Consider the following 144,179-nt stretch of genomic DNA (forward strand, 5'->3'; position numbering starts at 1 on the left):
CCCTCGACATTTCTCCTCTTGCCCATATGGGGGCCTAAAAGGCTTTTCCTTTTTGGGTCTGGAACACGTTCCCAACCCGACAAAAGGTGGTAATAGACTTAAAACATTAAATCAGAAAGAAATGTCATGGATTTTTTGCATGGACAGCCTCCATCCACAAGGTCTGAATGTGGATTGGGAGCTGTCCCATTTTCTGTAAACTGTATATCATATACCCTTTAGTTAGATGTTTGCTAATTGGATGAAAGCACTGATCCTGCTGTGTCTATTCTGTTTACTGTTTATTATTATCCTTGTACAAAAGCCACAATTATTTGGGTCATATTTTGGCATTATTAGGTGGAAAACTGTATGGTATTAAATTATCTTCAATACTTAAAATATTTACATAATGTAATATTCTAAACCATTGTGGTCAGCATCATCCCTATATTTAATATAATATTATTCTTACGGGTACCTTAGAATTGCAGTACCTATACTGTATCTGCTGCCAAAATCATGTTATATGATTCTATTTCAATGTCCCTAAATAAGCTTTTCCTGTTTTAATTGACATTTGATTTGTAACATGCTTTTCACATGTTTTTTAAATTATTTGCACTAGGTGATATGAATATATTTAATTAATTTTTTTAAAATAGATGTTTAGAGGTCTATATAGTTTAATATGATTAGGTAGTTATTTATGTTTGTTTGGTGTTATGACTCTATGTATCACTTATGTAATCGATGTTTATTATATATTTGTTTAATTTCTGTAAAGTCTGTTGGTTTGTATTGTAATGTATTGTCTTCCATATACCAGTTTGCTTTGACAGCCAGAAGATGGTCCCTGGTACTAATACCCATTTACCTGACATATATTGAGATATTATATCACTTGCTGCATTCGGCAATAGAGGGGTTAAACCCTTCTGTATTAGGTCCTGTGAGCCGCCCCCTCCAAATTTGCATAATCACTAAGTGGTTTAGATCACATTACAGTGGGCGTGTAATTTCAAACACTCGCGCGCGGGAGCATATGGGTATTTAAGGTACATCTGTGGCTGTAGTACTGTATAGCACTCTTTGAAAAAGTCGCTTAGACGAAACGCGTCAGAGAATTGTTCTGTCTTTTTAATCAGGGCTTTTATGCCGCATTAAAGTTATTTTGTTGCACGCTGCCGCCAGCCTGGTATTTTTTACTGCAGTGCTCCAACATCTCCCCCCTCCTCTTCACTTACCCGGTCTTCCATTGCTGGGACGGATGCACGCCAAAGAGAACAGTGGTGAGGTTTCTTTCTCCCCCGAACGAACAGCTCAACAGGCACAGGCTGAGACAGCCCCGTGAGTCTCTGCACTCCCTGCTCAAGGACCCGCTGGAAACACGTGACCCGCCAGAGAAGGAACCGCCGGATGGGACAAGCACTCCGGTCAGGTTAGAGGTCTCTCTTTCCCCGCAGCGGTTTACTCTATGTGCCTGAGCTTTACATTATATATATATCTGTCTATACGAACTGATGCATTTAATGGGGGAACCTTCACACTGCTCATGAATCATCAATAACCACTGATCCCTTGAAGACTGTGATAATGGTCTTCAGCCAACATCAATTTGAAGCACCCTTTTAGGGTTTATTCCCTTACCAACAGAAGGACTGAATGATTGTATTGACATCAGCACTGTTGTTTGAATCCTGGGATTATTTGATTTTCCCTCTTTCTTCTTCCCTTTGCCTAGTGGTCTTTGTTCCCCATGTGGGATGGGCACGGAGGTCTGGGTTGAACATGCTAGACATGTTCCCTTCGTGTCATTCCATATGGGGATGTGATTTTTTATTAACACTAGACACAATATATTATGTAGTCTTTATTTATGTCACTTCACATATACTGTTCACATAGTACAAAGTATAGGTCACTTTTCTGATACCTACACAGGGTGGTAATGACAAATTATTACAAATTAGTATACATCACGTATTTTATTATAATTACTATACATTCAGATTTAGGTTATTTATATCACTATTTCAATTTACATTATGAGAAGTGAGGTGTCAGTGACTGTATTGCACGGTCTGGTCAGGTCAGAGATTCTTGTTGATCTTGGATACATGTGTTATCTGCTCATCTATCTTTCTTTGGGGTATTTTATGAGACAATCAGTCTCTTTATATACACATATATTGTTTTTTTCCTCGATGGTTCTCTGAGTGTATTCTTACACTCACATGGAGTACATACATGCACATTTAAGGTTTCCCCCTCTCTCTGTGTTCATTTCATATTTGATTGAATATATTATTTTTCATGAACTAATAGAGATATCTAATACATGTTGTGTTTATTCTATATTGTATTAACATTTCTATGATTCATATTGGTACTGTATACCTATATATTTTCTTCTTTTTAACTTTTTATTTTATTTGGATTAATTGTTGATTTTGTTTATTTTAGGTTACATTTATATTCATTTTTCCTTTAATTTTATATATATATATTTTTTTTTATAATTTTATTTTTATTTTTATATAGATTATAGATCTAGTATTATTATCAAGTCCATTCTCCTCAAGCTAATTATTGATAACATTACAATGGTTTTTTTCACCGTTCACTCAGTTGATTTCAGATATTTATTATATATAGATATTTTATGGTCGGTTTACCTCAGAAATATTTTGACAATTGCAAGCGTAGTAATTTTATGTATTATACATTATTTACAAGCTTATTCTGTGTAAGATTAAGATTGTTATGGTTTAAATCTATAGCTGCATATGTTTTTCTTATGTGGGGGTATCAGATTCATTCTCATTATGCTAATTGTTTACACCTGATTTTTTAATCTATCTTTGCATAGCTAATTGGATGTGTGGGTGTATATATATGTGTGTAGCACACCCATAGTCCATCCCCTGATGAAAACAGTATAGCTGTTGAAACGCGTAGGGCCAGGTGTGCTGTGGATTCCTTCAGCGTTGATTTATGAGTTCTGCCTGACATTCTCCTGCTTGCCATCTCCGTGCACGGCGTGACGTCATCTGTTCGTTCCGCCGCAAACATTGTCCCCGGTGGGAACCTAAACTATCTGGAGGTGTGTTCCCGGGGAAAGAATACTGTGAGGAGCCTGATGACGTGCGTTCCTGCTGGCAGAGATACACGAGGGCTGTACTGGATGCAGTGGTGTTACGGAGCAGAGTAGCAGAGCAGCAGCGCTTACAGATCATTTGGAGCATGAGTATTACTCATACAATGCTTTTTTATCTTTTATGTTTGTAAGTTCATTTTATGAGCCTTTTATTGGGAATTAAACCATTTTTTGCACAGTAATGCACTAGGATTGGGCGCTTTTTTCTTCTAATTTATATTTGCATATTTGCTTTCCTGTGGAGGGTTTTTGTCACTTTTTTTACTCACCATAACTTAACTCAGTATTATGGTTTAGCCTATCCCATAGCCTCTCTTGCATTCCCAGTAAAATCAACCCCACACTGATGAGACCCATCAAGGTCGAAACAGCTGTCTGTGGGTGGTTTTCTGGGTATGCACCTTAACCCTGGCTGTGCTCAAAGCTGTGACCATGCAGCAAGCTTAAGCCTATAGGGAACCATGTTAAAAATGGTTATTGAGGCAAAAAGTGACACTGTGTGCTCATTTGCATGTCATTTCCCAGAATCCCTTGCTGCAGTGGTCCCCCACTCTATGAGCTCTATGATTAAGGACTACGCTAGTCCGAAACGCGTCAGAGTGTGTCCCCCATACCATGTTTTTTCAATAAAAACTCATTTTTAATCAACACCTTGCTGGTCTCCCATTCCTATGAGCTGTGCACCGCTGGAATCTTCGGATCTCTTCTACTACTATAAGTCAAATGTATTTGCGTTTTGTCAATGAAATTGTATTTTGATTTTTAATTAAAACATCATGAAATACATATACAATTTCTGTGACAAAAGTCAAGAAGTTTCACTTACTATGTGCGTGCACAGCACACACAGCTTTTTTTCCCCTCGATTTTGGTCTGATACCAGAATGACTGGTATATAGTCATTTAATTAATTACATACATTTTTTTGGAGTGTAGTTGTGTAGTTTTGGCTCCGCTGACTTTCTCTTCTTGTTTTATGTATATCTCTGTTAATTTGACAGGGTTCAATGCATCATGTTTTCCTGTAATTCACTTGCACACGCTGTACTATTAGGGTGACTTTTTTCATGCATATTGTATTCCCGTCAGGCTTTTTTAAGCATGTATATTAGAACAGATCACCACATCACCTTTGTCCTTTTGGATTTCATCTCTATCAGAGGTTAAGTTTCTCCAGAGAGTTGCTCTTACAATTACCAGTGCCAATTTTTATTTTTACATCTTTCTTTTTATTTGTTTTTTATGATGTGTATGTTGATGATTGAGATTGCATTTTATAAACTAGCAATGCTATGATTATATGATCCATATCAGTGGTGTACTGCTTAATATATGTATTCTGGCTGTGCATTCACCAGTGCTATGGTTACCACCAGACTCTTGACAAGCACTGTGACGGGGAGGAAGGGGTGATTTGCTATGCATTACTGTGGTTGCCCTGTCGCAGCTATTTTTATTCCCCACTAGCTGAGAGACCCGGCGTTGCCCGGGATGTAAATGCGTAATAGGTAGTATTATTTATAAATTGTGGAACAATAGGTGAGTATTTGTTGTAAAGGTTGGATAATAATATTGAAAAGAAAGATGGAAGAAAATGTAATACGATGTTGTATAAAAATGGTTTATTGTAACCACACCACAGTACAATGTATATTTTGGTGCCATAAGTGATGTAAAAATGTGAGGCGTGTGTCCTGCTAGGGTGTGAGGCGGCGGGTGGCGCGTGGGTTGTGAGTGCTGTCTGCGAGTGGGGGTCCTGCTAGGGTGTGAGGCGGCGGGTGGTGCGTGGGTTGTGAGTGCTGTCTGTGAGTGTGGGTCCTGCTAGGGTGTGAGGCGGCGGGTGGCGCGTGGGTTGTGAGTGCTGTCTGTGAGTGGGGGTCCTGCTAGGGTGTGAGGCGGTGGGTCAGTGATGTCGGTGCGTAGGGGCGGGAGGCAGCAGGTGTGTGTGGCGGCAGGTATGTGTCGAGTGTGGCGGGTGTCTGTTGAGTGCGTGCAGCGGCTGTGAGGCGGTGGGTGAAAGGCAGAGGCGGCCGGAGTAAGGGCGGGTGAAAGGCAGAGGCGGGGGTGGGGAGGCGGTAAGGCGGGCAGGAAGGCGAAGGGCAGCGGGAAGGGGAGGAGGGGGGGGTGGAGGGGGGCAAGGGGTGGAGGAGGGGGGCAAGGGTTAGAGGAGGGGGGAAGGGTTAGAGGAGGGGGGAAGGGTTAGAGGAGCGGGGGGGGGAAGGGTTAGAGGAGGGGGTGGAAGTGTGGGAGGGGGTGGGAGGGGAAAGGGGTGGAGGGGAGGGGGGTGCAGGGGTGGAGGGGAGGGGGGTGCAGGGGTGGGGGGGGTGGAGGGGAGCGGAGGGGGGAAAGGGGAGCGGAGGGGGGGAAAGGGGAGCGGAGGGGGGGAAAGGGGAGCGGAGGGGGGGGAAAGGGGAGCGGAGGGGGGGAAAGGGGAGCGGAGGGGGGGGGAAGGAGAGCGGAGGGGGGGGAAAGGGGAGCGGAGGGGGGGGTGGAAAGGGGAGCGGAGGGGGGGGGGTGGAAAGGGGAGCGGAGGGGGGGGGAAGGGGAGCGGAGGGGAAGGGGAGCGGGGGGGGAAGGGGAGCGGGGGGGGGGAAGGGGAGCGGGGTGGGGGAGCGGGGCGGGGGGAGGGGAAGGGGAGCGGGGCGGGGGGGGGCGGGGGGAGGGGAAGGGGAGCGGGGGGGGAAGGGGGGTGGGGGGGGAAGGGGGGCGGGGGGGGAAGGGGAGCGGGGGGGAAGGGGAGGGGGGGAAGGGGAGCAGGGGGGGGAAGGGGAGGGGGGGAAGGGGAGCAGGGGGGGGAAGGGGAGCGGGGGGGGGGACAAAGGGGAGAAGTGGTGGGAAGGGTGAGGAGGGGGGAGGTGGTGTGAAGGGGGCAAAGGGGGGAGGTGGTGGGAAGGGGGAGAAGGGGGGAGGTGGTGGGAAGGGGGAGAAGGGGGGATGTGGTGGGAAGGGGGAGAAGGGGGGATGTGGTGGGAAGGGGGAGGAGGGGGGATGTGGTGGGAAGGGGGAGGAGGGGGGATGTGGTGGGAAGGGGGAGGTGGTGGGATGTGGTGGGAAGGGGGAGGTGGTGGGAAGGGGGAGAAGGGGGGAGGTGGTGGGAAGGGGGAGAAGGGGGGAGGTGGTGGGAAGGGGGGAGGTGGTGGGAAGGGGGAGGAGGGGGGAGGTGGTGGGAATGGGGAGGAGGGGGAAGGTGGTGGGAAGGGGGAGGAGGGGGGATGTGGTGGGGAGGAGGGGTGAGGTGGTGGGAAGGGGGAGGAGGGGTGAGGTGGTGGGAAGGGGGGGGGAGTTGGTGGGAAGGGGGGATGTGGTGGGAAGGGGGAGAAGGGGGGATGTGGTGGGAAGGGGGAGGAGGGGGGATGTGGTGGGAAGGGGGAGGAGGGGGGATGTGGTGGGAAGGGGGAGGTGGTGGGATGTGGTGGGAAGGGGGAGGTGATGGGAAGGGGGAGAAGGGGGGAGGTGGTGGGAAGGGGGAGAAGGGGGGAGGTGGTGGGAAGGGGGGAGGTGGTGGGAAGGGGGAGGAGGGGGGAGGTGGTGGGAATGGGGAGGAGGGGGAAGGTGGTGGGAAGGGGGAGGAGGGGGGATGTGGTGGGGAGGAGGGGTGAGGTGGTGGGAAGGGGGAGGAGGGGTGAGGTGGTGGGAAGGGGGAGGAGGGGTGAGGTGGTGGGAAGGGGGGGGGAGTTGGTGGGAAGGGGGAGGAGGTGGGAAGGGGGGGGAAGGGGGAGGTGGTGGGAAGGGGGGGGAAGGGGGAGGTGGTGGGAAGGGGGGGAGGTGGTGGGAAGGGGGGGGAGGTGGTGGGAAGGGGGGGGAGGTGGTGGGAAGGGGGAGGAGGTGGGAAGGGGGAGGAGGTGGGAAGGGGGAGGAAGGGGGAGGCGGTGGGAAGGGGAGGCGGTGGGAAGGGGGAGGGGAGGCGGTGGGAAGGGGGAGGGGAGGCGGTGGGAAGGGGGGTGGAGGCGGTGGGAAGGGGGAGGAGGCGGTGGGAAGGGGGGGGGAGGCGGTGGGAAGGGGGGGGGAGGCGGTGGGAAGGGGGAGGGGAGGCGGTGGGAAGGGGGGGGAGGCGATGGGAAGGGGGGGGGAGGCGGTGGGAAGGGGGAGGAGGTGGGAAGGGGGAGGAGGTGGGAAGGGGGAGGAAGGGGGAGGCGGTGGGAAGGGGAGGCGGTGGGAAGGGGGAGGGGAGGCGGTGGGAAGGGGGAGGGGAGGCGGTGGGAAGGGGAGGGGAGGCGGTGGGAAGAGGGGGGGAGGCGGTGGGAAGGGGGAGGGGAGGCGGTGGGAAGGGGGGGAGGCGGTGGGAGGGGGGGGAGGCGGTGGGAGGGGGGGGGAGGCGGTGGACAGGAGGGGGGGCAGTCGACAGGAGGGGGGGGCAGTGGACAGGAGGGGGGGGGCAGTGGACAGGAGAGGGGGGCAGTGGACAGGAGGGGGGGGCAGTGGACAGGAGGGGGGGCCAGTGGACAGGAGGGGGGGCCAGTGGACAGGAGGGGGGGCCAGTGGACAGGAGGGGGGGGGCAATGGACAGGAGGGGGGGGGCAGTGGACAGGAGGGGGGGCAGTGGACAGGAGGGGGGGGCAGTGGACAGGAGGGGGGGGCAGTGGACAGGAGGGGGGGGGCAGTGGACAGGAGGGGGGGGGCAGTGGACAGGAGGGGGGGGGCAGTGGACAGGAGGGGGGGGGCAGTGGACAGGAGGGGGGGGCAGTGGACAGGAGGGGGGGCAGTGGACAGGAGGGGGGGGCAGTGGACAGGAGGGGGGGGCAGTGGACAGGAGGGGGGGCAGTGGACAGGAGGGGGGGCAGTGGACAGGAGGGGGGGGCAGTGGACAGGAGGGGGGGCAGTGGACAGGAGGGGGGGCAGTGGACAGGAGGGGGGGGGCAGTGGACAGGAGGGGGGGGCAGTGGACAGGAGGGGGGGGGCAGTGGACAGGAGGGGGGGCAGTGGACAGGAGGGGGGGGCAGTGGACAGGAGGGGGGGCAGTGGACAGGAGGGTGGGCGGGGGGCAGTGGACAGGAGGGGGGGCAGGGGGCAGTGGACAGGAGGGGGGGGGGCAGTGGACAGTAGGGGGGCAGTGGACAGTAGGGGGGGCAGTGGACAGTAGGGGGGGCAGTGGACAGGAGGGGGGGCAGTGGACAGGAGGGGGGGGCAGTGGACAGGAGGGGGGACAGTGGACAGGAGGGGGTGGACAGTGGACAGGAGGGGGTGGACAGTGGACAGGAGGGGGTGGACAGTGGACAGGAGGGGGGGGCAGTGGACAGGAGGGGGGGCAGTGGACAGGAGGGGGGGCAGTGGACAGGAGGGGGGGGGCAGTGGACAGGAGGGGGGGCAGTGGACAGGAGGGGGGGGCAGTGGACAGGAGGGGGGGCAGTGGACAGGAGGGGGGGCGGGGGGCAGTGGACAGGAGGGGGGGGGGCAGTGGACAGGTGGGGGGGCGGGGGGCAGTGGACAGGAGGGGGGGGGGCAGTGGACAGGAGGGGGGGGGGCAGTGGACAGGAGGGGGGGCAGTGGACAGGAGGGGGTGGACAGTGGACAGGAGGGGGTGGACAGTGGACAGGAGGGGGGGGGGCAGTGGACAGGAGGGGGGGGCAGTGGACAGGAGGGGGGGGCAGTGGACATGAGGGGGGGGCAGTGGACAGGAGAGGGGGGGCAGTGGACAGGAGAGGGGGGGCAGTGGACAGGAGAGGGGGGGCAGTGGACAGGAGAGGGGGGCAGTGGACAGGAGGGGGGGCTGTGGACAGGAGAGGGGGGCAGTGGACAGGAGAGGGGGGGCAGTGGACAGGAGAGGGGGGGCAGTGGACAGGAGAGGGTGGCAGTGGACAGGAGGGGGGGGGCTGTGGACAGGAGGGGGGGGGCTGTGGACAGGAGGGGGGGGGGCTGTGGACAGGAGGGGTGGGGCTGTGGACAGGAGGGGGGGGCTGTGGACAGGAGGGGGGGGGCAGTGGACAGGAGGGGGGGGGGCAGTGGACAGGAGGGGGGGGGGCAGTGGACAGGAGGGGGGGCAGGGTCACACACACACACACACGCACGCACACACACACACACACGCGTCTCAGTCCCGTGATGCGCCCTTTCTCAGTTCTGTGCGGCGGCGGCGGCGGCGGGGGGGCAGTGGACAGGAGAGGGGGGGTAGTGGACAGGAGAGGGGGGGCAGTGGACAGGAGAGGGGGGGCAGTGGACAGGAGAGGGGGGGCAGTGGACAGGAGAGGGGGGGCAGTGGACAGGAGGGGGGGGCTGTGGACAGGAGAGGGGGCAGTGGACAGGAGAGGGGGGGCAGTGGACAGGAGAGGGGGGGCAGTGGACAGGAGAGGGGGGGCAGTGGACAGGAGGGGGCGGCTGTGGACAGGAGGGGGGGCAGTGGACAGGAGAGGGGGGGCAGTAGACAGGAGAGGGGGGGCAGTGGACAGGAGGGGTGGGGCTGTGGACAGGAGGGGGGGGGCAGTGGACAGGAGGGGGGGCAGTGGACAGGAGGGGGGGGGGCAGTGGACAGGAGGGGGGGCAGTGGACAGGAGGGGGGGCGGGGGGCAGTGGACAGGAGGGGGGGGGCTGTGGACAGGAGGGGGGGGGCAGTGGACAGGAGGGGGGGGGCAGTGGACAGGAGGGGGGGGCAGTGGACAGGAGGGGGGGCGGGCAGTGGACAGGAGGGGGGCAGTGTCACACACACACACACACACACACACACACACACACACACACACACACACACACACACACACACACACACACACACACACACACACACACACACACACACACACACGCGTCTCAGTCCCTTGATGCGCCCTTTCTCAGTTCTGTGCGGCGGCGGTGGCGGCGGCGCCGCAGGTGGGGGGGAGGTGGGGGAGCAACACACGCGACACCTACCTGTACTTCCGGCCGCCGCCATCTTCTCACTCGGCGCCGCGAGGGAGGAAGGGGGTCCGCCATCTTACGCGCCGCGTGGCAGCCTGTTCCCACGCCGGGGAGGGAGCGGGAGGGAGGTGAGTGGAGCGGGAGGGAATGGAGCGGGAGGGAATGGAGCGGGAGGGAATGGAGCGGGAGGGAGGTGAGTGGAGCGGGAGGGAATGGAGCGGGAGGGAGGTGAGTGGAGCGGGAGGGAATGGAGCGGGAGGGAATGGAGCGGGAGGGAATGGAGCGGGAGGGAGGTGAGTGGAGCGGGAGGGAATGGAGCGCGAGGGAGGAAGGGGGTCCGCCATCTTACGCGCCGCGTGGCAGCCTGTTCCCCCGCCGGGGAGGGAGGTGAGTGTAGCGGGAGGGAGTGGTGTGTAGCGGGAGGGAGTGGTGTGTAGCGGGAGGGAGTGGTGAGTGGAGCGCGAGGGAATGGAGCGGGAGGGTGGTGAGTGGAGCGGGAGGGAGTGGAGCGGGAGGGAATTGAGCGCGAGGGAGGAAGGGGGTCCGCCATCTTAGGCGCCGCGTGGCAGCCTGCCTGTTCCCCCGCCGGGGAGGGAATGGAGCGGGAGGGAGTGGTGTGTAGCGGGAGCTACACTGTGTGAGCTAGCGGGATAGGGGGAGGGACATTGGTGGCATGGTGTAGCGGGGTAGGGGGCCTCGCGGTCTGGTTGCGGTAGGGAGCTGTGTGAGGTGCAGGAGATGAGGCGTGCTGTGCGGTTCGCGGGAGCTACACTGTGTGAGGTAGCGGGATAGGGGGAGGGACATCGTTGCCATGGTGTGTGAGTGGAGGCCGCGGCCTCGCGGTCCGGTTGCGGGAGGGAGATGTGTGGCGTGGAGGGGAGGGGGGGTTTGAAGAGGCAGTCTGCAGTGTTTGGTGTTGTGTGAATGTGTGTGTGTGTGCTGTGTTTGTGCGTTGTGTGTAGATTCTGTACCTGATTCGGCAGTCTGTGGTAGCAGACGTGAAGGTTTTGATAGCTGTGAAGCGTGGCCAAAGAGCAGGTTGAGGATTAGAGGATTAGGTGTTGCAAAAGCAAAGCGTTCCCAAAACTCAGTGAGGGGTGGGACAGTGTGGAAGTATTAGGGCATTGGTGTTGGACGCAGGCCAATGAGAGGTGTGCGGGGGCGGGCATTGGACGCAGGCCAATGAGAGTCAGTGAGGGGTGGGACGCAGGCCAATGAGAGGTGTGCGGGGGCGGGCATTGGACGCAGGCCAATGAGAGTCAGTGAGGGGTGGGACGCAGGCCAATGAGAGGTGTGCGGGGGCGGGCATTGGACGCAGGCCAATGAGAGTCAGTGAGGGGTGGGACAGTGTGGCATTGGTGTTGGACGTAGGCCAATGAGAGGTGTGCGGGGGCGGGCATGGCCTGAGCCGGAGTGACAGGCCCAAGGTCCAATGCGATTGACCCTTGGGACGCAGACATACAGTGATTTCACAAATATATAGTAGATTTGCAGGCCATTCCCTGCCTGCAAGGGTAAAGACAAGATGAATTGCTTGCCATACCCTCTAACCGACACATGATGGCAGTATAGAAACAGGCATTTCAATGAGCTAATAGAAAAAACAAATAAGTGCGCACTAAAATATATACATAATACAAAGTGTTAATTGTGATGTCAATTTAAATCAAAAAAACACACCCCACCATGTGGAAAAGGTAAATAAATATATACCAATGTAGATGAGCGTCTGCTGCTGTGTAAAGGGTAGCCCAAGACCCTAGAATCTAGTAACAAAAAAACAAACAAAGCGCACAACACTCATCGTGAAAAATGTAATAAACTATGTTTATATATAAGGTGTTTCAAGGTTATGCGTACATCAAGGTAGATTAATCAAGCATAGAGCCACAGAGTGGCAGTTACCAGCGTCTGCAACCAGGAACCACCAGAGCTTCACTCTCCTTTCCACCTACAGGTAGGTGAAATGCCAGATAATTGATGACTCTGCCACAGTCTCAATGTCCTGTAAATAGCGTCAATGCGCTTAGTGGATCCTGGGGAGTGGTTGTCCTTTGCTCGCAAGTAGTACACAGGTCCCTCTGCAGACCTCACTGTGTTTCCTGATCAGTCAGGCAGTGTGACGGCGTGGTCCCGCGGGCCCTTCTGTGACGTCAAAGCGCCCGCTCTGCTTTGAGTAACAGCGTCTGCCAGTAATGATTCAGACCTCACTTGGCAACCACAGAGGCAGGCAACAGCGCGGCACATGCGCAGAAGAGGAAATCAACTCGGTGTTCAGCAAACCGTTTCACAACAATAAAATACACCTTAGAACATGAATAATAAAAATATATAGGTTGAATGGTATCTCTCAGAGTTTATACCATTCAAAACCATATGATTGGTTAACAATTTAGTAGTATCAACGAATCACTATGCACCATGCTAATGCAGTACAGCTGCAAAATCGGAGCTGCCTAAAAAAAAAAAAAAACATTTTATTTTTAATACTTAAAAAGCTGCATAAAACACAATACTAAAATTAACCATAAAAATAACAAATGGCAAAGATTTATATCTGAAAGAAAGAAACAAGAATTAGTTCCGAAGCAGACATGAATTATTTAAATGACAGAATCAATACAGGGACCATATATCCACATCCTCATTTAACACTTTAGGGGTGTGGGATTCTAAATCCAGAATGTTTCTTGGATAGAGAGATTCTTAAATCTATCACCACCTCTCCTCCCTAAGGGGACAGTGTGTATACCCTTAAATCTAAGGGAAGATGGGTCTTTTTTATGGTGTACAGAGAAATGCCGAGACAAACTGTGCTTATCATAACCATTTTTAATATTCCTAATGTGTTCCTGGATGCGCACTTTCAAACACCTTTTAGTGCGACCAACATATTGGATATTGCAGGAACATTCAATCAAGTAAACCACATGGGTGGTATTGCAGTTTATAAATTCTTCAATTTTAAACTCCTCATGATTAACTAATGATTTAAAAGTTTTCCTCACTTTATGTAGATAGTGGCAAACAGAGCACTTACCACATGCATAATTACCTACAGATTTATTTAGCCATAACTTATCCCTATTATGGATTGGTGGAAAAATATCATTAGGAGCCAAGGTATTTTTAAAATTCTTAGCTCTCCTGTAGATTAATTTTGGTGCTGGTGGGATGTGGCCCCCTAAAAACAAATCCCTATTTAATATTGCCCAATGTTTTTTTAAAAATTTCCTCAATTTTAACACTCACAGAATTAAAGGTATTCATGTTCCAAGGTGTATTTTATTGTTGTCAAATGGTTTGCTGAACACCGCGTTGATTTCCTCTTCTGCGCATGTGCCGCGCTGTTGCCTGCCTCTGTGGTTGCCAAGTGAGGTCTGAATCATTACTGGCAGACGCTGTTACTCAAAGCAGAGTGGGCGCTCTGACGTCACAGAAGGGCCCGCGGGACCACGCCGTCACGCTGCCTGACTGATCAGGAAACACAGTGAGGTCTGCAGAGGAACCTGTGTACTACTTGCGAGCAAAGGACAACCACTCCCCAGGATCCACTAAGCGCATTGACGCTATTTACAGGACATTGAGACTGTGGCAGAGTCATCAATTATCTGGCATTTCACCTACCTGTAGGTGGAAAGGATAGTGAAGCTCTGGTGGTTCCTGGTTGCAGATGCTGGTAACTGCCACTCTGTGGCTCTATGCTTGATTAATCTACCTTGATGTACGCATAACCTTGAAACACCTTATATATAAACATAGTTTATTACATTTTTCACGATGAGTGTTGTGCGCTTGTTTGTATTTTTATTTCAATGAGCTGTAGGTATTTTTATGACGGAGCTTCAATGGGGTCTCAATGGGCTGTAGGTATTTTTATGACGGAGCCTCAAAAGGCTCTCACAGATTTAGAGTCCCCCTGTCTAAAAGAGTGTCAGTTATGAAAAGACCCAGAGACCCATAATGTATACAATACTGGCATACTGATGCACAGCAGATGTCAAGCTAGTGACACCTCTGAGTCAGAAACCAGACACAGTGGCCCCAAGTTATGGCTGTAGCCCAGGTATGCTAAGTGGCATGGGCGTCAACCTGACCCATGCGCCCTGCCCACCGGACAGCCCTTTTGACCGGTCTTATGAACTGTGGGTAACTTGGCTATTCGTGGGGTTTTTTGTTCCCACGAGGGGATTGGATCCACATGTTAAAGATCGCTTTGGGCAGTCTATAACTGTGGCTCCCCAGGTATCCCCAGTGTGATTCCTGAATTTTGATCCATGATGTAAAGATGCAAGACTTTGTTCCAGCACAGCAGCAACCAGTCCAGGAGTGAAGGGGTTAACAACAACATAACCACAGGACTTTTAAACCCAAGGTTGCATTTCTGGCGCTTGCAAGCAAAGGACAATTTATTTCGTTCCAAGGCCTATAATTTTGTTCCCTTATCCCAGTGAGTGTTGTTTTCAGTGTATTCTGCAGATGTCGTGTGTTTGTCTATTAAGGAAATAAATCACAATTTATTTTGCAACTTGTTCTGTTCAATCAAGTACCCAGAAATATAAATGTGTTGATAAAAGTTGGTGTCATCGTGTCAGGCTTTTAAAAAAAACTGGTGGCAGCTGGTGGGATACTGATTGAACCTATATTGCAGTTTCCTGCGGGCTCTGTAATATAGTGAGGACCTTGTAGCTTGCGAGGTCCTCAGACAAGTAGCAACTGACACACACTTCTAAAGAGCACGAGGGACTTCACTGTTCCTTTCACCCATACCCCGAAGGCACCATGAGCGATCGCTCAGGAAGGTTCAGGTCGTGGACCAGAGAGAAAGACGTTGAGAAATGTGCGGGGTATGGTTTACGGACAGATGGGCGGTCGAAGGCACAACTGCAGGAGGATTTGGAGTATCATGAGGACCGCAGGGTCCTACCAGAGGGGCAAGTCCCCGAAGCTGCTGTGTTGGCAGACACTATTCAGCCCGGAGTGCAGGAGGTCCCTCCAGCTCCGGGGCTGCAAGGATATGAGGAGAGGGCTAGTGACCCCCCGGTCGTGGGTGGCTTGGCGCCAGGGGTTGCGGACAAGGTAGCAGCTGCGGCTGCTGAGCGTGCCATCCCTGGGCTCACTGCACTTCTGGTTACATGGGGAATGAGTGTTAGCACTGCGGAGCGGGTACAGCTCCTGACAGCAGTGCTCGGAAGAACCCACAACTCCTACCTTGAAAACGGGGAACAAGGTCTTTCCCGGGCGGATCATCACAGCTTCAGCAAGTTCGTGGATGGCACAGATGACCTCGATGCGTTCCTGAATGACTTCGAGACGCAGTGTTTCCGGTTCCGAATTCCAAGGAGGGACTGGGTGGTTAGACTGCAACCACTGTTATCTGGCAAAGCCAAACGGACTGTGACGGGTATTCCACGTGTGGATGCCGATGACTACGGTCATGTGAAAAGCAAGCTGCTAACCCAGTGTGCCCTGACCGCAGAATCTTACAGGGGCAAGTTCCGGACGGGGGTAGTACTCCCCGGAGAGTCATACAGCACCTACAGTATGCCAGTAGGATGGCTTTGCACGGGACTCAGTGGGTGGAGGGGAATGGGGTTACAAAATTCCATACCCTGCTGGACTTATTCTTTCAAGAGCAGCTGCTGCAGCAGCTTCCCACAGATGTGAGGGGATGGGTCTATGACCATAAACCTCAGACCTATGAGGATGCAGCGAAAATGGCAGATGAGTATGTGGCCAGCCGAGTTGCAATGAAGAACCCTGTAGCACCCAAAGGAGCGGGCTGTGCGGCCCAGGGCGCTAAGACTACCCCTCCGTGGACACACGAGCCTGCGGCAGCAAACAGCACAGCCAAGGCTGCAGAGTTCAAGCATGAGAGGCGGGGTTATTCCTGCAATAAAGTTGGACATCTCAGGCCAGATTGTCCGGACTGGGACCGGTCCAAGGGACCCCATCAGGGGCAACGCTCACCAGCTGCGAGGCCGGTCGCCCGTGTGCGACTGGCACACACAGAGGAGCCAAGTACAGCCGTGGAACCAGCCCACAGAGGGATGCCCAGCGGAGAGACTGCACTTGCCACCTCGGGACCAGCAGCAGAGAGCGGGGGACATCAGGTTGCTCCAGTCGGGATGCAGCCCAACGATGTCCGGCAGAAGCATCTGCGGAAGGTGACCATTGGAGACCGGCAGGCGGACAGCTTGCTAGACTCCGGTGCCACCGTGACTCTGGTTCGCCCTGATATGGTGCGGCCAGATTTGCTCCCGGGCACCGGGATGCAAGTGACCATGCCAGACGGAGGACCGCTGTCACTCCAGGTTGCCCGTATCTTTTTGGACTGGGGTACATGGCATGAGGGAGTTGGGGGTTTTGCCTGGGTTAGATGCCGAGGTCTTGCTGGGTAATGACCTAGGACTCGTTACCTGTGTTTTTACCACTGAGCTGGTGCCTGTTGCAGCGATCACCAGGAGCCAGTCAGCAAGGATCGCAGCAGAACCAGCCCCTGTCCCCCTGTTTGGGATCTACAGTTCAAGTAGTCTCTACAGAGACCAGACATGTAAGCCAGACTCAGTCGCTTTCTGACACTGACTTACTGTTCCCTGTACCTGTTCCATGTCCCATTGACTCAGATGTGACCGGGGGGTGGCCAGAGTTAGGTGCCCAGTTTAGGGATGCGGTGCGATCTGATCCCAGCTTGGAGGGCATGAGACTGCGGGCGTCCGAGTCTAAGCCAAGCAAGGGGTCTGATTATTTCTTGTGGCACCGCGGGCTCCTATATAGAGAGCAAAGGACCACCTGGTTAGATGAGGTATGGACGGGGAAGAGACAGCTAGTGGTACCCCGGGAGTGTAGGCAGCAGTTGTTGCGGGTAGCCCACTCCATTCCACTAGCGGGGCATCAGGGGGTCGCTAGGACGCGAGTCCAGCTGTTGCAGCGTTACTACTGGCCGGGGGCATCCAGTGAGGCGGCAGAGTTCTGCCGATCCTGTGACGCATGCCAGCGAGTAGGTAAGGCGGGTGACCGTGTGAAGGCACCCCTGAACCCGTTACCGGTAATAGGGGAACCCTTTCAGCGGGTAGCTATGGACCTCGTGGGACCCCTCATGGTTCCCAGCTGGTCAGGAAAGCACTACATTCTCACGGTGGTGGATTTTGCCACCCGGTACCCTGAGGCGGTAGCGCTTGCCAGAATTGATGCTAGGGCAGTAGCTAAAGCTCTGTTAGCCATTTTTTCTAGGGTAGGTTTCCCTAGTGAGATCCTAACCGATCAGAGGTCGCAGTTCATGAGTTAATTGCTCCAGTGTCTCTGGGATGCGTGCGGGGCGAAGCACCAGCGCACGACCCCTTACCACCCCCAAACCAACGGATTATGTGAGAGGTTTAACGGTACCCCGAAGCAGATGCTGCGAACATTTATAGAGGCAGAGGGAAAAGACTGGGAGATTCACTTGCAGCACTTGCTGTTTGCATACCGAGAGGTACCGCAAGAATCCACAGGCTTCTCTCCCTTTGAGCTACTATATGGTTGCAGGGTACGGGGACCTCTGGACCTATTCCGGGAGGGATGGGAAGGGGAAGCTACCACTACTGATGCGTCTGTGCTTCAGTATGTGACAGATCTCAGAGACCGGTTAGAGATGCTCATGGGTTGGCACAGGACAACCCTAGGGCTGCTCAGACCAAGCAGAAGACTTGATATGATCAGAATGCCCGTGGCAGAGAGTTCATCCCAGGACAGCAGGTACTTGTTCTTAAGCCCATTCGGGAGAACAAATTAATGGCTGCCTGGTCGGGACCGTATCCGGTACTGTGAAAGATGAACGAGTGCAACTATGTTGTACAGGTACAGAGGGAAATCGCCGTCACTGAGAAGGAGGGTGAGACAGCGGGCACAGCCGCACAGCAAAAATAGCGAGGCTGGACTGTGCTATTAAATGACTTTATTGAAGCATAGGAAAGTTAAAACAAGAGGAGGGGTGGCATCCCCCCACGCCTCTAACGCGTTTCACCCGTTGTGGGCTTTTTCAAAGAGTGATTTTACTCGTGCACAGCCTCCTGAAATACCGGAAGCAAACCGGATGTGACGTCACTCCACCAATTCTGTTACTTCGTACATAATTTTCCAAGGGGGTGCCATTGTCATCCAGAATAGTACTAAGTACAAAAAAGAGGCCCTTCGACAACTACACGATAGGAGTTCTTATATAACCCTTAAGTTTGATCCTACAGATGTGTTTCTTGCACAAATTAAAAATATCCTTGATTTTGGTGTGATTTTGAAGGTACTCAATGAAAAGGAGAGAAGCTTCCTGTGCGTCAGCAACCCGGTTATCCCCATCTTTCATCATCTCCCAAAGATCCATAAAACTCTGGTTGACCCTCCGGGGCGACCAATAATATCGAGTATTGGATCTTTGGGAGATGGATTATCCAGATACATTGATATTTTTCTACAGCCATTAGTCCACAAACTCCCATCATACCTACAAGATTCCACGGATTTACTTAATTCACTTTCTAAATTCACTTGGTCCCCCAAGTTTCTTTGGGTTACTTTAGATGTCACATCCCTTTACACAATTATTGATCACACACAAGGTATCACAGCAACACAACACTTTCTTAACCATTCATCTTTATCACTAGCACAAATCACATTTATTATTGAATCAATTCTTTACTTATTAACTCAGAATTATTTCTTATTTGACTCACTTTATTATTTACAGACACGAGGCACAGCAATGGGCACTTCGTTCGCACCATCATACGCTAATTTATTTATGGGTTATTGGGAGTTCATGCACATTTTTAGTCACACGAATCCTTTCCGTAATAATATTATTTTTTACCGGAGATTTATAGATGATTTGTTTTTGATTTGGGAAGGTGACACGAGGTCCCTGAAGGAGTTTGGAGTATTTAAACGATAATGAATATAACTTACATTTTACTTTTTCATACCATTCTCAAAAAATTTAGTATTTAGATCTATCATGGTATATCGATTCAAATCAATGTATTCAATCCGATATTTTTAGGAAATTGAATTCGAGAAATACATTTTTGAAAGCGGATAGTGGTCATCCTAGGCCTTTGCTTAGAGGCATTCCAAAAGCACAATTTTTAAGGCTTAGACGTATTTGTTCAGATACAGAACATTTCATAAATCAATCTGAACAACTGGCCTCTAGATTCCGCCTTAGGGGATACAGTGAAGTTGACATGCAGAAAGCATTTGAGTACGCCTATTTCACTCCACGTATTGACTTATTAAAAAAACGAAAGAAATCAAAAAATGGAAAAGAAATGACATCATTATATTTTATAACCCAACATAGCAGACAAGCCAATTCTATTCGCTCTATTGTCACCAGACACTGGAATATTTTGACTTTGGATGCCAAACTTAAACCATATATTGAAGAATTACCAAAATTTGTATTTAAAAAGGCAAAGACTTTGTCAAACTATGTCTCGCCTGTTATGTACAAGAATCCCTCAATAAGCACTAGGGGTTTTGTTCCACCAAAAGGTTTCTTCAAATGTACTGCTGCGGCAGCTTTTATTCTTACTAATCACCGGCTTGTACCTGGCATGTTCCTGGAATGCCACACTGTTCACCAGGAGCATGCCGGGCTCCTTTTGCCTTCCCAGCCAGGCGCATGCCCGGCTGACGCGCGGTTGATGTGTTAATTGATAATGGTTCAGGATTTACTAGGCTGCAATGCTTCGCGTGTCCGCCAGATGGCATAAATTCATGAATTGTAATGCAGTATATATATGTATATGTATATATATATATATATATACTGTATAACAACAACCCCTATAACCCCAAACATACACATACAGTACTGTATATGCACATCAATGATACTATAGGCCGGCGGGGGCGAGATGTGTTTGCAGCAGAGAGAGAACCGCTGCTCTCTCTGCGCAAACATCGGCACATTAAAAATTATTTAAAATACATTTTTATTCATAGTGTAGATGTGCAGGGGGTCTCCGGAGCTGAACCGCGTTGGTTTCAGGTCTGGGGACCCCCTGCTCCCCGAGATACGGCCCCCTTTATGAGGTGCCGGTATCCCTCTGCATTTAAAGGTCCCGATCACGTGACCGCGACATGTAAAAAAAGCAGAGGGATACCGGCACCCCCTAAAGGGGCCTGTATCTCGGGGAGCAGGGGGTCCCCGGACTTAAAACAAAAACGTTTCTGCTCCGGAGACCCTCTGCACATGTACAGTATAAATAAAACACATATATAAATAAACACTCGTTCCTTACCTTAGCGGCTATGTGCTATGGTAACGAAGCAGCATTTCTGTATTTTAATAATATTGTACAGTGAGCAGGGGGTTCCCTGAGCCAGAAATTAATGCTCAGGGGACCCCCTGCTCCTGCACAATATTATTAAAAATACAGAAATGCTGCTTCATTACCATAGCTGATAGCCGCTAAGGCAATGAAGGGGTTAACCCACCGTGCCCGCTTTATTGTGGGTAGCGGGGGTGGGTGAAGGGGGTATTTGGCCCTTGGTGTGAGTTTAGTACTTGCGGGGGGGTTGCGGGTGCACTTAACCCCTTCACGGCCGTAGCAGTTAATACCGCTACGGTAATGAAGGGGTTAACCCCTCCCGCTACCACCCCGCAAGCCCTAAACAACCACCATTGGGGCTAATACCCCCTTCACCCACTCCCGCTACCCACAATAAAAAAAAACTCACACACAGCAGCCGCCCAAAAAAAAAAAAAATAAATCTAAATAAATAAATGAATATAAATAAATACATTTAAAATAAATTTTTATTCATAGTGTAGATGTGCAGGGGGTCTCCGGAGCTGAACCGCGTTGGTTTCAGGTCCGGGGACCCCCTGCTCCCCGAGATACAGGCCCCTTTATGAGGTGCCGGTATCCCTCTGCATTTAAAGGTCCCGATCACGTGACCGCGGCATGTAACCCAAGCAGAGGGATACCGGCACCCCCTAAAGGGGCCTGTATCTCGGGGAGCAGGGGGTCCCCAGACCTTAAACCACAGCGGTTCAGCTCCGGAGACCCCCTGCACATCTACACTATGAATAAAAATGTATTTTAAATGTATTTATTTATATTCATTTATTTATATTTATTTATTAATTGTGCTGCTGTGTGTGAATTTTTTTATTGTGGGTAGTGGGGGTGGGTGAAGGGGGTATTAGCCCCATCTGTGGTTGTTTAGGGCTTGCGGGGGGTAGCGGGTGCACTTAACCCCTTCACCACCGTAGCGGTATTAACTGCTACGGTCGTGAAGGGGTTAAGTGCACCCGCAACCCCCCCGCAAGTCCTAAACTCACACCAAGGGCCAAACACCCCCTTCACCCACCCCCACTACCCACAATAAAAAAAATTCACGCACAGCAGCCCCACAATTAATAAATAAATCTAAATAAATAAATACATGAAGATAAATAAATATATATGTGTATATATATACAGTGACAAGCACAGAGGGAGCACGATTAAGAATTCTAATTAATCAATTACTATCAGCAGAGCCCAATCCTTTAAGAGGATGGTGGATCCATCAGCTTTTTAGCCTCTGAAGAAGTTGTTAGGATACAACGAAACGCGTAAATCCCAGCAAAACGGTGCTTTTCATCATGGGACGTGTGAAGCTCAGTAAAGGATAACCCGGCTTACTAACCGTGGATCAGAGAGAGGAATCTGAAAAAAACACGAGGTCAGTTACAACGTAGCCGGGGGACTGAGCTTGGTGTACACCGATACTACTGCGGGTGATGCAGAAGACGCACAACACGGATTATACGTGTGGAAGCGGTGTGAAGTATATACAGCCAAGCTGTGGACTGACTATTAGGCTGTGTCCCCGCCAGCGCTGAGCGGGCGGCGCTTGCCGCGTTAACTTATATATAAATATGTAAGTTCCCACGAGCGCTCGTGCGCGGGCACACACAATGACCCGCGCTCGGCACGTACCAAAAAAAAAAAACTATACTTCCCCGCGCGCTCAGCTGGCCCGCAATGCCGCCCCCCCTTACACCCGGCGCTCATGCTTGGAGCGCTCTCCAAGCATGAGCGTGCTCAGCGCCAGCGTATAATAAGTTAAGCTTCTTTGTCTTTTGTCACAGAAATTGAATTTGTAATGATGTTTTTAATTAAAAATCAAGACAATTTCAGTGCCAAAACGCAATGAAGTTTGACTTAGAACGCATGTTTTAGCTATTTGCACTTCTTTATTTATAGTAACTGTGAATTCCGTGTGTGTCTGTCAGTCAGTGTGTGTGTGTCTCTCTCTGTGTGTGCAGCCCTCACTCTCCCCCCCCTCCCAGCAGAGACACAGGGGGTCTAAGTCCCCCAGCCCGCAGCAACCCCCCCCCCCCGACAGAGACACGGTGGGTCTAAGTTCTCGTGGGCCAGAGCAGCCTCCACTCTAAGCTTCTCTATGGCCACTACGTAACACATGTCCGCCATCACAACCACCCCCAGATAATGTTCAAGCGCCCCCTCTCCTGAACTTTTAACACCTTTACCACCAGGATCACGATCATCAGACAGGACACAATAGCTGAATAAAGGAAAGTTTATTCTGGCAAGCCAGCAAACATACAAATCACAGAGTACACCCAAAGACTGGGGCCTGGGGAAGAAACCAGTCTCAACTAGGTGCAGGGGCCTGCTTCAGTAGGCTTGCCCTGAACGCTTCTTCTCCGTCTCTTCTCAGTGCTATTCTACCAATTGCACTTTTGAATCATCCGCCAGTCGTAACGTCACACTCTCCGTTCCAACTCTAAAACGCACCTGGTACTCTGATCGGCTGCTCCCCTTACATAGCTCTCGGTTGCCTATCTTTTGCTGGAGCAGATGCCGCCGACCAATCAGAGCATGGATCGTGATGATGCACCAGAGGACAAGGGCTCATCCGGCTGCACCAATCAGAAAAGGAGGACGGCCTAAGGACTCTGGACAGCCCACCAGGCATGAACTACGGGCGAGTGGGAAATTCGAGCTGGCCCATGGGAATAGTGTCTACAGGGCTGAGACCCAGCAACGGCTCCTCTGTCCAGCCCCATGTCCCCTGCTGGGTAGGCGCCTCAGTGTCTAGGGAGAACAAAGACTCTGCACTGCCGAGAACCAGTTCCCAGATCCGAAACACAGCCCTTCACCCACTCACCATTGTCCAGGTGTTTAAGCCGCGTCCAAGCTCTGTCACGAACCAGTATTTCTGTCTGTAGCCCAGCTAAGTGAATTACTGGCTCCACACACCGAGAAATACTAAAAACACAAAATACAGTGCTGACTTGCTAACTGTGCGGGGAACACACTAACACACATAATAAAGTGCTTTTACAAACCAAGTCCCCAAGACACACAGTTTCCCCCTTCCAGCTATCACACAGTGATAAAGCTCTTTGCTGGAAGCGGTTACACCAAACACTTAACATTCAGGCCAGAATGAGCCTCACAGAGGTGGTCATTTACACACGGTTTAGGGACAACCAGCCGGACTTCACCTTTATTATGTGAGGCTGGCTGCCCTTACCGTCACAATATCAAAGGAAAATACGTTAGATTTTAAATACTGGTAGCAAGATGATTTTTTTTTCTTTTTTCTCTTAACTCATTACAGAATAAATGAAATCCAAAAAAAGACAAATAAAAGGCCGGTAAGAACCCAAAAGATTAATAACCATCACTTCAAGGATTTTTCGTGACTATCAGATGCCCTGGAGCTCCCCTCTTCATAGACAGGCTCCCCAGTCTCCCCCAGGAGTGTGAGGATGGGTTTTTGTCGTGTTACGTGGTGTTTTTCCGTTAGATGTGAAGGCACGTGGATTTCTTCCTTCAGGGCCTGGATTGCAGGGCTGCCCGCGCGGCCATCTCAAACACTTCCCTCACTCCGTCCTTCATCTTCGCAGAGCACTCCATGTATCCGAAGGCTCCGATCCGGTTGGCCATGTCCCGGCCTTCTTCCGGCTTCACCGGGTCCTGCAGGACAGAAAGAACAGCGGAACGATTAACATGGTGAGCGGCTCTCCGGAGAACGGTGTGATACTACATTACGAGACAATACATCACAGACCGACAGGTACAATGAATTGCAATGCAAGGGTTAGTGCCTTTGAAGTAGGTGAGGCCAGTTTGAATCCCAGTATGAGCCTCTTTTCTCAGGAACTGAAGTTTGGGTGCAGGGGAGGTCATCCCGGCAGCGCTGTATGTCCAATTTTATTTCCAACTACCAGCACTTAGATACTGTAGGAAACACATTACAGGTCTAAAACAGTCCCCTTCCCTACCAGAGGCACCGGTCACTGTGCCGAGCAATGTGTTGCAGACCACTCTGGCAGCCAAATGGTTAAACAAACCTGAAGCCACATGTAATAAACACGCTGAAAACATGTAACCAAAGCAACTAAAGACAAACCCTTCTAAATCTAACTTCTGTGGTTACATACGGGCTCAGCCTTAACGAGGGGATCTTAATGTAACAACGTCATGTTTGCAGGGGCCCCCATTAATTCAGAGCCCACACTAAAAAGAAACTCCCCCCGGGGAACCTGTGTCCTGAGATATGTAGCTTTTTGTGCCATGTCTGCGGAGTCACAACAAAAAAGCTGCAACATAACCCTCGATGACATTGCAACTTTCTATTGGCTGCCAGAGACTCCGACACTATGGCCATTTTGTGTCACCAGTCACTTAAGAGCTGGTAGGCCATGGATCGTCTCCCTAAAGTGTCAGGTTTGTGTAGATTTTGCTGTTGGCCCAGTTAAGAATCTGGTGGTCTCCAGAAAGACGTTCATTTTAGCTCAGGTAAGCCCTTGCTTCCTGAGATCCTTACCTGTGAAGCGACTGCCGGTAATCACTCTGGCTGGGCACTAGATATGGCCGTTTAAAGGTCTCACAGGCCAATAGGAAGCTGCGATGTCATGCCCTGCGGGATTGAGATAGCGGCAGCAGCACCTTTAGAAGTACGTACCCTGGGAAGCAGGGAGAAGAGAAACGCAGGAGTGGTACAGACCTGCTCATCGTTACGCAGGTCTTTCTTGTTCCCCACCAGGATGATCGGTACATTGGGGTGGAAACGTTTCACCTCCGGGATCCACTTCTCAAGGATGTTTCCTGTCGCAAAAATAAATCAATCCTCAGCGTCTGTGCACAGGAGAGAAGGACAGAGGAGATCTCACACACTAACATCAGTGTCTGTGCACAGGAGAGAGGGACGGAGGAGATCTCTCACACACTAACAGCAGTGTCTGTGCACAGGAGAGAGGGACGGAGGAGATCTCACACACTAACATCGGTGTCTGTGCACAGGAGAGAGGGACGGAGGAGATCTCACACACTAACATCAGTGTCTGTGCACAGGAGAGAGGGACGGAGGAGATCTCACACACTAACATCAGTGTCTGTGCACAGGAGAGAGGGACGGAGGAGATCACACACACACACACGACAGTGAGACAGAGGGGATCTCACACACAGTAACGTCAGCGACAACACAGGGTCGGAGAATAAATGCAGATACAGAGTGTTTAAGGAAAGACGGCAAATCTAGGAGAGAAATGTGCTCGGGGACAAGGGGAACAGGTTAACCCTTTCACTGCAACACATGCTGAAGTATTTCATATTCAAGCTTGGAGAAAAGGTGCCCTCACAGGACTCCCGTACAAATGCCTCGGGTGCACGTCCATCACCGGTAAGGGCGCTATCAATATTAGGGTAAAATCTCCTACAGCTGAAGAATAAACAGCGGATCTCCAGAGATTTATCTCAAAAAGTATCTTCTGGAGAGCCGCTGTTTGTTCTTCAACTGAAGGAGATTGTACTCTAGTATTTTATATGCCTATATTAACATAACCAAGTATGAATCGGATGGAGAGCGTTCAAGTGCAGTGATGTGTCAGCGATTCAATCGATCTTTCCTACCTAAACTGTCCGGGTTATCGATGGAAAAGCACATTAATATAACGTTGGTGTCCGGATAGGATAGGGTCCGCAGCCGATCGTAATCTCCCTGCCCGGGTGGGTCCCACAAGATCAGCTCCACCTAGTGGCAGAGGAAGGAACATAAGCGTCCATAAATAAGGCTGCGGCCAGGCAGGGAGCGGGCGCGCTGGCGCTCATGTGCGGTGACGTCATGCTCCATGCTCGGCTGGGAGATTTGTAGCCGGCTAGGTGCGTGCGGGGCTCGGCCATGACGTCACGGATTTGGTTCTCCGTCACGTGACGCGCCAGCGAGAGGCAAATTCAATTTTGCTTGCTTCGGCAAGCAGCTAAGCACCGAGCATGCACAGGCATTTGCTCAGCGTCACCCTGGCCACAGCCTAATAATGCACAAGGCTCTGACAGAGTGCACCCTCCAGATGGACCTCCACGTCCCCAGCCGCCCGGTATCTGTCCCCGGGTTCCTACCCGTTTGCCATCAACTTCAATGTCCGCTACGTAGTACTCAAATAAGGTTGGGATGTAAGATTCCGGGAACTCGTCCTTGCTGAAAACGATTAGGAGGCAGGTCTTTCCGCACGCTCCATCTCCCACAATCACAAGCCTCTTCCGGGTGGATGCTGTGTCTGCAAAAGAACAGGAGATGTCACACACAGGACAGCCTCTCACCCCATCTCCCTGCCAGAGGGGCCTGCACAGGATAGCCCCTCACCCATCTCTCTGCCAGAGGGGCCTGCACAGGACAGCCCCTCACCCAATCTCCCTGCCAGAGGGGCCTGGACAGGACAGCCCCTCACCCCATCTCCCTGCCAGAGAGGCCTGCACAGGACAGCCCCTCACCCCATCTCCCTGCCAGAGGGGCCTGCACAGGACAGCCCCTCACCCATCTCTCTGCCAGAGGGGCCTGCACAGGACAGCCCCTCACCCCATCTCCCTGCCAGAGGGGCCTGGACAGGACAGCCCCTCACCCCATCTCTCTGCCAGAGGGGTTTGCACAGGACAGCCCCTCACCCCATCTCCCTGCCAGAGGGGCCTGGACAGGACAGCCCCTCACCCCATCTCCCTGCCAGAGGGGCCTGCACAGGACAGCCCCTCACCCCATCTCCCTGCCAGAGGGGCCTGCACAGGACAGCCCCTCACCCCATCTTCCTGCCAGAGGAGCCTGCACAGAACCCCAGCACTGCTTTGCTTGCACTTGCGAACAGACTCCTACAAAACTCTCAGTAATTACATAAACCGGCTCCAGTCTCATAATTATAATCTTTGTTGCCGCTGTCACATAGTAGCAGTTAGTATCAGCGCATGCGCAAACTGCGCTTCTAATGGCCGCGCATGCCCTGAAAAGAACGCCAGTGTGCGCATGCGTAGAACAGACCTCACGTACCCGGAGTTGCACGGCATTGCACGCATGCGCACAACACATCGCGAATGCGGGAACATACGCCCATCAGGACATAATATTCAGCGCGCATGCGCCGCCTCCGGACAAGCAACACATAAAGCCAGTATACGCATGCGCTGAACAGATAACCAACCCGTCACAAACGCTCATCAGGACGTTATATTCGGCGCGCATGCGCAGACCAGGCACAACGATTACATTTTATCAGCCAACACATGCGCAAAGGCTGCCAGTACAAAAAGCGCATCCGCAATAACAAACACTCACCCCATGAGTTCCGTCACCTACATGCACAGCACAACCGCACCTCTGCGCACCATAACCCTTCCCATGTCACTGGGACTCCCCCACAGCCCAGTACACAGGATCAACACGCAGAGCAAGATGGTGGCACTATTCTCAAGTTCAATTCCAACACACACCTTCCTGTAACACTCTCTCCAACACACACCTTCCTGTAACACTCTCTCCAACACACACCTTCCTGTAACACTCCAACACATACCTTCCTGTAACACTCTCTCCAACACACACCTTCCTGTAACACTCTCTCCAACACACACCTTCCTGTAACACTCTCTCCAACACACACCTTCCTGTAACACTCTCTCCAACACATACCTTCCTGTAACACTCTCCAACACACACCTTCCTGTAACACTCTCTCCAACACACACCGTTCTGTAACACTCTCTCCAACACACACCGTCCTGTAACACTCTCCAACACATACCTTCATGTAACACTCTCTCCAACACACACCTTCCTGTAACACTCCAACACACGCCTTCCTGTAACACTCTCTCCAACACACACCCCTTCCCATGTCACTGGGACTCCCCCACAGCCCAGTACACAGGCTCAACACGCAGAGCAAGATGGTGGCACTATTCTCAAGTTCAATTCCAACACACACCTTCCTGTAACACTCTCTCCAACACATACCTTCCTGTAACACTCTCCAACACACCTTCCTGTAACACTCTCTCCAATACACACCTTCCTGTAACACTCTCTCCAACACACACCTTCCTGTAACACTCTCTCCAACACATACCTTCCTGTAACACTCTCCAACACATACCTTCCTGTAACACTCTCTCCAACACACACCGTCCTGTAACACTCTCTCCAACACACACCGTCCTGTAACACTCTCTCCAACATACACCGTCCTGTAACACTCTCTCCAACACACCGTCCTGTAACACTCTCCAGCACATACCGTCCTGTAACACTCTCCAACACATACCATCCTGTAACACTCTCCAACACACACCTTCCTGTAACACTCTCTCCAACACATACCTTCCTGTAACACTCTCCCCAGCACATACCTTCCTGTAACATTCTCTCCAACACATACCTTCCTGTAACACTCTCCCCAGCACATACCTTCCTGTAACATTCTCTCCAGCACACACCGTCCTGTAACACTCTCTCCAGCACACACGGTCCTGTAACACTCTCCAGCACATACCGTCCTGTAACACTCTCCAGCACACACCGTCCTGTAACACTCTCTCCAACACACACCTTCCTGTAACACTCTCTCCAACACACACCGTCCTGTAACACTCTCTCCAACACACACCGTCCTGTAACACTCTCCAACATACACCGTCCTGTAACACTCTCTCCAACACACCGTCCTGTAACACTCTCCAGCACATACCGTCCTGTAACACTCTCCAACACATACCATCCTGTAACACTCTCCAACACACACCTTCCTGTAACACTCTCTCCAACACATACCTTCCTGTAACACTCTCCCCAGCACATACCTTCCTGTAACATTCTCTCCAACACATACCGTCCTGTAACACTCTCTCCAACACACACCGTCCTGTAACACTCTCTCCAGCACACACCGTCCTGTAACACTCTCCAGCACATACCGTCCTGTAACACTCTCCAGCACACACCTTCCTGTAAAACTCTCCAACACGTAAAGTAAAAAAACCTTTTTTTGGCTTCATTCATTGTAACATCGCCGGAAGAAGAGAGCAGTGTATTTTGAATACTCACACAAATAAAAGCATTTTGTTAGCCACAGAACGGTATAGTCTATTCGTTTTTGATGATATATATATATATATCATCAACGACACAGACACAGCTATATATATATCATACATATGAGATTCCCAAGTTCATTATTAAGTATAATCCCTGTGCTTATTTGATCAAAGAACTCTGAACAAACATTGGGGAATCCTTAGGAGCGACCCGTATATTGGTTCAAAGTTGCCTGGGCGGATTCCAGTGGTCTTTAAGAAGGCTAGGAACATTAAAACATATTGGCGCCCAGTCAATTCAAGTCAGTAAAACCTGTTAATCTAGTGGAGAGGTTATTTGCAAGTGGTAACCATAAATGTGGAAGAGGTCTCTGCAATACATGCAAGCACCTTAAACCAACCCAGGAGATTGTTTCACACAGCAATCATTCAAAACATCCAGTAATAGACCATATCACCTGTCTATCTACATATGTTGTGTATGCAATCTCTTGTTGTTGTGGCCCACAATACATCGGTAGGACGATGTGTACATTGGCCACACGGTTTCTTGAACACCGTCGCAATGTTATAAGGGGCTTCCAGATGCATAGTCTGTCCAGGCATTTTCTGGAAAAACATCAAAAAGATCCAAAGACGATGTCCATTATGGGTCTGGAAGTTGTCCCACCCTCAATTTCAAGAAGCTGTGTGCCAAGGAAACATTCTGGATCTACACTCTGGGCACCCTGTCACCAGAAGGGTTCAATGAGTGCATAGATGCGAGTACGATCATCCAGTCCTTTCCCAGGTCCCTCTGTCCCAGTCTAAGGAGTCTCATTCGGTCGTTCTCAAATAGTCAGCAGGTTTTTGTTTTTTTCTCTCGATTTTGGTCTGATACCAGAATGACTGGTATATAGTCATTTAATTAATTACATTTTTTTGGAGTGTAGTTGTGTAGTTTTGGCTCCGCTGACTTCCTCTTCTTGTTTTATGTATATCTCTGTTAATGTGACAGGGTTCAATGCATCATGTTTTCCTGTAATTCACTGCATGCGCTGTACCATTAGTGTGACCCTTTTCATGCATATTGCATCCCTGTCAGGTTTTTTTCATCATTTATATAGTATACTAGCTGATATACCCGGCGTTGCCCGGGATGTAATTTTGGGGGGGCGGGCGACAGGGTTGGGCTTCCCCCACTTCCCCCCTTGACAGCTAGGTGGGTGACTGAGTTGACCGAGTGTGTGGGTGACTGAGTGGGTGGGTGAGTGGGTGGGTGACACTTGACTGAGTGGGTGGGTGACACTTGACTGAGTGTGTGGGTGACACTTGACTGAGTGGGTGGGTGACACTTGAGTGGGTGGGTGACACTTGACTGAGTGGGTGGGTGACACTTGACTGAGTGGGTGGGTCGGTGACTGGGTGACTTTTTGGGTCGTGGGTGGGTCAGTGACTGGGTGACTTTCTTTGGGTCGGTCTGTGACTGAGTTAATTTTTGGGTCGGTGACTGGGTCGGTGACTGGGTGACTTTTTCTGGGTCGGTGACAGGGTCGGTGACTGGGTCGGTGAGTTTCGGTGAGTGGGAGGGTTGGTGGGTGAGTGGGTTTTGGTCGGTCGGTGAGTGGGTCGGTCGGTGAGTAGGTGGGTGGGGTGAGTGGGTGGGTGGGGTCGGTAACTGACTGGGTGGGTGAGTGGGTGATGGAATGGGTGGGTGAGTGGGTGGCTGACTGGGTGTGTGGGTGACTGGGTGGATGGGTGACTAACTGTGGGTGAGTAGGTTGACTGAGTGGGTGGGTTGACTGAGTGAGTGGGTGACTGAGTGGGTGAGTGAGTGACTGGGTGGGTGAGTGACTGGGTGGGTGAGTGACTGGGTGGGTGAGTGACTGGGTGAGTGATTGACTGGGTAGGTGAGTGACTGGGTGAGTGAGTGACTGGGTGGGTGAGTGACTGGGTGAGTGAGTGACTGGGTGGGTGAGTGACTGGGTGGCTGTGTTGGTGGTTGCTTTGACTGGGTGACAGTGGGTTGGTGGGAGATGGTGGGTGGGAGACGGTGGGTGACTTACCTTGACCGGGTGGTGGTTCCTGGCGGCAGATGGTCCCCCTCCTGGCACTGATATCCCCGTGGCATCTGGCTATTGCAGGAGGTGGGTTCGGGAAGTTGGTGGGGGGGCAAGAGTGGCAGGAGGGCCGCGCCGCGCTTCCCCTCCGTTCCTCGTTGGGAGCGAGGGGGGAGGAGCCTGGAGTTTGCGGCTGGGGCAGGAGGGCCGCGCCGCGCTTCCCCTCCGTCCGGGAGCCGGTGCAGGGCGACGCACGTGAGGGTGAGTGCAGGAGGGCTGCGCCGCGCTTCCCCACCGTCCGGGAGCCGGTGCAGGGCGGCGCACGTGAGTGTGATGGTGCGGCTGGGGATGTTGCAGAGCGTCCGGGTTTGGGTGAGACGGGGGGGGGAGGAGTGGTATTTGCACCAGGAGGGGGGAACGTGAGCTGCGGTCCGGCTGAGGGGGGAGAGTGAGGCCACCAGGAGGGGGGGGGGGGTGTGTTTGTGTGTAGATGGTGAGCTGCGGTCCGGCTGACGGGGGAGAGTGACGGGCACCGGGAGAGGGGGTGTGTGTGTTGGTCAGAGGCGCACGTGGTCACATGTGAGGAGAGTGTGTGTGTGTGTCTCTTCTCCCTGCCTGGCCCACATGCCAATGAGCTTTCCAGCCGACATACACACACAAACATTATTTGAGACATATATATAGATTAGAACAGATCACCACATCACCTTTGTTCTTTTGGATTTCATCTCAATCAGAGGTTAAGTTTCTCCAAAGTGTTGCTCTTACAATTCGCTCGTGAAGGGAAAAGGCCGCGTTTGCGCAAGTGAAGGGAAACAAAAGCGTTTGCCCTTGTGCAGGGAAAAATCCGTGCATGTGCAGAGAAACGGACGCGTATGCGAATGTGCAGGGAAACGGCCGCGTCTGCGCATTGTGACATAGTACTAGAATATTAGGCAGAAAGTGGGGAAAAAGGGAAAAAATGTTCCATTCCTCAGTTTCACATTTGCTGAGACTGTGGGATGGAAACTCCAGGCCAGAATTACAGTGGTTCTGGTTTTCACCAGTTAGTTTGGCTGCTTTAGTCTCTCTCTTAGAGCCTGGAAGGATGCTGCTGCTCCCCAGGGTCCAGTTTGGGTCAGGCGGCCCCCGACGTGTTGCAGCATCTGAGAATCTATTTGGATGCTGTCCCCATCTGACAGTAAAGGATTCAATGTCCTATCCGTGTGTTATTTAAAGTTGGTAACTGGCTTAGCCAGCCAACATTGCAGATAGGGATATGCTGTGAAAAAAACTAACAATAGCGCTCTAACACACCCTAAATGTGACAATATACAATTCAACCACATATGTGTAAATAATAAAGCAATGTGATAATAATAACAATCAAGTGATCTAAAGAAAAAATTAAGAAACTTAGAAACAAACTGCAACCCTTGATAAAGACGGTTCCACTCGTCTTGCATCATCCTGATGAAGCCGTAACAACGGCGAAACATGTAGAGTGTTTCAGCCCATACCAAAGAGGAAGATCAACTGAGGTCCACCCCTGTCATCAGATCCGGAAGTTTGCTTAACAACCGGAAGTGACGCAAAGGGAGTGCCTGGCGTGGACGCGAGAGTATTGCGGTGGAGCAGAGGATAGTGAGGAACTCAAAAGGATCGCGACCAGATGAGCATCCACTACCTATAATATCATACTGCCTACCTCGATCATATGAAGTGTAAGCCTGCATTTTTTTAATCCCTTTTAATACTAAATACCATCTGCACTATATGGTCTCTTTTCTTCTTTTTTTCTCCTTGGAGGTTGGGGGCTGGTGGCTGCTGTATACACAGGGAACATCCACCCCTTAAGTTGGATGACTGCCTGAATTTGACTGCTTTATTGTGAGTAGTCATTTTTGAGCTTTGTTTGCACAAATTTATTCACAACAGTATTACACTATGTAGGGATATGCTGTGAGTTAGACTCCTGACAGGAGTAGATGTTTGTTTTTATGATTTCTTCTGTTTCTTAAAGTGACAGTGTTTAAAATGTTTAGTGTCACTAATGAAAAAATAAACCACTGAAGGTTGTGGGCTGAGTGCCCCTTATGTGTGTTTACACGTGTTTGTTCCCCTTTTCTACAAATTAAACCCTAGACGACTGTGTCGCGAAGAGCCTGGGCAAGCGGCAGCGCTACACAAAGGGAGCCGTTTGCCAAGGCATGTCCAGTTAAACGGTCATGTCTGCACATGTGCAGGTAAACGGCCGCGTCTGCGCATGTAAACGGCCGCATTTTCGTATGTGCAGGGAAACGGCTGCGTATGCGCAGAAAAACTGATGTGAATTTGCAGCGAAACGGCGCATCTGCGCATGTGCAGGGGAAGTCGCATCTGCGCATTTGCAGGAAAGCGCCTGCGCATGTGCAGGGTAACGGCCGCATCTGCGCACTTACAGGGAAGCAACTGCACATGTGCAGGTCAACGGCCGTGTCTGCGCATGTGCAGCAGAACAGCCGCGCCGGCGCATGTGCAGCAGAACGGCCGCGTCTGCGCATGTGCAGCAGAACGGTCGCGTCTGCGCATGTGCAGCGGAACGGCCGCGTCTGCGCATGTGCAGCGGAACGGCCGCATCTGCGCATGTGCAGCAGAACGGCCGCGTCTGTGCATGTGCAGGGAAACGTCTGCGCATGTGCAGGGAAACGTCTGCGCATGTGCAGGGAAACGTCTGCGCATGGGCAGGGAAACGTCTGCGCATGAGCAGGGAAACGTCTGCGCATATGCAGGGAAACGTCTGCGCATGTGCAGGGAAACGTCTGCGCATGTGCTGGGAAACGTCTGCGCACTTACAGGGAAACGTCTGCGCATGTGCAGGGAAACGTCTGCGTGCGTTCTGGGAAATGTCTGCGTGCGTTCTGGGAAATGTCTGCGCACGTGCAGGGAAACGTCTGTGCACGTGTGCAGGGAAACGTCTGCGCATGTGCAGGGAAACGTCTGCGCATGTGCAGGGAAACGTCTGCGCATGTGCAGGGAAACGTATGCGCATGTACATGGTGGACAGATAGAACCCCTATAGAAAGCACTCTGATCCAGTGTGATATGGTGAAATTCTTAAAATGACTTTATTAAATGACACTATCGTTAAAATATTGGGGTTTAAAACAATGATTAAATAGTACCAAGTGATTCTTACTCTCTGGATAAGTATATCCAGATGAGTGTACAGTGGTATATTAATGTCCAGTGTTAGGATATTTCACCGGCCCTAGTAGTCCTCTATGGAGTGGGTCTGCTAGGGTTATGATATGGAGGTAACGGCAATTTTAGCCACAAATGTAGTGCCCCTGTAATTTAGTACTAATAGGTGCACTAATAAATGGGACCTGTACTATGCTGTTAAGTTGCTACAGCTATTAGTACATTATAGATACGATGTAACGAATCTAGGTCTTGGTGCACCTAATGTTGTGTTCCTAGCACTAACTCCTATGTTGGAGTTTATGAGTATAGTAACGTAGTGCTTAACACATATAAATTCCAAGTATAGTAGGATGATACTCGAAAGAACATTAGTACTGTGAGATATATTGCAGGTGAATATGGTGGCACTGCTGTAACTACTGTATAAGCTTATACTGAGTTATCAGCTGAGTACTGATCCTTGTAGGGTCCATATACCGGTCAACTTGAAAGACCTTCCCCTAATTGGATCAGTGCTCCTCACATGTGGTGGTAGTCTGGCACTCCAGGGGTTAATTCCTGGTTTGGTTGCCGTTTTGCTTTGTATATTTCCCCCTTAAGCTAAATGCTGTGGTAGGGGATTAGCATTCAGGCTTCCTATGTTAGTGTAATAATATACTGCCAGAATTGCTGTGTGCCGTTACTGTTGGGTGACTTTTAAGATCATTGGATCTTATGACAGTCCATTACTGTGCACGGGCTGGGACACGCTGACTCTCTGAATCTCTCTGAGTCAGTGTATATGAACTCCGGTGCCGCGCGTGCACGTGACCACGAGAGACCACGCATGAACATAGCTGTTTACATTAGTATACTCCTTGAATTCTGATGTAATTTAAATTTTTTGCCTGTTATGTATTATCCCCTATATGGGAATAGTATTGCTACATAAATGATATATTAGGGGTCCATTAGGGTCCATATATCTTTATTCATGCTATGATATTATTCTTTATATATATATTAATTTCATGGTTTGGTATATTATTTAGATATTTCCCTGTATGAGTTTAGATCTGATATGTTATAGGATATATGAGTCCCTTGGGTCTGGCAATGTCTAGTACTTAGTCACACATATGTATAATCAATCTCCTTCAATTCAATGAGGCAATAGTTTTTATTAGGCACTTTTAGAGTGTATTAGTATTGTTAACAATTGTATTGAGTTTTAAGCATCAACAGCTGATGAGGGGCGTTCTGTTGATTAAGCAGCATTGGTTCGTGTATATAAATAGCGGACAGACCCCTTCTCAGTACCGCCCTTTGAGAAAGTCACCCGCCAAGTGACGAAACGCGTAAGGGAGCGTCATTACGTCAGACGCTACGACATTACGTCATTATACAGCACAGAGAACAGACCGAGACCTGCGCCGGTGCTACGGAGGCTTGAGGAATACAGAGCCACACTTTCCTGAACTCTCTAAGGACGTTTTATACCCGTTGGCCTTCTCTACTAGCTGGGACGCGGACCCATCCTGTTCCGAGATCGGACTGCATTAAGGAAACAAAGCGAGAACCGGATGGTGGTGATTATAATCACACAATGCTTTTATGACTTGTACCCTTGTGAGTGCATTTTAACCACCCCCCCTACCCCTCTTCCCCTCATTAAATTACCTTTTTACGCTATGGGGCGTGCGCTCTCTCCTCTCTTTTTCTTTTATATATATATATATATATATATACATATGACATTCCCAAGTTCATTACTAAGTATAATCCCTGTGCTCATTTGATCAAAAGAACTCTGAACAAACATTCGGGAATCCTTAGGAGCGACCCGTATATTGGTTCAAAGTTGCCTGGGCGGATTCCAGTGGTCTTTAAGAAGGCTAGGAACATTAAAACCATCTTGGCGCCCAGTCAATTCAAGTCAGTAAAACATGTTAATCTAGTGGAGAGGTCATTTGCAAGTGGTAACCATAAATGTGGAAGAGGTCGCTGGATTACATGCGAGCACCTCAAACCAACACAGGAGATTGTTTCACAAAGCAATCATTCAAAACATTCAGTAATAGACCATATCGCCTGTCTATCTACATATGTAGTGTATGCAATCTCTTGTAGTTGTGGCCCACAATACATCGGTAGGACGATGCGTTCATTGGTCACACGGTTTCTTGAACACCGTCGCAATGTTATAAGGGGCTTCCAGATGCATAATCTGTCCAGACATTTTCTGGAAAAACATCAAAAAGATCCAAAGACGATGTCCATTATAGGTCTGGAAGTTGTCCCACCCTCAATTTTAGGGGGGGGGGGGGGAATAGGTTCAAGAAGCTGTGTGCCAAGGAAACATTCTGGATCTACACTCTGGGCACCCTGTCACTAAAAGGGTTCAATGAGTGCATAGATGCGAGTACGATCATCCAGTCCTTTCCCAGGTCCCTCTGTCCAGTCTAGGAGTCTCATTCGGTCGTTCTCAAGTAGTCAGCAGGTTTTTGTTTTTTTTCTCGATTTTGGTCTGATACCAGAATGACTGGTGTATAGTCATTTAATTAATTACATTTTGAGGGAGTGTAGTTGTTTAGTTTTGGCTCCGCTGACTTTCTCTTCTTGTTTTATGCATATCTCTGTTAATTTGACAGGGTTCAATGCATCATGTTTTCCTGTAATTCACTTGCACGCGCTCTACCATTAGTGTGACCCTTTTCATGCATATTGTATTCCCGTCAGGCTTTTTTAATCATTTATATAGTATATTAGAACAGATCACCACATCACCTTTGTCCTTTTAGATTTCATCTCAATCAGAGGTTAAGTTTCTCCAGAGAGTTGCTCTTACAATTACCAGTGCCAAATTTTTCTTTTTACATCTTTCTTTTTATTGGGTTTTAAAGCTGCAGTTCAGTATTTTTTTTTTTTTTACTTCAATAGTTTCATGTGGGCAATCTCTAATTACCTAAAGAACTGCATAGCTGGCGGTCAATTCGTTCTCCGTCTATTGATCGGCAAAATTTGGCGACATCTTTAAATATGGGGAATGTAAATCGTTGCTAGAGTACAAGCATGCTTGTTAAAATAGAATACAAGAAAATTGGTCTATCAAAGTTGTTTTTTTTAAAACAGAAAATGCTAAAAGTATTTTTTCTTACTACAGAACTGATTTATTAAAAAAAACACACATGCTGGATATTGCCTGAACTGCAGCTTTTATGATGTGTATGTTGATGATTGAGATTGCATTTTATAAACTAGCAATGCTATGATTATATGATTCATATCAGTGGTGTACTGCTTAATATATGTATTCTGGCTGTGCATCCACCAGTGCTATGGTTACCACCAGACTCTTGACAAGCACAGAGGGAGCACGATTAAGAATTCTAATTAATCAATTACTATCAGCTGAGCCCAGTGCTTTAAGAGGATGGTGGATCCATCAGCTTTTTAGCCTCTGAAGAAGTTGTTAGGATACAACGAAACGCGTAAATCCCCAGCAAAACGGCGCTTTCATCATGGGACGTGTGAAGCTCAGTAAAGGATAACCCGGCTTACTAACCGTGGATCAGAGAGAGGAATCTGAAAAAAACACGAGTTCAGTTACAACGTAGCCGGGGGACTGAGCTTGGTGTACACCGATACTACTGCGGGTGATGCAGAAGACGCACAACACGGACTACACATGTGGAAGCTGTGTGAAGTATATACAGCCGAACTGTGGACTGACTGAGTATTAGGCTGTGTCCATGCCAGCGCTGAGCGGGCGGCGCTTGCCGCGTTAACATAAATATGTAAGTTCCCGCGAGCGCTCGTGCGCGGGCACACACGCTGACCCGCGCTCGGCACTTACCAAAAAAAAAAAGCTGTGTGTGCTGTGCACGCGCATAGTAAGTGAAACTTCTTTGACTTTTGTCACAGAAATTGTATTTGTGTTGGTGTTGGTGATGTTTTAATTAAAAATCAAAATACAATCTCAAAGACAAAACGCAAATAAATTTGACTTAGAATGCGCGTGCTCGGCACACATCCCCTGTATTAGCTATTTGCACTAAGTGTGAATTCCGCGTGTGACTGAGAGTGTGCGTGTGACTGAGTGTGCGTGTGACTGAGAGTGTGCGTGTGACTGAGAGTGTGCGTGTGACTGAGAGTATGCGTGTGACTGAGAGTGTGCGTGTGACTGAGTGTGCGTGTGACTGAGTGTGCGTGTGACTGAGTGTGCGTTTGACTGAGTGTGCGTGTGACTGAGTGTGCGTGTGACTGAGCGTGTGCGTTTGACTGTGCGTGTGACTATGCGTGTGCGTGTGACTGCGTGTGCGTCTGACTGTGACTGAGAGTGTGCGTGTGACTGAGAGTGTGCGTGTGACTGAGAGTATGCGTGTGACTGAGAGTGTGCGTGTGACTGAGTGTGCGTGTGACTGAGTGTGCGTGTGACTGAGTGTGCGTTTGACTGCGTGTGCGTGTGACTGAGCGTGTGCGTGTGACTGAGCGTGTGCGTTTGACTGTGCGTGTGACTATGCGTGTGCGTGTGACTGCGTGTGCGTCTGACTGTGAGTGTGACTGAGTGTGCGTCTGACTGTGAGTGTGACTGAGTGTGCGTGTGACTGTGAGTGTGACTGAGTGTGAGTGTGACTGAGTGTGCGTGTGACTGAGTGTACGTGTGACTGTGAGTGTGCATGTGAGTGTGACTGAGTGTGTGTGACTGAGTGTGCGTGTGACTGTGAGTGTGTGTGGGGGTCTGGGGGGGTCAGTGTGTGAGGGTCTGGGGGGGTCAGTCAGTGTGTGTGGGGCTCTGGGGGTCAGTGTGTGTGGGGGTCTGGGGGGGTCAGGCAGTGTGTGTGGGGGTCTGGGGGGGGTCAGGCAGTGTGTGTGGGGGTCTGGGGGGGTCAGGCAGTGTGTGTGGGGGTCTGTCAGTGTGTGTGGGGGTCTGGGGGGTTCAGTCAGTGTGTGTGGGGGTCTGGGGGGTTCAGTCAGTGTGTGTGGGGGTCTGGGGGGTTCAGTCAGTGTGTGTGGGGGTCTGGGGTGGTCAGTCAGTGTGTGTGGGGGTCTGGGGGGGTCAGTCAGTGTGTGTGGGGGTCTGGGGGGGTCAATCAGTGTGTGTGGGGGTCTGGGGGGGTCAGTCAGTGTGTGTGGGGGTCTGGGGGGTTCAGTCAGTGTGTGTGGGTCTCTGGGGGGTCAGTCAGTGTGTGTGGGGGTCTGGGGTGGTCAGTCAGTGTGTTTGGGGGTCTGGGGGGTCAGTCAGTGTGTGTGGGGGTCTGGGGGGGTCAGTCAGTGTGTGTGGGGGTCTGGGGGGGTTAGTCAGTGTGTGTGGGTCTCTGGGGGGTCAGTCAGTGTGTGTGGGGGTCTGGGGTGGTCAGTCAGTATGTGTGGGGGTCTGGGGGGGTCAGTCAGTGTGTGTGGGGGTCTGGGGGGGTCAGTCAGTGTGTGTGGGGGTCTGGGGGGGTCAGTCAGTGTGTGTGGGGGTCTGGGGGGGTCTGTCAGTGTGTGGGGGGATCCGGGGGGGGTCAGTCAGTGTGTGGGGGGGTCCGTCAGTGTGTGGGGGGTCCGGGGGGGGTCCATCAGTGTGTGGGGGGTCCGGGGGGGGGTCCGCGCGGGTTGCGCCCGGGTTTTTGTACCACCGCTTCCTGGGGGGCCCGCAAACGCCCGAGTCACTGGAGGGCTGAATGGCGCCGCTACCAGCCGCTTCTGCGCATGCGCGGCATGGCAGCGGTAGTGGAAGTTAGGCGGGCCCATGTGTGGGCTGGGAGGGAGGTCCCATTCGGGTAAGGAAAGGGTGGGTGGGGGGCTGTCCCGGTCGGGCGGTCTCTGCTGTCCCGGGCAGCAGACGGGGACACATGTCAACAGCCGTGGCAGCGGGCGGGGAACGGCGCCGCTGCCAACCGCTTCTGCGCATGCGTGGCTTTTCTCCAGTCCCCATGATTACTGAGCATGCGCGGCTTGGCAGCGGATGTGCGGGGGGAATGGCGGCCGTTAGGAGCGGCGCCGGCGGCTAGCGGCGCCGCCGCCGCATATGTCATCAGCCATGTGGGGGGAGTGGGGGCCATTAGGAGCGGCGCCGGCGGCTATCGCCGCCGCCGCCGCATCTGATTTGTGGAGCGGGTGTGATGTCAGTGTTGGGGTTGGGCTGAGCCAGAACACAGCCCGGCCTCAACTGCCAGCACTGACGTCACATCCGTTTCATTTCTGTCTCCACAATTCATTTTTGCCCCAGTTCAAATGAGGTGCCACTAAGGAAGTTTCACTTCAAAAATATATACTTCCCCGCGCGCTCAGCTGGCCCGCAATGCTGCCCCCCCCTTCCACCCCACGCGCGCTTGCGTAAATCGGAGGACACCCGGCGCTCATGCTTGGAGCGCTCTCCAAGCATGAGTGCGCTCAGCGCCAGCGTATTTTAAGTTAAGCTTCTTTGTCTTTTGTCACATAAATTGTATTTGTAATGATGTTTTTAATTAAAAATCAAAACACACTTTCAGTGCCAAAATGCAATGATTTAGCTATTTGCACTTCTATATTTATAGTAACTGTGAATTCCTTGTGTGTGTCTGTCAGTCAGTCAGTGTGTGTGTCTCTCTCGGTGTGTGCAGCCCTCACTCTCCCCCCCTTTCCCAGCGGAGACACATGGGGGTCTAAGTCCCCAGCCCGGAGCAACCCCCGCTCTCTCCCCCGCCCCCCCCCCGGCAGAGACACGGTGGGTCCAAGTTCTCCTGGGCCGGAGCAGCCCCCACTCTAAGCTTCTCTATGGCCACTGCGTAACATGTCCGCCATCACACCCACCCCCAGATAATGTTCCAGCGCCCCCTCTCCTGTCCTCACCCTCCCCTAACCCCCCTCCCCATCAAGTGCGTCGGTTTCTTTTATTAGAAATGGGGGAATTGTAAATAGTTTTGCTAGTTGTACTTCTATATTTATAGTGTGCGTGTGCACGTACCTTGCATGTTTTGCACTGGGTGTTTTGTTTATTATAAATGGTAGATTTGTAATGGTTTTTATTATTTGTACTTCTATATTTAGTGTGTGTGTAGGGCGGCGTCTGCGCATGTGCAGGGAAAGGGCCGCGTCTGCGCATGTGCAGGGAAAGGGCCGCGTCTGCGCATGTGCAGGGAAACAAAAGCGTTTGCCCTTGTGCAGGGAAAAATCCGTGCATGTGCAGAGAAACGGACGCGTATGCGAATGGGCAGGGAAACGGCCGTGGCTGCGCATTGAGACATAGGGCCTCATGCAGTAAGCGCCGATAAGGCTTTTATCGGCATTTTCCCACCAAAATTTCATTTGCGATTCAGTAAGCGCCGATAAGTGGTCAAAATCGGCATTTTGTCTTCCCGATAAAAATTTATCGGCATGCGGCTGCCGATAACCCACTTATCGGCACTTTTCGGCTGTATTCTAGTAGCCCCGATCAGCTTATCGATGCTGATCGGCACTCAAAAATGGAGATTTCTACGGCAATTTGTCCCGCCAACTAAAGTTGGCAAGTTGGAGGGGAGAAGGATCGGCAAGGTTGCCGAGACGGCACTTAGAAAAAAAAGCTAATCTCTACATCGATGGAGTCAATGAAGCGGGGACTTATTACTTTATAGGAGTGTTTACGTTCTATTGCTCCTAATAAAAATGTGCTTGGCATTACAGTGTCGATGTGATTCACTTCATCGTGTCACCGCTTACATTTATTATTGGCAGAACATTGTACTTTTCTATGTTATGATGTTTTGCGTGTCACATTAGTCTTAATGTTATGATGTGTCAAGGGAAACTCCTATAGTAAACTCTTAAAGGAAGAGGTCACATAATATGAAACATGTTACTTAAGTGTGCTTCAAATTATTATATGATGTAACAGATTTCACACATCTAACAGATCCAGCGTATAGTAATGTTGGTATACATTAGAGAATGCTTTTAATGTGTAACGCATGATCAAATGTAAATGTAGCTGTTTGTTTTCCTGTTTACATGTAGTTTGTGACCTCCCTCTTTTTATGACGTCCGCAATTGGACACTCAATAACATTGCATGTTTACTAGATTGTGACCGCCATTTTGCCCACGAACACTGTGGTTACTCGTTGCCAGAAACTGACTCCTCTGTGTGTACCACACGGCCTCAATTTTAACATAGAGGAATTCGAGGGCATTGCTGTCCGGAGGGACTCCTTCTAGCCGAACACAAAGTGCGAGCTTCCGCTTCCGGTTCACCGGTTCACCGGTTCACCGGTTCACCGGTTCACCGGCTACACGAGGAGGGTCACGTGACGACGCCAGTACCTGGAGCCGCACTGACTTTGAGGGCATTGCTGTCCAGAGGGTAGCCGTCTAGTCGAACACCGAGTGCGAGCATTCGCTTCCGGTTCACCGGTTCACCGGTTCACCGGCTACACAAGGAGGGTCACGTGACGACGCCAGTACCTGGAGCCGCACTGTGAGGACTAAGCTGACGGCACATGAGAGCCTATCTCATACATGCTATTGATCGCTTTATCTTTGTGAGTGGGCATTTTAAAGATTTTATGTTCCTTGAAATACAAATTTTATTATGTTAATGCACTAGGTGTGCGCCTGTTTTTTCTTTTCTTTTTTTTCAGATATGGTTAGGGACTGGTGATCCCTTTGAAACGGGCTGCAGGAACCTGGTGCTATTATCATTGGAACAGGACTTTTTATACTGAAGGTTTTTTTCATTTTTCATTTTTTATTTTTTACTTTTTCAATTTTTTCATTTTTTTTTGTGTTAATAAATTTTGCTAAAATATTTTTATTTATTTTTTATATTAATATGTAGGTTTTTTATCCTAATACAAGTAGTGATTTAGTCTTTATATTGCTATACATTTTTTTTACTCTGTATCATTGTGTATAAGTCTATATCTAGCTACCCCACCAAGCACCTTTTCATGATTAGCTATACCAGTTCCTTATATTAGTTAGTTTTATATAGAGGCGCTACTTCATTTTTTGTTTGTTATACATTAGAGAATGCTTTTAATGTGTAACGCATGATCAAATGTAAATGTAGCTGTTTTTTTTCATGATTACATGTAGTTTGTGACCTCCCTCTTTTTATGACGTCCGCAATTGGACACGCAATAACATTGCATGTTTACATTGTACACGATGCATTATAATCACTTCATGCTAAGTTATACACAGATCTATAATAGTTACTCATTTTTAGACGATTGAAACATAATCAATAGCAAGTATCCTGATGGAAATAAATTTTGCATATGCAAATTACAATTAGTTCATGTGAACATGTGACAATAACATGCGAAATTAGACATGTTGCAACGTGTTTGTCAACGTCAATGTCATGGTTGTATCGTAATGAGATGACTGAGTGTTGCGTTCAGAAGTGGTGCATGCATTCCATAAATACTTGCGAATAAATTGTTGTACAAAGCTTAACGTTACATCATTGTCAAATATCATGATTGCCTGGTGAACACACATAAATAATCCTTTTAATTGGTACTGGATACCCGTTTGGAGTAAACAACTTGGATATGTTAATGTAACACCTTGCACTTCATCAAGTCACGTGACATCATCACATAGGTATTTAAAGGAGGGCAATTACCTGCGCATTGACAGCTACAGACCTGAAAATAATGCGAATGTTCATGAGACGGAGGAAGATTCTATTGGAGGAGAGGCTAGCTGAGGGACAGGATGTCACAGGGCAAGGAAGGGACAGTGACAGTGACAGGGACAGGGACAGGGATGCGGAGAGGAGAGGGAGAGGGCAAGGGCAAGGAGATGAGAGGAGAAGAGAGAGGAGAGAAGTTGTGCCTCGTCCTCGTTTGTACAGGGAGAGAACCATGTTAGATGGGATGAGTGAGGAGGAGATTGTAAGTAGGTATCATTTGAGTTCATCAGCAATCTTATCTCTTTATGAAGAGATCCGGGGAGATTTAGATTTTGTGACAGCCAGAGGTCGTGCAGTCCCTGGGCTTGTTAAAATGCTGTACTCATTACATTATCTTGCTTTCGCGTCATTCCAGACAACTGTGGGCATAGTGGGCGGGGTCTCGCAATCTACATTCTCGCGGGCCTTTACCCAGTTTCTATGTGCTCCGAATAGACGCACTAGGAATTATATTCATTTTCCTACAGAGCTCACAGAGTGGCTGGAAGTGAGGAATGGCTTTTATGCCATAGCCGGGATACCATGTGTGATGGGTGCAATAGATTGCACCCATGTTGCTTTGATCCTGCCTAGTCAGAGTGAGCATGCTTACCGCAATCGTAAGCACTACCATTCCCTGAATGTACAGGTGGTATGCGATGCCACGATGAAGATTATGAATGTGGTAGCCAAATTCCCTGGTTCCAGTCACTATTCCTCTATCCTGAGAAACTCATCTGTCTTCCATGCTTTCGAACAAGGCTATTTTGGACCTGGTTGGCTGGTGGATGAGTACATATTATGATGTGTTAACAAACAACTCTTGTTTTTCTATGAACTGTTGTATGTAATAATGTTAACACAAATTGTTTCATATTTGTGCACGATGGATTATAGGTGACTCAGGATACGGAATTATGCCGTGGCTGTTGACCCCGTTGGCAAACCCTCAATCTGAAGCAGAGGAGAGGTATAATGTTGCACATATATCTACACGATCCGTCATAGAGAGGACATTTGGGCTTCTGAAAAAACGATTCAGGTGTTTAGATAGAACTGGTGGGGCACTTCAATATAAGCCTGCTAAAGTGTCAGATATTGTAATTGCATGTTGCATTTTGCACAATCTGGCACTCCGCAATAATTTAGAAACCGACATATGTCAGGGCTTGGAGGAGGAGCATCCCGTAAATTTACCAGCTGACACTGAGCAAACAGCCTGTGGTGTGGAGACACGTCGGAATGTCATAAACACATATTTTTCATGTAAGCAAATACATATATGTTCATAGTACTACATAGATGTATTCATTCATTGTAATGATAAATTCATGTGTCCAAATACCATTCACTTAGGAAACAGATGAATATGGTTCTCCCACCTTTCTGTTCTCTGCTGTGTGGACAATTGCATGTGGCACCGGTATGTCATTCATCAACAGGTTGTATTCTACTTCTTACCACTAAAAGGTGTTGTGTGTACGTGAGGGAATAATGTGTATTAAATCTATATTTTCTGTACATGCTATTTTTGGTTATGCATACACAATAAACCTACTATGTCGATAGCCAATAGCTAGTGCAATATGGTTACATACAATTTTTCTTTTGGAGTGTGACATGTGTCACAATGATGTGTTGACTATTGTGTATTTAGGATCATATTTGACGTATTCTATATTTTGTTTCATATCACATACAAAAGTGTCACTTCTGTGTTTTGCTTACCTTAATGAACATGTCATGACAATGATTTATATTCATTCATGTTTTCTTTTTCAAGGTATATCACTCCAAGGACTGCTCATGCTATGTATTTGAATTCACATCTGTAATAACATGTGCAAACCTCGATACAGGTATAGTTAGAGGATGTATAAAGAGAACGTAATGAAAAAGTTGTGACAATTGAAATATGTCCTTTCTGTATTGTGTCCGTGCGTTTATCTACACTTGGTGGTTATTGTACAGTGTGTTTTCAAATCATTACGTACATTACATAACATGTAATTTTGACAACATAACAACATCCATTCATGCACATGAGCGATGTTTACACTCAATGCATGTTTGTATGAAATGACCCAAATGTGGTAAACATCATTAACATTGCAATGTATGTCATTATTTATTCTCTCACTTCATCTTCATGTTGATTGATACATTGTCACATGTGTATGTATAAGTGAAAGATGTGTGTTGATTTGACGTACATGTTACATTTGTCAAAATGTTAACACCATTACAAAGTATAGTTCTTTGGATTCACAAGTTTTCCTAAATCATTCAACACAATGACAATATAGTTAATAAATTTTTTATTTCATTCACGTTACTTATTCATAATGATCATGATCATTTATAACAACTGTCAACATATGAACATAAATGAAGTATACATTTACATACGCACACATTTCGGCAACATAGTGTGAGTGTGTGTGTGTTTTAGTTTTTGTGTGATGCATGTATTTCTACCAGAAATAATATTAACCTACATAATAATGTTGTTTTTATCATCGGCGTCACTTAGCTATGTATGTGTTGAACGTTTAATAATAACACTAAACTATAGTTAATCGTGTGAATGAAATGTACACACAAATGTTCATGGTTTAATGATCTGTACCTAACATTCATTAGCTCATGCATGTTAGGTTAGCACTACAACCTAGGTGATAATATAACATTCACACGAGTAAAAAGTTTCTATCACCTCCCTATTGTTATTGTGTACGTTGAGATACAATGTCTACGAGTTGTTATGTAGCATTTACATTCTTTGCCAAGTCACACGTGAGAGTATAATATATAGTAGATTAATGTGTTTGCCGAGTGATAATGTGGGTAGCATATATCACATGACAATACATATAATGTTAGTAGAAATTAAAAATTTATGAATATAAGATCTAACTTCAGTGCTTAGCAACATCATTATGATAATTAAGTGCATAGTAAATATTTGCACAATAGGATAACATTATGTAGTGATTGTTAATCTGCCCACCAATCATTGCAAGCATTGTTACATATTTATTATAATAGTTGTTCGCTAGTCGTCACAATCATCTAATATAACGATTGTCCCATCTGAATTCATACATTGGTCCCATGTATTCATCCTGAACATCTGTGAAATACAGCAAACACATGATGTTCAAAGATGGCACATTTATCTATGTTTCAGCATGACAACGCTTAACACATCTCTATATGATTGTGGATATTCACGCATAAGTTACGTATATGTTTAAACTGCAAGGATCAAACTAAAGATACAGAACTATCTCATGTTTCAAATGGCGTTGCTCGCATTACTACTGATATGTTTGTTCCGGTGCCTGCATACATAATAATGTGCGCGCACAACGTCTGTTGCGCGCACACGTCACGAATGTGTGGACTAAGTCTTAGCGCATGTGCAAAACGATGTGTACGCTGTGCGTTCAATACATGTCCCTCCATGGTACTGCTAGCAGTACGCATATCATGGCTGAAAGTTATGATATGGAAGCGAAATAAATTCACTTCAACACACGTACATATCTAAACTTTGTAAACGGACGTGTGCCCACAGCCAAAACGGACGATCAGCCAATGAGCGAAAAAAATATGTGTGACGTCATGTTAAGGCAACATGAAATGCACGCAAATACCCCTCCCACTGAATGAACATTGGCCTCCAGCACTGTGCACGCACCGCCCCACCGACGCGCACGCGTGACACACTGCACTGACCGTAACAATAAGCTGCGGGCACAGTCAATACTGTTTCACGCGCGCATGTTGGTTGGGGGGGGCTTGCATCGGTAACCTTTTTAAGGACGCCTTGGGACATGACCACGTTCCCACGTCATATGTGGGCGACACTTTGTTTTTGTTGTCATGCTGAAACATAGATAAATGTGCCATCTTTGAACATCATGTGTTTGCTGTATTTCACAGATGTCAAAGATGAAAACATGGGACCAATGTATGATTTCAGATGGGATAATCATTATATTAGATGATTGTGACGACTAGCGAACAACTATTTATATGTTGAATGCTAAACAATGAGGTGTGTGTGTGTGTGTTACAGTTAGTGTAACATTTAGAAATGATACTTTAAAAGCGATAATAATCTATGATTTAGGACTCCGTCACCAATGTGTACTAATGGTTCGTCATGTAGTATATTGTTATAGGAAATAATGTATTTGTGCACGCTACATGTAAGGCTGTCTGCAATGTTACGCTATATCCACTCATTTGGCTAACAAATTGTGTATATTATTAATGTACACATATATAATTTGAGTAAAGGCATAACGAAATTTGTATTTACCATTCTTGTAGAAGTCAAAACTGATTTGGCTGCAACAACTCACTCCAGGAAGGCACAACAGTATCATCCATGGTTGAGGCAACCGTTGAATCCTGAATCAGACACATCTCCGTGAGGCCATCATATGGATCTGCAGTGGCTTCATCAAACAAGACGTCCGGAGGTACGTACAGTTGTTGGTTGTTTTCACCTCCACATTCGTATTGGCCATATAAGTTTGGATACATATCACAGTAGTTATGTCCATCTTGCATCTGGTCTTGATGAATGGACGGTGCAGGTATATCAGCAGACGCGACAGTCTGTGCGGCTTGAATGTAACTGGTGTTAGGCAAAAATATGCTATTTAACAGAAGATATGTACCATGTTCCATGGTAAGTTTAAATGATGAAGCAACATGCCAGCATCCATATCGTTGATCTTGATGATCATGGACACGCTCAAAACATTCATTTGCAGATAAAGTGAAACGTACAGAAGTTTTAAAATTTCTTTGTTTGGCTGTTTCTTGGTAGTATGGATTTTTGTTTTGGATCAAGTCATAGATTTCCCCCACAGTTGCCTTTTTCTGTGGCGTTGATTCGATTGCTTCATAAATCAAAAATTTGTATGATTTACGTGGATGGCTGTGCAATGTGGAAGTTCCTGCCATTTCTTCTCTCTTCAAGTGTACAGTGTCTAAGTTGAACGCATACGGATGTATGCTAAATGTGTGAATAGTTACATGTTATTTTAGCGGTTTGTTCCAAGGTTATAATACAACCTAACAGTTATACGCCTAGGTTTTTTCCCACAAGAAATGTGTTACAATAATTGGCTGAAATTCTTTGTCTAAGATACCCTCTTTTCACAGGAATCGAAACTTTACTTTCGGCGTAGGCAATCAAAATGTGCAAAACAAGTTTACTCTTTTAATTACAATAACAATGTGTGCGAAATCATCTACAGTGCTATAATGAACAGATTTCTACTTACACTTAGCTAAAATTAATCATACACACAAATCTCTCTCTTTGTCTCTCTTTCTGTCTTTCTCTCTCTGTTTCTCTCTCTCTTTCTCTCCCTCTCTTTCTCTCTCTCTTTTCTCTTTGTCTCTCTCTCTCTCTTTGACTCTCTCCGTTTGTCTCTCTCTTGATATATAGATATATATATATATATATATATAAATAAATATATCTATAATTATATATATATATATTTAGATATATCTATATATATTTAACTATATATTGTATGTGTATATATATAGTATGTATGTATGTATATATGTGTGTGTATATATATATATATATATATATATATATATATATATATATATATATATATGCAAATATAGCTGTATGCTCATCTGCATGTCTTAGGCAGGTCTGCAACCCCGCCTTTCCCCATTATCACCCAGCATACAGCACTTCCACTGCAGCAAGGGATTCTGGGAAATGACATGCAAATCAGCACACAGTGTCACTTTTTGCCTCAATAACCATTTTTAACATGGTTCCCTATAGGCTTAAGCTTGCTGCATGGTCACAGCTTTGAGCACAGCCAGGGTTAAGGTGCATACCCAGAAAACCACCCACAGACAGCTGTTTCGACCTTGATGGGTCTCATCAGTGTGGGGTTGATTTTACTGGGAAAGCAAGAGAGGCTATGGGATAGGCTAAACCATAATACTGAGTTAAGTTATGGTGAGTAAAAAAAGTGACAAAAACCCTCCACAGGAAAGCAAATATGCAAATATAGCTGTATGCTCATCTGCATGTCTTAGGCAGGTCTGCAACCCCGCCTTTCCCCATTATCACCCAGCATACAGCACTATATATATATATATGTACAGTGTTCGAGAATTAATGATAACCACATGCCCGTGGCGTGTGGATTTAGGCCGCTGCTGCGGCTCTATGAATTCCCTTGCTCGCGCCAAATTTTTTTTTTTTTAATAAATTAATAAGTACACTGGCGACCAACTTTATTCTTACTTGGCTAGCTCCGCGAATTTCAGAAGATCCCGGTGATGTGTGGTTTTGTGTCGTTTTCTCCCGGGGTGTATAGCGTTATTTTCGCGGTTGTGATTTAAGCATTTTATTCCCGCTGGCTGCAATACTGCAATGCCGTGTAAAAACGCATGAGGGCGTTTGCGAGCTGTTGTCTCTGAAGTCTAATACCTTCGCGGTTCAACCTGCAGTACACAGTCTGTGCGTGCGCGCGCAGTAAAAGTAAAATTGCATATTTAATTTAATTTAAAGTACAGTACTGTACATGCTCGGACCCTGTTGGGGTGAAGTGAGGGGGTTCCTAACATCTGGGGGAAAATTAATTTTAATTCTATGGTGAGTACTGTCTTGTTGCCGTATTATTTTGGTGGGGCTGGCTGGGTACTTCTTTAGGGGGCTGACCATTACTGTACATTAAAACTTTTCTTTTTTTTTCCTCAGAAAAGAAAACGGCTAATGGGGGGTTTCGATGGATAATATTGTACTGTATGCTGATGTTTTCCGGCCGTACAGTATACTGTGTAATAAACCCTGAATAAATAAGACTATGCATTTATTCTACATATTCAGTATCGTTTCATTATTTGTCTTCCACAGTATACTGTACAGTGGTATACAGTGCCTAACATCTATGGGCAAAAATAATTTTATTCCTAGGTGCCCTAGAACTGAAGTTCCCACGCCAAATTGCCCGTGAACTTGACCGCGGCCCTAAGTAGTTCCCACGCCAATTGCGCGAATATAATGTAAAATAACCCGTTCTGTGGGTGTAAGCGGTTGAAATTTACCTGGTCCTCATGCGGGAGGACCCTTGCCATAGTGGCAAAATATCAGCCTTCCAAGACCCCCGGAACCGGAGATACAAAAAGACAGTTTAAAAGCACATTACCAAAGTGGCTTTTTTTCTGCCATGCAAGTCAATGGCAGAAACCTGAACTTTAACATCACCCTGACTCCGTTCTGTTGCCACGAGAGGGTCGCAATTTGCCATGCAATCCTGCCGTAACTAGGACTACATGGTGCCCGAATTTGAGCCCTCTAGCTCGAACCGAACCGGAGTTGTGGGTTCCAGGTTTCTGCTCATTCTGACTTAGCCGGTTCAAAGCTTTCTCCGCCATTGCGCTCAATGGTAGGACCCTCCTCGCCGGCGTGACCCTTTCTCGCCGCCATTACTGCTGGGACCCTGTTGGGGTCAAGTGAGGGGGTTCCTAACATCTAGGGGCCAAATAAATTTTATTTCTAGGTGCCCTCGAACAGAAGTTCCCACGCCAATTGACCTAGTTCCCACGCCAATTGCCGTAGTTCCTACGCCAATTGCGCGACCAGCCAGTAAAAAACAGTACAGCAAGCCTCTACAGTACATTTGTTACACTGGCAAAGGAGCAAATGGAAACAATGTGAGGCAATTCAACATGGTCTTTTATTGGTGGAGTCAGTACAAAAACATTTATTTATAATATTGAAACATTTAAAGTGCACAGCAATTCAAAACATCAACACACAATAATACATTCTGCAGCCTTTATTAAATTCTTCTGCCACAAAACATTTTTGGTGCATGGGGCACAGGGAGTTAAAGTGACTTGCTTTTTATGTACTATATTTGGGGGTTGTCTTTGGGGGTTTATTCATCCAATTATTATGATGAACTGCCTTTTGAAATGACACTGCTGCTAACTATTTCAGCCACACACCTCCAGAGTTTTTAATCCCTCCCTAGCCAAGCGTCAATCGGCTGAGTCACCCTAGCTAGCCTACAGTACCATCCCCCTCTCTCCACTGGGTCGTTGATCTGCTGCATATTGCCATTGTGTTCTTAATCCGCCCATAGCCGAGCTACAAACACTCAGCACGCCTGCTTCTAATCACACCATCCCCCTCCCCAAGCCTTAGAGGCCTGTTGTTTGAACGGTAATGCTTTGAAAAGTCCCCTCTCGAATTTGAAATGTAAATCTGATGTGCAAAGCACTGTGAGAATTGAGAGTACACTGAGACAGTATTTCATCAGGGTGTGAAAATATTTGTCAGTCACTATGGTTTACAGTCACATGTTTCTAATACAATACAGTACATTCTTTAATATCTTTAAAATAAAAATATATAAATCCTGTACATACTGTAAGTACATACTGTATAATGTAAAATAACCCGTTCTGTGGGTCTGAGCGGGTTGAAATTTACCTGGTCCCCATGCGGGAGGACCCTTGCCATAGTGGCAAAATATCAGCCTTCCAAGACCCCCAGAACCGGAGATACAAAAAGATAGTTTAAAAGCACATTACCAAAGTGGCTTTTTTTCTGCCATGCAGTCAATGGCAGAAACCTGAACTTTAACATCACCCTGACTCCGTTCTTTTGCCACGAGAGGGTCGCAATTTGCCATGCAATCCTGCCGCAACTAGGACTACATGGTGCCCGAATCTGAGCCCTCTAGCTCGAACCGACCGGAGTTGTGGGTTCCAGGTTTCTGCTCATTCTGACTTAGCCGGTTCAAAGCTTTCTCCGCCATTGCGCTCAATGGTAGGACCCTCCTCGCCGGCGTGACCCTTTCTCGCCGCCATTACTGCTGGGACCCTGTTGGGGTCAAGTGAGGGGGTTCCTAACATCTAGGGGCCAAATTAATTTTATTTCTAGGTGCCCTAGAACAGAAGTTCCCACGTCAATTGACCTAGTTCCCACGCCAATTGACCTAGTTCCTACGCCAATTGCGCGACCAGCCAGTTAAAAAACATTGCAGCAAGCCTCTACAGTACATTTGTTACACTGGCAAAGGAGCAAATGGAAACAATGTGAGGCAATTCAACATGGTCTTTTATTGGTGGAGTCACTACAAAAACATTTATTTACAATATTGAAACATTTAAAGTGCACAGCAATTCTAACCATCAACAAAACAAAACATTTTTGGTGCATGGGGCAAAGGGAGTTAAAGTGACATTTTAAGTAACATCTCCTTTATTAAAGAAACCCAGTACTGTATACAGTACAGTGGGATGGTGCGCAACACTGTCAGTCAGACCTGCACCAGTTCAGTCCTAGAGGGCAGCAAACAGGGCAGGTTTTCAGGGCAACATTGAAAACCGTGCCTGTTTGTGGCCCTCAGGGACTGGAGTTGTGCATGTCCTGTGAAAAAAAACACACAACAACATCTCCTTTGTTTAAGTACAGCAGGTACTGTAGGGCAAAACATGGAGAGTACAAAACAGTTCAGCACAACAGTATGGTCTCACTGACAGTCCTCTACATTGTCCATCCATGGCCGATTCCTTGCATGGCGCAAAACGCCATTAATACAGTCTCTAACGCCTTTCATTACAGGATCTGTAACTGTATAAAAGCGCCGCAATTCTTCCCCAATGTTTTTCCTTAAATTGGCAAGAAGGGCCTTTTTTAGGCGATTCCCATCGTAGTTCACTTTGAACATCCACTCGCAGTACAACGTGTAGGGAACATGGTGCTTAAAAATGATCAAGGCATACTTGTGGGGTACACCAGCACTCATCACCCTATACTTCTCCCTTAGCGCTGCTGTCAGATCGCGCAGGGTGATGTCGGGCACTGTTTCGATGCGAGCGGGTGTAGGTCTTTTGGGAGCGGGTGTGCTTGTGGTGACGGGCGATGGTAGGATGTCAGGGAGGAAGCTTTCCTCCGGTCGTGGTCGCCGTGTTGTCTCCTGGCGTGGTCTTGACGGGGTTGTCATGTCCTCCTCAACGGCATACATGTACACTACATCTTGTGGTGGAGGGGGGGTGCTTGGTGATGGAAGGGGGTCGAAGGTCCCATTCATTACATCCATGTCACCCTCCTGCTCCGGCGTCGGGGAAACAGGGGCATTAGCACCGAGCAAATAATGTATGCCCGCAATGTCAGCCTCTATCTTCTCCATCCGTTGATCCATCCGTTGCTCCATTTGTAGCATCCGTTGTTCCATCCCTTGCTCCATTTGTTGCATCCGTTGCTCCACATTTAACATGGTCTCCAGAAGCAGATCTATCTTTGCCAGCACAATAGAATTCCCAGGGAGATCCACACTTATCCCATTCAGCATTCGATCCAACGAGCTGCTTCTTGTGCATGGCGTCTGGACATCTGGGGGGATGGGTGCAACGGAGGATGAGATGGGGGTTCCATGGAGAGAAGCGGCATCGATGGAGAGTGGAGGAGGTGACCTGTGGATACCCGGTAGAGGAGAAGCGGCAGCATCGTCGAAGAGGGATGGAGAAGGTGACCTTTGGATTTCCGGGCGAGAAGCAGAGTCATCTAAGCGCAAAGGAGAAAGTGACCCGTGGATTTCAGAGGCGGCAGCGTCGTCAGATGGAACCAGAGAAGATGGGGGTGGAGAAGACGGAATGAAGATTTCCGGGACAGTTAAAGCAGAGTCGTCGAAGCATATGGGAAGTGGTCTGCGGGTCCGATGGGTTGGCTGCCATTCGTTTTGCGTAGAGAGCGTATTACCTTATATCTCCTTCACATAATGAGGCTTACGTCTAAGAAAACCCTTAGCCTTTGGGGTCAGCAGAAGGTTTTCTTTATTGGCCTTAGCCTGTCGCTTTGCCCTTGGCGTGGAAACGGCTCCTGCATTTCGCTTTTTCAGCATGACAGGCATGGCAGAGGTGAGAAGGTTCTTGCGTCCATAGAACCGGGGATGCTCCATGGAAGCAGGTGGCACAATGCAGTACAGTATCTGGACAAGGGCAAGTTCAGATAAAGATCATGGAGTGGTGGCCTATGCAAAGTGTGTGACCTTTTATGCATGGTGGCCAGGTACAGGTGTTGAAAGTGGGCGTACTCTATTGTGAGTGATTACCGTATAAATACACCATCCATTTTGTGGATTGACTGCACATAGAATACACATCGACTAAACATCGAATATACATTCTTGTGTTTGTATTTCTTTCCACTCGCAGCAATGCCTGTTAAAAAGATTTCAAAGGATCTCAGCATGCGAATTAAGGAGATGTACAGGAGCGGACACCGAATTGCTGCTATCCAACGCTGGTTAGCTACTTCTGACCTCGTTGTGCCATTAACCACCGTGAGCTATCATGCACAAGGAAAAAACAGAGACCGGAAAAAGGCACCAAGGGTAACAAACGCGTAAGTATATTTATAAAACCTAACAAAAAAAATATAGAAAACTGTACTGTACATCTACAGTACAGTTCTGTATCTACTGTAATACTGTTGTTATTTCTGTTGATTTATATTACAACATACTGTACAGTAGTTTGTCTATTTATATTTATAGTACAGCAGTATACATTTTTTTGTATATTTCAATTAATCTTTCAATGGTATATACTGAATAGGATGTACTGTATATTTATATTTATATTACAACAGTATATTTATTTTGTATATTTATATTTATAGTACAACAGTATATATATTTTGTCTATTTATATTTATAGTACAGCAGTATACATTTTTTGTATATTTCAATTAATCTTACAACGGTATATACTGAATAGGATGTACTGTATATTTATATTTATATTACAACAGTATATTTATTTTGTATATTTATATTTATAGTACAACAGTATATATATTTTGTCTATTTATATTTATAGTACAGCAGTATACATTTTTTGTATATTTCAATTAATCTTACAACGGTATATACTGAATAGGATGTACTGTATATTTATATTTATATTACAACAGTATATTTATTTTGTATATTTATATTTATAGTACAACAGTATATATATTTTGTCTATTTATATTTATAGTACAGCGGTATACATTTTTTGTATATTTCAATTAATCTTACAACGGTATATACTGAATAGGATGTACTGTATATTTATATTTATATTACAACAGTATATTTATTTTGTATATTTATATTTATAGTACAACAGTATACAGTATATATTTTGTCTATTTATATTTAATGTACTGTATATTACAACATTACATTATATACATTTTATATTGCTGCATATTAATAAAACAATATAATTTCTTTACATTGTAGGGAGACAACTCTTCTGGTGGACAAAATAAGTGAGGAGAATGATGAGAGGAGTGCATTAAGGGTCAAATACACTCTGCAGGAAAAGCACAATCTGACTGTATCCGAGAGCAGCATAAAGAAGATGAGACGCAGCATTGGATGGAAATATGGACGTGTGAGGTTAGTTCTGGACAGTACAGGAGGTAAAAGTGTTGTTTCGCAAACTGTACTGCACTGTGCCGCAATTTTTTTTTATTCCTTGTCATTACAGAGCGTACCCCATGATACGGGACGCAAACAAAATCAAAAGAGTGCTCCAGGCCCAGGCATGGATCGACAGCGGGGAGACTTTCCAGAATTGCATCTTCACTGATGAGTCTACTGTGTCGCTGGAGAGATTTGCACGATTTGCGTTCCACAAAAAAGGCCGCTTATCTTTGAAGCCGCGGCCAAAACACCCTGTGAAGCTGCATGTGTGGGGTGCCATCTCTAGGCGTGGACCGGGATGCATTGTCATCTTTGAAGGTAAAATGTATCAAATATAATGTCGCCTAATGCACTGTACTTGACTAGTGTTGCCTTACCGTATGCACTGTACTGTACTATTGTGCAGTTTTTTGAGCACTTTTCTTTTCTTGCTATAGGAATCATGAATAAAGCTTACTTCCAAGACAACATTGTGCCCGAGATAGTGCAATACATCACACGCGACTTCACCAATGGTCACCGCTTCTACCAGGACAACGATCCCAAGCACACTGCGTCAACGGCGCATATCCTTGAGCGCGGCATCAACTGGGTGAAGACGCTAGCGGAGTAAGTGCAGTAGACCGTGTCCCATTTTTGTTCCCCACTGTTTTTAGCTCTTAAACCAATTGTCCTTTCTTTCCAAGGACAGGTCGCCAGACTTCAATCCGATCGAAATGGTCTGGCATCAGCTGAAGGACCATATTCGGAAAGTGGTGAAACCCTCCAAAAAGGACGAGTTGTTGAAAGGCATACTGAGTTTTTGGAACGATGTACTCACCGTGGAACGCTGCAATAAATAAATAGACCATATTGCCACTGTGTTGCCCATTGTCATCGCGCGTAATGGGCAAGCATCAGAAAAGTAGTACTGTGCTGTAGTATTGTAAGTACAGTATGTTACAGGTAAGTATGGCAAAGATTTTTTCTTTCCAGATAGTAAGAGTACTAGTACTGTATACAGCAGCAATGATGTACACAACTTCTCTCCTCTCTCAATGAACTACTGTACTGCAGACAGAATGAGGAAAAGATAAAGACTAAAGAAAAATTAATTTTACTATACAGTATATACAGTACAGTATATTATACAGTACATTACAGTACTGTACTGTATATACTGTAGTATTAACTAATATTCTTATAAATGTGCATTACTCATGTTTCCCCATGTTTCACAAAGGTTTTCCAAATGGTTATCCAATTTCAAGCTGCCAAAATAACTTAATAAAGACTGCATTACTGTATGAATTATTCTGATTATTTTTAAAATAAAATAAATATTTATTCACTTTCCTGCGAATCATAATCATTTACAGCCACCCCTACAGTGCACCAATGAATTATTTTATTTATTTATTTATAAAATATTTTACCAGGATTTATACCAGGATTTATATATTTTTATTTTAAAGATATTAAAGAGTGTACTGTATTGTATTAAAAACATGTGACTGTAAACCATAGTGACTGACAAATATTTTCACACCCTGATGAAATACTGTCTCAGTGTACTCTCAATTCTCACAGTGCTTTGCACATCAGATTTACATTTCAAATTCGACAGGGGTTTTTCCAAAGCATTACCGTTCAAACAACAGGCCTCTAAGGGTTGGGGGAGGGGGATGGTGTGATTAGACACAGGCGTACTGTGTTTGTAGCTCGGCTATGGGTGGATTAAGAACACAATGGCAATATGCTTGGCTAGGGAGGGATTAAAAACTCTGGAGGTGTGTGGCTGAAATAGTTATCAGCAGTGTCATTTCAAAAGGCAGTTCATCATAATAATTGGATGAATAAACCCCCAAAGACAACCCCCAAATATAGTACATAAAAAGCAAGTCACTTTAACTCCCTGTGCCCCATGCACCAAAAATGTTTTGTGGCAAAATAATTTAATAATGGCTGCAGAATGTATTATTGTGTGTTGATGTTTTGAATTGCTGTGCACTTTAAATGTTTCAATATTGTAAATAAATGTTTTTTTACTGACTCCACCAATAAAAGACCATGTTGAATTGCCTCACATTGTTTCCATTTGCTCCTTTGCCAGTGTAACAAATGTACTGTAAAGGCTTGCTGCACTGTTTTTTTACTGACTGGTCGCGCAATTAGCCTCCCGACCCACACACACATCTCTGACTGGGTGGGGGAGTTTGGGTCGGTTTGAGTTTGGGTGGGTGGGTCGGTTTGAGTTTGGGTCGGTGGGTGGGTGACTTTGGGTCGGTGGGTGGGTGACATTGGGTCGGTTTGACTTTGGGTCGGTGGGTGGGTGACTTTGGGTCGGTGGGTGGGTGACTTTGGGTCGGTTTGACTTTGGGTCGGTGGGTGGGTGACTTTGGGTCGGTGGGTGACTTTGGGTCGGTAGTTGGGTGGGTGAGTTGGGTCGGTGGGTGGGTGACTTTGGGTCGGTGGGTGGGTGGGTGACTTTGGGTCGGTGGGTGGGTGGGTGACTTTGGGTCGGTGGGTGGGTGGGTGACTTTGGGTGGGTGGGTGACTTTGGGTTTGGTGGGTGGGTTTTTGACTTTGGGTTTGGTGGGTGGGTTTTTGACTTTGGGTCGGTGGGTGGGTGGGTGACTTTGGGTCGGTGGGTGGGTGACTTTGGGTCGGTGGGTGGGTGGGTGACTTTGGGTCGGTTTGACTTTGGGTCGGTGGGTGGGTGACTTTGGGTCGGTGGGTGACTTTGGGTCGGTGGTTGGGTGGGTGAGTTGGGTCGGTGTGTGGGTGACTTGGGTCAGTGGGTGGATGACTTTGGGTCGGTGGGTGGGTGGGTGACTTTGGGTCGGTGGGTGGGTGGGTGACTTTGGGTCGGTGGGTGGGTGACTTTGGGTCGGTGGGTGGGTGGGTGACTTTGGGTCGGTGGGTGGGTGGGTGACTTTGGGTCGGTGGGTGGGTGACTTTAGGTCGGTGGGTGGGTGACTTTGGGTCGGTAGGTGGGTGGGTGACTTTGGGTCGGTTTGACTTTGGGTCGGTGGGTGGGTGACTTTGGGTCGGTGGGTGACTTTGGGTTGGTGGTTGACTTTGGGTTGGTGGTTGGGTGGGTGAGTTGGGTCGGTGGGTGGGTGAGTTGGGTCGGTGGGTGGATGACTTTGGGTCGGTGGGTGGGTGGGTGACTTTGGGTCGGTGGGTGGGTGGGTGACTTTGGGTTGGTGGGTGGGTGACTTTGGGTTGGTGGGTGGGTGACTTTGGATCGGTGGGTGGGTGACTTTGGGTGGGTCAGTGGGTGGGTGACTTTGGGTGGGTCGGTGACTGGGTGACTTTTTCAGGGTCGGTGACTGGGTGGGTCAGTGACTGGGGTCGGTGACTGGGTGGGTCAGTGAGTGGGTAGGTGGTGTCGGTGAGTGGGTGGGTGGTGGGGTCAGTGACTGGGTGGGTGAGTGGGAGACTGACTGGGTGGGTGAGTGGGAGACTGAGTGGGTGGGTGAGTGGGAGACTGAGTGGGTGGGTGAGTGGGAGACTGAGTGGGTGGGTGAGTGGGAGACTGAGTGGGTGGGTGAGTGGGAGACTGAGTGGGTGGGTGAGTGGGAGACTGACTGGGTGGGTGAATGGGTGACTGACTGGGTGGGTGGGTGTGTGGGTGACTGGGTGGGTGTGTGGGTGACTGGAGGAGGCCGCGCTTCCCCTCTCCGGTAGTGGCGCACGTGAGGGGGAGAGCAGGAGGCCCGGGCCGCGCTTCCCCTCTCCGGTAGCGGCGCACGTGAGGGGGAGAGCAGGAGGCCCGGGTCGCGGATTTGGGTGAGGTGGGGAGGGGGGAGAGAGTGAGGGGCACCGGGAGAGGAGGGGCACCGGGAGAGGCGCATGTGAGGGGGAGAGCAGGAGGCCCGGGTCGCGCGGCGCACGTGAGGGGGAGAGCAGGAGGGCCGGGTCGCGCTTCCCCTCTCCGGTAGCGGCGCACGTGAGGGGGAGAGCAGGAGGGCCGGGTCGCGCTTCCCCTCTCCGGTAGCGGCGCACGTGAGGGGGAGAGCAGGAGGCCCGGGTCGCGGATTTGGGTGAGGTGGGGAGGGGAGAGAGAGTGAGGGGCACCGGGAGAGGAGGGGCACCGGTAGCGGCGCACGTGAGGGGGAGAGCAGGAGGCCCGGGTCGCGGATTTGGGTGAGGTGGGGAGGGGGGAGAGAGTGAGGGGCACCGGGAGAGGAGGGGGGGGGGGTGTGTGGAAGGTGATCTGCGGTCCAACTGACGGGGGAGAGTGAGGCTGTGTGTGTGTGTGTGTGTGTGTGTGTTTTTTTTGGCCCGTCACTCTGCCTCAGGCCAATGAGAGGTGCGGGGGCGGGCCAAGGGGGTGGTGTGAGTGTGTGAGGCCAATGAGAGGTGCGGGGGCGGGCAGGCCAAGGGACCAATGAGATTGCCGCTAGGGACGCAGACATACAGTGCTTTCAGAAATATATAGTAGATAGATAGAGATACAGAGAGACTACAGATATATTCATACAGACTTACAGATCTGTTATTGTAACCAAAAATCATACATGATCACATGCCAACATTATGAACTATGAATGAAGATTAAGGTAAGTAATGTCTTACAGAGTTAAGACACAAGAAAATATAACATTAAAATGTATGCTGTTATATGGGTAGTTACTTAAAGTTGTATGTCAATAATATTAGTCATGAAATGACTATCTACATTACAAAAATAACCCAGATACATCTCATCTTGAACAAGAGCTAAGTGAAAGTCATCTTCCATTAACATGCCAAGTGTGTAATAATGTTATACCATGAATCAACTGATGATTAATAGATATTCATATGTTATAAAATATGCCTTCATTCAGTCAGTGAGCATTTATAAACATTAATGTGTACAAGGACATACTTGAATGTTATCAAGCATCTGTACATGATCATACATACACTATGCATGAAGAGTCTGCAGTAAACAACACCAGTACACCAAAAAAATTAGTGAATGTGATTATTTATTTTTGTTTATCCTTTTGAGAGCGAGTCACAGGCCTGCTTGTTGGCTGTTGTGTTTGCCTTTTCCCTCTGCCAAGTACTCTCGCCTTAACTGTACCACTTGTACTGGCCTGTGGCAGTTCTGTGGCACTGGGTGTGGGCTGTGGCACTTCAGGAGCACTAAGTGTGGGCTGTGGCACTTCAGGGGCACTGGGTGTGGGCTGTGGCTGTTCAGTGGCACTGGGTGTGGGCTGTGGCACTTCAGGGGCACTGGGTGTGGGCTGTGGCAGTTCAGGGGCACTGGGTGTGGGCTGTGGCACTTCAGGGGCACTGGGTGTGGGCTGTGGCACTTCAGGGGCACTGGGTGTGGGCTGTGGCAGTTGTGAAACACTTGACAAACATTGCAACAGTGGTGGTGGAGCACTTTCTTCTGTTTGTGTTTTTTTCTTCTTCCAAAAGCTGGTGATTAGTAATTGTTGCCCAAACTTTCTTTTGCGTGTCTCATTTGTAGGTGTCGTTTCCATCTTTTCAACAGATGATGTAAGCGGTTGGATGTTGACAGGGACCTGCACAGAACTTGCACCTACTGTACCTGTATCATCCTGAAGTGGGGAATGAAGAAGTGATGACTCTGGAGAAAAAGTAGCAGCATGTAAAGATCCATCCTCTGATGGGGTAAAGTGGAATTGTTGTTCTCTTGCTGTACTCCTAAACTGATTGGCGTGGCTTACATTCAGAACTAGTGCTTGTAATGTCCTGTTTAGATTTTGGATTTCTTTAGGAACTTGGATGATGACAATTTTTTATTTGTGATATTTCAGAGATTGACCTTTGATGCATCCTTTCATGCAATGACATCATCCTTTCATGCATTGACATCATTTCTGAATGGCGATGATTTTCTTCAAGCAAGATTTGTTCTTCAGAAGCTGCAATAGCTGAGTAGGTGTCACGAGCAGGAGGACTTGAATGCTGTGTTAATCCAGGAGTGTCAACATCTTCATGGTCACTTGAGTGAATTTGTCCTTGAGCGGCAACATCTGGTTCTACAAATAAAGAAAGACATTATGAACTGCCATGGAACTTTCACTGTTTTCACTATTATGATAGTTGTTCTCATAGTGGAACACATAACATGTTTAAATAATTTATTATTTGTGTCCAATTAAAAGATGATGCTTGAAGTAACAATAATGTTTCAACTCAGTGTGAAAGAAGAATGAATTAAAGGTTGTTGTAACATCACAACTCCTAGCTGATACTTTAAAACACACACAATACATGTTGTCAGGAAACACTACATCTCCTGTGACAATAACTGGTGTGAAGTTCATTACATGTGAAAGGCATTTATTTTGCATGGCAAATTAAATGCTTCAAATGTACATATTATATGGGCTGCACCTCATACACTCACCTTCCAGTCTTGATGATGACCTTGATGAGCCAGGTGACAAGACGTGTTCAGTGTCACATGACACTGGTGACACAGGAGCTGCAGGAGCAACTACTGCACCGACACACTTTATTCGAGCAAATACCCAGTATGTACCTGGCAGATACCTGGAATGCGCCGCTCCTCACCTCTGACAAGCCCCGTTGCGTTTGCCTTCCCAGCCTGGGTTCATGCCTGGCTGACGGGCGGCTGATCTGTTAAATGATAATGATTAGGATTTAATAGGCTGCAATGCTTCGCGTGTCTACCAGATGGCATAAATTCATGAATTGTAATGCAGTATATATATATATACTGTGCAGTATTGCAGCCAGCGGGAATAAAATGCTTCAATCCCTGCTTGGAAAATACCTCAATGCACTCGGGCAGAAAACAGTCACAAACCTCAATACACCCGGGTATACCCGAATTCGTGGGACTAGCCGAGCTCGAATAAAGTGTGTCGCCAGTGTATATAGAAGAATAACATCAGAATTTAATTGTCATGTGTACATAATTAACATGAAGTATCTGTACTGGGAGTAGTTATGGCTAAATATCAGCATCACATAACGAAATCACAATGATATGGTTAGGGCAATCTGTATATTATCCATCTTAACTTAAATGTACATGTGAACCTAATCGGCACATTTATTTTAAACACCATACAACATACATACAACATACAATGTTCATGCAGAAATGCGTTATAAAATTAACTGTTCTGTTGTACATACACTGCATATGTTGTGTAGTAATATAACTAGAATAATGTACATCACTACCATGAAAGCAAAGTTGACTCTGCTTAGAATTCAGCACCTAATTGTGGAAATGTGTATGAATGTGTTTAGAGATCTGTCAGAACATTTAAGAGAAGCAGGTGTAGCGCTCAATGTGGCTGACATTCAGCAACACATGCAGTGTGTTACTCACAGATGGTACTGGTGTTATAAGGTGGTGTATTTATAACGTTACAAGAATATATGAGTGAACGAATGACTAACGTACGTTTTAATATGTCATGGACTGGTGGGTGAAAGTATTCAGATAATTACCATTTCAAATTAATGTGATGAACTACTGTTCACCTTGTCAGCTTCTAACAACTGTAGTCCCTCCCCCAAGACTTGACACCACCCTGACCTTTTATTTGATTCTACCACCTGTAAGCCGTCCTACAAGACTTGACCCTGCCATGACCCTGTGATCTGGCTCTCTGCCCGACACCACCCCCTCTGTTCACCTCTGTGCTGCGATGACATATTAATTGCAGCTGGTTTCACACACCGGTACATGAGCGAAATAAAAATATGAAGTGAGCTACATATGAACACAATTAAATACCATATGGTACATGTTCCTATTTATGCTCACATTATACTACATGAAGTGAAAAAAGAGCTTTAATAAAACATAACGGAATTTGTTTGTGAAAATTATTCATGTTCGCCTTTGAATTCACAATATTCCATGGAAGACCTGATTACGCAGTAATGGCCTGTTTATAGGTGTAACATAGATTATCACTAATATATATATATATATTATATGTATATATGTATCGACACATACATGAAATAGTGAATTATGCATTTGTGTGCACAGACACAGTATAACGAAGTTATACATTACTGTGACAAAGAATGAATGCGGGTGTGCTTTGTGGTTATGCATGTTAACCCATTGTTGTCATCCACGATAGCCAATACATGTTTCCAAACTAAGGGCAGGGAGGGGTGGGGGGGCTAAGGGCAGGGAGGGGCAAGAGGGCAGGGAGGGCAGGGGGGCAAGAGGGCAGGGAGGGAGGGGGGAAGGGAGGGAGGGGGGCAAGAGGGCAGGGAGGGAGGGAGGCAATAGGGCAGGGAGGGAGGGGGGCAAAGGGCAGGGGGGGCAAGAGGGCAGGGAGGGGGGCAAGAGGGTAGTGAGGGAGGGGGGCAAGAGGCCAAAGGGAAGGGAGGGGCGGGGAGGCCAAAGGGCAGGGAGGGGCGGGGGGGGGCCAAAGAGCAGGGAGGGGCGGGGGGGGGGGTCAAAGGGCAGGGAGGGGCGGGGGGGCCAAAGGGCAGGGAGGGGCAGGAGGGCCAAAGGGCAGGGAGGGGCGGGGGGGCCTAAGGGCAGGGAGGAGCGGGGGGGCAGAGGGCATGGGAGGGGTGGGGGGGACAAAGGGCAGGGAGGGGCGGGGGGGACAAAGGGCAGGGAGGGGTGGGGGGCTAAGGGCAGGGAGGGGCAGGGGGCTAAGGGCAGGGAGGGGCAAGAGGGGAGGGAGGGCAGGGGGGCAAGAGGGCAGGGAGGGAGGGGTGTAGGTAGGGTGGGGGGCAAGAGGGCAGGGAGGGAGGGGGCAAAGGGCAGGGGGGCAAGAGGGAAGGGAGGGAGGGGGGCAAGAGGGCAGGTAGGGAGGGGGGCAAGAGGGCAGGGAGGGAGGGGGCAAGAGGCCAAATGGCAGGGGGGCAAAGGGCAGGGTGGCAAAGTGGAAAAGGGCAGGGGGAGGGAGGGCAGGGGGGGCAAAGGGCAGGGGGCAAAGGGCATGGGGAGGGAGGGCACGGGGGGCAAAGGGCATAAGGAGGGAGGGCAGAGGGCAAAGGGAATTAGGAGGGAGGGCAGGGGGGGCAAAGGGCAGGGGGGCAAGGGGGGCAAAGGGCAGGGTGAGTCAGGGACGCGGTAAATAACCAATTCCCCTGCGTTTCCTCACCTTGCACACGGCTGCGCTCCTCTTCCTACGGGTCTCGGCCGCGCTCCTCCTCCACCTCGGGCTGTGAGGAGGTGCTGTGCCTCTCGCGGGAGAGGCGGAGACAGCCGGAGGAGCAGCCTGTGTGAGTGGAGAGCCGCGTGCTCTGTGTGTGTGGGGGGGGTAGCGCCGGGTGAGTGGAGAGCCGCGTGCTCTGTGTGTGTGTGGGGGGGGGGTGAGCGGGGGGGGGTGAGCGGGGGGGATAGCGGGGGGAGGGGGTGAGCGGGGGGGGGGGGTGAGCGGGGGGGGTGAGCGGGGGGGTGAGCACCGGGTGAGTGGAGAGCCGCGTGCTCTGTGTGTGTGTGTGGGGGGGGTGAGCGGGGGGGGTGAGCGGGGGGGGGGGGTGAGCGGGGGGGATAGCGGGGGGGGGATAGCGGGGGGGGGTGAGCGGGGGGGTGAGCACCAGGTGAGGGAGTGGCCTATGGGTGGTGAGAGCCGTGAGGAGGTGAGAGTCCGCAGCAGAGAGTCCAAAGCAGGCTGGAGTTGATCTCCCGAACAGCGCAATCCCTCCGGCTCACTCGGTTCACTCGAAATCATCCAGGTAATTCTGGCATCAGGGATAAAGTTGCATTTGTTGCGACGAAACGCATCAGGGACGTACTTTACGACATTACGTCATCACGCTGCTGATTTTTTTTTTTTTTTTTTTTTTTAATTCCCTGCTCGCGCCAAAAAAAAACAAAAAAAAAATCCCCCTTCCTAATTGGGCAGACACGTGTTGGCGCGCTGTTATGCTCTATGTGAGCTGAGCAATCAAGTCTGCCCTTCCTTCTCTGCACAGAGGTAAGTTTTGATGTCCTCTCATGCATCCCCCTTGTATCTTGTGTGTGTGTCCGTGTGTCCGTGTCCGCGGGGGGGGGGTGTGAGGTGATCCTTTGCTCGGGAGGGGCGTGTGGGGTGATCCTTTGCTCGGGTGGGTGAGATGATGAGATGATCCTTTGCTCGGGTGGGTGAGATGATCCTTTGCTCGGGAGGGGGGGGTGATCCTTTGCTCGGGAGGGAGGGGGGTGGTCCTTTGCTCGGGAGGGGGGTGATCCTTTGCTCGGGAGGGAGGGGGGGGTTCCCCCTTGCCTCCTGCGCTCCCGGGTTGCGGGAGATGGGCGCAGGGCGGTTGTGGTGCGTGGTCACGGCTAGCTGGTGGCGCGCGCTCCCATGCTTTCCCGCTCCCGTTTCCATGCTTGTCCGTTCCCGTTTCCATGCTTGCCCGCTCTATGCGGGCGGAGTGTGAGGGGGAAGCTGATGATGTCACACATAGGGTGGGGGCTGGAGGTATGGTGCGCACGGGATGGGGAGGCTGGAGGTACTGTCGTGCACGGGGGAGGGGGCTGGAGGTACTGGTGCGCAGGGGGGGGGTACATTTCTTCCTCCATCCACGGTTGCTGGGCTGGCCCGCCTGGGGCGGGTGTTGAGTGCAGGGGAAGGTGGCCTGCTAGGATCGGTGCCTCATACTCCACTGTGTGTGTGTGTGTGTGTGTGTGTGTGTGTGTGTGTGTGTGTGTGTGTGTGTGTGTATGTGTGTGTGTGTGTTTGAGAGAGAATGTATGAGTGTGTGTGGGGGTGGGAGAGAGAATGTGTGAGTGTGGGGGGAGAGAGAATGTGTGTGTGGGGGGGGGAGAGAGAATGTGTGTGGGGGGGAGAGAATGTGTGAGTGTGGGGGGGAGAGAGAATGTGTGTGTGGGGGGGGGGAGAGAGAATGTGTGTGTGTGTGGGGGGGGAGAGAGAATGTGTGTGTGTGGGGGGGGAGAGAGAATGTGTGTGGGGGGGGGGGAGAGAGAATGTGTGTGTGTGGGGGGGTGAGAGAATGTGTGTGGGGGGTGAGAGAATGTGTGTGTGGGGGGGGGAGAGAATGTGTGTGTGTGGGGGGGAGAGAATGTGTGTGTGGGGGGGGAGAGGGCGTTCACTCAGACGCGTACTCACACGACTACCAGTACCACTCACACCAGCATCACTCCTCCCACGCCTTTCTGCCATACCTATAGCACTCACAAAGAACAGAAAAGAAATTTAAACACAATCGCACTGAACACTTACAAAGTGAAAACAACACAAAGATGTTAACAAAACAACACAGGACAAACTCTCTCTGGCTCTCACCCAAACTCTCTCTGGCTCTCACCCACACTCTCTCTGGCTCTCACCCACACTCTCTCTGGCTCTCACCCACACTTTCTCTGGCTCTCACCCACACTCTCTCTGGCTCTCACCCACACTCTCTCTGGCTCTCACCCACACTCTCTCTGGCTCTCACCCACACTCTCTCTGGCTCTCACCCACACTTTCTCTGGCTCTCACCCACACTCTCTCTGGCTCTCACCCACACTCTCTCTGGCTCTCACCCACACTCTCTCTGGCTCTCACCCACACTCTCTGGCTCTCACCCACACTCTCTCTGGCTCTCACCCACACTCTCTCTGTCTCTCACCCACACTCTCTCTGTCTCTCACCCACACTCTCTCTGTCTCTCACCCACACTCTTTCTGTCTCACCCACACTCTCTCTGTCTCACCCACACTCTCTCTGTCTCTCACCCACACTCTCTCTGGCTCTCACCCACACTCTCTCTGGCTCTCACCCACACGCTCTCTGGCTCTCACCCACACTCTCTCTGGCTCTCACCCACACTCTCTCTGGCTCTCACCCACACTCTCTCTGGCTCTCACCCACACTCTCTCTGGCTCTCACCCACACTCTCTCTGTCTCTCACCCACACTCTCTCTGGCTCTCACCCACACTCTCTCTGTCTCTCACCCACACTCTCTCTGTCTCACCCACACTCTCTCTGTCTCTCACCCACACTCTCTCTGTCTCTCACCCACACTCTCTGTCTCTCACCCACACTCTCTGGCTCTCACCCACACTCTCTCTGGCTCTCACCCACACTCTCTCTGGCTCTCACCCACACTCTCTCTGGCTCTCACCCGCACTGTCTCTGGCTCTCACCCGCACTCTCTCTGGCTCTCACCCGCACTTTCTCTGGCTCTCACCCGCACTCTCTCTGTCTCTCACCCGCACTCTCTCTGTCTCTCACCAGCACTCTCTCTGTCTCTCACCAGCACTCTCTCTGTCTCTCACCCGCACTCTCTCTGTCTCTCACCCGCACTCTCTCTGTCTCACCCGCACTCTCTCTGTCTCTCACCCGCACTCTCTGTCTCTCACCCGCTCTCTCTGTCTCTCACCTGCACTCTCTCTGTCTCTCACCCGCACTCTCTCTGTCTCTCACCCGCACTCTCTCTGTCTCTCACCCGCACTCTCTCTGTCTCTCACCCGCACTCTCTCTGTCTCTCATCCGCACTCTCTGTCGCTCACCCGCACTCTCTCTGTCTCACCCGCACTCTCTCTGTCTCACCCTCACTCTCTCTGTCTCACCCACACTCTCTCTGGCTCTCACCCACACTCTCTCTGTCTCTCACCCACACTCTCTCTGTCTCTCACCCACACTCTCTCTGTCTCGCACCCACACTCTCTCTGTCTCTCACCCACACTCTCTCTGTCTCTCACCCACACTCTCTCTGTCTCTCACCCACACTCTGTCTGTCTCGCACCCACATTCTCGCTGTCTCAGACCCACACTCTCGCTGTCTCACACCCACACTCTCGCTGTCTCACACTCTGGATCTGGATGTCTTATTTACCCTATATATCTTAACTGCCCTATACTACACCGAAACAACCTATACTGCTTTCTTCGAGATCTGACTCAAGCTTCACACGGGAGACATCAGAATCCCCCCTAACCCAGAAGACAGGTAGGGAACACCTCCCCTCCAATGTATAACATTGCGGGAATGAGGGTACCTGGATACTGAGGGACTGCGGATCAGGTAAGATCCCAGGTGGGATTGCTGCTTTAGATATTGTGAAGTGGGGGCATCCAGACACTGGTTAATGGGTTCAGCAAACTAGTCATTCACATCTAGCTTTTATTTCTAGATCCGACATTTACACACACACACACGTAACAAGGACTAATTGTAGTATAATGTAATACAATAAATACATTTATGTCAAAAATTAATGTTGTTCTGACTAGGAATTTATTAAATGTATTTTATTTATATATTTTATTTAAAGCGGGGTTGGGGTGGGACTGGGGTTGGGGGCGGGAATAGGGGCAGGGTTGGGGGCAGGACTAGGTAGATTTTTTGGTTGGGTGAGTAGATTTTTGGGTGATTTGTCGAACACTGTATATATATATTGTGACAGAAACCAGGGGATGGTAATAAATTCCATATATAGGGCTCCCAGGATACTGAACAGTTTCTATCCTGTCTGGCCTGGGAGTGCAGCCTTATAATACATGCACTCCATCCCACAGTTTTGGGCAAGCGCTGGAACTGAGGGATTTCTGTCACCTGTCATGCTAATTAGAAATCAGGTATGTAAGACTGATTTCCTGTTTGCTCTGGTCTCTTCTCCAGAGCCTGGAAGGCTGCTGAACACAGTGGGGAGAAGCCCCTTCCCCACACAGGTTCAATTGTTCTATTCATTTGGCTAACTCTGCAAAAGTACCTTGTTTTGTTGTTGGAAAGTGGAAAAGCCACTTCCACCCTGAGTTAGGGAAATCTAAGTTAAGTTATCGCTCAGGTGAGCAGCTTTTGTTTTGATGTGTTTTGTTGTATGCACTGTGGCAGTCCCAGTGCCTGGGACTGAATAAACCAGGCACAGCCTATTTAAAGGAACAGTACGTGACGCCTCCTCATTTAACCTACCCCAAAAGACCGTGTTCTAACCGTCCCGGACAGACGGCGGAGCCCCGGAGTAAGCTGTTTGTCACATATGGTGGAGAATGCGGGCAGAACACTAAAAGGTCTGGGGGTTAAAGAACTTTAAAAAAAAAAAAAAAAAAAAAGTTTTTTTTTCTCTCTCTCCAAACAAGATGGAAGACGTGGTGAGTGCGCTGGTACGCAATGTCGCTGTCCAGAAAGACGCGAATGAAGCCCAGCAACAGGCGAGTGAAACCCAGCGACAGCTGTTAATAGCCCAGCAAGAGACTAATGCAAACCAGCAAGAGACAAACCGCTTGCTGAGAGAGGAGCAACAGCGGTTCGCTCAGGGCTTACAGCAGGAACTCGAGATCCTGAGGGGGACTATCAGTAACCTTCCACTGGCAGCGGCAGCCCCAGTTCCGAAAATGACCAGGGCAAGCCACTACCTTCAGAAGATGGGACCCTCGGATGATGTGGAAGCCTATCTTCTCACGTTTGAACGCACGGCACAGAGAGAGGGATGGCCAGAAGCTGAGTGGGCTGGTCTAATCGCACCCTTCCTAAGCGGCGAACCCCAGAAGGCTTACTTTGATCTAGAGCCAGCCGAAGCTAACGTCTATGCAAAATTGAAGTTCGAGATCCTCGCCCGCCTCGGCGTAACCACGGCTGTTCGCGCCCAAAGGTTTCACGCATGGTCCTTCACGATGGATAAAGCCACCCGAAGCCAGATGTATGACCTCATCCACCTCGCCCGGAAGTGGCTACAACCCGAGATCAACTCAGCAAGCCACATCGTGGAACGGTTGGTCATGGACCAGTTCTTGAGGAAACTTCCCTCTGCCTTACGCCATTGGGTCAGTCGGAGTGACCCCCACAATGCGGATGAGCTTGTGGCCCTCGTAGAAAGGTACAATGCAGCAGGAGAGCACCCGCAACCCACAGTCGTGGAGCAACCCCACTACCCGAGGTTCCAGGACTCTTCCAGAGACGGTAAAAGGGTACCGGGGTTAAGGGGAGCTGAAGAGCGGCGACCACCTTCACGCAGCACCAGCAACAGTGGTTCGCACACTAAGGGCAATAGCCAACATGGGGAGCCGGGAAAAGGCTCTAAGTGGGACACAGACTATGTACCTAAATGTGTAAATTGTCATGAGAGGGGCCACACAGCAAAAATCTGCCCACTAAATGATGAGCCCATGCAATGCAACAGCGTGGAACCTTATTCGCTGTTGTCCCAATGTATGCGCCCTAGCCCAGAGGACCCCTTGAATAACCATCTGTGGGCATTTGTAAAGGTTAATGGTAGGAGGGTTCGGGCACTTCTGGACTCTGGGAGCATGGTCACACTAGTGTCCGAATACCTCTTGCCCATTAAGAAGAAACAGGGAAACAGTTCACAAAGAATGGCAATTTGTTGTATACATGGGGATAATCATGAATATTCCACTGTTGATGTTTTTTTTGAAACAGAGTTTGGTTCTTTAGATTTCAAGGTGGGTATTGTACCCAAACTGGCACATGATGTGTTAATAGGGACCGACTTTCCCCATTTTCTAAAAATGTGGTCCCCCGCTCAGAATAGCGCCCAGAGTTCAATAGCGGACCATAACGAAGTATTAGAAGAAATAAATCCTTTCCCGTTTTCAGAAATGGAGGTTGACGAGGGCCCAAATAAGAAGGGGGAAAAGGAGGAGTGCTGTAAAATTCCCTTCCCCATCACTACTTTGGTAGGGAATACCCCAAATCAGGATGTTGATCAGACACTTACCACCCCAGAACCGGATAAGACCCTCGCTGACCTAGAGGTCAGTCCTGGGAGTTTTAAGAAGGCCCAGTGGGAGGACCCCACATTAGAGGTAGCAAGGGGAAATATACGGGACCTGAATAGTACTCTTGGGCAACCAGATAGGTCGCTTGCTTACCCCTACTTCGAGGTAGAGAACGACCTAGTATATCGGGTTGATAAAAGAAAATCAGTTACAACTAAACAATTGTTGGTACCACGGACATTCCGTAATGTAGTGTTACACCTCGCACATAGTCACAGAAAAAAGGTAAGGTGCAAAACAGCGCTAATGATATTGATTGAAATTAAATAAATGTTCAGGCAGCCAGGTGGATGACTGGTAGTACAACCAGTCAGGGAAGCAAAATGAGAAAAAAGGTTAAACCGGCGCCAAAGGGGGGTAAATACCAGACCAGTGGAGGGTGTGACAGTCCAAATACAGTCCTTGGGATGCTGAATAGTGATGATTTCAACTCAGCAGTGTATATGTGGAAAAAGAAAAGAAAAAGATAATGGTGCAGTAAATCAACACAGGGGGGGGGGGGGGGAAAATGCACAGATAATTTACAGATAATGACAAACAAGACATACAAACATGAAACAATAGCACGGCCTAAATATTAATAAAAAGCAATTTATTTGTGTGGAAAGTGCATGAACCGCATCCGGAGGGGTAAAATTACAACCCTACTCACAGAATGCTGGAAGGGTACAGGCAATGATCTGGTGCGTGCAGCTGGGCTCTCAAGATGGCGACCGGAGCACTTGGGCTGGCGTCTACACGTGACTGGAATGCCAGGCTGGTGACTCAGATGACGGGACCTCTGGGCGGACGTGACGTCACCTCCGTTGTAATTTCTCCACCGGCTCACAGGTCTCCAGTCCTCCAGTCCTCCTCAGCAGCCGCAATATCGCCGCACCGGTTTTAAAACACTTTTCAGAGACTGCAGATTTCTCCTTTGGAACTGCAGACTTCTTCCACACAGTGAAACACTCTAAAAACTTGGAACTTCCCAACGCGTTTCGTACGCATGCGCGTACTTTTTCAAGGGATGCATCCCTTGAAAAAGTACGCGCATGCGTACGAAACGCGTTGGGAAGTTCCAAGTTTTTAGAGTGTTTCACTGTGTGGAAGAAGTCTGCAGTTCCTAAGGAGAAATCTGCAGTCTCTGAAAAGTGTTTTAAAACCGGTGCGGCGATATTGCGGCTGCTGAGGAGGACTGGAGGACTGGAGACCTGTGAGCCGGTGGAGAAATTACAACGGAGGTGACGTCACGTCCGCCCAGAGGTCCCGTCATCTGAGTCACCAGCCTGGCATTCCAGTCACGTGTAGACGCCAGCCCAAGTGCTCCGGTCGCCATCTTGAGAGCCCAGCTGCACGCACCAGATCATTGCCTGTACCCTTCCAGCATTCTGTGAGTAGGGTTGTAATTTTACCCCTCCGGATGCGGTTCATGCACTTTCCACACAAATAAATTGCTTTTTATTAATATTTAGGCCGTGCTATTGTTTCATGTTTGTATGTCTTGTTTGTCATTATCTGTAAATTATCTGTGCATTTCCCCCCCCCCCCCCCCTGTGTTGATTTACTGCACCATTATCTTTTTCTTTTCTTTTTCCACATATACACTGCTGAGTTGAAATCATCACTATTCAGCATCCCAAGGACTGTATTTGGACTGTCACACCCTCCACTGGTCTGGTATTTACCCCCCTTTGGCGCCGGTTTAACCTTTTTTCTCATTTTTTTTCTCACCTCGCACATAGTCATCCATTGGGGGGACACCTAGGGGTGGAAAAGACAAAAGAAAAGGTTCTCCGAAGCTTCTATTGGCCTGGGGTTCTGGCAGAAATTACGAATTATTGTTCCTCATGCCCAGCATGTCAGATCACCGCCCCGTTCAAGGCGTACCGCAGCCCATTGGTACCCCTTCCCATAATAGAGGTACCATTTGACCGGATTGCTATGGATCTAGTAGGACCCCTAATAAAGTCTGCTAGGGGACATCAGCATATATTGGTAATATTAGATTATGCCACCCGATATCCGGAGGCAGTTCCCCTACGTAGCACCTCTGCCAAAAACATAGCAAAAGAGTTAGTAGTTCTGTTTTCCCGGGTTGGAATTCCTAAAGAGATTCTATCTGACCAGGGAACACCGTTTATGTCCCAAGTAACAAAAGAGTTATGTAAACTCCTAAAAATCAAGCATCTCAGAACCTCAGTCTATCATCCACAAACAGATGGTTTAGTGGAAAGGTTCAATAAAACCTTAAAGAGCATGTTACGGCGGGCGGTCGATAAAGATGGGAAAAACTGGGATTGTTTGTTACCGTACCTGTTATTTGCCATTAGGGAAGTTCCCCAATCATCCACAGGCTTCTCCCCGTTTGAACTATTGTATGGCCGACACCCAAGGGGCTTACTGGATATAGCCAAAGAGACTTGGGAACACGAGGTTACCCCTTACAGAAGTGTAATAGAGCATGTTGCCCAGATGCAGGACCGCATTGCTGCAGTCCTACCCATAGTGAGGGAACACATGGAGAAAGCTCAAGAAGCACAGAGGAATACGTATAATAAGGGTGCTAGGGTCAGAATTTTTTTTCCAGGTGATAGGGTACTAGTTCTGGTTCCCACCGTGGAAAGTAAATTCCTTGCTAAATGGCATGGGCCATATGAGGTCTTGGAAAGAGTGGGAGAAGTAAATTATAAGGTAAGACAGCCAGGTAGGAGGAAACCTGAGCAAATTTACCATATAAACCTACTCAAGCCCTGGAAAGATAGAGAAGTCTTGTCAACCCTAGTAACCCCAGGTCCGTCAGAGAGTCAAGAAACTGACCCAGAGGTTAGCATAGCTGAAACCCTGTCCGTTCATCAGAAACAAGAGGTTCAGAATTTAGTGAGCAGAAACAAAGAAATCTTCTCTACACAGCCAGGTAGAACTAGCGTAATTGAACATGACCTAGTCTCTGAACCGGGGGTCCGAGTTAACCTTAAACCGTACCGAATCCCAGAGGCCAAAAGAGAGGCTATAAGTTTAGAGGTTAAAAAAATGCTAAAACTAGGCGTAATTGAGGAATCCCAAAGTGGGTGGAACAGCCCTATAGTCTTAGTCCCAAAGCCAGATGGTACAACAAGGTTTTGTAATGACTACCGGAAACTAAACGCGGTGTCAAAATTTGATACTTACCCTATGCCCAGGGTAGATGAACTTGTAGAGAGACTGGGCAAAGCCCGATATCTCACAACCCTAGACCTAACAAAAGGGTACTGGCAGGTTCCCCTCACAGAAAGGGCAAAAGAAAAGACAGCCTTCTCAACCCCAGACGGCCTCTTTCAGTATAGGGTGCTGCCTTTTGGCTTACATGGAGCTCCCGCCACATTCCAAAGAATGATGGATAAAATTTTAAAACCACATGCTCGGTATGCTGCTGCCTACCTGGATGATGTGGTAATCCATAGTGAAGATTGGCAATCCCACCTTCCAAAGGTCCAAGCTGTGCTCGACGCAGTTCGGTCTGCTGGACTAACTGCTAACCCCGCTAAATGCACCATTGGTCTGGAGGAGGCCAAGTATCTGGGGTATTCTATTGGCAGAGGTTTACTCAAACCCCAAACACTCAAAGTGGAGGCGATACAAGGTTGGCCAAGGCCAGTTACAAAAAAACAAGTAAGAACCTTTTTGGGGTTAATTGGGTACTATAGAAGGTTTATTCCCAATTTTGCGACTAAGGCAACCCCACTAACCGACCTCACAAAAGCAAGAGGACCACTTATGGTAAAGTGGTCCCCCGAAACCGAACAGGCCTTTAGAAGCCTGAAAGAAGCTCTCTGTGCCCAACCAGTGTTGGTCACACCTGACTTCTCCAAAGAGTTCGTAGTCCAAACCGACGCATCTGAGGTAGGGCTGGGGGCGGTACTCTCCCAGGAGTCTCAAGGTGAGGAACACCCCATCCTTTATTTAAGTAGGAAACTAAATCCCCAGGAGAAAAATTACTCCATAGTAGAGAAAGAGTGTCTCGCAATAAAGTGGGCTGTAGAGACGCTCAAATACTACCTGTTGGGGAGAAAATTCCGGTTGGTCACAGATCATGCACCCCTTACCTGGATGTGTCAAAACAGGGAAAAGAATGCTAGAGTGACCAGGTGGTTCCTAAGCCTACAACCCTTTAAATTTTCTGTGGAACACAGGTCAGGGCACAAACATGGCAATGCTGACGGGTTGTCAAGGATGCACTCCCTAATATCCATGGTCGCTCATCCCTCAGGGTCTGAGCTGGGGGGGAGGATATGTGACAGAAACCAGGGGATGGTAATAAATTCCATATATAGGGCTCCCAGGATACTGAACAGTTTCTATCCTGTCTGGCCTGGGAGTGCAGCCTTATAATACATGCACTCCATCCCACAGTTTTGGGCAAGCGCTGGAACTGAGGGATTTCTGTCACCTGTCATGCTAATTAGAAATCAGATATGTAAGACTGATTTCCTGTTTGCTCTGGTCTCTTCTCCAGAGCCTGGAAGGCTGCTGAACACAGTGGGGAGAAGCCCCTTCCCCACACAGGTTCAATTGTTCTATTCATTTGGCTAACTCTGCAAAAGTACCTTGTTTTGTTGTTGGAAAGTGGAAAAGCCACTTCCACCCTGAGTTAGGGAAATCTAAGTTAAGTTATCGCTCAGGTGAGCAGCTTTTGTTTTGATGTGTTTTGTTGTATGCACTGTGGCAGTCCCAGTGCCTGGGACTGAATAAACCAGGCACAGCCTATTTAAAGGAACAGTACGTGACGCCTCCTCATTTAACCTACCCCAAAAGACCGTGTTCTAACCGTCCCGGACAGACGGCGGAGCCCCGGAGTAAGCTGTTTGTCACATATGGTGGAGAATGCGGGCAGAACACTAAAAGGTCTGGGGGTTAAAGAACTTTAAAAAAAAAAAAAAAAAAAAAGTTTTTTTTTCTCTCTCTCCAAACAAGATGGAAGACGTGGTGAGTGCGCTGGTACGCAATGTCGCTGTCCAGAAAGACGCGAATGAAGCCCAGCAACAGGCGAGTGAAACCCAGCGACAGCTGTTAATAGCCCAGCAAGAGACTAATGCAAACCAGCAAGAGACAAACCGCTTGCTGAGAGAGGAGCAACAGCGGTTCGCTCAGGGCTTACAGCAGGAACTCGAGATCCTGAGGGGGACTATCAGTAACCTTCCACTGGCAGCGGCAGCCCCAGTTCCGAAAATGACCAGGGCAAGCCACTACCTTCAGAAGATGGGACCCTCGGATGATGTGGAAGCCTATCTTCTCACGTTTGAACGCACGGCACAGAGAGAGGGATGGCCAGAAGCTGAGTGGGCTGGTCTAATCGCACCCTTCCTAAGCGGCGAACCCCAGAAGGCTTACTTTGATCTAGAGCCAGCCGAAGCTAACGTCTATGCAAAATTGAAGTTCGAGATCCTCGCCCGCCTCGGCGTAACCACGGCTGTTCGCGCCCAAAGGTTTCACGCATGGTCCTTCACGATGGATAAAGCCACCCGAAGCCAGATGTATGACCTCATCCACCTCGCCCGGAAGTGGCTACAACCCGAGATCAACTCAGCAAGCCACATCGTGGAACGGTTGGTCATGGACCAGTTCTTGAGGAAACTTCCCTCTGCCTTACGCCATTGGGTCAGTCGGAGTGACCCCCACAATGCGGATGAGCTTGTGGCCCTCGTAGAAAGGTACAATGCAGCAGGAGAGCACCCGCAACCCACAGTCGTGGAGCAACCCCACTACCCGAGGTTCCAGGACTCTTCCAGAGACGGTAAAAGGGTACCGGGGTTAAGGGGAGCTGAAGAGCGGCGACCACCTTCACGCAGCACCAGCAACAGTGGTTCGCACACTAAGGGCAATAGCCAACATGGGGAGCCGGGAAAAGGCTCTAAGTGGGACACAGACTATGTACCTAAATGTGTAAATTGTCATGAGAGGGGCCACACAGCAAAAATCTGCCCACTAAATGATGAGCCCATGCAATGCAACAGCGTGGAACCTTATTCGCTGTTGTCCCAATGTATGCGCCCTAGCCCAGAGGACCCCTTGAATAACCATCTGTGGGCATTTGTAAAGGTTAATGGTAGGAGGGTTCGGGCACTTCTGGACTCTGGGAGCATGGTCACACTAGTGTCCGAATACCTCTTGCCCATTAAGAAGAAACAGGGAAACAGTTCACAAAGAATGGCAATTTGTTGTATACATGGGGATAATCATGAATATTCCACTGTTGATGTTTTTTTTGAAACAGAGTTTGGTTCTTTAGATTTCAAGGTGGGTATTGTACCCAAACTGGCACATGATGTGTTAATAGGGACCGACTTTCCCCATTTTCTAAAAATGTGGTCCCCCGCTCAGAATAGCGCCCAGAGTTCAATAGCGGACCATAACGAAGTATTAGAAGAAATAAATCCTTTCCCGTTTTCAGAAATGGAGGTTGACGAGGGCCCAAATAAGAAGGGGGAAAAGGAGGAGTGCTGTAAAATTCCCTTCCCCATCACTACTTTGGTAGGGAATACCCCAAATCAGGATGTTGATCAGACACTTACCACCCCAGAACCGGATAAGACCCTCGCTGACCTAGAGGTCAGTCCTGGGAGTTTTAAGAAGGCCCAGTGGGAGGACCCCACATTAGAGGTAGCAAGGGGAAATATACGGGACCTGAATAGTACTCTTGGGCAACCAGATAGGTCGCTTGCTTACCCCTACTTCGAGGTAGAGAACGACCTAGTATATCGGGTTGATAAAAGAAAATCAGTTACAACTAAACAATTGTTGGTACCACGGACATTCCGTAATGTAGTGTTACACCTCGCACATAGTCACAGAAAAAAGGTAAGGTGCAAAACAGCGCTAATGATATTGATTGAAATTAAATAAATGTTCAGGCAGCCAGGTGGATGACTGGTAGTACAACCAGTCAGGGAAGCAAAATGAGAAAAAAGGTTAAACCGGCGCCAAAGGGGGGTAAATACCAGACCAGTGGAGGGTGTGACAGTCCAAATACAGTCCTTGGGATGCTGAATAGTGATGATTTCAACTCAGCAGTGTATATGTGGAAAAAGAAAAGAAAAAGATAATGGTGCAGTAAATCAACACAGGGGGGGGGGGGGGGAAAATGCACAGATAATTTACAGATAATGACAAACAAGACATACAAACATGAAACAATAGCACGGCCTAAATATTAATAAAAAGCAATTTATTTGTGTGGAAAGTGCATGAACCGCATCCGGAGGGGTAAAATTACAACCCTACTCACAGAATGCTGGAAGGGTACAGGCAATGATCTGGTGCGTGCAGCTGGGCTCTCAAGATGGCGACCGGAGCACTTGGGCTGGCGTCTACACGTGACTGGAATGCCAGGCTGGTGACTCAGATGACGGGACCTCTGGGCGGACGTGACGTCACCTCCGTTGTAATTTCTCCACCGGCTCACAGGTCTCCAGTCCTCCAGTCCTCCTCAGCAGCCGCAATATCGCCGCACCGGTTTTAAAACACTTTTCAGAGACTGCAGATTTCTCCTTTGGAACTGCAGACTTCTTCCACACAGTGAAACACTCTAAAAACTTGGAACTTCCCAACGCGTTTCGTACGCATGCGCGTACTTTTTCAAGGGATGCATCCCTTGAAAAAGTACGCGCATGCGTACGAAACGCGTTGGGAAGTTCCAAGTTTTTAGAGTGTTTCACTGTGTGGAAGAAGTCTGCAGTTCCTAAGGAGAAATCTGCAGTCTCTGAAAAGTGTTTTAAAACCGGTGCGGCGATATTGCGGCTGCTGAGGAGGACTGGAGGACTGGAGACCTGTGAGCCGGTGGAGAAATTACAACGGAGGTGACGTCACGTCCGCCCAGAGGTCCCGTCATCTGAGTCACCAGCCTGGCATTCCAGTCACGTGTAGACGCCAGCCCAAGTGCTCCGGTCGCCATCTTGAGAGCCCAGCTGCACGCACCAGATCATTGCCTGTACCCTTCCAGCATTCTGTGAGTAGGGTTGTAATTTTACCCCTCCGGATGCGGTTCATGCACTTTCCACACAAATAAATTGCTTTTTATTAATATTTAGGCCGTGCTATTGTTTCATGTTTGTATGTCTTGTTTGTCATTATCTGTAAATTATCTGTGCATTTCCCCCCCCCCCCCCCCTGTGTTGATTTACTGCACCATTATCTTTTTCTTTTCTTTTTCCACATATACACTGCTGAGTTGAAATCATCACTATTCAGCATCCCAAGGACTGTATTTGGACTGTCACACCCTCCACTGGTCTGGTATTTACCCCCCTTTGGCGCCGGTTTAACCTTTTTTCTCATTTTTTTTCTCACCTCGCACATAGTCATCCATTGGGGGGACACCTAGGGGTGGAAAAGACAAAAGAAAAGGTTCTCCGAAGCTTCTATTGGCCTGGGGTTCTGGCAGAAATTACGAATTATTGTTCCTCATGCCCAGCATGTCAGATCACCGCCCCGTTCAAGGCGTACCGCAGCCCATTGGTACCCCTTCCCATAATAGAGGTACCATTTGACCGGATTGCTATGGATCTAGTAGGACCCCTAATAAAGTCTGCTAGGGGACATCAGCATATATTGGTAATATTAGATTATGCCACCCGATATCCGGAGGCAGTTCCCCTACGTAGCACCTCTGCCAAAAACATAGCAAAAGAGTTAGTAGTTCTGTTTTCCCGGGTTGGAATTCCTAAAGAGATTCTATCTGACCAGGGAACACCGTTTATGTCCCAAGTAACAAAAGAGTTATGTAAACTCCTAAAAATCAAGCATCTCAGAACCTCAGTCTATCATCCACAAACAGATGGTTTAGTGGAAAGGTTCAATAAAACCTTAAAGAGCATGTTACGGCGGGCGGTCGATAAAGATGGGAAAAACTGGGATTGTTTGTTACCGTACCTGTTATTTGCCATTAGGGAAGTTCCCCAATCATCCACAGGCTTCTCCCCGTTTGAACTATTGTATGGCCGACACCCAAGGGGCTTACTGGATATAGCCAAAGAGACTTGGGAACACGAGGTTACCCCTTACAGAAGTGTAATAGAGCATGTTGCCCAGATGCAGGACCGCATTGCTGCAGTCCTACCCATAGTGAGGGAACACATGGAGAAAGCTCAAGAAGCACAGAGGAATACGTATAATAAGGGTGCTAGGGTCAGAATTTTTTTTCCAGGTGATAGGGTACTAGTTCTGGTTCCCACCGTGGAAAGTAAATTCCTTGCTAAATGGCATGGGCCATATGAGGTCTTGGAAAGAGTGGGAGAAGTAAATTATAAGGTAAGACAGCCAGGTAGGAGGAAACCTGAGCAAATTTACCATATAAACCTACTCAAGCCCTGGAAAGATAGAGAAGTCTTGTCAACCCTAGTAACCCCAGGTCCGTCAGAGAGTCAAGAAACTGACCCAGAGGTTAGCATAGCTGAAACCCTGTCCGTTCATCAGAAACAAGAGGTTCAGAATTTAGTGAGCAGAAACAAAGAAATCTTCTCTACACAGCCAGGTAGAACTAGCGTAATTGAACATGACATAGTCTCTGAACCGGGGGTCCGAGTTAACCTTAAACCGTACCGAATCCCAGAGGCCAAAAGAGAGGCTATAAGTTTAGAGGTTAAAAAAATGCTAAAACTAGGCGTAATTGAGGAATCCCAAAGTGGGTGGAACAGCCCTATAGTCTTAGTCCCAAAGCCAGATGGTACAACAAGGTTTTGTAATGACTACCGGAAACTAAACGCGGTGTCAAAATTTGATACTTACCCTATGCCCAGGGTAGATGAACTTGTAGAGAGACTGGGCAAAGCCCGATATCTCACAACCCTAGACCTAACAAAAGGGTACTGGCAGGTTCCCCTCACAGAAAGGGCAAAAGAAAAGACAGCCTTCTCAACCCCAGACGGCCTCTTTCAGTATAGGGTGCTGCCTTTTGGCTTACATGGAGCTCCCGCCACATTCCAAAGAATGATGGATAAAATTTTAAAACCACATGCTCGGTATGCTGCTGCCTACCTGGATGATGTGGTAATCCATAGTGAAGATTGGCAATCCCACCTTCCAAAGGTCCAAGCTGTGCTCGACGCAGTTCGGTCTGCTGGACTAACTGCTAACCCCGCTAAATGCACCATTGGTCTGGAGGAGGCCAAGTATCTGGGGTATTCTATTGGCAGAGGTTTACTCAAACCCCAAACACTCAAAGTGGAGGCGATACAAGGTTGGCCAAGGCCAGTTACAAAAAAACAAGTAAGAACCTTTTTGGGGTTAATTGGGTACTATAGAAGGTTTATTCCCAATTTTGCGACTAAGGCAACCCCACTAACCGACCTCACAAAAGCAAGAGGACCACTTATGGTAAAGTGGTCCCCCGAAACCGAACAGGCCTTTAGAAGCCTGAAAGAAGCTCTCTGTGCCCAACCAGTGTTGGTCACACCTGACTTCTCCAAAGAGTTCGTAGTCCAAACCGACGCATCTGAGGTAGGGCTGGGGGCGGTACTCTCCCAGGAGTCTCAAGGTGAGGAACACCCCATCCTTTATTTAAGTAGGAAACTAAATCCCCAGGAGAAAAATTACTCCATAGTAGAGAAAGAGTGTCTCGCAATAAAGTGGGCTGTAGAGACGCTCAAATACTACCTGTTGGGGAGAAAATTCCGGTTGGTCACAGATCATGCACCCCTTACCTGGATGTGTCAAAACAGGGAAAAGAATGCTAGAGTGACCAGGTGGTTCCTAAGCCTACAACCCTTTAAATTTTCTGTGGAACACAGGTCAGGGCACAAACATGGCAATGCTGACGGGTTGTCAAGGATGCACTCCCTAATATCCATGGTCGCTCATCCCTCAGGGTCTGAGCTGGGGGGGAGGATATGTGACAGAAACCAGGGGATGGTAATAAATTCCATATATAGGGCTCCCAGGATACTGAACAGTTTCTATCCTGTCTGGCCTGGGAGTGCAGCCTTATAATACATGCACTCCATCCCACAGTTTTGGGCAAGCGCTGGAACTGAGGGATTTCTGTCACCTGTCATGCTAATTAGAAATCAGATATGTAAGACTGATTTCCTGTTTGCTCTGGTCTCTTCTCCAGAGCCTGGAAGGCTGCTGAACACAGTGGGGAGAAGCCCCTTCCCCACACAGGTTCAATTGTTCTATTCATTTGGCTAACTCTGCAAAAGTACCTTGTTTTGTTGTTGGAAAGTGGAAAAGCCACTTCCACCCTGAGTTAGGGAAATCTAAGTTAAGTTATCGCTCAGGTGAGCAGCTTTTGTTTTGATGTGTTTTGTTGTATGCACTGTGGCAGTCCCAGTGCCTGGGACTGAATAAACCAGGCACAGCCTATTTAAAGGAACAGTACGTGACGCCTCCTCATTTAACCTACCCCAAAAGACCGTGTTCTAACCGTCCCGGACAGACGGCGGAGCCCCGGAGTAAGCTGTTTGTCACAATATATATATAATTATTTTTGGTTTTTTTAGGACAACTATATATAAATATATATATATATATATAGAGAGAGAGAGAGAGAGAAAGAGAGAGAGAGAGAGAGAGAGAGAGACAGACATATATACAGATATATATGTAGGTATGCTTATATTGGGAAGAAACTATAAGTTTCAGCGGAAATATAGATAAGAACTGTAACATACTACACGCGTAGTACAGTAACATTTGTCACCTGGTGGAAATTGAGCCAAATAAATTTCGATATCTCTGTCCCCTGGCAAACCCTCCACGACGACAGGAAGAAATGTTTCCCGCATCTGCTCCTCCAATGGAGTTAACATTAGAGCTTGTGCTGGCGGCCCACCTCCAGTGGCAGAAGCATGCATCCGTTGCGCTTGGATTTTTTTCTTTAAGTTCGCCCTGATATCATCAAATCTCGTCCGCCAATTCGCGCGGTCCCTGACATGATTCCCACACGCAGACACAGCCAATGTTATTTGATTCCACATTTTTTTTGGAGGCTGAACTTGTCCGCCCTTGAAATACAATGCAAACTATATGACGTTAATTATTATTAGAAAAACAAGCTGTTTCCGAAAATGCTACCTGTTCCAAGAGATACCAAACATGCTGGTTTAGGTTTAATATGTGTAGCACATGAGCATTTACGTGGAAACATACAAATCTAAGGAAGTTTGCATGAATATTGTATGACCTTTGGCAAACTTTTTAGACTGATTGTTATGGTCGTTATAAAGCATGAAGGATTATGTGTGTAACAATTAACTTTAATTGATAGATATTAGAGAATAATAGTTTGATATTAAGACATCTCACATGAGATAGACGTAGACTTACCTAGTAAATGCCAATACAGAGTCATAGTGCTCCAAAATCCCTGTGACAAGAACTCTGTTTTCCTCTACATTGAAACGAGGATTACGTGGCCGCTCCACACGTTTCCTCCGACCACGTGCAGCCACAGACCTTGGCTGCTGCTGACTGGACTCTCCTTCTTCCAATGGAAGAGACTCCAAAAGTGGCCCACCACCAACCACCCCACCACCAGACACCCCAGCAGCACCAACACCAGACACCCCAGCAGCACCACCACCAGACACCCCATCAACACTAGCAACAGACACCCCAGCAGCACCAGCAACAGAGCCACCAGCAGCACTCGCACTCACAGCAACACCACTCGCACTCCCAGCAACATCATTCGCACTCGCAGCAACTGCACTCCCCTGAATCCTACGTTCACTCAGATGCGTACTCACACGACTACCAGTACCACTCACACCAGCATCACTCCTCCCACGCCTTTCGGCCATACCTATAGCACTCACAAAGAACAGAAAAGAAATTTAAACACAATCGCACTGAACACTTACAAAGTGAAAACAACACAAAGATGTTAACAAAACAACACAGGACAAACCTCTCACAATACACAACAACTCTCTCAGTCAATATGAAATATGTAAATCGCCCAGCTCTGTGTGTCTCTCTCTCTCTCCCAACAATACAGAGAATGAATAACAATACACGCTGCCTTTAAATGGGCCGCTCAATCCAAAACATGCTTGCTTCGGCAGATTCAGCAAGAAGTTTCATTTGCGAACCTAACACCACCCCGCCATGCACGCCGATACACTTGTGTGTGATCGGCAAATCATCGCCAGAGTGGGACCAAATGTTTTCGGCTTGATTCGGAAGGGATTCGGCACTTATTGCATACGGCGAGGGAAAATCGGCACAATCATGCCGATAAGGAACACTTGGCGAGAGGACTTTTTCGGCGCTTACTGCATAGAGCCCCTAGTCCCAGAATATTAAGCAGAAAGTGGGGGAAAGGGAAAAAATTATCCATTCCTCAGTTTCACATTTGCTGAGACTGTGGGATGGAAACTCCAAGTCAGAGTTACAGTGGTTCTGGTTTTCACTCACCTGCCCTCCTAATTGAGGAAGAGGAATAAAGTGCAGTTAGTTTGGCTGCTTTAGTCTCTATCTTAGAGCCTGGAGGCTGGGAGCATGCTGCTGCTCCCCAAGATCCAGTTTGGGGTAGGCAGCCCCCAACGTGTTGCAGCATCTGAGAATCTATTTGGATGCTGTCCCCATCTGACAGTAAAGGACTCAACGTCCTATCCGTGTGTTATTTAAAGTTGGTAACTGGCTTAGCCAGCCAACATTGCAGATAGGGATATGCTGTGAGTTAGACTCCTGACAGGAGTAGATGTTTGTTTTTATGATTTCTTCTGTTTCTTAAAGTGACAGTGTTTAAAATGTTTAGTGTCACTAATGAAAAAAGAAACCACTGAAGGTTGTGGGCTGAGTGCCCCTTATGTGTGTTTACACGTGTTGGTTCCCCTTTTCTACAAATTAAACCCTAGATGACTGTGTCGCGAAGAGCCTGGGCAAGCGGCAGCACTACACAAAGGGAGCCATTTGCCAAGGCATGTGCAGTTAAACGGTCATGTCTGCGCATGTGCAGGTAAACAGCCGCGTCTGCGCATGTAAACGGCCGCATTTGCGCAGAGAAACTGATGTGAATTTGCAGCGAAACGGCGCATCTGCAGGGAAAGTCGCGTCTGCGCATTTGCAGAAAAGCGTCTGCGCATGTGCAGGGTAACGGCCGCATCTGCGCACTTACAGCGAAGCAACTGCACATGTGCAGGTAAACGGCCGTGTATGCGCATGTGCCGCAGGACGGCCGCGTCTGCGCATGTGCAACAGAACGGCCGCGTCTGCGCATGTGCAGCAGAACGGCCACTTCTGCGCATGTGCAGCAGAACGGCCACGTCTGCGCATGTGCAGCAGAACGGCCGCGTCTGCGCATGTGCAGCAGAACGGCCGCGTCTGCGCATGTGCAGCAGAACGGCCGCGCCTGCGCATGTGCAGCAGAACGGCCGCGTCTGCGCATGTGCAGCAGAACGGCCTCTGCTGCGCATGTGCAGCAGAACGGCCGCGTCTGCGCATGTGCAACAGAACGGCCGCGTCTGCGCATGTGCAGCAGAAGGGCCGCGTCTGCGCATGTGCAGCAGAAAGGCCGCGTCTGCGCATGTGCAGGGAAACGTCTGCGCATGTGCAGGGAAACGTCTGTGCATGTGCAGGGAAACGTCTGCGCATGGGCAGGGAAACGTTCTTAACCAGAGATTACAAGTAACAGTTAGGTATTCGAATTATACAAAAACAAAAGCGCAGGGTGGGATCTGGGTTCTCACCCTTCGCCTCGAACAGTGAAAGCAAACGTGTTTCCAGTGGCGTATCACGGTGTTATGGCCTAACAAGGTAAAGCAAGGAGTGACGGCTCCAACAGGCAAACAACTAAGGCAGTGGCCCCACTGGCGCTGCCCGCGCAGTGTTTGCTGCTTTTAGTTGCATAAATCTTTGTGCAAGTCCCCGCTCACGCGGTGCGCACACACTCGTGCACGGACACGAACGCACACTCAAGCTTGACGCTTGAGTAAACAAAAAGTAAACAAAAAAATACGTTTCAACCGCGCTCAATTTGCCCGCAGCGCCCACCCGCGCGCGCTTGCAAAATAGCAAGGACACCCGGCGCTCATGCTTGGAGAGCTGGTGACGTCACCGGTCTCAAGCATGAGCTCGGTCAGCACCAACGGGGCCACAGCCTAATTCGTCAAACTAACAAGGAAACAGCAGATGGGACGACTGACCCAGATGTGTATTCTCCAGGCTGTTACTCCTTAATACGGAGCCTCAGCTTCGGGGACATCTTGCCATACTGTAACCCAACTCCTTAAGCGAACCTTTGCTATTATACCCAGGACACTAGTTAACAGCTTAGAAAAGCCCCAAGTTTTAAGCGCCAATCCTGCCATCTTAAATTCTCCCGTTCAACTGATCACCAGTAGCTACGTTATTGAAAGTAAAGACTGATGTGCAAGATGGAGGATTAAAATCTGCGCACGTGCAGGGAAACGTTTGCGCACGTGCAGGGAAACGTCTGCGCACGTGCAGGGAAACGGCCGCGTCTGCGCACGTGCAGGGAAACGGCCGCGTCTGCGCACGTGCAGGGAAACGTCTGCGCGTGGGCAGGGAAACGTCTGCGCGTGGGCAGGGAAACCTCTGCGCGTGGGCAGGGAAACGTCTGCGCGTGTGAAGGGAAACGTCTGCGCGTGTGCAGGGAAACGTCTGCGCGTGTGAAGGGAAACGGTCGCGTCTGCGCTTGTGCAGGGAAACGTCTGCGCTTGTGCAGGGAAATGTCTGCGCATGTGCAGGGAAACGTCTACGCATGTGCAGGGAAACGTCTGCGCATGTGCAGGGAAACGTCTGCGCATGTGCAGGGAAACGTCTGCGCTTGTGCAGGGAAACGTCTACGCATGTGCAGGGAAACGTCTGCACTTGTGCAGGGAAACGTCTACGCATGTGCAGGGAAACGTCTGCGCTTGTGCAGGGAAACATCTGCGTCTGCGCATGTGCAGGGAAACGTCTGCGCATGGGCAGGGAAACGTCTGCACATGGGCAGGGAAACGTTCTTAACCAGAGATTAGAAGTAACATTTAGGTATTCGAATTATAAAAAAACAAAAGCGCAGGGAGGGATCTGGGTTCACACCCTTCGCCTCGAACAGTGAAAGCAAACGTGTTTCCAGCGGCGTATCACGGTGTGATGGCCTAACAAGGTAAAGCAAGGTGTCGGCTCCAACAGGCAAACAACTAAGGCAGTGGCCCCACTGGCGCTGCCCGCGCTGAGAGCGCAGTGTTTGCTGCTTTTAGTTGCATAAATCTTTGTGCAAGTCCTCGCTCACACGGTGCGCACACACTCGTGCACGGACACGCACACACACTCAAGCTTAACGCTTGAGTAAACAAAAAGTAAACAAAAAAAAGTTTCAACTGCGCTCAATTTGCCCGCAACGCCCACCCGCGCGCTTGCAAAATAGCAAGGACACCCGGCGCTCATGCTTGGAGAGCTGGTGACGTCACCGCTCTCAAGCATGAGCTCGGTCAGCGCTAGCGAGGCCACAGCCTAATTCGTCAAACTAACAAGGAAACAGCTGATGGGACGACTGACCCAGATGTGTATTCTCCAGGCTGTTACTCCTTAATACGGAGCCTCAGGTTCGGGGACATCTTGCCATACTGTAACCCAACTCCTTAAGCGAACCTTTGCTATTATACCCAGGACACTAGTTAATAGCTTAGAAAAGACCCAAGTTTTAAGCGCCAATCCTGCCATCTTAAATTCTCCCGTTCAACTGATCACCAGTAGCTACGTTATTGAAAGTAGAGACCGATGCGCAGGCAAGATGGAGGATTAAATTCGCCTTTACGCTACAAAATCCCTGAATGGCTGGAATTATTATAAATCCCTCTGCCCTTTGTTAATTATGGCTGGGGAACATTGCGACCCCAATTATTTTCAGGGCTGGAGTTAGAGTGGAATGTCAGTTAGTCTGGTGCTGCTAACACAAAGAAGATATATATAATATATGTCACGGGGGACCAGAACTTTTAACACCTTTACCACCAGGATCACGATCATCAGACAGGACACAATAGCTGAATAAAGGAAAGTTTATTCTGGCAAGCCAGCAAACATACAAACCACAGTGTACACCCACCGACTGGGGCCTGGGGGAAGAAACCAGCCTCAACTAGGTGCAGGGGCCTGCTTCAGTAGGCTTGCCCTGAACGCTTCTCCGTCTCTTCTAAGTGCTATTCTACCAATAGCACTTTCGAATCACCCGCCAGTCGTAACATCACACTCTCCGTTCCAACTCTAAAACGCACCTGCTACTCTGATCGGCTGCTCCCCTTCCATAGCTCTCGGTTGCCTATCTTTTGCTGGAGCAGATGCCGCCGACCAATCAGAGCACGGATCATGATGATGCACCAGAGGACAAGGGCTCATCCGGCTGCACCAATCAGAAAAGGAGGACGGCCTAAGGACTCTGGACTGCCCACCGGGCATGAACTACGGGCGAGTGGGAAATTTGAGCTGGCCCATAGGAATAGTGTCTACAGGGCTGAGACCCAGCAACGGTTCCTCTGTCCAGCCCCATGCCCCCTGCGGGGTAGGCGCCTCAGTGTCTAGGGAGAACAAAGACTCTGCACTGCCGAGAATCAGTTCCCAGATCTGGGTCACAGCCCTTCTCCCACTCACCATTGTCCAGGTATTTAACCCGCTCCCAAGCTTGGTCACGAACCGGTATTTCTCTGTCTGTAGCCCAGCTAAGTGAATGACTGTGTCTGACCACGAGAAATACTAAAACACAAAGTACATTGCGGACTTGCTAACTGTGCGGGGAACACACTAACACAAGTAATAAAGTGCTTTTACAAACCCAGTCCCCAATTCACACAGTTTCCCCCTTCCAGCTATCACACAGTGATAAAGCTCTTTGCTGGAAGAGGTTACACCAAACACTTAACATTCAGGCCAGAACGAGCCTCTCAGAGGTGGCCTATCACACACGGTTTAGGGACAACCAGCCGGACTTCACCTTTATTATGTGAGGCTGGCTGTCCTCTACCGTCACAATATCAAAGGGAAAACATTAGAATTTAAATACTGGTAGCAAGATGATTTTTTTTTCTTTTTTCTCTTAACTCATTACAGAATAAATGAAATCCAAAAAAAGACCAAAAAAAAGGCCGGTAAGAACCCAAAAGATTAATAACCATCACTTCAAGGATTTTTCATGACTATCAGATGCCCTGGAGCTCCCCTCTTCATAGACTGGCTCCCCAGTCTCTCCGAGGAGTGTGAGGATGGGTTTTTGTCGTGTTACGTGGTGTTTTTCCGTTAGACGAGAAGGCACGTGGATTTCCACCATCCGCGCCTGGGTTGCAGGGCTGCCCGCGCGGCCATCTCGAACACTTCCCTCACTCCGTCATTCATCTTCGCAGAGCACTCCATGTATCCGAAGGCTCCGATCCGGTTGGCCATGTCCCGGCCTTCTTCCGGCTTCACCGGCTCCTGCGGGACGGAAAGAACGGCAGAACGATTAACATGGCGAGCGGCTCTCCGGAGAACGGTGTGATACTACATTACGAGACAATACGAGACAATACATCACAGACCGACAAGTACAATAAATTGCAATGCAAGGGTTAGTGCCTTTGAAGTAGGTGAGGTCAGTTTGAATCCCAGAATGAGCCTCTTTTCTCAGGAACTGAAGTTTGGGTGCAGGGGACGTCATCCCGGCAGCGCTGTATGTCCAATTTTATTTCCCAACTACCAGCACTTACATAGGAAACACATTACAGGTCTAAAACAGTCCCCTTCCCTAACAGAGGCGCCAGTAACTGTGCAGAGCAATGTGTTGCAGACCCTCTGGCAGCCAAATGGTTAAACAAACGTAAAGCCACACGTAATAAACACGCTGAAAACATGTAACCAAAGCAACTAAAGACAAACCCTTCTAAATCTAACTTCTGTGGTTACATACGGGCTCAGCCTTAACGAGGGGATCTTAATGTAACAACGTCATGTTTGCAATGGCCCCCATTAATTCAGAGCCCACACTAATAAGAAACTCCCCCCGGGGAACGTGTGTCCTGAGATATGTAGATTTTTGTGCCATGTCTGCGGAGTCACAAATAAAATGCTCTAACATAACCCTCTGATGACATTACAACTTTCTATTGGCTGCCAGACACTCCGACACTGTGGCCATTTTGTGTCACCAGTCACTTAAGAACTGGTAGGCCATGGATCGGCTCCCTTTAAAGTGTCAGGTTTGTGTAGATTTTGCTGTTGTCTCAGTTAAGAAGCTAGTGGTCTCCAGAAAGACGTTCATTTCAGCTCTGGTAAGCCCTTGCTTCCTGATATCCTTACCTCTGAAGTGACTGCCGGTAATCGCTCTGGCTGGGCACTAAATATGGCCGTTTAAAAGTCTCACGGGCCAATAGGAAGCTGCGATATCATGCCTTGCGGGATTGAGATAGCGGCAGCAGCACCTTTAGAAGTACGTACCCTGGGAAGCAGGGAGAAGAGAAACGCAGGAGGGGTACAGACCTGCTCATCGTTACGCAGGTCTTTCTTGTTCCCCACCAGGATGATCGGTACATTGGGGTAGATACGTTTCATCTTCGGAGTCCACTTCTCAGGGATGTTTACTGTCACAAAAATAAATCAATCCTCAGTGTCTGTGCACAGGAGAGAGGGACGGAGGAGATCTCACACACTAACATCAGTGTCTGTGCACAGGAGAGAGAGACGGAGGAGATCTCACACACACTAACATCAGTGTCTGTGCACAGGAGAGGGGGACGGAGGAGATCTCACACACACTAACATCAGTGTCTGTGCACAGGAGAGAGAGACGGAGGAGATCTCACACACACTAACATCAGTGTCTGTGCACAGGAGAGAGGGACGGAGCTCAATCACACACATGATAGTGAGACAGAGGGGATCTCACACACAGTAACGTCAGCGACAACACAGGGTAGGAGAATAACAGCAGATACAGCGAGTGTTTAAGGAAAGACGGCAAATCTAGGAGAGAAATGTGCTCGGGGACAAGGGGAACAGGTTAACCCTTTCACTGCAACACATGCTGAAGTATTTCATATTCAAGCTTGGAGAAAAGGTGCCCTCACTGGACTCCCGCACAAATGCCTTGGGTGCACGTCCATCACCGGTAAGGGCGCTATCAATATTAGGGTAAAATCTCCTTCAGCTGAAGAATAAACAGCGGCTCTCCAGAGGTCTATCTCAAAAAGTATCTTCTGGAGACCCGCTGTTTGTTCTTCAACTGAAGGAGATTGTACTCTAGTATTTTATATGCCTACATTAACATAACCAAGTACGGATCGGATGGAGAGCGTTCAAGTGCAGTGATGTGTCAGCGATTCAATCGATCTTTCCTACCTAAACTGTCCGGGTTATCGATGGAAAAGCACATTAATATAACGTCGGCGTCCGGATAGGATGGGTTCCGCCGCAGCCGGTAGGAATCTTCCGGTCCGGGTGGGTCCCACATGACCAGCTCCACCTAGTGGCAGAGGAAGGAACAGAAGCGTCCATATATAAGGCTGCGGCCAGGCAGGGAGCGGGCGCGCTGGCGCTCATGTGCGGTGACGACATGCTCCATGCTCGGCTGGGAGATTTGTAGCCGGCTAGGTGCGTGCGGGGCTCGGCCATGACGTCACAGATCTGGTTCTCCCTCACGTGACGCGCCAGCGAGAGGCAAATTCAAGTTTGCTTGCTTCGGCAAGCAGCTAAGCGCCGAGCATGCGCAGGCATTTGCTCAATGTCACCCTGGCCACAGCCTAATAATGCACAAGGCTCTGACAGAGTGCACCCTCCAGATGGACCTCCACGTCCCCAGCCGCCTGGTATCCGTCCCCGGGTTCCTACCCGTGTGACATCAACTTTAATCTCCTTTAAGTAGAAGTCAAATAAGGTTGGGAGGTTATCTTTCGGGAACTCGTTCCTGCAGAACACGATTTCGAGGCAGGTCTTTCCGCACTTTCCATCTCCCAAAAACACAAGCCTCTTCTGGGCGTATGCTGTTTCCGCAAAAGAACAGGAGAGATGTTACACACAGGACAGCCCCTCACCCCATCTCTCTGCCAGAGGGGCCTGCACAGGACAGCCCTTCACCCATCTCCCTGCCAGAGGGGCCTGCACAGGACAGCCCCTCACCCCATCTCTCTGCCAGAGGGGCCTGCACAGGACAGCCCCTCACCCCATCTCCCTTCCAGAGGGGCCTGGACAGGACAGCCCCTCACCCCATCTCTCTGCCAGAGGGGTCTGCACAGGACAGCCCCTCACCCCATCTCCCTTCCAGAGGGGTCTGCACAGGACAGCCCCTCACCCCATCTCCCTGCCAGAGGGGCCTGGACAGGACAGCCCCTCACCCATTTCCCTGCCAGAGGGGCCTGCACAGAACCCCAGCACTGCTTTGCTTGCCACTTGCGAACAGACTCCTACAAAACTCTCAGTAATTACATAAACCGGCTCCAGTCTCATAATTATAATCTTTGCTGCCGCTCTCACATAGTAGCAGTTACTATTAGCGCATGCGCAGACTGCGCTTCTAATGGCCGCGCAGACTGAGCTTCTAACGGCCGCGCATGCCCTGAAAAGAACGCCAGTGTACGCATGCGTAGAACAGACCGTACGTACCCCGAGGTGCTTTGGCAGGCACGCATGCGGTGAACATCGCGAATTACATAATATTCAGCCTCCGGACAAGCAGCGCATCACTGCAGTACACGCATGCGCAGAACAGATCACCAAGCCGTCACAAATGCTGAAGACGTTATATTATGCGCGCATGCGCAGTCCAGGCACGTCACGATTAAATTTCATCAGGCATGCGCACACTGCCATTACCCAAAGCGCATGCGCAATAACAAACACCCCATGGATGCGTTACTTCACCAACGCACAGCTGCGCACACACCCCTTCCCAGTCACTGGGACTCCCCCACAGCCCAGCACTCAGTCTCAGCACGCAGAGCACGATGGTGGCACTTTCCTCAAGTGCAATTCCACCACATACCTTCCTATAACACTCTCTCCAACACATACCTTCCTATAACACTCTCTCCAACACACACCTTCCTGTAACACTCTCTCCAACACATACCTTCCTATAACACTCTCTCCAACACACACCTTCCTATAACACTCTCCAACACAAACCGCCCTGTAACACTCTCTCCAACACACACCTTCCTATAACACTCTCTCCAACACACACCTTCCTGTAACACTCTCCTTAACACACCATCCTGTAACACTCACCTTCCTGTAACACTCTCTCCAACACACACCATCCTGTAACACTCTCCAACACATACAGTCCTGTAACACTCTCTCCAACACACACCTTCCTGTATCACTCTCCAGCACACACCTTCCTGTAACACTCTCTCCAACACATACCTTCCTATAACACTCTCTCCAACACATACCTTCCTGTAACACTCCAACACATACCTTCCTATAACACTCTCTCCAACACATACCTTCCTGTAACACTCTCTCCAACACATACCTTCCTGTAACACTCTCTCCAACACTCACCTTCCTGTAACACTCTCTCCAACACACACCATCCTGTAACACTATCCAACACATAAAGTCCTGTAACACTCTCTCCAACACACCTTCCTGTAACACGCTCTCCAACACACACCATCCTGTAACACTATCCAACACATAAAGTCCTGTAACACTCTCTCCAACACACACCTTCCTGTAACACTCTCTCCAACACACACCATCCTGTAACACTATCCAACACATAAAGTCCTGTAACACTCTCTCCAACACACACCTTCCTGTAACACTCTCTCCAACACACACCTTCCTGTAACACTCTCTCCAACACAGTGTGTGGTCCCGTGGGGTCCGGTGGCGGAGCACTGCAACGCAAACAATGGGGGCTGCAAACCAGTTCAGGAATAAAAAAACGATTTATTGCGTGGTCATAAGGAGTACAAAAACACTCTGACGCGTTTCAGGACCTAAGTCCCTTTATCAAAGAGTAGATGCGCGTCTGCTATGTTCCCCGTTATAAACTCTGGCTCCCGCCCCCAACGATGACGTTACTGGGACTCCAAATCTCGCACGAGTTGCTGACCAGACTAACCCATTGGTGAATATGACAACCAATAGCGCAACTAGCTGAAGAATAGCCTCCCCTGTGGGTGTGGCCTGGGAGCCGTGTGTATAATGGGAGAATAGCAATATATACAAAACACAACGTGAATATACCATACATGCTTACTAAGACTTTACTAATTAAAAGCTCGATCATTAAAAACAACAAGAGGTGGAGAAACTGTCTACTGTCTAGCATATATACTATTATGCTAGATCTCAGGAAGTGATATATATCAGATAAGCACGTCTTATCAATACATATGAACAAGATAATACTACCAAATGTACAGTCTTATCAACATAGCATAATCCATTTTATGTGCATCTGATAGCCACACTGAGTACATAGGGGTATTTGAATCATAAATTTTATGATTCAAATACCCCTATGTACTCAGTGTGGCTATCAGATGTACATAAAATGGATTATGCTATGTTGATAAGACTGTACATTTGGTAGTATTATCTTGTTCATATGTATTGATAAGACGTCTTATATGCTAGTGGCCGAGCTACTTTTGACATTATCCTGTAACACTCTCCAACACATACCGTCCTGTAACACTCTCCAACACATACCGTCCTGTAACACTCTCTCCAACACACCTTCCTGTAACACTCTCTCCAACACATACTGTCCTGTAACACTCTCTCCAGCACACACCTTCCTATAACACGCTCTCCAACACATACCTTCCTGTAACACTCTCTCCAACACATACTGTCCTGTATGTCAGGAATCGGCGTTCTCCTCGCTTCCCACACAGAGCACTCCCTCTCCGCAGGGAGCCCCTGGACACACAAAACAATCCTGCCTTACCGGCCTCCACGGCTCCTCGCCCCTGCCGCCGTCGCGGGATCACTCCCATCGGCGATTCCTCTGCTCAGCGCCGGGCGCGCCCACGCCCTCCTGCACGCACACCTACACGCACGCCAGCCCCAGACGTTATGTGCATGCATTCCCAGCTTACAGAGCACACGCCTAACAGAGCACTTTTTTGTTTTACTGGGGATTTATACAGTACCTTTATGGTATATATGGAGTTCTCTGTTATTCCTCCAGCATAACTAGTACACCTTCTTGCTTATATTACCATAGTAAGTCTCATACAGCCTTTATTTATGCTCGAGTGTCTGGATTAATTATTGCTGTGATTAAGTGTACATTCACATATATGTACCTAGGATAAGCTGAGCCCTGAACACTGGGATCATATCCCATACAAACACTCTCTCCAACACATACCGTCCTGTAACACTCTCAAACACACACCTTTATGTAACACTCTCCAACACATACCGTCCTGTAACACTCTCCAACACACACCTTCATGTAACACTCCAACAGATACCATCCTGTAACACTCTGCAACACACACCGTCCTGTAACACTCTCTCCAACACACACCTTCCTGTAACACTCTCTCCAACACATACCGTCCTGTAACACTCTCTCCAACACACACCTTCCTGTAACACTCTCTCCAACACATACCGTCCTGTAACACTCTCAAACACACACCTTTATGTAACACTCTCCAACACATACCGTCCTGTAACACTCTCCAACACACACCTTCATGTAACACTCTCTCCAACACACACCTTCCTGTAACACTCTCTCCAACACATACCGTCCTGTAACGCTCTCTCAAACACATACCTTCCTGTAACACTCTCTCCAACACACCTTCCTGTAACACTCTCCAACACATACCTTCCTGTAACACTCTCTCCAACACATACCTGCCTGTAACACTCTCTCCAACACATACCGTCCTGTAACACTCTCTCCAAAACATACTGTCCTGTAACACTCTCTCCAACACATCCTGTCCTGTAACACTCTCCAACACATACAGTCCTGTAACACTCTCTCCAACACATACCTTCCTGTAACACACTCTCCAACACATACCTTCCTGTAACACTCTCTCCAACACATACCTTCCTGTAACACTCTCTCCAACACATACCTTCCTGTAACACTCGCTCCAACACATACCTTCCTGTAACACTCTCTTCAACACATCCCGTCCTGTAACACTCTCTCCAACACACACTGTCCTGTAACACTCTTTCCAACACATACCTTCCTGTAACACTCTCTCCAACACATACCTTCCTGTAACACTCTCCAACACATACTGTCCTGTAACACTCTATCCAACACATACCTTCCTGTAACAGTCACTCCAACACATACCTTCTCGTAACACTCTCCAACACACACCTTCCTGTAACACTCTCCAACACATACCTTCCTTTAACACTCTCCAACACATACCGTCCTGTTACACTCTCTCCAGCACATTCCGTCCTGTAACACTCTCTCCAACACACACCGTCCTGTAACACTCTCTCCAACACACACCGTCCTGTAACACTTTCCAACACATACCGTCCTGTAACACTCTCCAACATGTAAAGTAAAAACCCCTTTTTTGGCTTCATTCATTGTAACATCGGCGGAAGAAGAGATCAGTGTATCTCGAATACTCACACAAATAAAAGCATTTCGTTAGCCACAGAACGGTATCGTCTATTCATTTTTTATGTTATATATATATATATACACATACACACACACACACACACACACACACACACACACACACACACACACACACACACACACACACACACACACACACACACACACACACACACACACACACACACACACACACACACACACATATATATCATACATATGAGATTTACAAGTTCATTACTAAGTATAATCCCTGTGCTTATTTGATCAAAAGAACTCTGAACAAACATTGGGGAATCCTTAGGAGCGACCCGTATATTGGTTCAAAGTTGCCTGGGCGGACTCCAGTGGTCTTTAAGAAGACTAGGAACATTAAAAACATCTTGGCGCCCAGTCAATTCAAGTCAATAAAATCTGTTACTCTAGTGGAGAGGTCATTTGCAAGTGGTAACCATAAATGTGGAAGAGGTCGCTGCATTACATGCAAGCATCTCAAACCAACCCAGGAGATTTTTTCACACAGCAATCATTCAAAACATTCAGTAATAGGCCATATCACCTGTCTATCTACATATGTTGTGTATGCAATCTCTTGTAGTTGTGGCCCACAATACATCAGTAGGACGATGCGTTCATTGGCAACACGGTTTCTTGAACACCGTCGCAATGTTATAAGGGGCTTCCAGATGCACAGTCTGTCCAGGCATTTTCTGGAAAAACATCAAAAAGATCCAAAGACGATGTCCATTATGGGCCTGGAAGTTGTCCCACCCTCAATTTTAGGGGGGATTCAAGAAGCTGTGTGCCAAGGAAACATTCTGGATATACACTCTGGGTACCCTGTCACCAAAAGGGTTCAATGAGTGCATAGATGCGAGTACGATCATCCAGTCCTTTCCCAGGTCTCTCTGTCCAGTCTAAGGAGTCTCATTCGGTCGTTCTCAAGTAGTCAGCAGGTTTTTGTTTTTTTTCTCGATTTTGGTCTGATACCAGAATGACTGGTATATAGTCATTTAATTAATTACATTTTGAGGGAGTGTAGTTGTGTAGTTTTGGCTCCGCTGACTTTCTCTTCTTGTTTTATGTATATCTCTGTTAATTTGACAGGGTTCAATGCATCATGTTTTCCTGTAATTCCCTTGCACGCGCTGTACCATTAGTGTGACCCTTTTCATGCATATTGTATTCCTGTCAGGCTTTTTTAATCATTTATATAGTATATTAGAACAGATCACCACATCACCTTTGTCCTTTTGGATTTCATCTCTATCAGAGGTTAAGTTTCTCCAGAGAGTTGCTCTTACAATTACCAGTGCCAAATTTTTCTTTTTACATCTTTCTTTTCAGTTGGTTTTTATGATGTGTATGTTGATGATTAAGATTGCATTTTATAAACTAGCAATGCTATCATTATATGATTCATATCAGTGGTGTACTGCTTAATATATGTATTCTGGCTGTGCATTCACCAGTGCTATGGTTACCACCAGACTCTTGACAAGCACAGAGGGAGCACGATTAAGAATTCTATTTAATCAATTACTATCAGCGGAGCCCAGTGCTTTAAGAGGATGGTGGACCCATCAGCTTTTTAGCCTCTGAAGAAGTTTTTAGGATACAACGAAACGCGTAAATCCCCAGCAAAACGGCGCTTTCATCATGGGACGTGTGAAGCTTATGTAGCCCTTTTTCTAACACGCTAAAGCGACTACGGGTAACTGCACGCATCTGCGGCTCCAGGAAATATGAGCCTCCGCTAGCTGGGAGCCTGGGGTAACACTTATAGCGCAGCGCCTCCACTTACCCAGGATGCCCGTGATGTGAGATTCCCCTGGGCAAGAAACATATATACACACATGTATGATGCAACCAACTTTACTATATGCACAATAACCTTAGCACTCTATCATATTAATACACACGCAGCATATAACCCAACACATATCCTATAATGCAATATAACTTTAACGCAGCTAAATGCTAATGTCCTTATACCTTGAGTGGCTCGGCCACGCTCTTAATGAGTATTGTCCTGTATAGTAGTGGCTCAGCCACGCTCTTAATGAGTATGTCCGGGTTCCGCCACCGCGTGCCCCACACACCGTGTCCTTGCGCTAGTAGTTAGAATAACTCAGTGTATTAGGCCTTTGGTCACTCACTAGTGTCCTCAAAGAGTTACGCCTAAGGCGGGATCAGCGCCTGTTGACCGGTGTTGGTGCACTTTACGTAAATACCTTCCGGTCACAGAGGTGACCGGTAATGCTTCGAAAAGGATCAGCCGAATCCTTGCTTGTCTTTGATGTCTGCAGTGCAGCTGTCTAGTCCCAAGCAGCTCACCAGCAAACCTGCTCCGCACGCTTGTCCCTAACTGTCTACACAGTAAGGTGACTGATTGCTACCACTATGGGCGTCCCTGCAGCACAGCAACCTACTGTGACTCAGGGGTTTCTCCTAAGGGCCTGCGGGGTAAAACTAGCCTATGAAGGCGGGTCACAGACCCCCTGCACGCATACACCCTCCTCCTTTACCTTCCAGAACCCCTCTGTCTAGCGTGACCTCTCCCCCACGCTTCCCTTTCCTGTCCCTGTCACCCTAGCCTTCTGATTGGTTCTTCACATCAGGTGACTGCCCAGGAGCTCATGGGAATTGTAGTTTCTCCACGGAGCCTCTCTGCCTAATCTGCACAGACACACAGCTCAGCTATTGCATCACACTGCCTGTCTCACTCTGCTAGGGCACACTGCAACACTGTTGCAAACACTCCACAAGCTTCTCACTGAACAGACATATGAGGTTCCTACCACATCCTTACATTCTCCCCCTTGCAGAATCCAACGTCCTCGCTTGGGCTACACCTACATAACTATACACAGAATGTTATATAATAAAAATGCAGTTCAATTATATAACTTAGCACATTCGCATTGACTGTATACGATACTACTGCTGAGCCTCATAATGGGGTGCCCCAAATTGATCATAAGCCATCCTCATTGGAGGTTGACTAGCTCTTTGGCTTCTGCGAATTTGCTCTTCAGCTACCTCCTCGGGAGAGTAGCAATTCCCATTTGGCAGTTCCAACTCTGCCCTTCAGGGGCTTGATAAGTCTGCAAAGTCTCTTTGTGGCACAAAGCACGGGCTCTGCGGGTCTAGTGGCTGGCTCATGGGAGTCAGCGTATCTGTCGTTGGACCAAGGGGCTCTTTACCCGTAGCTCCTTCGGGAGATGCCCCCGCGGCCGGAAGGCCCCTTTGAGAGGTTCCCTCCATAGGATTTTTAGAGGTGGCATTTATTACAGTCTCTAGGCCATCCGCTGTACTTTCAGTTTCTCCATCAATTGAAGCAGTGGGTACCTCCAATTCGTTGTCCCCTACTTGAGGTATGGGGAGTAGGTGATTCCTATGCCACACCTTTACCCGGCCTTCGGAGTCCTTGATGCGGTATACCGGGAGGCCAGGTATCTGTGATTCTACCTCATACACCCCATCTCTCCACCGATCAGCCAGTTTGTGCTTTCCGGGAATGCCTAAATTACGAAGGAGAACAGCATCCCCCGGGTGAATCTCCTTATGTCGCACCTTGTGGTCATAGCGCCTTTTGTTACCCGCATTCAATTGCGCCGCCCCCTGTTCAGCCAATTTATAGGCCTGCTGCAGGCTGTCCTGTAACCTCTGTACATAACGGAAATGCGTTCTGTTGGATACCCCATCGGTAGATATCCGCAGTCGCACATCCACAGGTAGTCGGGCTTCTCTCCCAAACATTAAGAAGTACGGAGTATACCCTGTAGACTCGTGTCGAGTACAGTTATAGGCATGCACCAACGTCTCCACATGCTTGCTCCACTCCGTCTTCTGAGAGCCTTTTAATGTCCCCAGCATGTCCAGCAGTGTTCGGTTGAACCGTTCGGGCATAGCATCCCCTTCTGGGTGGTACGGGGTAGTCCGTGACTTAGCTATGTTTAACAACTTCAACAGTTCCATAATGAGAGTGCTCTCAAAATCCCTGCCTTGGTCAGAGTGGAGTCGGTTCGGTAATCCATAATGAATGAAGTATTTCTCCCACAATACTCTAGCCACTGTTACCGCATGTTGATCTTTGGTGGGGAACGCTTGGGCGTACCTTGTATAGTGGTCTGTAATCACTAGTACGTTACCGATGCCCCGGGTGTCTGGCTCGATACACAAGAAATCCATGCACACCAAATCCATAGGACCAGAGCTTTCAGATGGGCCATGGGGGCTGCCCATGTGGGGAGTGTTTTCCTCTGTATACAGCGGGTACACCTTTGGCAATGCAATTCCACTGATTCTCTCATTTTTGGCCAATAGAACCGGTCCCGAAGTAACCCGAATGTCTTGTCAACGCCCAGATGGCCATGATCATCGTGAAGGGCCTGGAGGACCATATTTCTCAGACTTTCAGGCAAGAATAGTTGTCGCCGATCGGGATGATTGTGGTATGGAATGACCGGGTACAATAGGCAATTGTCCAGTTCAAACTTCCCGAACTCATTCAACAACAGCTTCACCAGTTCTCTGGGGGCTTGCTTAAGAATAGAGGGGTTCTCTTGCTGCAGAGCTTGGCGAGCTAGTTCCACCACTGGATCTTGGATCTGGTGTTGCACCAATTCTTTCCAGGAAATGATTTTATCTTTGGTAATGTTCATTCCTTCCCGACCTCGGTAGGCCCGGGGAATGGCTCGGGATTGACACCCTAATGAATCAGCTACTCTTAGCTCTGAGAACGCCACCTGATCGTTGACCACTGCTGCTAGCGAACATAGAGCACATATGCCAGGCCCCGGAATTTCCTCCCATACTTCCTCATCCATGGAGGGTTGAAGCCCCGGCCTCCGTGACAGAGCATCTGCCCCTATGTTAGTGGGCCCTGGTTTATACTTAAGGTTGAACCGATAGTTGGCCAGTGCCGCCAACCACCGGTGACCTGTCGCATCTAATTTGGCGGACGTGTTGATGTAAGTCATTGGGTTATTATCTGTCCTGACTTCAAACTGTACCCCATACAAGTAATCATGTAGCTTATCCACTACAGCTCATTTGAGGGCTAGAAACTCCAGCTTGTGGACAGGATAGTTCTGTTCGCTTGGAGTTAAGCTTCGACTCGCATACGCCACTGGGCGGAGCCCTGTGTCGTGTTTCTGGTGCAACACTGCTCCCAGGCCACTGAAGCTGGCATCCACGTGTAGAACGTATTCTCGGTCGGGATCGGCATAGGCCAGCACTGGGGCCTGCGTTAGGCTGGCTTTCAATTTCAAGAACGCTTGCTCACAAGCAGAGGTCCATTTCTCTCCAAATGGTGTTTGTGCTGTGGTGGTTTTCCTGCCGGTGTCCTCAGGACAGATTTTTAAGAGATTATTCAGGAGTTTAGCTTTGCTGGAGTAGCCCTCCACGAATCGCCGGTAGTAGCCGCAGAACTCCAGGAAGGATCGAAGTTCTTGAACGTTGTTAGGCCGGGGCCAATTCACCACTGCCTCTATCTTCCCTGGGTCGGTGGATATCCCTTCAGCTGATACAATGTGACCCACGTATGTCACGGATGTGCGGCAGAATTTGCACTTATCCAGGGACAGTTTCAACCCCTCCTTTTGAAGTCGATCCAACACCTTCATCAGCCGCTCCTCATGCTCCTCTAGCGTCTTTCCGAACACTATAATGTCGTCCAGGTACACCAAGTATTCTTGCGGGTTCAGGTCCCCCAGGGTCTTTTCCATTAGCCTCTGAAAGGTGGCAGGAGCCCCACATATCCCTTGCGGCATGCGGGTGAACTGGTAGAACCCTAGCGGGCAGATGAAGGCCGTTCTCTCCTGATCTTCCAGATCCATGGGTACTTGATAATACCCCGACCTCAAATCTAGTACACTGAACCATTTACTTCCCGTCAGGGCATTCAAGAGGTCCCTCGATTCGTGGGAGAGTATACTGATCAGGCACCGTACGGCTGTTCAAGGTCCTATAGTCCACGCAGAGGCGTATGGTCCCATTCTTTTTGCGAACCACTACGATGGGTGAGGCATAGGGACTGTGTGATCCTTGAACGATACCAGCTTCCTCCATTTCGACTAGCAATCTCCTCACCTCTTCCACGTCTCAGTGTGCTATGCGGCGAGAACGTTCCCGGAATGGGGCATGGTCGCTCAGTCGAATGGTATGGCGTGCACTGCGACTGCACCCCACATCCATATCACTTATGGAGAATACCCCCCGTCGTTCTTCCAGTTTGGTCTGCAGTCTTCTTTTCCAGCCCTCCGTCAAGGGTGAATCTCCGAAGTCGAATGCCAACCTTGGGGTCACGGCATGAGTAGTGACCACCGGGCACTCAGCTACACTGTTCTCCACCGGGGTTACTGGATAGATTCGACCCAATGGTTGTCGGCGATCAATGCACATGGTGTAGGGAGAAAGGTTCTGTACGTACACCTGGGTTCGAGCCGGAATTTTCCCCGACCACTTCTTTATCGAGGCCAACACTTCGTAGCCGAGTCGCTGGTCATCGCGGATCGAGCTTTCCAGGGAGAACAGTTGATCCTCCGGACGTCTGGCCGGATAACGACAGGTGGCGATCATCATTCTTCCTTCCCCGGGCAGGATCTCGGTTAGCCCCCGCTCTTGACTATACAGCATCCCATGTTCCTCTTCGGTCGCAATCTTACCGCAAACCTCTTGCAACCCCGGGCAAGCAGCTAGAGCCAGCAACGGTGATTCACCCGTTTCCTGTAGATACTTGCGGAGCACATCCTGTACGATGTCTGTGTTGGTCCCCATGATTATCGGGGCGCTTGGATGATCCTGGAGTTCTGGACATACTAAGGCCTCCACCTCCATGGGGTGATGCTTGCCTGTGTTCAACTGGGGAATCAAAAGCCAGGGTGTGCAGCACACAGCAAATAAGGAGGAGCAGGTCTTGCAGAAAAATAGTCCTTTATTTGTAACTCATGGTGTGGGACAACAGCAAACCTTCAACGCGTTTCGTTCAAGGAACTTTATCAAGAAGTGCTGTTCATGTTAAAAACAACAATTTATATACAGCTGACTGCCCCATTTTCGCGCCAAATCGTGACGTCATAGGTTAAGTCTGAACCAATAAAAATCGCTATTCTCGCGCATGCGCGCGGCGCCAGCATCTCTATGGTAAACTCTATGATGTTACAAGACCCCCGCGCATGCGCGCGACGCCAGAGTGCCAAGGATAAGATTGATACTATCATGGGTTATATCTCAACCAATAGAGATCGCTGTACTCGCGCATGCGCGCGGCGCCAGTGTCTCTGATGAACTCTATGGTGTTATAAGACCCCCGCGCATGCGCGTGCCACCAGAGTACCAGGGATCGCACTGCTGCCATCAGATGTATCATACAGCAGATACACGCCCCTAGGGGCGGCTCTAGATGTGATACACGCCTCTGACCCATGCAGAACGACACCCTCCCTTCTGTGCCACGCGCAAGTGGTGAGGCTTCCCCTTTGTGATCTAATTGTGATGAACAATATTGTTCCTGCCACAAGTGAGCTATAGGTGGGCAATTATAAATAAAATCAAGGGGATAAAATAGATTGGGCTAGAGTATATGGGCAGTGAGCTGTACACTTGAAAAACCATTAGGCAATATATGTATGTAGATATGAATGCTTATGGTAAACAAAATATATATATATATATATACTATACATTACAGAAGAGAAAAAACATATAGCAAGACAATTTATTATTAAAAATATGTATTTATCCAAAAAAGTAAATGATAAACACAAACAATAAAAACATTTTATAAAAAAAGCAACAAATATGTTTCGTGCCTTAATAAACAGCAAATTGCATGCCCTGCTGGATGAGGATAATCAGCATATGAATTATAATCATCTATTTAATGTGGAGTTCCATGCATGTATATATTCACATTGTAAGCACCTTAACCTGACTTTAAAACTTATATGAGTGGTATAATATGTCAGATCAAAGTGATTTTAATAATAGATCAAGAAGTAGAGGCTATATTGGGATTATGACTGATTGTGTTGTTTTTATCATAAAAACCAAAAGAGCTGCTGTATATTTTCCAGTGACTAGAGGGTTGATACAGATTCTGAGTTTATCTTCACTTAAGTTGTACTAAACTGTATATAGTGTTTTTCGAAACGAATAATACTCATTTAAGAAAATGGTTAATATTCCATTCTACATTTATTCCGTCAGGGAACCTTGTTCTCAATGTAAATATCCAATAGGATTCTCTACAGTCTAGTGTTTTCACAATGTTACCTCCTCTTTCTTTTCTAATTATTTTCTCAATACCTACAAATGAGAAGTTACTGATGCCTCCCTGCCCACATTCCGAAAAGTGTTTGGAGACAGGGTGATCCTTATCATTTTTACGTATCAACCTGCAGTGTTCTTGCATCCTTGTTTTTAATGCCCTTGTGGTCCTGCCGACATATCTCCTCCCACAGCCACATGTAATCAAATATACTACAAATGTAGTGTTGCAATTGATGAAATTGTGTATGGTATAGCGTTTGTGTGGACTGTGGGAAAAGACATGTCGAGCCGGTTTCATGAACTGACACATATTACACTGATTACATCTAAAGGATCCCTTGGTCACAAAATGATCTGAGCTCTTTACTGGTGTTGATACTACACTTGGTGATAAAAAGGTAGCTAGTGTCTTGGCTCTTCTATAGACAAATTTTGGACCCTTATCTGTGTATTCCTTAAGTATTGGATCCATCCGTAACAATTCCCAGTGTTTATTCACAATTTTGGTTATTTGGCTGCTAGATTTGCTATATTGTGAAATAAACAGCGGACATGCTGCGTCCTCTTTTTTGTCTCTTTTTGTTTCAGTGTATATGCCTCCCCTCTTTACTCTGGACACAGACGGCATTACTGTTGCCCGTTCAATTTCCTTGACCTCCTGTAGTGTAGTCTGGAGGGTCTCCCTGTCATATCCTCTCTCAAATGATAAGGATCACCCTGTCTCCAAACACTTTTCGGAATGTGGGCAGGGAGGCATCAGTAACTTCTCATTTGTAGGTATTGAGAAAATAATTAGAAAAGAAAGAGGAGGTAACATTGTGAAAACACTAGACTGTAGAGAATCCTATTGGATATTTACATTGAGAACAAGGTTCCCTGACGGAATAAATGTAGAATGGAATATTAACCATTTTCTTAAATGAGTATTATTCGTTTCGAAAAACACTATATACAGTTTAGTACAACTTAAGTGAAGATAAACTCAGAATCTGTATCAACCCTCTAGTCACTGGAAAATATACAGCAGCTCTTTTGGTTTTTATGATAAAAACAACACAATAAGTCATAATCCCAATATAGCCTCTACTTCTTGATCTATTATTAAAATCACTTTGATCTGACATATTATACCACTCATATAAGTTTTAAAGTCAGGTTAAGGTGCTTACAATGTGAATATATACATGCATGGAACTCCACATTAAATAGATGATTATAATTCATATGCTGATTATCCTCATCCAGCAGGGCATGCAATTTGCTGTTTATTAAGGCACGAGACATATTTGTTGCTTTTTTTATAAAAATGTTTTTATTGTTTGTGTTTATCATTTACTTTTTTGGATAAATACATATTTTTAATAATAAATTGTCTTGCTATATGTTTTTTCTCTTCTGTAATGTATAGTATATATATATATTTTTTTTGTTTACCATAAGCATTCATATCTATATACATATATTGCCTAATGGTTTTTCAAGTGTACAGCTCACTGCCCATATACTCTAGCCCAATCTATTTTATCCCCTTGATTTTATTTATAATTGCCCACCTATAGCTCACTTGTGGCAGGAACAATATTGTTCATCACAATTAGATCACAAAGGGGAAGCCTCACCACTTGCGCGTGGCACAGAAGGGAGGGTGTCGTTCTGCATGGGTCAGAGGCGTGTATCACATCTAGAGCCGCCCCTAGGGGCGTGTATCTGCTGTATGATACATCTGATGGCAGCAGTGCGATCCCTGGTACTCTGGTGGCACGCGCATGCTCGGGGGTCACCAGAACGTTTCCCTGCACGTGCGCAGACGTTTCCCTGCACGTGCGCAGACGTTTCCCTGCACGTGCGCAGACGTTTCCCTGCACGTGCGCAGACGCGGCCGTTTTGCTGCACATGCGCAGACGCGGCCGTTTTGCTGCACATACGCAGACGCGGCCGTTTTGCTGCACATGCGCAGACGCGCCCGCTTTGCTGCACATGCGCAGACGCGCCCGCTTTGCTGCACATGCGCAGACGCGCCCGCTTTGCTGCACATCTGCGCAGCAAAACGGCCGCGTCTGCGCATGTGCAGCAGAACGGCCGCGTCTGCGCATGTGCAGCAAAACGGCCGCGTCTGCGCATGTGCAGCAAAACGGCCGCGTCTGCGCACGTGCAGGGAAACGTCTGCGCACGTGCAGGGAAACGTCTGCGCACGTGCAGGGAAACGTCTGCGCACGTGCAGGGAAACGTCTGCGCACGTGCAGGGAAACGTCTGCGCACGTGCAGGGAAACGTCTGCGCACGTGCAGGGAAACGTCTGCGCACGTGCAGGGAAACGTTTGCGCACGTGCAGGGAAACGTCTGCGCACGTGCAGGGAAACGGCCGCGTCTGTGCGTGGGCAGGGAAACCTCTGCGCGTGGGCAGGGAAACGTCTGCGCGTGTGAAGGGAAACGTCTGCGCGTGTGCAGGGAAACGTCTGCGCGTGTGAAGGGAAACGGTCGCGTCTGCGCTTGTGCAGGGAAACGTCTGCGCTTGTGCAGGGAAATGTCTGCGCATGTGCAGGGAAACGTCTACGCATGTGCAGGGAAACGTCTGCGCATGTGCAGGGAAACGTCTGCGCATGTGCAGGGAAACGTCTGCGCTTGTGCAGGGAAACGTCTACGCATGTGCAGGGAAACGTCTGCACTTGTGCAGGGAAACGTCTACGCATGTGCAGGGAAACGTCTGCGCTTGTGCAGGGAAACATCTGCGTCTGCGCATGTGCAGGGAAACGTCTGCGCATGGGCAGGGAAACGTCTGCGCATGGGCAGGGAAACGTCTGCGCATGGGCAGGGAAACGTTCTTAACCAGAGATTAGAAGTAACATTTAGGTATTCGAATTATAAAAAAACAAAAGCGCAGGGAGGGATCTGGGTTCACACCCTTCGCCTCGAACAGTGAAAGCAAACGTGTTTCCAGCGGCGTATCACGGTGTGATGGCCTAACAAGGTAAAGCAAGGTGTCGGCTCCAACAGGCAAACAACTAAGGCAGTGGCCCCACTGGCGCTGCCCGCGCTGAGAGCGCAGTGTTTGCTGCTTTTAGTTGCATAAATCTTTGTGCAAGTCCTCGCTCACACGGTGCGCACACACTCGTGCACGGACACGCACACACACTCAAGCTTAACGCTTGAGTAAACAAAAAGTAAACAAAAAAAAGTTTCAACTGCGCTCAATTTGCCCGCAACGCCCACCCGCGCGCTTGCAAAATAGCAAGGACACCCGGCGCTCATGCTTGGAGAGCTGGTGACGTCACCGCTCTCAAGCATGAGCTCGGTCAGCGCTAGCGAGGCCACAGCCTAATTCGTCAAACTAACAAGGAAACAGCTGATGGGACGACTGACCCAGATGTGTATTCTCCAGGCTGTTACTCCTTAATACGGAGCCTCAGCTTCGGGGACATCTTGCCATACTGTAACCCAACTCCTTAAGCGAACCTTTGCTATTATACCCAGGACACTAGTTAATAGCTTAGAAAAGACCCAAGTTTTAAGCGCCAATCCTGCCATCTTAAATTCTCCCGTTCAACTGATCACCAGTAGCTACGTTATTGAAAGTAGAGACCGATGCGCAGGCAAGATGGAGGATTAAATTCGCCTTTACGCTACAAAATCCCTGAATGGCTGGAATTATTATAAATCCCTCTGCCCTTTGTTAATTATGGCTGGGGAACATTGCAACCCCAATTATTTTCAGGGCTGGAGTTAGAGTGGAATGTCAGTTAGTCTGGTGCTGCTAACACAAAGAAGATATATATAATATATGTCACGGGGGACCAGAACTTTTAACACCTTTACCACCAGGATCACGATCATCAGACAGGACACAATAGCTGAATAAAGGAAAGTTTATTCTGGCAAGCCAGCAAACATACAAACCACAGTGTACACCCACCGACTGGGGCCTGGGGGAAGAAACCAGCCTCAACTAGGCGCAGGGGCCTGCTTCAGTAGGCTTGCCCTGAACGCTTCTTCTCCGTCTCTTCTCAGTGCTATTCTACCAATAGCACTTTCGAATCACCCGCCAGTCGTAACGTCACACTCTCCGTGCCAACTCTAAAACGCACCTGCTACTCAGATCGGCTGCTCCCCTTACATAGCTCTCGGTTGCCTATCTTTCACTGGAGCAGATGCCGCCGACCAATCAGAGCACGGATCGTGATGATGCACCAGAGGACAAGGGCTCATCCGGCTGCACCAATCAGAAAAGGAGGACGGCCTAAGGACTCTGGACAGCCCACCGGGCATGAACTACGGGCGAGTGGGAAATTTGAGCTTGCCCATAGGAATAGTGTCTACAGGGCTGAGACCCAGCAACGGTTCCTCTGTCCAGCCCCATGCCCCCTGCGGGGTAGGCGCCTCAGTGTCTAGGGAGAACAAAGACTCTGCACTGCCGAGAACCAGTTCCCAGATCTGGGTCACAGCCCTTCTCCCACTCACCATTGTCCAGGTATTTAACCCGCTCCCAAGCTCTGTCCCGAGCCGGTATTTCTCTGGCTGTAGCCCAGCTAAGTGAATTATTGGCTCCACACACCGAGAAATACTAAAACACAAAATACAGTGCTGACTTGCTATCTGTGAGGGAACACTCGAACACAAGTATTAAAGTGCTTTTATAAACCCAATCCCCAAGACACACAGTTTCCCCCCTTCCAGCTATCACACAGTGATAAAGCTCTTTGCTGGAAGCGGTTACACCAAACACTTAACATTCAGGCCAGAATGAGCCTCACAGAGGTGGCCAATTACACACGGTTTAGGGACAACCAGCCGGACTTCCCCTTCATTATGTGAGGCTGGCTGCCCCCTACGTCACAATATCAAAGGGAAAACGTTAGAATTTAAATATTGGTAGCAAGATGATTTTTTTTTTCTTTTTTCTCTTAACTCATTACAGAATAAATGAAATCCAAAAAAAGACAAAAAAAAGGCCGGTAAGAACCCAAAAGATTAATAACCATCACTTCAAGGATTTTTCGTGACTATCAGATGCCCTGGAGCTCCCCTCTTCATAGACTGGCTCCCCAGTCTCTCCGAGGAGTGTGAGGATGGGTTTTTGTCGTGTTACGTGGTGTTTTTCCGTTAGATGAGAAGGCACGTGGATTTCCACCATCCGCGCCTGGGTTGCAGGGCTGCCCGCGCGGCCATCTCGAACACTTCCCTCACTCCGTCATTCATCTTCGCAGAGCACTCCATGTACCCGAAGGCTCCGATCCGGTTGGCCATGTCCCGGCCTTCTTCCGGCTTCACCGGCTCCTGCGGGACGGAAAGAACAGCGGAACGATTAACATGGTGAGCGGCTCTCCGGAGAACGGTGTGATACTACATTACGAGACAATACGAGACAATATATCACAGACCGACAAGTACAATAAATTGCAATGCAAGGGTTAGTGCCTTTGAAGTAGGTGAGGTCAGTTTGAATCCCAGTATGAGCCTCTTTTCTCAGGAACTGAAGTTTGGGTGCAGGGGACGTCATCCCGGCAGCGCTGTATGTCCAATTTTATTTCCCAACTACCAGCACTTACATAGGAAACACATTACAGGTCTAAAACAGTCCCGTTCCCTAACAGAGGCGCCAGTAACTGTGCAGAGCAATGTGTTGCAGACCCTCTGGCAGCCAAATGGTTAAACAAACGTAAAGCCACACTTAAACACGCTGAAAACATGTAACCAAAGCAACTAAAGACAAACCCTTCTAAATCTAACTTCTGTGGTTACAAACGGGCTCAGCCTTAACGAGGGGATCTTAATGTAACAACGTCATGTTTTCAGTGGCCCCCATTAATTCAGAGCCCACACTAATAAGAAATTCCCCCCGGGGAACCTGTGTCCTGAGATATGTAGATTTTTGTGCCATGTCTGCGGAGTCACAAATAAAAGGCTGTAACATAACCCTCTGATGACATTACACTTTCTATTGGCTGCCAGAGACTCCGACACTGTGGCCATTTTGTGTCACCAGTCACTTAAGAACTGGTAGGCCATGGATCGGCTCCCTTTAAAGTGTCAGGTTTGTGTAGATTTTGCTGTTGTGCAAGTTAAGAAGCTGGTGGTCTCCAGAAAGACGTTCATTTCAGCTCTGCAAGCCCTTGCTCCTGAGATCCTTACCTCTGTGACTGCCGGTAATCGCTCTGGCTGGGCACTAAATATGGCCGTTTAAAAGTCTAACGGGCCAATAGGAAGCTGTGATGTCATGCCTTGCAGGATTAAGATAGTTGCAGCAGCACCTTTAGAAGTACGTACCCTGGGAAGCAGGGAGAAGAGAAACGCAGGAGGGGTACAGACCTGCTCATCGTTACGCAGGTCTTTCTTGTTCCCCACCAGGATGATCGGTACATTGGGGTAGAAACGTTTCACCTTCGGGGTCCACTTCTCAAGGATGTTTCCTGTCGCAAAAATAAATCAATCCTCATTGTCTGTGCACAGGAGAGAGGGACGGAGGAGATCACACACACTAACATCAGTGTCTGCACAGGAGAGAGGAACGGAGGAGCTCTCACACACACTAACATCAGTGTCTGTGCACAGGAGAGAGGGACGGAGGAGATCTCACACACTAACATCAGTGTCTGTGCACAGGAGAGAGGGACGGAGGAGATCTCACACACACTAACATCAGTGTCTGTGCGCAGGAGAGAGGGACGGAGGAGATCTCACACACTAACATCAGTGTCTGTGCACAGGAGAGAGGGACGGAGGAGATCTCACACACTAACATCAGTGTCTGTGCACAGGAGAGAGGGACGGAGGAGATCTCACACACTAACATCAGTGTCTGTGCACAGGAGAGAGGGACGGAGGAGATCTCACACACACTAACATCAGTGTCTGTGCACAGGAGAGAGGGACGGAGGAGATCTCACACACACGATAGTGAGACAGAGGGGATCTCACACACTAACATCAGTGTCTGTGCACAGGGAGAGGGACGGAGGAGATCTCACACACACTAACATCAGTGTCTGTGCACAGGAGAGAGGGACGGAGGAGATCTCACACACTAACATCAGTGTCTGTGCACAGGAGAGAGGGACGGAGGAGATCTCACACACTAACATCAGTGTCTGTGCACAGGAGAGAGGGACGGAGGAGATCTCCCACACACTAACATCAGTGTCTGTGCACAGGAGAGAGGGACGGAGGAGATCTCACACACTAACATCAGTGTCTGTGCACAGGAGAGAGGGACGGAGGAGATCTCACACACACTAACATCAGTGTCTGTGCACAGGAGAGAGGGACGGAGGAGATCTCACACACACGATAGTGAGACAGAGGGGATCTCACACACTAACATCAGTGTCTGTGCACAGGAGAGAGGGACGGAGGAGATCTCACACACTAACATCAGTGTCTGTGCACAGGAGAGAGGGACGGAGGAGATCTCACACACACTAACATCAGTGTCTGTGCACAGGAGAGAGGGACGGAGGAGATCTCACACACACGATAGTGAGACAGAGATCTCACACACACTAACATCAGTGTCTGTGCACAGGAGAGAGGGACGTAGGAGATCTCACACACTAACATCAGTGTCTGTGCACAGGAGAGGGGGACGGAGGAGATCTCACACACACTAACATCAGTGTCTGTGCACAGGAGAGAGGGACAGAGGAGATCTCACACACTAACATCAGTGTCTGTGCACAGGAGAGAGGGACGGAGGAGATCTCACACACTAACATCAGTGTCTGTGCACAGGAGAGAGGGACGGAGGAGATCTCACACACTAACATCAGTGTCTGTGCACAGGAGAGAGGGACGGAGGAGATCTCAAACACTAACATCAGTGTCTGTGGACAGGAGAGAGGGACGGAGGAGATCTCACACACACTAACATCAGTGTCTGTGCACAGGAGAGAGGGACGGAGGAGATCTCACACATAAACATCAGTGTCTGTGCACAGGAGAGAGGGACGGAGAAGATCTCACACACTAACATCAGTGTCTGTGCACAGGAGAGAGGGACGGAGGAGATCTCACACACTAACATCAGTGTCTGTGCACAGGAGAGAGGGACAGAGGAGATCTCACACACTAACATCAGTGTCGGTGCACAGGAGAGAGGGACGGAGGAGATCTCACACACACTGACATCAGTGTCTGTGCACAGGAGAGAGGGACGGAGGAGATCTCACACACACTAACATCAGTGTCTGTGCACAGGAGAGAGGGACGGAGGAGATCTCACACACACTAACATCAGTGTCTGTGCACAGGAGAGAGGAACAGAGGAGATCTCACACACACTAACATCAGTGTCTGTGCACAGGAGAGAGGGACGGAGGAGATCTCACACACTAACATCAGTGTCTGTGCACAGGAGAGAGGGACGGAGGAGATCTCACACACACTAACATCAGTGTCTGTGCACAGGAGAGAGGGACGGAGATCACACACTAACATCAGTGTCTGTGCACAGGAGAGAGGGACGGAGATCACACACTAACATCAGTGTCTGTGCACAGGAGAGAGGGACGGAGCTCAATCACACACACATGATAGTGAGACAGAGGGGATCTCACACACAGTAACGTCAGCGACAACACAGGGTCGGAGAATAACAGCAGATACAGCGACTGTTTAAGGAAAGACGGCAAATCTAGGAGAGAAATGTGCTCAGGGACAAGGGGAACAGGTTAACCCTTTCACTGCAACACATGCTGAAGTATTTCATATTCAAGCTTGGAGAAAAGGTGCCCTCACTGGACTCCCGCACAAATGCCTTGGGTGCACGTCCATCACCGGTAAGGGCGCTATCAATATTTGAGTAAAATATCCTACAGCTGAAGAATAAACAGCGGCTCTCCAGAGGTCTATCTCAAAAAGTATCTTCTGGAGACCCGCTGTTTGTTCTTCAACTGAAGGAGATTGTACCCTAGTATTTTATATGCCTACATTAACATAACCAAGTACGGATCGGATGGAGAGCGTTCAAGTGCAGTGATGTGTCAGCGATTCAATCGATCTTTCCTACCTAAACTGGCCGGGCTAGCGATGGAAAAGCACATTAATATAACGTCGGTGTCCGGATAGGATGACGAGGTCCGCAGCCGGTAGTAATCTTCCGGTCCGGGTGGGTCCCACATGATCAGCTTCACCTAGTGGCAGAGGAAGGAACAGAAGCGTCCATATATAAGGCTGCGGCCGGCAGGGAGCGGGCGCGCTGGCGCTCATGTGCGGTGACGTCATGCTCCATGCTCGGCTGGGAGATTTGTAGCCGGCTAGGTGCGTGCGGGGCTCGGCCATGACGTCACAGATCTGGTTCTCCCTCACGTGACGCGCCAGCGAGAGGCAAATTCAATTTTGCTTGCTTTGGCAAGCAGCTAAGCGCCGAGCATGCGCAGGCATTTGCTCAGCGTCACCCTGGCCACAGCCTAATAATGCACAAGGCTCTGACAGAGTGCACCCTCCAGATGGACCTCCACGTCCCCAGCCGCCTGGTATCCGTCCCCGGGTTCCTACCCGTGTGCCATCAACTTTAATCTCCTTTAAGTAGAATTCAAATAAGGTTGGGACCAAATCAGATTCCGGGAACTCTTTCCTGCAGAACACGATTTCGAGGCAGGTCTTTCCGCACTTTCCATCTCCCACAAACACAAGCCTCTTCCGGATGGATGCTGTTTCTGCAAAAGAACAGGAGAGATGTTACACACAGGACAGCCCCTCACCCATCTCCCTGCCAGAGGGGCCTGGACAGGACAGCCCCTCACCCCATCTCCCTTCCAGAGAGGCCTGGACAGGACAGCCCCTCACCCCATATCCCTGCCAGAGGAGCCTGCACAGGACAGCCCCTCACCCCATCTCTCTGCCAGAGGAGCCTGCACAGGACAGCCCCTCACCCCATCTCCCTTCCAGAGAGGCCTGGACAGGACAGCCCCTCACCCATCTCTCTGCCAGAGGGGCCTGCACAGGACAGCCCCTCACCCCATCTCCCTGCCAGAGGGGCCTGCACAGGACAGCCCCTCACCAATCTCTCTGCCAGAGGAGCCTGCACAGGACAGCCCCTCAACCCATCTCCCTGCCAGAGGGGCCTGGACAGGACAGCCCCTCACCCATCTCCCTGCCAGAGGAGCCTGCACAGGACAGCCCCTCACCCCATCTCCCTGCCAGAGAGGCCTGCACAGGACAGCCCCTCACCCCATCTCCCTGCCAGAGGGGCCTGCACAGGACCCCAGCACTGCTTTGCTTGCCTCTTGCTTACACACTTCTGCAAACCTCTCAGTAATTACATAAATATGGTCCAGTCCCATAATCTTTGCCTCCCGTGGTCACAAAGTAGCCGTTACTATCAACGCATGCGCAGACTGCGCTTCTAATGGCCGCGCATGCCCTAAAAAAAACCCACCGGTGTACGCATGCGTAGAACAGACCGCACGTACCCCGAGGTGCATGCACGCATGCGCTGAACATCGCGAATTAGATAATATTCAGAACGCATACGCCACCTCCCGACAAGCAGCGCATCAGTACACGCATGCGCAGAACAGATCACCAAGCCGTCACAAACGCTGAAGACGTTATATTAAGCGCGCATGCGCAGTCCAGGCACGTCACGATTACATTTCATCAGGCATGCGCAGACTGCCATTACCCAGAGCGCATGCGCAATAACAAACACCCCATGCGTTACTTCACATACGCACAGCTGCGCACACACCCCTTCCCAGTCACTGGGACTCCCCCACAGCCCAGCACTCAGTCTCAGCACGCAGAGCACGATGATGGCACTTTCCTCAAGTGCAATTCCACCACACACCTTCCTGTAACACTCTCTCCAACATATACCTTCCTATAACACTCTCTCCAACACATACCTTCCTGTAACACTCTCCAACACATACCTTCCTGTAACACTCTCTCCAACACATACCTTCCTATAACACTCTCCAACACACACCTTCCTGTAACACTCTCCAACACACACCTTCCTGTAACACTCTCTCCAACACATACCTTCCTATAACACTCTCCAACACACACCTTCCTGTAACACTCTCTCCAACACATACCTTCCTAAAACACTCTCTCCAACACATACCTTCCTATAACACTCTCTCCAACACATACCTTCCTATAACACTCTCTCCAACACATACCTTCCTGGAACACCCTCTCCAACACATACCTTCCTGTAACACTCTCTCCAACACATACCTTCCTATAACACTCTCTCCAACACATACCTTCCTGTAACACTCTCCAACACATACCTTCCTATAACACTCTCCAACACACACCGTCCTGTAACATTCTCTCCAACACACACGTCCTGTAACATTCTCTCCAACACATACCTTCCTGTAACACTCTCCAACACATACCTTCCTATAACACTCTCTCCAACACATACTTCCTGTAACACTCTCCAACACACACCTACCTGTAACACTCTCTCCAACACACACCGTCCTGTAACACTCTCCAACACACACCTTCCTGTAACACTCTCTCCAACACATACAGTCCTGTAACACTCTCTCCATCACACACCTTCCTGTAACACTCTCTCCAACACACACCGTCCTGTAACACTCTCTCCAACACACACCTTCCTGTAACACTCTCCAACACACACCTTCCTGTAACACTCTCTCCAACACACACAGTCCTGTAACACTCTCCAACACATACCGTCCTGTAATACTCTCTCCAACACACACCTTCCTGTAACACTCTCTCCAACACACACAGTCCTGTAAAGGAGACAAGAGAAAGGGATGGGGGATCACTGGTGGAAGGGTAGAATATAACCTGAAATAGGTGTACATTACTCTGAGGCGATATAATGGGATTTATAGGTGTAAAATAATTTTTAACACTCACACGGCCTTGTGCAAATGCTGTCGCATCAAGGTATCTTTAGGACTTCTTTTTCTATCTTCTAGATTCTTTCGCCGCTTTGCGTCTGCGTTCTTCTTCTCCTTCTTCTTTGGTGTGGTCTCACCCTCGGAATAAATACATATAAATGTGAACAGAATATATAGGCAATAGATGATACTATCAGGAATGAAATCAGGGTAGGGATATAAATAGTTGGAATATAAAACACTCACACGGGCATGTGTGTGTGCACTCTAAGAGATGGTATCTTGGTCTCCAGGGGGCAGTTCCGCTTCTCTAATATTGAGTTAAAGATCTAAAATCAAAAGCATAACTCAGTGTCAGGTGAAGGCAAATAAAAATCAAGTATTACTACTGACACGGCCAAGTGTGAGTGCACACTTGGAAAAGGTATCTTTTGTTGCTCCTCCTGTCGTCCCCAACTGGGAAACGTCAACTGGTTCTGATGGTGATTTCTCACCTCCCAATGGGTAAAAAAGGTTCTAAGCCCAGAAAGTCAAGGCCAAGGTCTTTATTCAAGTTGAAAAATAAAAAGAACAACAAAACACAGCTAATTCAACCAGTGAGTTACGCTGTGGATAGGTTAAAAAGCCAGTCTTTAGGGAATATAATGCAGGACTCGTGGTACTGCAGCTGAACTCCCTCCGCGTCCGGATGTAGCGCTGCACTTCCCGTGTCCCACTCCCGACGGTGGCTGGAAAAGGTCAAAATTTCTGGGGGATTTTGAGCTACGCGTTTCGCCCTATGGGCTTCCTCAGGCTCCGTAGTTAGAATGGATTTGGCTCGCGGCTCCTACTTTATATACTGCGGCCGGCCATTCTACTACACCCCCTCATCATGCTAATTCTTAACTGGAAGATCAAAATCAGCTGTTCTAAATCAATCGTGCGAGCAATATAGCCCCATTACGTGGTCCTTAAATCGACATACAACTGACATATCATGAACCCTAACTTGGTGCTAAGTGAGGGAACACTGTGAACACAATAATAGGTTTCCTCATTGTGGAACATATATTTCTTGAACTCTCTAAATACTCCCCTTTATGGCTAGAAATACTTGAACTCAAACATTGAAAAACTCATAGGTGTAATAAATACCTGCATACCTTTAACTCTTCCCATTTCAAACATCATTGGCTAAGGGTAGACAATAAAACTGGTAAAATGACAATGTAATCAATTGCCTGATTAGTAAGTAGTGAGAATGTACAATCCAATCTTCCGCAGAGAATGGTGTAAAATCTCCTAATTTAATTAAGTTAACAAAAATCATTTAACAAACAACAATATATATCAATTTTATACACAGAATTCATAAAATCAAGTTAAAATTTCTATTAAAAAAATTCTTATAAAAAATGCCATTCATAAATGTATATATTGAGCATTGATTCATGGTATATATATGAACCCATCTCCTTAAAGATGGTGTAAAGGATGAACCAGATCTGCAAGGGAAAGCAAACATGCAATCAGTACCCTAAATAGTTCAATAAAATAAGCCTAAAAATGTATAGTAGAATTAATCTAAAGTCAAAGCAAGGACCTCCTTGCTCCTAGTCTTAAGGGGGACACACGTATAGTTTCAGGATAAATAAAAACGTTCAGTGGCTTTATTTCTCCACAGTAACATAACATGCGGGTACACTGTCCCTTTAACAAAATAAATCCTGCTCCACTTTGGGAGAAAAACTGACAAATAACACAGCAGACCTATCTAGCAGGCTGGCTGGCTAAACCAGAACCAAACCATAAGGGTACTTTAAGCAGTCAGTAAACAAATGAATAATCCTTACTTTAGTTGAAGTAGTCTTTGGTGAAATCCCTCTGGCTAAGGGCTCACGCAGCAGTGTGCTTCTCTCTCTCTCTCTCTCTCTGGCAGCTACTGCCAGTCACATGATCCTTATCTACCTTGCTGGCTCTCACGTGTCAGCTAAAGAGTTCTGATTTCCTAACTTCCACCTGAGTTAACCCTTATGAGTGCTGGATGAAGCACTCAGACATATGGGCATTGGGGCAGAAGATAGACTTCTTTTTAAATCCTGAGGAGTGGGTGCCAAAGAAAGGTTGGGAGAAAGCATTGATTTCTTCACCTTGCTGCTCAAGTAATGCGTCCAAGTCTGATAATACACAGGTTTCCTGAAAGGTATCAAGAGAAATATTAGTTAATACATCGATTTAAAAAGAAGTCTATCTTCTGCCCCAATGCCAATAGGGGGCCTTTCATTACGGCATTTGAAAGGTTGGTAGAAAGAGACCTTCAAATTTTATCTAAAGGTTTCTCCTGCTCATCTATGCATGCCAATAACCTGACATACACAGAGATTCATGAACTAGACACTTTGAAGCATAACAAAGACATCATGTTTAGAAATGCTGATAAAGGTGGAGCCCTTGTGGTTCTATCCACCCTACAATACAAACAGGAGGCATTACGGCAGCTAGGGAATCCGGATCAGTATAAACTTCTTAAAAAGGATCCAACACAGGACTTTATTAGTCAACTAGATGAAATTATTGAATTTGGAAAGATACTTTGTACATTAGACAAACATGAGATTGAATTTTTGAGAAGTCCGCATCCCGTGATTCCGGTATTCCACCATCTCCCAAAGATCCATAAGTCACTGGTCGACCCTCCTGGTCGTCCTATAGTGGCAGGTATTGGATCTTTGGGAGATGGGTTATCGCGGTATGTGGACTCTTATCTCAAACCATTGGTACTGGTATTACCGTCATTCATTAAGGATTCCACGGACCTCATGGTAGATGTAAAGGATCTGGTCTGGAAAAAGGAATACAGATGGGTCACCCTTGACGTGATCTCTCTGTATTCCATCATTAATCACGATCACGGGTTATTAGCTATCACGCACTTTTTACAATTATCACATCTGTCCACTTCACTTTGCACTTTTCTATTAGAATCTATTAAATTTTTATTAACTCACAATTATTTCTTATTTGATTCACGTTTTTATTTACAATTATTAGGCACTGCAATGGGCACAAGTTTTGCACCATCATATGCAAACTTATTCATGGGGTTATGGGAAGCACAATACATATATCACAGTAATAATTCTTATCGCTCACAAATTATTTACTATAAAAGATTCATCGACGATCTCATTATTATATGGGACGGCGATGAATCATCACTTGTAGCATTTATAAATACACTTAATATCAATAATGTTAATATTAAATTCACTTATGAACAAAATATAAATTGCATTAACTATCTGGACCTGCTCCTTTACATAGACCATGACATGCTAATCCAAACTGACATATTTCGCAAGCCAAACTCCCGGAACACACTACTGTCAGCCAAAAGTTGTCATCCACAATCTTTAATCAAAAGTATTCCGAGAGCCCAATTTGTAAGGTTGAGACGGATATGTTCTGATGATGAGAATTTCTCTTTGCAGTCACAAGCATTATTTGAGAGATTCCAAGCCAGGGGTTACAAATATACAGATATCCAGACAGCATACGAGTACGCTATGACTTTGGATCGCCCTGGAATCCTTGATCAAAAGAAAAAAGACAAACATCATAAAGGGTACATACAATCTAAGAGCAAGAATAGTGATATGAGTCCATTATTCATCACCACTTATAGTCGCCAATCCAAGCTTATATGCGACATTGTGCATAAACATTGGCACACCCTGTCCCTTGATAAGGATATTGCTGAGTTTACCTTGAAGGGACCAAAATTTTCATTCCGTAGGGCTAAGACACTAGCATCGCACCTCTCGCCAAGTCACTTTCAAACTAAAACTGATCTTAAAAGAATTGGTAGTATTCCTAAAGGCTTTTTTGCATGTGGAAATTGTTCCATGTGTAAATATGTTCATAGTACAAAATTTGTCCAAACTGACATCAATGGAAAAAAATATTTTATTAAAGAATTTTTGAATTGTAATACATCCTATACCATTTATCTTTTGAGATGTGGTTGCAAAAAATTGTATGTGGGACGAACCATTCGGCCAGTTAAGACCCGCATTGCCGAGCATGTCAGGCTTATTAAAAAGAATGATGTATCTCATCCAGTCCCCAGACACTTCTCCAGATGCCCTAAAGGGGGAATAGCTAACTTTTCCTATATGGCAATTGAACATATCCCTTGTAACGCTAGAGGAGGCCATAGAGAGGGGGTATTAAATAAACAGGAAATGTATTGGGTATACACTCTGAACACACTCCATCCGGCCGGCATCAATCAGGAGTGGGAACTGAAACACTTCCTGATGGGGTAATGGCTAAGTTTTGGGGTGGGTTCACAGTGTTCACCCAATTACATTGTGATCTGGGAGGTGACATATGATGTTACCGTCTGTCATGCGGTTGCCACTGTATCCATGGATATGAATTATGTGGATAAATTGATAAAATGTTTATATCCCTTTAAGGTGAATCTTGATACTGAAAATGCTTTATAAGTACTGAAAAGATTTTATAAGTACTAGATATATGAAATCCTTTGTTATACATCTGTATACTTCCATTAATTGATATAGCTTTATATAATAATAATGATGCTGGTAACTTAAAACATCAGTAGTTGTGTTTTTAAATTTATCCATTATATGTTCTGTTTTGTTTTTAAGATTTCTTATGTGTATGTTGTAAATACCTTGTTGTGCAGCCATTGCTTAATGATTAATTTACCACAGGTGAGGTTTAAATACGTTCCCTGTTTCTATTGGTGGCATACACTCACCACTCCCTATATCTATTTGGCTGCCATACACTATCAGCACTCTTTGAAAAAGTCCATAGCCTGGACGAAACATGTTAGAGTGGTTGCCTGATGTTTGCTGCTAGCGATCAATAAAGTTTTTTTAGACATCCATGCGTTGGCTGCTGAAGTTGCTGTGAACCACGGACCATTCTACCCCCTTCTTCCTGTATCACGGTGTGATGGCCTAACAAGGTAAAGCAAGGAGTGACGGCTCCAACAGGCAAACAACTAAGGCTGTGGCCCCACTGGCGCTGCCCGCGCTGAACGCGCAGTGTTTGCCGCTTTTAGTCGCATAAATCTTTGTGCAAGTCCCCGCTCACGCGATGCGCACACACTCGTGCACAGGCACGCACACTCAAGCTTGGCGCTTGAGTAAACAAAAAAAATAAGTTTCAACCGCGCTCAATTTGCCCGCAGCGCCCTCCCGCGCGCTTGCAAAATAGCAAGGACACCCGGCGCTCATGCTTGGAGAGCTGGTGACGTCACCGCTCTCAAGCATGAGCTCGGTCAGCGCCAGCGGGGCCACAGCCTAATTCGTCAAACTAACGAGGAAACAGCTGATGGGACGACTGACCCAGATGTGTATTCTCCAGGCTGTTACTCCTTAAGGCCGAGTCCATAGAAGGACAGGCCGCGCTGAGCCGTGCAGACGCTCTGCGCTGAGCCCCTGCATCCTCAATGAGGATGCCTTGAGAGTGGGCTCACGCGAGCGTCCGCAGGCGTGCTGACGAGTTGGATTTTTCAGCCGACAGACAAGCTGTTTTTCAGCGCGCTGTCGGCGGAAAACATCCAATCAGCGCGAAGCTGCGTCAACGTCACGGCGCCGTGACGTCAGTGTGTCGCGGGCGATTGGCCCAGCGACGTCACTGCCCCGACTCCCACTACCTCCCCCCGCATCCCGATCGCACCCGCTGACTCGCCTGCATGTGCATGGAATCGCACAGCTTCAGCAGGCGAGCCTCAGCGACAGCGCGGTCCAGCACGGCTCCCCCCCTCTATGGCCCCAGCCTAATACGTAGCCTCAGCTTCGGGGACATCTTGCCATACTGCAACCCAACTCCTGAAGCGCACCTTTGCTACTATACCCAGGACACTAGTAAACAGCTTAGAAAAGCCCCAAGTTTTAAGCGCCAATCCTGCCATCTTAAATTCTCCCGTTCAACTGATCACCAGTAGCTACGTTATTGAAAGTAGAGACCGATGCGCAGGCAAGATGGAGGATTAAATTCGCCTATACGCTACAAAATCCACGAATGGCTGGAATTATTATAAATCCCTCTGCCCTTTGTTAATTATGGCTGGGGAACATTGCGACCCCAATTAGTTTCAGGGCTGGAGTTAGAGTGGAATGTCAGTTAGTCTGGTGCTGCTAACACAAAGAAGATATATATATATGTCACGGGGGACCAGAACTTTTAACACCTTTACCACCAGGATCACGATCATCAGACAGGACACAATAGCTGAATAAAGGAAAGTTTATTCTGGCAAGCCAGCAAACATACAAACCACAGTGTACACCCACCGACTGGGGTCTGGGGGAAGAAACCAGCCTCAACTAGGTGCAGGGGCCTGCTTCAGTAGGCTTGCCCTGAACGCTTCTTCTCCGTCTCTTCTCAGTGATATTCTACCAATAGCACTTTCGAATCACCCGCCAGTCGTAACGTCACACTCTCCGTTCCAACTCTAAAACTCATCTGCTACTCTGATCGGCTGCTCCCCTTACATTGCTCTCGGTTGCCTATCTTTTGCTGGAGCAGATGCCACCGACCAATCAGAGCACGGATCGTGATGATGCACCAGAGGACAAGGGCTCATCCGGCTGCACCAATCAGAAAAGGAGGACGGCCTAAGGACTCTGGACTGCCCACCGGGCATGAACTATGGGCGAGTGGGAAATTCGAGCTGGCCCATGGGAATAGTGTCTACAGGGCTGAGACCCAGCAACGGTTCCCCTGTCCAGCCCCATGCCCCCTGCGGGGTAGGCGCCTCAGTGTCTAGGGAGAACAAAGACTCGGCACGGCCGAGAACCAGTTCCCAGATCTGAGTCACAGCCCTTCCCCCACTCACCATTGTCCAGGTATTTAACCCGCTCCCAAGCTCTGTCCCGAGCCGGTATTTCTCTGGCTGTAGCCAAGCTAAGTGAATTATTGGCTCCACACACCGAGAAATACTAAAACACAAAATACAGTGCTGACTTGCTATCTGTGCGGGGAACACACGAACACAAGTAATAAAGTGCTTTTATAAACCCAATCCCCAAGACACACAGTTTCCCCCCTTCCAGCTATCACACAGTGATAAAGCTCTTTGCTGGAAGCGGTTACACCAAACACTTAACATTCAGGCCAGAATGAGCCTCACAGAGGTGGCCATTTACACACGGTTTAGGGACAACCAGTCGGGCTTCACCTTCATTATGTGAGGCTGGCTGCCCCCTACCGTCACAATATCAAAGGGAAAACATTAGAATTTAAATACTGGTAGCAAGATGATTTTTTTTTCTTTTTTCTCTTAACTCATTACAGAATAAATGAAATCCAAAAAAAGACAAAAAAAAGGCCGGTAAGAACCCAAAAGATTAATAACCATCACTTCAAGGATTTTTCGTGACTATCAGATGCCCTGGAGCTCCCCTCTTCATAGACTGGCTCCCCAGTCTCTCCGAGGAGTGTGAGGATGGGTTTTTGTCGTGTTACGTGGTGTTTTTCCGTTAGATGAGAAGGCACGTGGATTTCCACCATCCGCGCCTGGGTTGCAGGGCTGCCCGCGCGGCCATCTCGAACACTTCCCTCACTCCGTCCTTCATCTTCGCAGAGCACTCCATGTACCCGAAGGCTCCGATCCGGTTGGCCATGTCCCGGCCTTCTTCCGGCTTCACCGGCTCCTGCGGGACGGAAAGAACAGCGGAACGATTAACATGGTGAGCGGCTCTCCGGAGAACGGTGTGATACTACATTACGAGACAATACGAGACAATACATCACAGACCGACAAGTACAATAAATTGCAATGCAAGCGTTAGTGCCTTTGAAGTAGGCGAGGTCAGTTTGAATCCCAGTATGAGCCTCTTTTCTCAGGAACTGAAGTTTGGGTGCAGGGGACGTCATCCCGGCAGCGCTGTATGTCTAATTTTATTTCCCAACTACCAGCACTTACATAGGAAACACATTACAGGTCTAAAACAGTCCCCTTCCCTAACCGAGGCGCCAGTAACTGTGCAGAGCAATGTGTTGCAGACCCTCTGGCAGCCGAATGGTTAAACAAACGTAAAGCCACACGTAATAAACACGCTGAAAACATGTAACCAAAGCAACTAAAGACAAACCCTTCTAAATCTAACTTCTGTGGTTACATACGGGCTCAGCCTTAACGAGGGGATCTTAATGTAACAACGTCATGTTTTCAGTTGCCCCCATTAATTCAGAGCCCACACTAATAAGAAACTCCCCCCGGGGAACGTGTGTCCTGAGATATGTAGATTTTTGTGCCATGTCTGCGGAGTCACAAATAAAAGACTGTAACATAACCCTCTGATGACATTACACTTTCTATTCCCTGCCAGAAACTCCGACACTGTGGCCATTTTGTGTCACCAGTCACTTAAGAACTGGTAGGCCATGGATCGGCTCCCTTTAAAGTGTCAGGTTTGTGTAGATTTTGCTGTTGTGCAAGTTAAGAAGCTGGTGGTCTCCAGAAAGACGTTCATTTCAGCTCTGCAAGCCCTTGCTCCTGAGATCCTTACCTCTGTGACTGCCGGTAATCGCTCTGGCTGGGCACTAAATATGGCCGTTTAAAAGTCTCACAGGCCAATAGGAAGCTGCGATGTCATGCCTTGCGGGATTGAGATAGCGGCAGCAGCACCTTTAGAAGTACGTACCCTGGGAAGCAGGGAGAAGAGAAATGCAGGAGGGGTACAGACCTGCTCATCGTTACGCAGGTCTTTCTTGTTCCCCACCAGGATGATTGGTACATTGGGGTAGAAACGTTTCATCTTCGGGGTCCACTTCTCAAGGATGTTTCCTGTCGCAAAAATAAATCAATCCTCATTGTCTGTGCACAGGAGAGAGGGACGGAGGAGATCTCACACACACTAACATCAGTGTCTGTGCACAGGAGAGAGGGACGGAGGAGATCTCACACACACTAACATCAGTGTCTGTGCACAGGAGAGAGGGACGGAGGAGATCTCACACACTAACATCAGTGTCTGTGCACAGGAGAGAGGGACGGAGGAGATCTCACACACTAACATCAGTGTCTGTGCACAGGAGAGAGGGACAGAGGAGATCTCACACACACTAATATCAGTGTCTGTGCACAGGAGAGAGGGACGGAGGAGATCTCACACACACTAACATCAGTGTCTGTGCACAGGAGAGAGGGACGGAGATCTCACACACTAACATCAGTGTCTGTGCACAGGAGAGAGGGACGGAGGAGATCTCACACACACTAACATCAGTGTCTGTGCACAGGAGAGAGGGACAGAGGAGATCTCACACACTAACATCAGTGTCTGTGCACAGGAGAGAGGAATGGAGGAGAACTCACACACTAACATCAGTGTCTGTGCACAGGAGAGAGGGACGGTGGAGATCTCACACACTAACATCAGTGTCTGTGCACAGGAGAGAGGGACAGAGGAGATCTCACACACTAACATCAGTGTCTGTGCACAGGAGAGAGGGACGGAGCTCAATCACACACATGATAGTGATACAGAGGGGATCTCACACACAGTAACGTCAGCGACAACACAGGGTCGGAGAATAACAGCAGATACAGCGAGTGTTTAAGGAAAGACGGCAAATCTTGGAGAGAAATGTGCTCGGGGACAAGGGGAACAGGTTAACCCTTTCACTGCAACACATGCTGAAGTATTTCATATTCAAGCTTGGAGAAAAGGTGCCCTCACAGGACTCCCGTACAAATGCCTCGGGTGCACGTCCATCACCGGTAAGGGCGCTATCAATATTTGAGTAAAATATCCTACAGCTGAAGAATAAACAGCGGCTCTCCAGAGGTCTATCTCAAAAAGTATCTTCTGGAGAGCCGCTGTTTGTTCTTCAACTGAAGGAGATTGTACCCTAGTATTTTATATGCCTACATTAACATAACCAAGTACGGATCGGATGGAGAGCGTTCAAGTGCAGTGATGTGTCAGCGATTCAATCGATCTTTCCTACCTAAACTGGCCGGGCTAGCGATGGAAAAGCACATTAATATAACGTCGGCGTCCGGATAGGATGACGAGGTCCGCAGCCGGTAGTAATCTTCCGGTCCGGGTGGGTCCCACAATTTCAGCTTCACCTAGTGGCAGAGGAAGGAACAGAAGCGTCCATATATAAGGCTGCGGCCAGACAGGGAGCGGGCGCGCTGGCGCTCATGTGCGGTGACGTCACGCTCCATGCTCGGCTGGGAGATTTGTAGCCGGCTAGGTGCGTGCGGGGCTCGGCCATGACGTCACAGATCTGGTTCTCCCTCACGTGACGCACCAGCGAGAGGCAAATTCAATTTTGCTTGCTTCGGCAAGCAGCTAAGCGCCGAGCATGCGCAGGCATTTGCTCAGTGTCACCCTGGCCACAGCCTAATAATGCACAAGGCTCTGACAGAGTGCACCCTCCAGATGGACCTCCACGTCCACAGCCGCCTGGTATCCGTCCCCGGGTTCCTACCCGTGTGCCATCAACTTCAATATCCTTTAAGTAGAAGTCAAATAAGGTTGGGACCAAATCAGATTCCGGGAACTTGTTCCAGTAGAACACGAATTCGAGGCAGGTCTTTCCGCACTTTCTATCTCCCACAAACACAATCCTCTTCCGGGTGGATGCTGTTTCCGCAAAAGAACAGGAGAGATGTTACACACAGGACAGCCCCTCACCCACCTCCCTGCCAGAGGGGCCTGCACAGGACAGCCCCTCACCCATCTCCCTGCCAGAGGGTCCTGCACAGGACAGCCCCTCACCCATCTCTCTGCCAGAGGGGCCTGCACAGGACAGCCCCTCACCCATCTCCCTGCCAGAGGGGCCTGCACAGGACAGCCCCTCACCCCATCTCCCTGCCAGAGGGGCCTGGACAGGACAGCCCCTCACCCCATCTCCCTGCCAGAGGGGCCTGGACAGGACAGCCCCTCACCCATCTCCCTGCCAGAGGGGCCTGGACAGGCAGGACAGCCCCTCACCCCATCTCCCTGCCAGAGGGGCCTGCACAGGACAGCCCCTCACCCCATCTCCCTGCCAGAGGGGCCTGCACAGGACCCCAGCACTGCTTTGCTTGCCTCTTGCTTACACACTTCTGCAAACCTCTCAGTAATTAAATAAATCTGGTCCAGTCCCATAATCTTTGCCTCCCGTGGTCACATAGTACCCGTTACTATCAACGCATGCGCAGACTGCGCTTCTAATGGCCGCGCATGCCCTAAAAAAAACACCAGTGTACGCATGCGTAGAACAGACCGCACGTACCCCGAGGTGCATGCACGCATGCGCTGAACATCGCGAATTACATAATATTCAGAACCCATACGCCGCCTCCCGACAAGCAGCGCATCAGTACACGCATGCGCAGAACAGATCACCAAGCCGTCACAAACGCTGAAGACGTTATATTAAGCGCGCATGCGCAGTCCAGGCACGTCACGATTACATTTCATCAGGCATGCGCAGACTGCCATTACCCAGAGCGCATGCGCAATAACAAACACCCCATGCGTTACTTCACATACGCACAGCTGCGCACACACCCCTTCCCAGTCACTGGGACTCCCCCACAGCCCAGCACTCAGTCTCAGCACGCAGAGCACGATGGTGGCACTTTCCTCAAGTGCAATTCCACCACATACCTTCCTGTAACACTCTCTCCAACACACACCTTCCTGTAACACTCTCTCCAACACATACCTTCCTATAACACTCTCCAACACACACCGTCCTGTAACACTCTCTCCAACACATACCTTCCTATAACACTCTCCAACACACACCGTCCTGTAACATTCTCTCCAACACACACCGTCCTGTAACATTCTCTCCAACACATACTGTCCTGTAACACTCTCTCCAACACATACCTTCCTATAACACTCTCCAACACACACCTTCCTGTAACACTCTCTCCAACACATACCTTCCTATAACACTCTCTCCAACACACACCTTCCTGTAACACTCTCTCCAACACATACCTTCCTGTAACACTCTCTCCAACACACACCTTCCTGTAACACTCTCTCCAACACATACCTTCCTATAACACTCTCTCCAACACATACCTTCCTATAACACTCTCTCCAACACACACCTTCCTATAACACTCTCTCCAACACATACCTTCCTGTAACACTCTCTCCAACACACACCTTCCTGTAACACTCTCTCCAACACATACCTTCCTATAACACTCTCTCCAACACATACCTTCCTATAACACTCTCCAACACACACCTTCCTGTAACACTCTCTCCAACACACACCTTCCTATAACACTCTCTCCAACACACACCTTCCTATAACACTCTCTCCAACACACACCTTCCTATAACACTCTCCAACACACACCTTCCTGTAACACTCTCTCCAACACACACCTTCCTATAACACTCTCTCCAACACATACCTTCCTATAACACTCTCCAACACACACCTTCCTGTAACACTCTCTCCAACACACACCTTCCTATAACACTCTCTCCAACACATACCTTCCTATAACACTCTCCAACACATACCTTCCTATAACACTCTCCAACACATACCTTCCTGTAACACTCTCTCCAACACATACCTTCCTGTAACACTCTCTCCAACACATACCTTCCTATAACACTCTCTCCAACACATACCTTCCTATAACACTCTCCAACACACATCTTCCTGTAACACTCTCTCCAACACATACCTTCCTATAACACTCTCCAACACACACCGTCCTGTAACACTCTCTCCAACACATACCTTCCTATAACACTCTCCAACACACACCGTCCTGTAACATTCTCTCCAACACACACCGTCCTGTAACATTCTCTCCAACACATACTGTCCTGTAACACTCTCCAACACATACCTTCCTATAACACTCTCCAACACACACCGTCCTGTAACACTCTCTCCAACACACACCGTCCTGTAACACTCTCCAACACACACCTTCCTGTAACACTCTCTCCAACACACACCGTCCTGTAACACTCTCCAACACACACCTTCCTGTAACACTCTCCAACACACACCTTCCTGTAACATTCTCCAACACACACCTTCCTGTAACACTCTCTCCAACACACACAGTCCTGTAACACTCTCCAACACACACCGTCCTGTAACACTCTCTCCAACACACACCTTCCTGTAACACTCTCCAACACACACAGTCCTGTAAAGGAGACAAGAGAAAGGGATGGGGGAGCACTGGTGGAAGGGTAGAATATAACCTGAAATAGGTGTACATTACTCTGAGGCGATATAATGGGATTTATAGGTGTAAAATAATTTTTAACACTCACACGGCCTTGTGCAAATGCTGTCGCATCAAGGTATCTTTAGGACTTCTTTTTCTATCTTCTAGATTCTTTCGCCGCTTTGCGTCTGCGTTCTTCTTCTCCTTCTTCTTTGGTGTGATCTCACCCTCGGAATAAATACATATAAATGTGAACAGAATATATAGGCAATAGATGATACTATCAGGAAGGAAATCAGGGTAGGGATATAAATAGTTGGAATATAAAACACTCACACGGGCATGTGTGTGTGCACTCTAAGAGATGGTGTCTTGGTCTCCAGGGGGCAGTTCCGCTTCTCTAATATTGAGTTAAAGATCTAATATCAAAAGCATAACTCAGTGTCAGGTGAAGGCAAATAAAAATCAAGTATTACTACTGACACGGCCAAGTGTGAGTGCACACTTGGAAAAGGTATCTTTTGTTGCTCCTCCTGTCGTCCCCAACTGGGAAACGTCAACTGGTTCTGATGGTGATTTCTCACCTCCCAATGGGTAAAAAAGGTTCTAAGCCCAGAAAGTCAAGGCCAAGGTCTTTATTCAAGTTGAAAAATAAAAAGAACAACAAAACACAGCTAACTCAACCAGTGAGTTACGCTGTGGATAGGTTAAAAAGCCAGTCTTTAGGGAATATAATGCAGGACTCGTGGTACTGCAGCTGAACTCCCTCCGCGTCCGGATGTAGCGCTGCACTTCCCGTGTCCCACTCCCGACGGTGGCTGGAAAAGGTCAAAATTTCTGGGGGATTTTGAGCTACGCGTTTCGCCCTATGGGCTTCCTCAGGCTCCGTAGTTAGAATGGATTTGGCTCGCGGCTCCTACTTTATATACTGCGGCCGGCCATTCTACTACACCCCCTCATCATGCTAATTCTTAACTGGAAGATCAAAATCAGCTGTTCTAAATCAATCGTGCGAGCAATATAGCCCCATTACGTGGTCCTTAAATCGACATACAACTGACATATCATGAACCCTAACTTGGTGCTAAGTGAGGGAACACTGTGAACACAATAATAGGTTTCCTCATTGTGGAACATATATTTCTTGAACTCTCTAAATAGTCCCCTTTATGGCTAGAAATACTTGAACTCAAACATTGAAAAACTCATAGGTGTAATAAATACCTGCATACCTTTAACTCTTCCCATTTCAAACATCATTGGCTAAGGGTAGACAATAAAACTGGTAAAATGACAATGTAATCAATTGCCTGATTAGTAAGTAGTGAGAATGTACAATCCAATCTTCCGCAGAGAATGGTGTAAAATCTCCTAATTTAATTAAGTTAACAAAAATCATTTAACAAACAACAATATATATCAATTTTATACACAGAATTCATAAAATCAAGTTAAAATGTCTATTAAAAAAATTCTTATAAAAAATGCCATTCATAAATGTATATATTGAGCATTGATTCATGGTATATATATGAACCCATCTCCTTAAAGATGGTGTAAAGGATGAACCAGATCTGCAAGGGAAAGCAAACATGCAATCAGTACCCTAAATAGTTCAATAAAATAAGCTTAAAAATGTATAGTAGAAATAATCTAAAGTCAAAGCAAGGACCTTCTTGCTCCTAGTCTTAAGGGGGACAGGGGGACCTGGGGGAGGTGGGGAGGGAGGGGAAAGGTAGGGGTGGGGAGGTGGAGGGTGACGGGAAAGATGTGGGCAGCTGTAATCGTAGGAGGGATGATGCGACATATTTGGATATTCAGTAAAAAGCTCCCAGGTCTATGACTATGTTTAGACCCTTGGCAGTGAAAGGAGATAGGACAGAGTTTACCTCACATACCACGAAAGAAAATTTTAAAATAAAACATCTCATCACGTGTCGGACGGAATATGTGGTATACCTGCTTGCGTGCCCGTGTGGCTTCCAATACGTGGGCCGGACATCGAGACCCCTGAGGGTCCGCATGTTGGAACACGTAGGCAATATACGCAAGCAGGTCATGACCCAAAGTGTCTCCAGACATTTCAGCATGTCTCACGGAGGGAACCCAGAAGGGCTTTCCTACAAGGGGATAGAGAAGGTAGAGGCACATTGGAGGGGTGGTGATCAGCTCAAGGGTCTAAACATAGACATAGACCTGGGAGCTTTTTACTGAGTATCCAAATATGTCGCATCATCCCTCCTACGATTACAGCTGCCCACATCTTTCCCGTCACCCTCCACCTCCCCACCCCACCTTTCCCCTCCCTCCCCCACCTCCCCCCCCCTCGCCAGGTCCCCCCGTCCCCCTTAAGACTAGGAGCAAGGAGGTCCTTGCTTTGACTTTAGATTATTTCTACTATACATTTTTAAGCTTATTTTATTGAACTATTTAGGGTACTGATTGCATGTTTGCTTTCCCTTGCAGATCTGGTTCATCCTTTACACCATCTTTAAGGAGATGGGTTCATATATATACCATGAATCAATGCTCAATATATACATTTATGAATGGCATTTTTGATAAGAAATTTTTTAATAGAAATTTTAACTTGATTTTATGAATTCTGTGTATAAAATTGATATATATTGTTGTTTGTTAAATGATTTTTGTTAACTTAATTAAATTAGGAGATTTTACACCATTCTCTGCGGAAGATTGGATTGTACATTCTCACTACTTACTAATCAGGCAATTGATTACATTGTCATTTTACCAGTTTTATTGTCTACCCTTAGCCAATGATGTTTGAAATGGGAAGAGTTAAAGGTATGCAGGTATTTATTACACCTATGAGTTTTTCAATGTTTGAGTTCAAGTATTTCTAGCCATAAAGGGGACTATTTAGAGAGTTCAAGAAATATATGTTCCACAATGAGGAAACCTATTATTGTGTTCACAGTGTTCCCTCACTTAGCACCAAGTTAGGGTTCATGATATGTCAGTTGTATGTCGATTTAAGGACCACGTAATGGGGCTATATTGCTCGCACGATTGATTTAGAACAGCTGATTTTGATCTTCCAGTTAAGAATTAGCATGATGAGGGGGTGTAGTAGAATGGCCGGCCGCAGTATATAAAGTAGGAGCCGCGAGCCAAATCCATTCTAACTACGGAGCCTGAGGAAGCCCATAGGGCGAAACGCGTAGCTCAAAATCCCCCAGAAATTTTGACCTTTTCCAGCCACCGTCGGAAGTGGGACACGGGAAGTGCAGCGCTACATCCGGACGCGGAGGGAGTTCAGCTGCAGTACCACGAGTCCTGCATTATATTCCCTAAAGACTGGCTTTTTAACCTATCCACAGCGTAACTCACTGGTTGAGTTAGCTGTGTTTTGTTGTTCTTTTTATTTTTCAACTTGAATAAAGACCTTGGCCTTGACTTTCTGGGCTTAGAACCTTTTTTACCCATTGGGGGGTGAGAAATCACCATCAGAACCAGTTGACGTTTCCCAGTTGGGGACGACAGGAGGAGCAACAAAAGATACCTTTTCCAAGTGTGTACTCACACTTGGCCGTGTCAGTAGTAATACTTGATTTTTATTTGCCTTCACCTGACACTGAGTTATGCTTTTGATTTTAGATCTTTAACTCAATATTAGAGAAGCGGAACTGCCCCCTGGAGACCAAGATACCATCTCTTAGAGTGCACGCACACATGCCAGTGTGAGTGTTTTATATTCCAACTATTTATATCCCTACCCTGATTTCATTCCTGATAGTATCATCTATTGCCTATATATTCTGTTCACATTTATATGTATTTATTCCGAGGGTGAGATCACACCAAAGAAGAAGGAGAAGAAGAACGCAGACGCAAAGCGGCGAAAGAATCTAGAAGATAGAAAAAGAAGACCTAAAGATACCTTGATGCGACAGCATTTGCACAAGGCCGTGTGAGTGTTAAAAATTATTTTACACCTATAAATCCCATTGTATCGCCTCAGAGTAATGTACACCTATTTCAGGTTATATTCTACCCTTCCACCAGTGCTCCCCCATCCCTTTCTCTTGTCTTCTTTACGTTGAAGGATCCTGGGTACAGGTAGCGCCCGGGTATTTTGTTCTCTAGTAACACACAGTCTTGTAACACTCTCTCCAACACACAACTTACTGTAGCACTCTCTCCAACACATAAAGTCATGTAACACTCTCAAACACACACCTTTATGTAACACTCTCCAACACATACCGTCCTGTAACACTCTCCAACACACACCTTCATGTAACACTCTCCAACACATACCTTCCTGTAACACTCTCCAACACATACCGTCCTGTAACACTCTCTCAAACACACACCGTCCTGTAACACTCTCCAGCACATTCTCCTGTAACACCCTCTACAACACACACCTTCCTGTAACACTCTCTCCAACACATACCGTCCTGTAACACTCTCCAACACATACCGTCCTGTAACACTCTCTCCAACACATACTGTTAGGACCAGTATGTCAGGCCAGAGTCTGCACTCATGTTAAGCTTCCATTTTGTATGGTCATAACTAGTTAAGATTCTGTAGTCAGCCTTTTTGCTGAAATATAATTCATAAATGCACTCAGTTTCTCTGCTAAATTGCATTTTCTTTCTTCCTGGCCAGAATATTACTAGATACTTTTGTGTGGTCAATTTCCTGGTGTTTTAGTAGAATATAATAGAATGGTTCTCTGCAAGAAGCAAGAATAATGTAATAAAAGTTGCTAAGACTCAAGGTCTCTTTTGATAACAGACTGTAAGGAATCGGGGGCCACGTCCCTTGTGGTGTGACCCCTCCTTACCCACTACCAGTACTGCAGCGGCTGCTGCCCCTGCCCCCCGTCGCCACCCATGCCGCCGCCCAGTGCATACCTTGAACTCTGCCGTCGCCATCTTGGATTCTGGCACTGGTGTTACAGACTCTCAGCTGTGCTCCACTACTTCCTGGTCTCTCAGCCACTCACGAGCAGCTCCTCGACACGCCTCCACCATGCCCCTCGTCCGGATTGGTCACTGTCGCTTTAAATATTCTGCTTTGGCTTCACTTCCTTGCCGAGCATAGATCCTTATGGGATGTTACCTGTGTTTTTGCCACAAGCCTTGTTCTTTCGTTACGTATCTCTGTTTTTGTTCCAGTTCGTTGTACTCGTCCAGTTTCCTCCAGGCCTGCTGCTGCTACGCTGAGTTCCTGAGTTCCTGGTTCTTACAGACCTGCTTCGTTTGCGCTGTAACACGGGGTTACTAGTGCTGCCTGGTGGTGTGCCTATTGCGGTCAGTCTTCCCTCTCCTAGACCGGAGCCATGGGTCGTGGACGCCACTCGCGTAAACCTCGTTCCCGACCTGCAGCGATTGCGCTGACGCAAAAGGACCAGCTTGATTTCCTGTTGCCGACTCCCTGCTTGAACTACGACTACCCGGATATCTCCTACCCCGACTCTGGCTTGTCCAACAACTATGCTGTTATCTCCAGTCCTGAACCCGGCCTGTTTGACTATGAACTGCGCACTCCGGACCAGTCTGCGCGGTATAAGGTCGGTGATTTCATAACCCAGCCTCAGCCCCGCGGTCCGGTCCCGGTTTGTGGCGAGCACAATCGTGACAGTATGCTCGGCCCCACAAAACCGGACCGCGCCGTGGCGGGGGTTGGTAAATGTGTAACTGCACCTATGTCCCAGGCTGCGGACCAGTCCCTGTTTGAAGAACAGTATTTGTTTGAAAAACTGCCTCCGCCTAATCTTGCTTGTATGTACGAAGGGTTAACCCCTGCAGAAAGACAGACTCGTAAAGAAATACTGACTAAATCTCAGGAATGTAGAGAGTTAAAGAAGATGTTTCAAGCCCAGTACTCCCAACTGCTCCTTCTTAAGTCCACTCCGGGACTGGAAACTGGGGATTTTGGGGTACTGGTTCAGGCCATAGACACCACCCTTAAATTATTCCTGGAATTTGACAGGAACATAAGTGAGCGTGAACCTCTACTTGCTGCCTACGCACAGACTATTCAAAAACCCTTTTCTGTCAGTCCTGTTGTTAAACCTGTGGGGGCACCTCCCTCTCCAAAAAATGTCCAAACCACCCCACTATCACTGCCCCCTAAGGTAGAAGCTGCCATGATTTCTAGCCCTGATTGCACCTCCCATTGCTTAAATCCCAAAGATATGTCTGCCTTAACCCCTGCCAGTCAGGTCTGTGAGGTTCCCGTGGAGTATACTTGTATTTCCAAAGCTACAGCCCTAGTATCTGAGAATCTACCCTCACTTTCTAACTCAGAATCCCTAACTCCTGCCCTTGAGGTTTTTTCTGCTTTAACCCCCGATAGGCAGCTCTGCGTGCTCCCCATGTCAGAGAAAGAACCCCGTCTGCTTCAACGTTCTAAGTTAGAATCCCTAAGCTCTGTTCCTGAGCTCATTCCTATATTAACCCCTGCAGGTCAGCCCTATGAGCCTCCTTTTGTAATCCCCTGTTCGCCAGCTATGGCCACATCCTTGGCTCCAGAGGAGGAACTCCTTGTATCCTCAATTTCAGAGGCAAATCTCCCTCTTTTTGACTCTCAGATACTATCTGCATTGATCCCTGTAAATCCTTGCTGCCCCCAGGCTAATGCATCATTTCTAGCATCAGAGAATGAATCCCCAAGTCTGACAGCAGAGGTTGCACTGAATGACTCCCCTAAGCTTGCTGAGTCCTTGAATTTTGTTTACTACAATCCCCCTGCTTCAGCTCAAGTTTCCGTTGCCGTGTCCCTTGAAACTTCTGCTAAAATCCTGGTTCCAGTTAAAGGTATTCAGGAACCGGGTTTTTCTCTAAGCCTGTTCGCAGAATCCCCACTCCCAGGTATTTCGCTGACCCAGTCTGTAACTCAGAATGCTGAGATCCCTGCTTCAGCACATAGTTCCCTTGTCATGGAATCTGTAGTCTTTTCTGATTTCCCAGACACTCCTTCCCAAGCAACCCCTCCAGAGATCCGCATATCTGCTGTCACCCCCTTAGTACAGTCAGAAACCACCCTGCCTACATTACAAATTCAGGTGTATAAATCTGAGCTATTTTGTCTTCCTTCACTTGTTAAACCTCAGTCCTTTAGCACTGCATCTAAATGTGCTCCAGCAACCGTTGGGTTATTCAGGGCTAAGATTAAAACCCCTGTGTTAAAGGGTACCTTCTCACACATATCCCGCAAACCTAGAACTTCCGTGATTAGTCCTAAGTCACTTTCCACAGTATCTGATTTTCTTATTAGTGTAACCCAGACACCCACATCACTGGCTAGCAGTTCCGTTATCAGAATTTTTGCACTAGTAAACATACCTATTGCTGATTTTGTCATGACAAGTACCCCAGTTTGGGCCCTTGCAGTTTTTGATAAAACTCTTTTTCCTACTAAGTTTTCTGCTATTAAGAGTTTTTCCGGTTCCAACTTACCGCTTATTGACCCTCTAACTTCCCCAGTACCTGTCACTGAATCCCAGGTGTCAGCTTCAGACGCTAGTTCTCCTTCTACCAGTGTCCCTGTTACAGATTCTGAGCCTCCAGCTCCAGACACTAGCTCCCCTCCCTCCGCTGCCCCTGCACTGCCTGATTGTCAAGTTCCAGATATTAAAGCTCCAGAGCCTACTCCCACTCCTATGACAAGTACGATGCCCTTGGAGTTCGTTGCAGCACGTAATCCGCCTCATGCGGTTGTTCAAATCTCTGCAAGGCCCTGTATACCTTCTCCGCACTCTGGTGCCATATCCGAAGTAACCCTTGCTGCGCTCCAAATCCCCAGTGCGGGAAGGCAGTTTCTTTTCACGGACCATTCGGTGGCCCCTGAAGTACCTCAGTATGACTTTAACTGTGGGGTTTCTCTCTCTGTTGTCTCTGGCTTGGACTCTGGGAAGTGGAGATCACAGACTATATTGTCTCTCTCTGAGCGTTCTACAATATTTGGTAGCTCCACTAATGATTGCTTCTCTGCCTCAGCGAACCCATGGTTATCCCTCACGGAACCTTCTGTTGTGCCTGCGTCCTCTGTGTTGGAAATACTCCGTTCACACCTCAAGATTTCGGTCCCTAAGCCTGGTTTACTGTTCACCTTGTCATCTACTATACCCATACCTGGCAATGCACCCACCCACCCTATACCCTCGCAGACCACTACCCGGAAAACCTCTGGAGGAGAAGACCCTCTCAAATTCTAACGTGATGATGTCAGCAAAGACTTTGTCTGTCCGGAAGGTCGCCCTGATAAGCTCTTTCAACTATTGGTGCCTCTTGTCCTGAATTTTGGTACCATTACTAGGGACTGGGCTCCCAACGGGGGCCCTTCTGCTGTTTCTGCTCCAGAACCCCCTGGTTCTTCACAGCCTTGGATTTCCAAGCCATTTCGCGTGGCGAGCCACGTACCAATAATTTCTCTACCACCACTTTCCTATCCTAAGTTTGTACTCGCCAATGAACTGCTGGTTTACGGATGCCCTGCTCGCCTAAAACAATTTAGGAATAACTCCATGTCTCCAAGACCAATGAGTGCCCACGAGTCTCTGGACCACAACTTTACTCTCCATCCTAGACAATTCCGGAACAATTCCAGGTCCCCCAACTCTAGGAGTGGTTATGATCGCCCTGAGGTCGATCCTGAAGGGGGGGGTACTGTAAGGAATCGGGGGCCACGTCCCTTGTGGTGTGACCCCACCTTACCCACTACCAGTACTGCAGCGGCTGCTGCCCCTGCCCCCCGTCGCCACCCATGCCGCCGCCCAGTGCATACCTTGAACTCTGCCGTCGCCATCTTGGATTCTGGCACTGGTGTTACAGACTCTCAGCTGTGCTCCACTACTTCCTGGTCTCTCAGCCACTCACGAGCAACTCCTCGACACGCCTCCACCATGCCCCTCGTCCGGATTGGTCACTGTCGCTTTAAATATTCTGCTTTGGCTACACTTCCTTGCCGAGCATAGATCCTTATGGGATGTTACCTGTGTTTCTGCCACAAGCCTTGTTCTTTCGTTACATATCTCTGTTTTTGTTCCAGTTCGTTGTACTCGTCCAGTTTCCTCCAGGCCTGCTGCTGCTACGCTGAGTTCCTGAGTTCCTGGTTCTTACAGACCTGCTTCGTTTGCGCTGTAACACGGGGTTACTAGTGCTGCCTGGTGGTGTGCCTATTGCGGTCAGTCTTCCCTCTCCTAGACCGGAGCCATGGGTCGTGGACGCCACTCGCGTAAACCTCGTTCCCGACCTGCAGCGATTGCGCTGACGCAAAAGGACCAGCTTGATTTCCTGTTGCCGACTCCCTGCTTGAACTACGACTACCCGGATATCTCCTACCCCGACTCTGGCTTGTCCAACAACTATGCTGTTATCTCCAGTCCTGAACCCGGCCTGTTTGACTATGAACTGCGCACTCCGGACCAGTCTGCGCGGTATAAGGTCGGTGATTTCATAACCCAGCCTCAGCCCCGCGGTCCGGTCCCGGTTTGTGGCGAGCACAATCGTGACACAGACAATGAATAAGCTATGTATTTAGACAATTGCTTGTATTGAAAAAAGACACGTCTCAAAAGTCACGCCACTAATATGTCCTGCCCCTAAATCACGCCTCTAATCAAAGCTATGCCCAAGACACACCTAGTATACGCCCAGGACACGCCTATGATACGCCTCTAACCAATATCTTTTTTTATTCTGTATAAAAACCATTACCCTATGAGTAATAAATTGAGACAAAGGATTTGAAACCTGGCGTGCGTTACGTTTCATTTTGTTCGTCTCCCAGGCCTGATAAGGTTCATCAAAGATCGAAGATAACAGTGGCAGGGCGTGTAAAGCTTCCTGGGAAGTCTGCTGCAAACAGGTGCAGATAGTGTATCCAGTCACAAGGCTTCAGTGTACCTGGCAGAGGAAAGGTTCCTCTCGGTTCTGGAGCGTGGGTGAAGGAATAACGGATTTTCCTTTCAGTTTTGGCGTCCAGAAGTGGGAAATTCACAAAGGTGGTGAGTATATACCCTGTATGTAAATTTTTATATATGATACTTCACCCCCTCTGGGAATTTAATAGACCTAAATTGTGACTGAAGAATTGGGATAGGCCCTTTTAAACAGAATTTTTGGTTAGAGTCCAGTAAATTCTGTGCACGACTGGACTGTTATCTCTGATCTAGCTGAACGACCATTGTATATTGTGTAAGTATAAATATTGCAATTATTTGTCATAATTAAGCTGTTTTTCTTTAAGCCACTAATGGGTGCTTGCATGAGTAAGAATGACTCTGGACGGAAGCCTAGGAATGTACAATTTTTAAATGCGAGTGTAAATCTGGTCTGATTCCTGAGGAATTTGTTGCTCAGACAGCTAGTCATTACCCGTTTGTCGAATATGCAGAAGGTTGTTCTCGGCATGAAAATAAGGCAATGTATTTACAAGGCAGAGGGCAGAATAGACGGAGATCTTATGCTGGTCCCAGAAATCAATCAGGGAGAATAGCTCAGAATAATGGTGTCTGTTTTAATTGTGGTGGTTTTGGTCATTGGCAGAGAGTGTGCCACTATCAGTGAGAAGCAGGGAAGTGCTGCTTTGCCCGTGGGGGCTCAGAGTGAAAGTCTCTGTAAAAAAAAAAAAAAAAAAAAAAAAAAAAAAAACACCGCTACTTTATGTAGAGTTTGTTTGTAACCCTGATGAATTTTCTCCTGAATGATTTCTTGTGTGAGACACTGTATGGTCATGCTTATTAACATCTGTACAAAAAATATGAATATTAGTTGCTCATGATGAAATCTAAATTTTAAAAGGTTTTAAAAAGGTGTACACCGAATAAGGGAGAAATACCTCACAACGGAAGGGGAGTATATTCAGCTCGGTCCCTGATTATAGTTTGAAAGGTTTATTCGTCCTGGCCAGGCGGATACTTTTTAAACCGGACACATTTCTTTTCGTGTGTGGTATTTCTATCTTAATAAAAGGAGGGGCACAGTCTCTCTCTTACAGTTTAAAGAATGCGAAGCATTCACATTAAAATGAACTAGCTCTGTGCTTAAGCAGTTTAATCATGAGAACAAGGTAATGTAGAACTGTCTTCTTTTCCGTAAAGCAGTAAGATAACACATTTCAATTTTATTTCTACAGGATTAAGATGTTTTTGTTTAAAATGCTGGTAAGAGCTCATAAGCACTGTTTGAATTAATATATTGCATTATATATGTATATAACGCCATTAATGTACATAGCGCTTCAAAAGGAGGGTGTCCATGGTGTGAGCGGAGTGTGATAATATCTGCCTTTAGCAGCATGGAGGTCAGTTATTTTAGCGAGAATTGTCTCCGTTAAATAAGCAGTGTAGAAGCCATACAAGACAGGTAGGGTCAAGCTTGCTGTTTATTTAGTCATGGTATAACTGTTGCATGTTTGAAGATATTTTGTTTAGCTTAAAAGAGGGCATAGTTAAAACGGGATAGCAATTGTATTGATGGAAGTTTGCAGGAATATGAGATTTCTTTCAGAAGGCATTCAGGTGAATGAGTGAAAGAATGTTGCATGCTCCTGTAGGCATAGACTTGGTGTTTATAAGTAATTTGAAATATTCCCGTTATTTAATTTTTGAAAGACCATACAAAATGCAGTTTTAGGACAGCGTGGAAAGCTTCATATTTAACATTAAACTAACGTTAGAATCCCCTGCGTGAGGATTAATCCAGCAGTTAATATGAATTAGACAGCGAAACCCGTTATCTGTATTGTGAAATTTCTGGCTGTTTTCCCAGAAAAAAAAAAAAGGCGCTTTGAAAATTATTATTTTTTTTTTTTCTTTTTAAAGTCAGAGTGTCTTTTAAAGTTAATGCTGGCCGTGTGCTCAGCACTTTGCAAAGAGTTCAAAATTATTTGTCTATTTTAAAAGGAAATCTTTTGTTCAGGATTTCAGGATTTTTTCTTATATTGTAAATGCCACAGTTGTTAAAAGACCTACTGCAGGCTTTTTTTCTTTTAACACAAGCAGTAAATATTTTTATAGTCACAACACATACAAATCTATTTATCAGTTTATTTTGCTATATATCAAAGCAACCTGTTTTCATAACAATTTTTGTATTTTTGTATTTTTGTTCACATAGATAGATAATATATGAACAAAAGAGGGGAGATACAGACTTCCGGTGACGTCACAGCCGATGGTCTGCTAGTGGAAGAGCTCCCGGCGCCCTCACCAATACAGACATCAGAATAAGCTTATCCCACACCTCAAAAACCCCGAAAATCGTCCCCACACCGTGAACAAACACTGGAGAGATGGCAGGGAAGCCGCAGAGAAAGAGCCAATGCCCCGTCACCAAGTTCTTTCCTCCGGCGCAACGCCTAGCTGAGATCAACCCCGAGGAGCAAGATGGCGCCGGTGAAGAACCAGAACACGAGGTGCGCAGCGGCCGACAGAGCCCGACTGACTCAGATCCCCCCGTCTTAAATAAAGATTTTTTTGACGCTTTAATTATTAAAATGAGGAGAGGAGTTCAGGAGGACACGGAAAAGGCCCTCCAAACCATCCGAGCAGAAGTGGAAGCACTGACGGAGCGGACAGAAGATCTGGAAGTAAAGATGGAGGTAGTCTCAAACGAGCAGGCTGAGACTCACGAAGAGGTTCTGAGATGCGGAGATGCGATCCGACACATACAAGACAAACTAGAGGATATGGAGAACAGGGAACGGAGGCAGAACATCCGCCTCAAAAATATCCCTGAAACTATCACCCACGAAGAACTCCAACCATACCTCCGCAGACTCTTCCTGCAGCTCGTCCCTGATCTATCAGATCACGACCTACACACAGACCGTGCCCACAGAGCCCTGGCCCAGAAATCATCGGACCCAAACCGGCACAGAGATGTGGTGCTGAGAATGCACGCATACTCTGCTAAAGACCGCATCATGACAGCGGCCAGAGAACTGAGAACGGTGACCATGGATGGGGTACAAATCCAACTCTACAACGACCTCTCCCAAATAACAATAAATAAAAGAAATGCGCTGCGCCCACTTACCTCCTATCTCAGGGACCAGGGGGTAAAGTATCGATGGGGATTCCCCTTCAAACTAGTGGTGCTCCGCAATGGCCGCC

The 144,179-nt window shown here is 48.1% G+C and overlaps 5 protein-coding genes and 1 long non-coding RNA gene across 10 annotated transcripts in view; 2 read left to right on the forward strand and 4 right to left on the reverse strand.

Moving 5' to 3' along the window:
- Positions 1–3,125: 3,125 nt before the first annotated feature.
- LOC142468021 (uncharacterized) lies at positions 3,126–62,645 on the forward strand. The gene is made up of 3 exons (XR_012788569.1): positions 3,126–3,266; positions 62,109–62,248; positions 62,395–62,645. It is a non-coding gene; the product is annotated as an uncharacterized LOC142468021 (long non-coding RNA).
- On the reverse strand, positions 22,530–27,438 carry LOC142468019 (transforming protein RhoA-like). The gene is made up of 5 exons (XM_075574073.1): positions 27,293–27,438; positions 26,377–26,534; positions 25,891–26,011; positions 24,983–25,083; positions 22,530–23,949 (listed from the first exon to the last, which is right to left on the reverse strand). The coding sequence occupies exons 1-5, from the start codon at positions 27,378–27,380 to the stop codon at positions 23,806–23,808; spliced, it is 612 nt and encodes a 203-aa protein (XP_075430188.1). The 5' UTR covers positions 27,381–27,438; the 3' UTR covers positions 22,530–23,805.
- A 26,576-nt stretch (positions 62,646–89,221) lies between the features above and the next one.
- On the reverse strand, positions 89,222–93,955 carry LOC142468022 (transforming protein RhoA-like). 2 transcript variants are annotated; one of them, XM_075574080.1, is made up of 5 exons: positions 93,800–93,955; positions 93,029–93,180; positions 92,540–92,663; positions 91,682–91,782; positions 89,222–90,640 (listed from the first exon to the last, which is right to left on the reverse strand). In XM_075574080.1, exons 1-5 carry the CDS (start codon positions 93,834–93,836, stop codon positions 90,467–90,469), a joined length of 588 nt encoding a protein of 195 aa, XP_075430195.1. In that variant the 5' UTR covers positions 93,837–93,955; the 3' UTR covers positions 89,222–90,466. The 2 variants fall into 2 exon arrangements, with proteins under 2 accessions (XP_075430195.1, XP_075430194.1); XM_075574079.1 differs by lacking the exon at positions 93,800–93,955 and adding an exon at positions 93,532–93,751.
- A 16,714-nt stretch (positions 93,956–110,669) lies between these two features.
- Positions 110,670–116,582, reverse strand: LOC142468027 (transforming protein RhoA-like). Of its 2 annotated transcripts, none has more exons than XM_075574090.1 (5): positions 116,527–116,582; positions 115,544–115,704; positions 115,056–115,179; positions 112,361–112,461; positions 110,670–111,328 (listed from the first exon to the last, which is right to left on the reverse strand). In XM_075574090.1, the coding sequence occupies exons 1-5, from the start codon at positions 116,555–116,557 to the stop codon at positions 111,155–111,157; spliced, it is 591 nt and encodes a 196-aa protein (XP_075430205.1). In that variant the 5' UTR covers positions 116,558–116,582; the 3' UTR covers positions 110,670–111,154. The 2 variants fall into 2 exon arrangements, with proteins under 2 accessions (XP_075430205.1, XP_075430204.1); XM_075574089.1 differs by having other exon boundaries at positions 116,461–116,576.
- Positions 116,583–118,418: 1,836 nt separating this feature from the next.
- Positions 118,419–129,303, reverse strand: LOC142468026 (transforming protein RhoA-like). Of its 3 annotated transcripts, none has more exons than XM_075574088.1 (5): positions 129,148–129,303; positions 128,359–128,513; positions 127,870–127,993; positions 126,603–126,703; positions 118,419–125,567 (listed from the first exon to the last, which is right to left on the reverse strand). In XM_075574088.1, the coding sequence occupies exons 1-5, from the start codon at positions 129,176–129,178 to the stop codon at positions 125,394–125,396; spliced, it is 585 nt and encodes a 194-aa protein (XP_075430203.1). In that variant the 5' UTR covers positions 129,179–129,303; the 3' UTR covers positions 118,419–125,393. The 3 variants fall into 3 exon arrangements, with proteins under 3 accessions (XP_075430203.1, XP_075430202.1, XP_075430200.1); XM_075574087.1 differs by having other exon boundaries at positions 129,139–129,253; XM_075574085.1 differs by lacking the exon at positions 129,148–129,303 and adding an exon at positions 128,972–129,121.
- Positions 129,304–141,093: 11,790 nt separating this feature from the next.
- The window catches only part of LOC142468023 (uncharacterized), a 3,505-nt gene continuing 419 nt past the window's right edge, over positions 141,094–144,179 (forward strand). Inside the window, exons 1-2 of the mRNA XM_075574081.1 lie at positions 141,094–142,132; positions 143,182–144,179. The exon at positions 143,182–144,179 is cut by the window's right edge and continues 419 nt beyond it. Coding sequence (XP_075430196.1) covers positions 143,357–144,179 — 823 coding nt within the window. The 5' untranslated portion in view covers positions 141,094–142,132; positions 143,182–143,356. The remainder of the gene's footprint in view (positions 142,133–143,181) is intronic.

The sequence above is a fragment of the Ascaphus truei genome, chromosome 17 (assembly GCF_040206685.1).
Source record: "Ascaphus truei isolate aAscTru1 chromosome 17, aAscTru1.hap1, whole genome shotgun sequence".
Lineage (NCBI taxonomy): Eukaryota > Metazoa > Chordata > Amphibia > Anura > Ascaphidae > Ascaphus > Ascaphus truei.

Excerpts from the sequence above, each read along its gene's own strand:
- LOC142468019 (XM_075574073.1), bottom strand. The coding sequence starts at position 27,380 with ATGCGCGCTGAATATTATGTCCTGATGGGCGTATGTTCCCGCATTCGC. Across the intron at positions 26,012-26,376 it reads TTGAAGTTGATGGCAAACGG|GTGGAGCTGATCTTGTGGGA; the intron begins GTAGGAACCCGG and ends CTCTGCCACTAG. Across the intron at positions 23,950-24,982 it reads ACCTGCGTAACGATGAGCAG|GACCCGGTGAAGCCGGAAGA; the intron begins GTCTGTACCACT and ends TCTGTCCTGCAG.
- LOC142468022 (XM_075574079.1), bottom strand. The coding sequence starts at position 93,643 with ATGAGACTGGAGCCGGTTTATGTAATTACTGAGAGTTTTGTAGGAGTC. Across the intron at positions 92,664-93,028 it reads TTAAAGTTGATGTCACACGG|GTGGAGCTGGTCATGTGGGA; the intron begins GTAGGAACCCGG and ends CTCTGCCACTAG. Across the intron at positions 90,641-91,681 it reads ACCTGCGTAACGATGAGCAG|GAGCCGGTGAAGCCGGAAGA; the intron begins GTCTGTACCCCT and ends TCCGTCCCGCAG.
- LOC142468027 (XM_075574090.1), bottom strand. The coding sequence starts at position 116,557 with ATGCGTGTACTGATGCGCTGCTTGTCGGGAG. Across the intron at positions 115,705-116,526 it reads GATGCGCTGCTTGTCGGGAG|AAACAGCATCCATCCGGAAG; the intron begins GTGGCGTATGCG and ends GTTCTTTTGCAG. Across the intron at positions 115,180-115,543 it reads TTAAAGTTGATGGCACACGG|GTGAAGCTGATCATGTGGGA; the intron begins GTAGGAACCCGG and ends CTCTGCCACTAG.
- LOC142468026 (XM_075574085.1), bottom strand. The coding sequence starts at position 129,020 with ATGGGACTGGACCAGATTTATTTAATTACTGAGAGGTTTGCAGAAGTG. Across the intron at positions 127,994-128,358 it reads TTGAAGTTGATGGCACACGG|GTGAAGCTGAAATTGTGGGA; the intron begins GTAGGAACCCGG and ends CTCTGCCACTAG. Across the intron at positions 125,568-126,602 it reads ACCTGCGTAACGATGAGCAG|GAGCCGGTGAAGCCGGAAGA; the intron begins GTCTGTACCCCT and ends TCCGTCCCGCAG.